This window comes from Oncorhynchus mykiss, chromosome 7, assembly GCF_013265735.2.
Source record: "Oncorhynchus mykiss isolate Arlee chromosome 7, USDA_OmykA_1.1, whole genome shotgun sequence".
Lineage (NCBI taxonomy): Eukaryota > Metazoa > Chordata > Actinopteri > Salmoniformes > Salmonidae > Oncorhynchus > Oncorhynchus mykiss.
In genome coordinates this window covers 27,599,337-27,743,515 of record NC_048571.1, presented here as the reverse complement: position 1 = coordinate 27,743,515, position 144,179 = coordinate 27,599,337, and the positions used below count along the sequence as shown (strand labels likewise).

Here is a 144,179-nt window from a genome sequence, read left to right as displayed (position 1 = left end):
TATATCCACATAATTTTCCTCCTCATGATGCCATCTATTTTGTCAAGTGCACCAGTCCTTCCTGCAGCAAAGCACTCCCACAACATGATGCTACCACCCCCGTGCTTCACGGTTGGGATGATGTTCTTCGGCTTGCAAGACTACCCTTTTTTCCTCCAAACATAGCGATGGTCATTATGGCCAAACAGTTCTATTTTTGTTTCATCAGACCAGAGGACATTTCTCGAAAAATTATGATCTTTGTCCCCATGAGCAGTTGCAAATCGTAGTCTGGTTTTTAATGGCGGTTTTGGAGCAGTGGCCTCTTCCTTGCTGAGTGGCCTTTCAGGTTATGTCGATATAGGACTCGTTTTACTGTGGATATAGATACTTTTGTACCTGTTTCCTCAAGCATCTTCACAAAGTCCTTTGCAGCTGTTCTGGGATTGATTTGCACTTTTCTCACCAAAGTACGTTCATCTCTAGGAGACAGAACACGTCTCCTTCCTGAGCGGTATGACGGCTGTGTGGTCCCATGGTGTTTATACTTGCGTACTATTGTTTTTAAAGATGAACATGGTACCTTCAGGCATTTGGAAATTTCTCCCAAGGATGAACCAGACTTGTGGAGATCTACAATTGTTATCTGAGGTCTTGGCTGATTTCTTTTGATTTTCCCATGATGTCAAGCAAAGAGGCACTAGGTTTGGTAGGCCTTGAAATACATCCACAGGTACACCTCCAATTGACTCAAATGATGTGAATTAGCCTATCAGAAGCTTCTAAAGCCATGACATGATTTTCTGGAATTTTCCAAGCTGTTTAAAGGCACAGTCAACATAGTGTATGTAAACTTCTGACCCACTGGAATTGTGATAGTGAGTTATAAGTTAAATAATCTGTCCGTAAACAATTGTTGGAAAAATTACTTGTCATGCACAAAGTAGATATCCTAACCGACTTGCCAAAACTGTAGTTTGTTAACAAGAAATGTGTGGAGTGGTTGAACAATTCGTTTTAATGACCACCTAAGTGTATGTAAACTTCCGACTTCAACTGTGTATGATATTGTGAGGATAATAATATGATACAATTTAAGAGGATTTATTACTAGTTCCAGTTAGATGAGCAATGCATATTAAAGTACATTCATGTAGGAAGGACGCAAAGATGTTGGTCTGTGTACTTCCTAGTAGAAGTAAGAACCTCATCTATCCCAGGCATTTGCTGTATATGCAATACATTACCCATAATCCCTAGCTCTAACCTGATTACATGGTAGAACATCTCAATTATATAGTTTTGGGGGTATAACCACATGATTTTGGTTCATGGGGATTGCCACTGCTGCTGTAAACACGAGGAGTACCTAGTGCCAGGGTCCTGTTCATTAGGCATAAAATGGACTGAAACAACCAGAGAGTACTTGGACTTATAAACGTTTGGTGCCCTAATGAACACTACCCAATTGTCACACCTATTTCTCAGATTGTAATACACTAGAGACACATCTGAATGTAGTAGAGCACTCGGTGTAGTAGAAAACGACAATTGACAATTAAGTGGGAGGGGTAGACATTTATCAATCTGTATTTAAAATGTACTACAATTACGGTTTATTTTCTCTGCAAAGGCCTTTTTGTGTAGATGTACATAAGAGTTTATCTGAAATAGGCTGTCGATTTGTTTTGAAGAGATACATTTAGTCATGTTGCAATGAAATTACTAAACAATGTAAAGAAAATATTTTTCAAAACTATATGTTTTTGGATTGTAAAATGTATGCTTTTACCTCCTCACAGTAACTTGTGAATACATCTATAATATTTAAAAAGAGAAATACCTTCAGTATATTTTGTTATCTTTGCCTTGTCGATAACAATTTACCCATATGGCATATGCAATAGTGAAATACATTAACTTAGTTTGGAACCAAATGTTGATAAATTTGTAAATAAAAAATAAATTAAGGAAACCATTTTGCCCTTTGTATATTTATTTCTGCCAACTTTTGATGCTGTTTTTGTTACTGGAAACGTATGGTGTGTATATATATATATATTCAACCGTGCTCTCACTTGTAGTGTTTCTCTTCTGTTTCTTACTTGAGAAGATTGAAATGTGAACTCTACTGCCCTACCAAGCAAAAAGGCACTAACTGCTTGTTTAGTTGAAAATGAGTTGTCATTTTTGCTACATTAAATACATGCTTAATCATGTGGACAAGTATCCTGCCTCTATTGTGTTTTGGAGAAAATGGGGGTCATGTTAGCCGTAACTGCATAAAGTTAATGTGAAAGCAAGGTTAATGAAAGCCATTTTTCTCAGTTCCACGCTATGAGCAGTTAGTGCCTTTTTTGCTTGGTAGGGCAGTATACTGAGAGGTCACAGATTGAACATACTTCATAGCTGTTTATTGTGATGCTCTAAAGAGATGATTTAATTCTAAGTAGTTAAGTATTGCTTTTGTTTGTATTGATTATGGATAGCAACAGGCAATAATAAATAACTTTATTTAAAGAGGTCTCTCTCTCTCTCTCTCATACAACACCCAGAGTCTTAAACACCCCTGCCCCCAAGACACTCATATTCTCATTTACACATTTACTTCTACGTGGGTAATTCAGTTCACATGTTTGTGCCAGTCTATATATATATATATATATATATGAGCCCAGGAGAGGCTTTGAGGACAATTGCTATTGAGCGACTACAGTCCCTATCCCAATTACCTCCAGTTTGCTTTTCAGGAAAGGGAGAAGTTACAGAACCAAAGAACGCAAAATATACATAATGAAAACAAAGCATGAGTAAAAGGTCTGCATCCCAAATGGCACCTTATGCCCTCTACAGTGCACTACTTCTACCATAGGGCTGCAAGGTATTGCTTTCAGATTAATGGATGCCAGAGCTAACCATAAAAATACTTTATCAGCCATACTGTTGAATTTATTCTATTATTTAAATAAGTCCATGTCAAAGAATTTATACTGTACATCAGTGGAGGCTGCTGAGGGGAGGATGGCTCATAATAATGGCTGGAACGGCGGCTGGAATGGCATCAAACATGGTACCGTGTGTTTGATGTATTTGATACAATTCCACTTATTCCGCTCCAGCCATTACTACGAGCCCATCCTCCGCAATTAAGTTGCCACCGACCACCTGTGCTGTACATTCTACATTGTTGGCGTTCTCTGATGGTACAAAGTGGAAAATGAATACAGTCAGTATCACCAACTAACAAGTTTTTGTCTCAAATGGCACCCTATTTCCTATGTTGTGTACTACTTTTGATCATGGCCAATAGGGCTCTGGTGAAAAGTAGTGCACTATGTAGGAAATAGGGTGGCATTTGGGACTCAGTGGACAAAATCATGTAATGGGTTGAAAGGAAAAGAAGCCTCCCTCAAATCAGGATATTCCAGGCTTTTGAGTATTTCTGCCTTTTTCTGCTGCTTGAAATCATTTTAACTTTTAGAAGGAGACCATAGAAAGCTAATATTCAGCAAATAACTTCCTTCCTGGTTAGTGTCAGACACAGGGCTTAATAGGGCAGCCAGAGAGGGTCAAGAGGGTTCTTTCTTTCACACACACACACACAACACTCTCACATCAATAGGCCAACTGCTCCAGTTGTCAACCATGGTGCACATAGTACTCAGCTGTATTGCCCCTGAGGAAGCTCTATCCGTCCTTGGTACGCTTGATGGAACAAACAACACGCCACTGCGAAAAAAAAAACGCGTAACAGATAAAATGTTCTCTCTCCATTCAGAATATACCAGCACATTTGCATCTCCATACCTCCCATCGGGGTATTCCCGGGCTTCCGAGTATCGTTGCCTTTTCCTGCTGCCTGCAAACATTTCCCCTTTTAGAAGGAGACCATAGGAAGCTCATGTTCAGTGAATTACTTACTTCATGGTTACAGTATCGGACATCAGACACAGGACTTGGTAAGGCAGCCAGAGAGGGACTCACACACACACACACACACATACATACATTAATACATACACACACACATGCATGCAACTCTTGATGACTGGAGCTCAGCAGTCAGGCAGAAATGCAGTCTTATGTGTTCTGTACCCCCACTGAGCTACTGTTCTGTTCTAGTCTCACAGGCCCTGTTTATGGGCATATTTGTTCAAAGCTACAACAAGGAAAGAAAGAATGGATAAGAAAAGAAAGGGGGCCTTGAGTCTTCTTTGAGAGTGTGTTCATAGTGTGTTGTCCTTTGATAAATACAAGGGTGTGACCGCTGATGGAGTGTGTTGGGGAAATTGTTTAATCGGATCACTTTATCACAATCTGGAGGATATGGGAAAACATGATTGTTACTGCTGCTGCACACACACACGCACAAAATTACAACCAAAATAACTAAACCCTTTCTCGGTCTCATTCTCTTTTGCCCTTACACCTACGCACCCAGCTGAGAGGAACATAGAAACACAAATAGAACCCCACTTGAAACAACCCCAGCTGCCTCGGTTTTCTTTTGATCCTGGGTCAAACACACATGACCGAATGTGGTCAGAAAGCACTGACCTCTACAAAAGGACCACACCACGACCGCAGAGTGACAGTGATATTTGGCCCCTCAAATTAGGGTTCCTGTGGGTCCCTTCAACGGTCCTTCAAGTTCTCTCCATCGTCCAACATCTGGTCACATTAACTCCACTGCTAAATCAGAGTTTCCGAACAGTTCCAGACCATTAACTGTAAGAATACACATCCACCATCTGCCATCCGCCTTTTCAGGCTTTCAACTTACTCTTAAAAGTTGCAATAGTAGAATGCACAAGGTGCATTTTCTAAATTGGGAAGTGCATGACCAGTTCTCCTCTTGTCATGTCGGTCATGGCAGACCTTAGAGATTATTTATAAATGTCCAGATCAACTACTCACTGGGCACGGATGCCAGTTCATTGTCTAGTTTTGAATTAATTCAGTTGAATTGTTAACTAATGTGAATTTAATGTGAAATCAACAAATTTAGTTGGGTAAAAAAAATACTAATTTCCCATACTCCCATACTTCCCATACTCCCGATTGGCGCAGCGGTCTAAGATGCTGCATCTCAGTCCTAGAGGAGTCACTACAGACCCTGGTTCAATCCCGGGCTGTATCACAACTGGCCGCCATTGGGAGTCCCAAAGGGCACATTTGGCCCAGTGTCGCCGGGGTAGGCCGTCATTATAAAATTAAGAATTTGTACTTAACTGACTTTTCTATTTAACATAAAAAATGGATTAAAAAAACGTTGATGACTTTTTAAAAATCCAATCAGTTTTCGACGTTGATTCAACGTCATCACATATAATTTATTTGTTGACATGACGTGGAAACAACATTTATTCAGCCAGTTTTTGCCCAGTGGGTAGCCCATATCTACCCCCATGCCATAAGACTGCTTAATAGTTAACCAAAAAGCTACCTGAACTATCTGCATGGACCCTTTTTGCACAAACTCTTTTGACTCATCACATACGCTGCTGCTACTGTTTATTATCTCTCATGTTACCTCGTCAATTTACACCTAACTATATGTATATACAGTGCATTCGGGAATGATTCAGACCCCTTTGACTTTTTACACATTTTGTTACGTTATTTCTAACCTTATTCTAAAATTTCTTAAATTATTGTTTTCATCAATCTACACACAAACCCCATAATGACAAAGCATAAACAGTTTGTAAAAAAAAAATGAAATATCACATTTACATAAGTATTCAGACCCTTTACTCAGAACTTTGTTGAAGCACCTTTGGCAGCCTCCAGTCTTCTTGGGTATGACACTACAAACTTGGCACACCTGTATTTGGGGAGTTTCTCCCATTCTTCTCTGCAGATTCTCTCAAGCTCTGTCAGGTTGGATGAGGAGCGTCGCTGCACAGCTATTTTCAGATTTCTCCAGGGATGTTCGATTGGGTTGAAGTCCGGGCTATGGCTGGGCCACTCAAGGACATTCAGAGCCTTGTCCTGATGCACCTGCATTCTCTTGGCTGTGTGCTTAGGGTTGTTGCGCTCTGGGGGAGGTTTTCATTAAGGATCTCTCTATACTTTGCTCCATTCATCTTTCCCTCGATCCTGACTAGTCTCCCAGTCCCTTCCGCTGAAAAACATCCCCACAGCATGATGCTGCCATCACCATGGTTCATCGTAGGGATGGTGCCAGGATTCCTCCAGACGTGATGCTTGGCATTCAGGTCAAAGAGTTAAATTTTGGTTTCATCAGACCAGAGAATCTTGTTTCTCATGGTCTGAGAGTCCTTTAGGCAGTGGTGGAAAACGTACCCAACTGTTATACTTGAGTAAAAGTAAAGATACCTTAACAGAAAATGACTCAAATTAAAGTGAAAGTCACCCAGTAAAATACTACTTTAGTAAAAGTATTTGGTTTAAAATATACTTAAGTATCAAAAGTAAATGTAATTTCAAAAATATACCTAAGTATCAAAGTAAAAGTATAAGTACTTATATTAAGCAAACCAGACGACACCATATTCTTGTTTATTTATTTAAGTCGGGGGCACACTCCAACACTCAGGCATAATTTACAAATGAAGCATTTGTGTTTAGTGAGTCCACCAAATCAGAGGAAGTAGAAATGACCGGGCATGTTCTCTTGATAAGTGCGTAATTGGACCATTTTCCTGTCCTTTTAAGCATTCGAAATGTAACGAGTACTTTTCGGTGTCAGGGAAAATCTATGTTAAAGTAAAGTACAGATACCAAAAAAAACGACTTAAGTACTTTACACAACTGTCTTTAAGCGGGCTGTCAAGTCCTTTCTACTGAGGAGTGGCTTCCATCTGGCCACTCTACCATAAAGGCCTGATTGGTAGAGTGCTGCAGAGATGGATGTCCTTCTGGAAGGTTCTCCCATCTCCACAGAGGAACTCTGTCAGCGTGACCATCAGGTTCTTGGTCACCTCCCTCACAAAGACCCTTCTCCCCCGTTTGTTTAGTTTGGCCAGACGGTCAGCTTTAGGAAGAGTCTTCGTGGTTCCAAACTTCTTTCATTGAAGAATGATGGCCACTGTGTTCTTGGGGACCTTCAATGCCTCAACACAATCCTGTCTCAGAGCTCTAAGGACAATACCTTGGACTTCATGGTTTGGTTTTTTGCTCTGACATGCACTGTTAACTGTGGGACCTTATACAGTGACTTGCGAAAGTATTCACCCCATTTGGCAGTTTTCCTATTTTGTTGCCTTACTTCCTGGAATTAAAATAGATTTTTTGGGGGGTTTGTATCATTTGATTTACGAAACATTTGGTCACAGTCGTTGCTAGAATCATTGGACCAAGGTGCAGCTTGATATGGTTTCCACATATTTATTTAGTGAAACTCACAAAAACAATAAAGAAAGAACAAAACGTGAAGTCAATGAAGTGCTAACAGGCAACAAAACAGAAACAAGATCCCACAAACACAGGTGGGAAAAATAACGACTTAAATATGATCCCCAATTAGAGACACCGATTACCAGCTGCCTCTAACTGGGAATCATACAAAACACCAACATAGAAAGAAACTAGAACACAACATAGACATAGAAATACTAGATCACCCCCTATTCACACCCTGACCTACTATACCATAGAGAAAAAATGGCTCTCTATGGTGAGGGCGTGACATTACCCCCCGCCAAAGGTGCGGACTCCGGCCTCAAACCTGAAACCAAATGGGGAGGGGAGGGGGGGTGATTAGTGGCGGCTCAGGTACGGGGCGAAGTACCCACTCAGCTCGCGGATCCGCCAGCATCGGTGGCGGCTCTGGTGCGGGACGAAGAACCCGCTCATCCCGCGGATCCGCCAGCATCGGGGGCGGCTCTGGTGCGGAACGAAGAACCCACTCATCCCGCGGATCCAGCCATGGACCCAGGCTGAACACTGTGCCTGGACTGGACCTCGGTGCCGAGAAAGGCTGCTGCCATGGAGCGGGACTGGACACCGGCCCTGGCCTGGACATCGGTGCAGAGGAAGTCTCCTGCCATGGAGCAGGATTGGACGCCGTGTCTGGACTGGGCATCGTCGCAGAGGAGCGCTCCTGCCATGGAGCTGGACTGGACGCAGTGTTTGGAAGCTCCGGACCGTTGACCCTCGCTGAAGGTTCCCGACCGTTGACCGTCGTTTGGGGTTCCGGACTGTGGACCGTGGTAGGAGGTTCCGGACCGTGGACCGTCATTGAAGGTTCCGGACCGTGGACCGTTGTTGGAGGTTCCGGACCGTGGACCGTCTCAGGAGGTTCCGGACTGTGGACCGTCTCAGGAGGTTCCGGACTGTGAAGGCCAGAAAAACGCATGTCAAAAATGTTATAAATTGATTTGCATTTTAATGAGGGAAATAGGTATTTGACCCCCTCTCAATCAGAAAGATTAAAGCTGAGATTAGAAGCACACTCTTGAAGGGACTGCTCCTAATCTCAGTTTGTTACCTGTATAAAAGACACCTGTCCACAGAAGCAATCATTGATCAATCATTGATCATTGAATCAGATTCCAAACTCTCCACCATGGCCAAGACAAAAGAGCTCTCCAAGGATGTCAGGGACAAGATTGTAGACCTACACAAGGCTGGAAAGGGCTACAAGACCATCGCCAAGCAGCTTGGTGAGAAGGTGACAATAATTGGTGCGATTATTTGCAAATGGAAGAAACACAAATGAACTGTCAATTTCCCTCGGCCTGGGGCTCCATGCAAGATCTCACCTCGTGGAGTTGCAATGATCATGAGAACGGTGAGGAATCAGCCCAGAACTACACGGGAGGATCTTGTCAATGATCTCAAGGCAGCTGGGACCATAGTCGCCAAGAAAACAATTGGTAACACACTATGCCGTGAAGGACTGAAATCCTGCAGCGCCCGCAAGGTCCCCCTGCTCAAGAAAGCACATATACATGCCCGTCTGAAGTTTGCCAATGAACATCTGAATGATTCAGAGGACAACTGAGTGAAAGTGTTGTGGTCAGATGAGACCAAAATGGAGCTCTTTGACATCAACTCAACTCGCCGTGTTTGGAGGAGGAATGCTGCCTATGACCCCAGGAACACCATCCCCACCGTCAAACATGGAGGTGGAAACATTATGCTTTGGGGGTGTTTTTCTGCTAAGGGGACAGGACAACTTCACTGCATCAAATGGACGATGGATGGGGCCATGTACCGTCAAATCTTGGGTAGGAACCTCCGTAAACCGGATTAATCCGTACCGGTTGCACCTTTGCAGCCTATTCCTGCTTTTGCCAAACCTTTCAGCAGTGTTCTAGTGGAATGTGTTGGTCCTTCAAAGCAAAGAGTGGTAACCAGTTTCTCTTAACCAATATATGCGCTGCCACTCGTTTTCCTGAGGCCATTCCACTGAGGAAAATCTTGGCTCCCTGTATTGATAAGGTCCTGGTGAAATTATTTTCAATGTTTGGACTTCCGCAGGTAGTGCAATCAGACCAAGGTTGTACTTTAATGTCAATGGTCTTCCAGCAAGTTCTACAGCAGTTGGGTGTTACCCAATGACCCTCTTGTGCTTACCACCCAGAGTCTCAACATGCTCTTGAGAGATTTCAGACTTTGAAGTCTATTTTAAGAGCTAACTGCTTTGAGTTTGAGAAAGACTGGGATGAAGGGGTTCCTCTTGTACGGTTTGCAGTGCTGGCTGTTGTTCAGTAATCTCTCGGTTTTAGTCCGAATGAGCTCGTGTTTGGACATCATGTCAGAGGTCCTTTGAGCTTGCTGAGAGAGAGGTTGTTGCTTAAACCAGAAAACAAATCTGTTGGAGCACGTTAGCGCCGTTTGATACAGATTGTACTGTGCCTGTGAGTTTGCCAGTGAGAATCTGGAGATGCCACAAACGAAAAGGAAAGTTTGGTACAATCGAAGGCCCGAAGCCATCCTTTTCACAAGACCTGGTTGTGTTGCCCATTCGGTGGTCACCGTTGCAAGCACGCTTTTCAGGCCCTTACCCCATAGTGAAAAATATTTGTAATCTGGATTACCTCATCGCCACACCAGAGCATAGAAAATAAACCTGCCTGTGTCATATCAATATGTTGAAACCATACTTCACCCGCTACGATCGGTCGGAGAAGTCTGTGGAAACCGGAAGTGATCTTCTGCCTGTGGCCACTGCTGTCGCCGTTGACTATAGTCTTCCTCAAAAGCATGAGGAAAGTCCAGTACACCCTGTGCCTGTGGGACAGCTGATTAACTCAGAGATTCTGGAAAACCTTGATGTCTTTTTGGCACAGCTATATCAGGGTTTATTCTCAGATGTGCCAACTAAGACAAATGTACTAGAGCATGTAATTGATGTTGGGAATTCTGCACCAATCAAACAACATGGTTATCGAGTGAATCCTGAAAAGAGAGAGAAACTCCTCAGTAAGTTCCTGCTTGAGCAAGGCATTACACAACATGGCAACAGTCCATGGAGTTCACCCTGTCTATTAGTACCTAAGGTGGATGGGTCTCTGCAGTTTTGTTCAAATTTTGAGAAACTCAATGACATACTAAGTCTGACTCGTACCCTTTGCCCAGGGTCAACAATTGTGTGGACCGTGTTGGCGCTGCTAAGTACATTAGCAAGTTCGATCTGCTGAAGGGATATTGGCAGGTTCCTCAAACTGGGTGCGCCAAAGAGTCTGCTTTTGGTTTGTTTTCCTAACTTTGTCTTCCGTTTGGGTTACAAAATGTCGGAGCCATGTTTCAAAGGCTCTTGCACATCATGCTACGTGGTCTGGAAAATGCTGAGGCTTATTTGGACGATGTGGTGGTATTTAGTACCAACTGGCCAGAATACCTTCAGAATGTTAGGAGTCTGTTCGATCATTTTGCAGCTGCCAACTTGACAGCTAGCTTGTCAAACAGTGAAATTGCTCAAGCAACAGTGAAATATCTCGCGAAGGTGGTGGGTCAAGGGAAATTCCGACCGGTCCTGGCAAAAGTGGAGACCATCAATACACTTCAGGTACCAGCTTCTTGCCAGGAACTGCGCCAATTCTTGGAATGGCTGGTTACTACCAGACTTTTTGCAATAACTTTTCCCTGGTTGTTGCACCACTAACAGGTTTTACAAGTCCGAAAGTTGTTTTCCGTTGGGGCCCTGACTGTCAGGAGGCTTTTGAGAAGACAGAGCTGGCTGCTCCGGATTTACATCATCCATTTGCTTTGTACACCAATGCAAGCGATGTAAGAGCAGGGGCTGTGCTCCTTCAGAAAGACGATAACAATGTTGAACACACTGTGGGTTAATTTTTTAAGAAAACACCTGTTAATTGAAATCTATTCCAGGTGACTACCTCATGAAGCTGGTTGAGAGATTGCCAAGCGTGTTCAAAGCTGTCATCAAGGCAAAGGGTGGCTACTTTGAAGAATCTGAAATCTAACATATATTTAGATTTGTTTAATACTTATTTGGTTACTACATGATTCCAGATGTGTTATTACATAGTTTTGATGTCTTATTAATATTTCTACAATGTAGAAAATAGTAAAAATAAAGAAAAACCCTTGAATGAGTAGGTGTGTCCAAACTTTTGACTGGTACTGTACATCTCCATGCACCTGGATTAGTTGGTTGTATAACACAATTCAACCGTTGTTGTTTACAATGTCATTCATGAACATGATACCTTTCTTATACATTCTCTCCAATAATTATTTTGTATCCTCTATCAGTACATTGGAGTTTAGCCATATTATTTGCTGTAATACACATTCTGCCTCGTCTGGAGGATAAAATTTGAACTGTAGCCAACACTGTGTGGCTTCATTTCAAAATAAGAATACACTAAACAGGGTTCCATTGTCAATACACCAGAAATGTATAGTTTTAACCTGAATAACTGCAAGAGTCCCCTTTTAAACATTGGATGTGCCTCTCTTAGTGGCCTACTGGAAACCCCATTTGGATTTGGATATCGTTTTTAAGAGAGAGGTTTAATGCTTTGATATACAATAGTGTTCGCCCTCTAAACCCATATTCATTATATAAATATACCCATTTAACGTTTATCTGGTCTTTCATTCCAAGTAAAATGAAATATTTTTGCCATCATAACTTGAAAGAAGATTCTCATGGAGTCGGTAGAATCATGAATAGATAGGTAAACGGTCATATCATTAGAGAATTGTTCAGTTTCAAGATGCTATCTATGTTGCCAGGTTTTCTATCAAAATTGATAGTTGCAAGATCATTCAACTTTTCAGGAACGTGTACACCAAGCACATCAACTGTACCATCCTCCCATTTAATCAGGAGACCACATAGGAATTTAAAGTTTGTTTCTTTTAGAGACCCAATCCGTAATTGGGTCACAGTTATCATAGTTGGGTTTTAATCCAGATAAACTGGTGAAGTTAAAAAGGTCCTCAATAAAACCATTCATGTTGACGATTTTGCACTCAAGAAAACCCATATTGATACCTTTGTTTATAATCCATTAATTTCTAACCCCTTAATTTTAACATTGGATCTGTTCAATGGCCATAACAAACACGTTTGGTGAAAGAGGGCAAACCTGTTTACATCTCTTAACAATTCAAAATTCTCAGAGAAATAACCATTATTTATAATTTTACATAAAGGAGTGTGATGACCTTTATCCATTTTACAAGAAATTCTCTTAAATTGAAATCATCCAGGCACTTGTAAAAAAAATCTAGGCATACTTTATCGAAGGCTTTCTCAAAATTCTCATAGTTTTCAATTATTTCTAATAATTGTGTAATGCTATCTCCAATAAAGCTTCCTTTTAAGAATCCTGTCTGAGTATGATGAATAATATGAGGTAAGACTTTTTTTAATTCTACGAGTCTTTATTCTCTTGACCGAATCAGTTTTGTTTTAAAGGCATCCCATACCATGTTGATCAGCTGAACCTGTATTATGCAAGAAAATATCAGTTATAAACTCCTTCGTTTTCATAAAAAAATGTACTGTCCGTCAATAAACTCGGATTAAATTTCCTATATCCCTGCCCTCGTGGGAAGTCTGTCATAGTTACATGGAGGGCTATAAACTGATGGTCTGATTGCATTCGGTCCTCAGTCTTTTACTTTTCACTTTTGGCACCATAGAAAAGGATACCAGAAAATACTTAATCCGACGAGCTTGATTTAGCCTTCTCCAAGTTTATCTTACAAGGTCTGGGTTTTTACGCCTCCATTTATCGACCAGTTCCAATGTGTCCATAATATTCGTAATCTTTTTGAGCACCAACGGGTGATAATTGATAGTATGATTTCCTTTACGGTCTATTGATGTACTTAATACTGTGTTGTACTCCCATACCATTATTATAGAGTTATTGACATTTTGGTGACTAATTAGATGATTATAAATATTTTCAAAGAAGTTTGGACCGTTAACATTTGGTCCATATAGATTTATGAGCCATAACTGTTTGTCATCCAGTAATAAATTCAAGGAAATCCATCTTCTTTGACAATCAATTTTAACTGATTGTACCTCAAGATCCAAATTATTTATGAGCAGGATCATAATACCTTTTACGATCCCATTATTTTTCCCAGACCACTTTGATAAAATATATTGAGTTTCCTGAAGACAGTAAATGTGGTTATTCTTCTCATTTAACCATGTTAAAACTGCTCTTCTTTTCTTATTATCAACCAAACCATTGGAATTATAGCAAGCTCACATATTCACAGATTACCGTGATGGGTTACATTAAGATAATTAAGATACTTACAATATCACTGTCCTTACCATCATTTTTATACACATATCCTCCAGTAAGTTGTTCTCCAGTTGTCCTCCAATAACCACTCTGACAAAAAATACAACACAATTAACAAAATACAATTACCCCCCCAAAAGTATCATCCCTATTGCAACCTGTCTCCCTAGTTGTGCTTGGACCCCTAGTTGCTCCCAGCATGAATCCATGTTGCACTTGGCAACTACAACACACTAAAACGAATTAAAATAAACTAAAACTAAGTAAAATAAATAAATTATAAAACTCTCATAATACAATTATAAGTCCTGGACAACAATATACCTGAATTTTCTTTAATTAAATGATACATTTAAATATTGATAAAGATAAGGCAAGAGGAGACCTCCAAAGCATATTTTTTTGCATCCCTCTTTTGTCTAATAATTGACAAAAAAAGAAGACAATTAAACCTGTCAGTTAAACTGGCCAAAAGACTGTCATAGATCTAACCATACCATGTGGGGCACACTCTCCTTGACTCAGTGTGGAGACAGAGCAGGATGAGGCACAAAACAACATCTAGGTGCCCCTATAAAATGTTGTGCACTATCCCAAATGCAGCCTTACCCTGCACTGAACCCTGGGTGACCCAAGGCAACCACGTCCACATAATTCACACAGAAAGTGTAAGCAATAAACAGAAACACTTCGTAGTATATTCATTAGTACTGGCCATCAACATACAATACATAATACAATATACAGTATATTATCCAAATGAAAGAAGGTAGCTACAGTATAAAAAAGAAAAGTAATATTAATCCTCATCCAAGGCCTTTCATATAAGTAAAATGTATTTTGTAGCCTCACAAAACGAATAAAAGTACATCGCAGCACTCATACCATTATAAGTCTTGACCAACAAAGTAACATTATCCATTATTACCCACACAAAAACGTGTGCGAGCAAGGAGGCCTACAAACCTGACTCAGGTACACCAGCTCTGTCAGGAGGAATGGGCCAAAATTCACCCAACTTATTGTGGGAAGCTTGTGGAAGGCTACTGAAACGTTTGACCCAAGTTAAACAATTTGAAGGCAATGTTACCAAATACTAATTGAGTGTAAGTCCACTTCTGACCCACTGGGAATGTGATGAAAGAAATAAAAGCTGATATAAATCATTATCTCTACTGTTATTCTGACACTTTACATTCTTAAAGTAAAGTGGTGATCCTAACTGACCTTAGACAGGGTATTTTTACTAGGATTAAATGTCAGGAATGGTGAAAAACTGAGCTTAAATGTGTTTGGCTAAGGTGTATGTAAACTTCCGAATTCAACTGTAGCTAGCTTAGTTGAATATGAAAGTAAAATTATTGGCTATCATTTGTGCCTAGATAAATGTATATTCCATCAAAATAAATGTTAAATCAAGCCTTGAACAGAGTAGCTGTGTCACCGGATTCTCTGGACGTCTCTTTCCAATAGCTAAAAAACTGTGCTTTCTGCCCGTGTGCTCGTTCGGCTGACAAGAGGTTGAACAGGCTACTCTGGTGAATTTCAGGCCTTCGTTGAGTTGCACACAGAATGCCTAGTGAACGAAATAGGCCCACACATATTGAGGAGGGAGAACCACTCAGATCATACAGTAGCGTAGTTTTAGAAAAAGACAGAGCATTTTTTGGGTAGCATTCTCACTTCAGTGCTTGTAAACACTATATCCTATATTAATTGAAACATTGATGCATAGTTTTTTTTAAAGAAGGAAAAGAAACAGAACAACTTTCAAGGTAATGCAATTAATATTAATAACTTCATTGTCCTTGGATAGACTCCATTGTAAATCAATTTAGCCTATACACTTATTTTTTTACCACTCTCTACCTACCTACCCAATAGATAATGTACTTAGATGCCAAGTTTACAGTACAGTAGTAAATACAGAAAATCCCACATTCTGTGTCCAACCAAACAGGTGATGGGGATAGTTGCTTTCCTCACCTTCCTTAACCTCCACACTTGTAGCTCTACAACTTATGACACAACATATCAGAGTCAAGAATTGGATAATTTCCTTTTGCTTGGCAATGTATCGTTTATTAAAGTAGTTGAGACAAATTATTTTCAATATTATTGTCAGGCATGGAGGCCTCAGGGCTGCCAGTGTCAACAAAAGTATATTTGTGTGTTTGTGGACATAGTTTTTGCATTTTGCAGGTGTGTTTCACACAGGAACAGAGGAAGCAAGACAAACATGTGAAGGACTGGTGGCTGGGAATCCTCTCGTTTGAGTATAGAAGGAGTGTCCGTGTTTGAAATATGGCCCGAGGACTGACATGTGAGTAGGAAAACAAACAAACACACACACAGCAGTCTGCTGAGGGGAGGATGGCTCATAATAATGTCTGGAATGGAGCAAATGGAATAGCATCAAACACACGCAAACCATGTGTGATGTATTTGATACCATTCCATTTATTTCGCTCGAGCTATTACCACAAGCCCGTCCTGCCCAATTAAGGTGCCACCAACCTCCTGTGACACATACACACACACACACACACACACACACACACACACACACACACACACACACACACACACACACACACACACACACACACACACACACACACACACACACACACACACTGTCATAGCCAGCCAGTGACTTCCCCTAGGAAAGTCTTGTATGCAAATGTCTAGCCTGACAACCCGACGTGTGATCTGCTGTCTTATTTGCATAAATGCAAGCCAACCTTTTCAAATCAAAGGTCAAAGTAGTCACTGTCTTCTGGTCAAAGAGGAAAACTTTATTTAAACAGCACAAACAACAATCATTAAAAAGGAGGATGATGTGAGGAATAGAATATGAAATACTATACTATTTTGTTTGGGCGTAAGTGTTTCACAGTTGTTTGTCCCCCCCCCCCCCCCCCCCAGTGTGGTTTGTATCTCCACAATAGAATACACACTGCTGGTATCTATAATATGTGATCCACTTTTTTCATGTCAACACAGGCCCTTCCTGTTGGATGAAATCATACACTTTTAAGCACTCTTTGCTGTTGCAATCAGCTTGTTGACAATAACACAGCAGAAAGGGGATTAAGTGGTGCAACAGCTTGTTATACTATATTTGACGGTAAAGGAGAGAGAGGGAGGGAGACACAAAGAGAGAGGGAGAGGGAGAGTGAGAGAGTTAATGCGAAAGAGGCACCAGTTGTAGTTGTTTTTCTGCCAGCTGTAACCATATCAGCCTGAGTGCAACTCTGTCTCATGAGTCACTGTTCATTCTCAGTTTTCTCCTAGGCTTCACAGATGGGAAAGTACAGTGCCTTGCAAAAGTATTCGGCCCCCTTGAACTTTGCGACCTTTTGCCACATTTCAGGCTTCAAACATAAAGATATAAAACTGTATTTTTTTGTGAAGAATCAACAACAAGTGGGACACAATCATGAAGTGGAACGACATTTATTGGATATTTCAAACTTTTTTAACAAATCAAAAACTGAAAAATTGGGCGTGCAAAATTATTCAGCCCCCTTAAGTTAATACTTTGTAGCGCCACCTTTTGCTGCGATTACAGCTGTAAGTCGCTTGGGGTATGTCTCTATCAGTTTTGCACATCGAGAGACTGACATTTTTTCCCATTCCTCCTTGCAAAACAGCTCGAGCTCAGTGAGGTTGGATGGATGGAGAGCATTTGTGAACAGCAGTTTTCAGTTCTTTCCACAGATTCTCGATTGGATTCAGGTCTGGGCTTTGACTTGGCCATTCTAACACCTGGATATGTTTATTTTTGAACCATTCCATTGTAGATTTTGCTTTATGTTTTGGATCATTGTCTTGTTGGAAGACAAATCTCCGTCCCAGTCTCAGGTCTTTCGCAGACTCCATCAGGTTTTCTTCCAGAATGGTCCTGTATTTGGCTCCATCCATCTTCCCATCAATTTTAACCATCTTCCCTGTCCCTGCTGAAGAAAAGCAGGCCCAAACCATGATGCTGCCACCACCATGTTTGACAGTGGGGATGGTGTGTTCAGCTGTGTTGCTTTTACGCCAAACATAACGTTTTGCATTGTTGCCAAAAAGTTCAATTTTGGTTTCATCTGACCAGAGCACCTTCTTCCACATGTTTGGTGTGTCTCCCAGGTGGCTTGTGGCAAACTTTAAACAACACTTTTTATGGATATTTTTAAGAAATGGCTTTCTTCTTGCCACTCTTCCATAAAGGCCAGATTTGTGCAATATACGACTGATTGTTGTCCTATGGACAGAGTCTCCCACCTCAGCTGTAGATCTCTGCAGTTCATCCAGAGTGATCATGGGCCTCTTGTCTGCATCTTTGATCAGTCTTCTCCTTGTATGAGCTGAAAGTTTAGAGGGACGGCCAGGTCTTGGTAGATTTGCAGTGGTCTGATACTCCTTCCATTTCAATATTATCGCTTGCACAGTGCTCCTTGGGATGTTTAAAGCTTGGGAAATCTTTTTGTATCCAAATCCGGCTTTAAACTTCTTCACAACAGTATCTCGGACCTGCCTGGTGTGTTCCTTGTTCTTCATGATGCTCTCTGCGCTTTTAACGGACCTCTGAGACTATCACAGTGCAGGTGCATTTATACGGAGACTTGATTACACACAGGTGGATTGTATTTATCATCATTAGTAATTTAGGTCAACATTGGATCATTCAGAGATCCTCACTGAACTTCTGGAGAAAGTTTGCTGCACCGAAAGTAAAGGGGCTGAATAATTTTGCACGCCCAATTTTTCAGTTTTTGATTTGTTAAAAAAGTTTGATTTGTTAAAAAAGCACGCCCAATTTTTCCGTTTTTGATTTGTTCAAAAAGTTTGAAATATCCAATAAATGCCGTTCCACTTCATGATTGTGTCCCACTTGTAGTTGATTCTTCACAAAAAAATACAGTTTTATATCTTTATGTTTGAAGCCTGAAATGTGGAAAAAGGTCGCAAAGTTCAAGGGGGCCGAATACTTTCGCAAGGCACTGTATAGGAAGCCCTTGACAACACACTCAGTCTGCATCCCAACGGGCACTCTATTACTTATAAAGTGCACTACTTTTGACCAGGGCCCTCATAGCGCTTTTATCAAAAGTAGTGCCCTATATAGGGAATAGGGTGCCATTTCGACACAGAAGACCCTGGTCAAAAGTAATGCATAGGGAATATGGGGCCAATTCAGATGCAACCTCACTGTTTTGTACAGCTATCAACATTTACATGCAAAAGAGTGGGGAGAATATGACAGCGCATGTCTCATGAAAAACAAGTGCCTTTGATGAGTTAGCAATGCAGGTAGGTCTAGTAGGCAAAGGATAATTTGTCATGCATATCTTCACAGGGAAGCATGCATTTGATATTTCATCGCTTGATTGACGATGATGACTGGTAGAATTGTTTTGTTTTATATGGTGTGAGTCCCAAATGTTACCTTATTCACTACATATTTCACTACTTGGGCAATGGTCAAAAGTAGTGCACTATTTAGAGTTAGTTTGTTGGTCGGTGGAGCAAACAGGCACGCACACACGCAGGCAGGCAGGAGAGAGAAGCTATGAACAGCAGACTAAAACGCGCCTGTGGGCTTTGTCCCAAGCAGAACATCGGGCGGATAGACCGACATTTCAAAGTTGCCCATAAACTTAAGTCTGGTACTATCGAATGGAAGCACGCTATGCTAGTGAGCCAGCTTTCGACTGACAGACAGCAGCCTGAATCAGGTCAATACATGCAGCGGAACGATGGTGGTGGAACGTGGCTGGAGCCCAGGGTGAACCCTGGGACTTTGCCGGGGGGCGATAGTGAGTGGTCGGCGGCGCAGCAGCTGGGGAACGAGGGTGAGCGGTCGGCAGCGGCGCGGCCAGTCAGAGCAGTGGTGGAACACGGTTGGAACTGAGGGAGCAAAGCTGCATCGGGGGGACTTTGAAGGGCAGTGAGAGTGATGTGGTTGACGGTGTGTCATCCACTATTGAAGCTCGAGGGCCTACCCAGAGGCGAGGTGAAAAACATGACATTTTGACAGAATATGAAGGCTTCATTCTGGGTAAAAACCCTTCAGTAAAACGCATTGACAATACCCGGTCCAGTCTATCCTGAGTACGGGAGTGACTCCAAATAATGTCAGAGGGCAATGCAGATGGAGGAGTGGTATAGCTAATGTGGAGCGCGCTGTTTGGCACCATCCAGGTGAAAAATCTATTGGAGCAATGTTCAAAGTTTTCTGAAGTATCTTCTGCAATTCCGACCGAAAAGTCTGCGGACTAAAGCCAGTGGAATTAGAAAGGTGTTACTCTGCTTGGCAAAGATGGATCGGGATTTGTGGCAGACCCAGGCAACACACAGGGCAAAATTTCGCAAACGATGTAGAGACGAGGTGCTCAGCACTGAGGAATTAAGCAGGTCCATCGAGCTAAGTAATCAGGCTATTCCTTCGGTTCTCAATAGACTGGAAGTCCGAGCCACCTGCTCTGACAGGCGTATAGATTTGCGGCTCTCATAACCAGCCGGTTGGCAATATTTAATGGCACTAGGCGATCCCCACTCACCATGTTCAGTGAGAGGGATTTTATGGAAGTAAACCAGGAAACTGGGGGCTACCAGCTGTGCGTTGCAAGCCACAAAACAAACTGCTCGAGGGGGAGGGCATGCAGGGAATGTCGTTTTTCAGCAGAGCTCTGTCATTGAATTACATTGGGTTCTCCACCCAGGTGTCGAAGGTTGAAAACGGCCATGGAGCCCCAGCACCCTCCTGAAGACATTAAGAGCAATTCCCAAATACACACCTGGTTACCCATTCAATCACCAGGTGCACGGCTGAAAGATAGAAGTGTTCGCTTTGTAATTTTTTTGACCATTCTTCTGGTCCCAAATTTGGACTGGTACCCTCTCTGGTGATGGGATATAGTTACCGAACAGAACCTAGCCCACCCGGAAACCTCCCCCCTCTGTACTTTTTTCCATCACCCTCCAACAAGATTTTCTATATTAAATTTGATTACAAAACAGTTTTGATTACATGGAAATGCACGTCTAGGCATGCCCTTGTTGGACAAGCGCAGGTAGTCCCTGCCTGTTGCAGTTGTCACGACTTCCGCCGAAGTTGGTGCCTCTCCTTGTTCTGGCGGCCTTAGGTGGTCGACGTCACCGGCTTTCTAGCCTCCACCGATCTACATTTCTTTTTCCATTTGTTTTGTCTGTATTGTACACACCTGGTTCCAGTTACGTTTTAATTATTTCCCTATTTAACCCTCTGGAGCCATCATGGTTTTGTGCATGTTTATTGTTGTCAAGTTTATGTGATTCTGGATTTTCGTTCTCCTCGTTGGAATATTATTTTTGAGTAAAGTTACTATTATTACTCATCTCTGTGTCCTGCGCCTGACTCCGCCTTACCAACATCACCTAGACTCTGACAGCAGTCCAAAGGGCTATAGTCTATAGTACAGAGAAACAATGACAAGGATCGAAAGCAGGCTTTTTTTTACTGTCTATGTTCTAGCTACAAGCCCTTTCTCAAAGCAAGTCTATGCTGGTCAACCAGCTGGTCAACTCTAAATGTAAAAAGTACTGTACGAAATGGAAATGACAACTGAAAATCAGAGGCTACTCTAAAGTCTATGTAAACTCACTATAACTATTTAGTCGGCTCACATATGACTCCAACCCCACAGTGTCATAAACAGAGAGCATGTTGTTTTTCTGAATGAATAAGTTTACAATCGGGTGTATTATACTCGGAAGTATCACTTTCGTTTCCTTACCTAAAAGTTATTGTACTGATATTTATGATGACAATAAAATATAACTATGTGCAGTCAGCAAGTTTCCACATATGGTCTTTCAACAAACTCTCTCTTATTGTTGTATACAGTAGCTGCTATAGTGTACCATAGCTGTAAGCTGCTGTAGCTGGTGCTGTCATTTAAATGAGCTCCTTTCTATTCCCTTCAGATAGTTCAGCTAGATTTTAGGATAGATATGATTTGATATCAAAGACTTTGAGAGAGAAAGAAAGAGAGAGAGAGAATGAGAGAGAGTGGTTTGTTGTCATGACTGCAAACGTGCACTGCAGACATAACATGTAATGCGATCCTGTTCCATATTATAGGGCCAGTAAGTCATATCAACATTCAAAATGCCATTTATCAAAATAATGCCTCTGAACAGACTGTGTGTGTGTGTGTGTGTGTGTGCGTGCGTGCGTGCGTGCGTGCGTGCGTGCGTGCTTGCTTGCTTGCTTGCTTGTTTGCTTGCTTCCCTGTTTGTTTGTTTGTTTGTTTGTTCAGTGCCTCAGGAGGTACTCACTCCATACCACTTACCATTGGGAAAATTGGGCGGCAGGTAACCTAGTGGTTAAGCGTGTTGGGCCAGTAACCAAAAGGTCGCTGGTTTGAATCGCCAAGCGAACTTGGTGAACCATCTGTCGATGTGACCTTGAGCATGATTTCACCACTTTGTTCAAGGAGACCTAGTGTTCCCTTTTTGTCCTCATCAAACTGTGATTGCACATTGCCCGAATACCCTTACACTAACACTCTCTTATATGGTTATTATCGGCTTGTTATTTGTACTTTCATCAGTGATTGATAAGTGGTAACTATTATCCAATGACATTCCCCAGGTCAACATGGTTTATTATATTTAATAACTTCAAAGGTGATCAGTTACAGTGTATCATTAATGTTTCGGACCTTGTACTCCGAAAGGAAGTTTACCTGAAGAAAGGAATGTTACCGAATGCCATAGTCTATCATACAGGAAATGTTCTCCACACACACACGCACGCACGCACGCACGCACGCACGCACGCACGCACGTACGCACGCACGCACGCACGCACGCACGCACGCACGCACGCACGCTTGTGGGTGCACGCACTTACTCAATGATATTGTGCTGCCTCCGTTTTATGATGTTTACACACTGATCGGGCTCAGTGTGTCCCGGAGCATAGCTCTTTTATGAGCCATAACCGGGTTTTTATGGTCATGCCAACGATAACAGCATAATCAGCTCACGCTGCTGAACATGGTGAAAACACACTCCTCAGGGCATGTTTACTGAGGAGTATCAACATTATGCTATGGGAAACACAGGAATGACAGATCTCGGATCAGCTTTATTAATGTGTAGTCCCGTCATAAAGCTACGGCAAACAATGGCATGATGGATCACAGATCAGCCTTATGTAATCCATACATAACATGATGACATATGACACATCAGTGTAGTGCTGTATGGTGGAGATCAAATAATGTGAAGTAACTTACTCTCCCTGGCTGTGTCCCAAATTACACCGTATTCTCTACAGATGTAGGATCTTAATTTGAGCTAGTTTGCGATAGCTGGAAAATAGCTGGAAAATAATCCTGCAGCAACAGGAAATGTGTATTATTATGTTCACATATAAACGTAGCCCAGTACCAGTTTGAAAAATTAATGTAAGTATACACTGAGTGTACAAAACATTAAGGGCACCATGACATAGACTGACCAGGTGAATCCAGGTGAAAGCTATGATCCCTTATTGATGTCACTTGTTAAATCCACTACAATCAGTGCAGCTGAAGGGGAGGAGACAAGTAAACAAGGATGTTTAAGCCTTGAGACAATTGAGACATGGAGTATGTATGTGTGCCATTCAGAGGGTGAATGGGCAAGACAAAAGATTTAAACGCTGAACAGTTTCCTGTGTGTATCAAGAATGGTCCACCACCTAAAGGACATCCAGCCAACTTGATACAACTGTGGGAAGCATTGACACGCTTTCGACACCTTGTAGAGTCCATGCCCCGACGACTCAATATTAGGACATTTATTTAAATAATTTCCTGATCTTTTTTATATCTTACGAATCTATTATTCAATGGGTTCGTATGGGCTAATAGCAGTAAGGCCAAATTCAGTGTTTCATCAAATCATCTTGGAATATATATTATTTATACCTTAAGGGGTCCTACAATTCAAAATCTAACTTTTAGCACTACTAAAGGACTAGTGACTCGACTCATGATTAGAGTATTACCTACTCTGACAATCAGATACTGCGGAATTGGGACTCGACCTGGACTTGACTGTTTAGTGACTTGACTACATCACTGCATGACCAAACCATGAACTGTGGTGTTGAATGTGGACACCAAACTTGACATTTGGCTAATGATTGGCATTCTGCAGCCCAGGCTTTCCCTAATGGATTAGACATGTTGGGAAGTCAAGTGCCAGTGAGTTCAGCTGTCAGATGTGTGCGTACTGGTAGCGAAGTCAGGTGCAGGAGAGCAGAGATTTGTGAACAGGCGCACACTTTATTTAGGCAAAAGTGCAAAACAGTCACAAGAATTATGTCTAACAATAAACATCTTCGGGAAAAATAACACAGAAAAAACAAGCCAGTCTGGCGCATCAACAATACACACGTAACAACAAACAATCTTACACAAAGACATGATGGGGAACAGAGGAATAAATACAAGTAGATTGATTGGGGAAGGAAAACCAGGTGTGCAGGGAACAAGACCAAACAAATGGATACACGGAAAAAGGAGCGTTGATGGCTAGAAAGCCGGTGACATCGAACGCTGCCCGAACAAGGAGAGGACCCGACTTCGGCGGAAGTCGTGACATCAGCAGTAAAGTTTAGTAGCTGATTTACATCACACACACCACTGACTTACACAGTCTATCTGTCTCTGTCTGTCTGTCTGTTTGTCACCACATTGCTTATGGTGGCTAAGGTTAGCTGAAGTTTGTAGTGGCTGTTTAAAGAACTGAACCCTGGATTACATTTATTCTTTGCCAATAGACTACTATCAGGTTGAAGAACCATCTAACATCAAGTTGTAAAATAGTGAACTTTCCTTTAATGACATACATAACCTTATGATATACAGTGCCTTGCGAAAGTATTCGGCCCCCTTGAACTTTGCGACCTTTTGCCACATTTCAGGCTTCAAACATAAAGATATAAAACTGTATTTTTTTGTGAAGAATCAACAACAAGTGGGACACAATCATGAAGTGGAACGACATTTATTGGATATTTCAAACTTTTTTAACAAATCAAAAACTGAAAAATTGGGCGTGTAAAATTATTCAGCCCCCTTAAGTTAATACTTTGTAGCGCCACCTTTTGCTGCGATTACAGCTGTAAGTCGCTTGGGGTATGTCTCTATCAGTTTTGCACATCGAGAGACTGACATTTTTTCCCATTCTTCCTTGCAAAAACAGCTCGAGCTCAGTGAGGTTGGATGGAGAGCATTTGTGAACAGCAGTTTTCAGTTCTTTCCACAGATTCTCGATTGGATTCAGGTCTGGACTTTGACTTGGCCATTCTAACACCTGGATATGTTTATTTTGAACCATTCCATTGTGGATTTTGCTTTATGTTTTGGATCATTGTCTTGTTGGAAGACAAATCTCCGTCCCAGTCTCAGGTCTTTTGCAGACTCCATCAGGTTTTCTTCCAGAATGGTCCTGTATTTGGCTCCATCCATCTTCCCATCAATTTTAACCATCTTCCCTGTCCCTTCTGAAGAAAAGCAGGCCCAAACCATGATTCTGCCACCACCATGTTTGACAGTGGGGATGGTGTGTTCAGCTGTGTTGCTTTTACGCCAAACATAACGTTTTGCATTGTTGCCAAAAAGTTCAATTTTGGTTTCATCTGACCAGAGCACCTTCTTCCACATGTTTGGTGTGTCTCCCAGGTGGCTTGTGGCAAACTTTAAACTACACTTTTTATGAATATCTTTAAGAAATGGCTTTCTTCTTGCCACTCTTCCATAAAGGCCAGATTTGTGCAATATACAACTGATTGTTGTCCTATGGACAGAGTCTCCCACCTCAGCTGTAGATCTCTGCAGTTCATCCAGAGTGATCATGGGCCTCTTGGCTGCATCTCTGATCAGTCTTCTCCTTGTATGAGCTGAAGGTTTAGAGGGACGGCAAGGTCTTGGTATATTTGCAGTGGTCTGATACTCCTTCCATTTCAATATTATCGCTTGCACAGTGCTCCTTGGGATGTTTAAAGCTTGGGAAATCTTTTTGTATCCAAATCCGGCTTTAAACTTCTTCACAACAGTATCTCGGACCTGCCTGGTGTGTTCCTTGTTCTTCATGATGCTCTCTGCGCTTTTAACGGACCTCTGAGACTATCACAGTGCAGGTGCATTTATACGGAGACTTGATTACACACAGGTGGATTGTATTTATCATCATTAGTCATTTAGGTCAACATTGGATCATTCAGAGATCCTCACTGAACTTCTGGAGAGAGTTTGCTGCACTGAAAGTAAAGGGGCTGAATAATTTTGCATGCCCAATTTTTCAGTTTTTGATTTGTTAAAAAAGTTTGAAATATCCAATAAATGTCGTTCCACTTCATGATTGTGTCCCACTTGTTGTTGATTCTTCACAAAAAAATACAGTTTTATATTTTTATGTTTGAAGCCTGAAATATGGCAAAAGGTCGCAAAGTTCAAAGGGGCCGAATACTTTCGCAAGGCACTGTATGTCCAAATACCTCCTTTTTGTTCATGCGTTTAGCCCAGTAATCCAAATTCACGAGGCGCGATCACTAGGTCCAGATGAAAAGTCAAAAAGTTCCATTACAGGTCTTAGAAACATGTCAAACGATGTATAGAATTAATTTTTAGGATGTTTTTAACATAAATCTTCAATAATGTTCCAACCGGAGAATTCCTTTGTCTTCAGAAATGCAATGGAACGCAAGCTAACTCTCACGTGAACGCGTGTGACCAGCTCATGCCACTCTGGCAGACCTCTGACTCATTCAGCTTCCATTCCCCCCTCCTTCCCAGTAGAAGCATCAAACAAGGTTCTAAAGACTGTTGACATCTAGTGGAAGCCGTAGGAAGTGCAATATGACCCCATAGACACTGTATATTCGATAGGCAAAGAGTTGAAAAACTACAAACCTCAGATTTGCCACTTCCTGGTTGGATTTTTTCACAGGTTTTTGCTTGCCATATGAGTTCTGTTATACTCACAGACATCATTCAAACAGTTTTAGAAACTTCAGAGTGTTTTCTATCCATAATATGCATATATTAGCAACTGGGCCTGAGTAGCAGACAGTTTACAGGCAGTTTACTCTGGGCACCTTATTCATCCAAGCTACTCAATACTGCCCCAGCCATATTATACCACCCACCACTGCGACCTGTATGCTCTCGTCAGCTGGCCCTCGCTACATATTCGTCGCCAGACCCACTGGCAACAGGTCATCTATAAGTCTATTCCAGGTAAAGCTCCGCCTTATCTCAGCTCACTGGTCGCGATAACAACACCCACCCGTAGCACGCGTTCCAGCAGGTATATCTCACTGGTCATCCCCAAAGCCAACACCTCCTTTGGACGCCTTTCCTTCCAGTTCTCTGCTGCCAGTGACTGGAATTGCAAAAATTGCAGCTAACCGATCACTGCAGCTGTACATAGTCTATCTGTAAATAGCCCACCCAATCTACCTACCTCATCCCCATATTGTTTTTATTTACTTTGCTGCTCTTTTGCACACCAGTATCACTACTCATCTATCACTCCAGTTTTAATTTGCTAAATTGTAATTATTTTGCTACTATGGCCTATTCATTTAACTAGACAAGTCAGTTAAGAACAAATTCTTATTTTCAATGACGGCCTAGGAACAGTAGTTTAACTGCCTTGTTCAGGGGCAGAACGACAGATTTGTACTTTGTCAGCTCAGGGTTTGAACTTACAACCTTCCGGTTACTAGTCCACCGCTCTAACCGATAGGCTACCCTGCCTTACCTCCTCATGCCTTTTGCACACCCTGTATATAGACTTTGTTTTTTTCTATTGTGTTATTGACTGTATGCTTGTTTATCCCATGTGTTGTTGTTTCTGTCGCACTGCTTTGCTTTATCTTGGCCAGGTCGCAGTTGTAAATGAGAACTTGTTCTCAAGTAGCTTACCTGGTTAAATAAAGGTGAAATAAAAAAAACAGGTATGATCATGGGAAGCGACTCAAAGAAAAATTAAATACTCCTATAAAATGGGGGCTTAGTGCCCATTTGCAAGCAGATCTTCAATTCCCAAATGTTTTATTTAATTTCCAGAGGCTAGGAGTTTCCCCATTGAGTTAAACTGAGTAAATGCTAAACTAAGGTTCCCAGGTCGGCTTGTTTTTTCATTGATTACACTGCAGTCACAGGTCACACTTGATTGGCCAGGTCTATAACAGATGTAAGAACTGAATGATTTGACATTCATTCATCTGCATTTCAGGTCTAGAGTGGCTAGACCATGTTTGCTAACTAACTCACTGTGATGGATATCTCAACTGATGCATATTGGATGGGCACATTGAAATAAAGCCTTCTAAAACAAGACATTTGCCGAGGGGAATATATGCCTTCAATGGCATTGCAACTGGAAAAGGAAAACCTGCACTCACGGAAGTGAAACAAATCGTGGCATTGCCCAATACCCAATACGTTGCCCCATCTTGCTTATGTGATGAGTAAACTTGCCTGAGACTAGTATTAACTCCCCAAACTAATGCCCAGGCTTTAGCTTAGCGGGCTAACACTGTCTTCTGGTGCACAGACTACCTGGGTTCAAAACCCAGTTGGTCACATTAGGTGCACCATGCATCAAGACCATAAAATACACAACAGCTATTTTATGAGAGACTCTAAATCAAGTGACAGGACTAGATAACAATTACGAGACACTGTCTTCTGAATTTAACCTCCAGCCTGTAACAACCCAAACATCCACCTGGTCTGTTTAATCAAAGACTGTGTCCCAAATGGCATCCTATTCCATATGTGCTACATTACTTTTGACCCTCATGAAAAAGTACTACTGAATTACTACTCATCACTACTACACAAGATCGACACAAAACCTACTGGTTTTACTACTTGATTGCTATTGAGATGTGTAATAAATTAAGTAGTAATGAGTGATATATTGGGATGCTTCATTACTGGTGAACACTATGCATTTCCTATTTATTTCCATTCTCCCTTAATGACTACTGTGTAACTACTGAGCTTTTTTAGTATCTACTACCTAAAGCAATCACGCCCTGATCTGTTTCACCTGTCTTGGTGATTGTCTCTACCCACCTCCAGGTGTCTCCTGTTTTCCCCATTAGTGCCCGATGTATTTATCCCTGTGTTTCCTGTCTCTCTGTGCCAGTTCATCTGGTTTTGTCAAGTCAACCAGCGTTTCTCCTAGCTCGTATTGTTCCCAGTCTTTTTTTCCTAGCCCTCCTGGTTTTGACCCTTGCCTGTCCTGACACCGAATCCGCCTGCCTGACCACTCTGCCTGTTCTGACCTCGAGCCTGCCTATCCCCTCGTACTGTTTGGACCTGGTTTATGAACTCGCCTGTCCCCGACCTGACGTTTGCCTACCCCTTTTGGTGTAGTAAATATCGGAGCTCAACCATCTGCCTCCTGTGTCTACATTTGGGTCTCGCCATGCGCCCTCATAAAAACCTACACATACCTACACAATTCCTACATGCTGTATGCCTACTCAATTCCTATTGAATTACTACTGCAGTTTGTGTGTGTAGTGTTGTGTCACTGCTGAATTGCTCCTGATCCTTTTGAATTAATATTGAAAACTGACATTTTGTCACGTTGTTCGTAAAACGGTCGGACGAAAGGCGCAGCGTGCATAGAGTTCCACATGTTTAAAATAAAACTCACTAACAAAAACAATAAACCGCAAACGAGACGTAACGACTGGAGTGCTCACAGGCACTACACAAAAACAAGATCCCACAAACTAAAGGTGGAAAAATGGCTGCCTAAGTATGATCCCCAATCAGAGACAACGATAGACAGCTGCCTCTGATTGGGAACCATACCCGGCCAACAAAGAAATTGTTCAACTAGAATGCCCACCCAAATCACACCCCGACCTAACCAAATAGAGAAATAAAAAGGCTCTAAGGTCAGGGCGTGACACATTTACTACTCATCTTCTTGTTTCCCTACTGTCACTAGTAGTGCACATGTTATTTCCTCAAGTTTCTAACTGTAGTTGTATAATCAAACAATAAATAACAAGCTAATACAAACTTAATTGAGATTTTGTTTTTATTAAATACCAATTACATATTTACACTTATGTTAATCCCTTTTAGACCTTGTCTTCTTTGGCTTTGATTTAACTATCTTCATATCCTCTTTTTTTTGTTGCGACAACATTTCTCCACCACAGTATCCTTTTAGAAAATTAAGACAAGCACAAGAGGCAACAAATTATAAGCCATTATCAACAGAGGTCACATAAGACAACCCAGAAAAACATTTGATAAACAATGTTAATCTTGCCAACAATGGTCTCCGGTATTCTTATTTCGAGGGCCTCGTTGGCAACATGTCAAAAGAGGTAAGTAGAATGAGTAAGTATATGAATATGAACATACTTTACATTTGCGCACAAACACATACTTATTAATTCGCTAGCAGTGTCACGCCTGCTCCCACTCCCCCTCTCGCCAGGCTCCCCAGCATTGCGCACTCCTGCCACCATCTTTACGCACACCTGCCTTCCCCCCTGTCACGTGCATCACCGATTATTGGACTCAATCACCTCTGTCATTTCCTCCCCTATATCTGTCTGGTTCCCCGCTCTGTTCCCTGCTTCAGCATTAATGTTCACATGTCCTTGTATACCCGTGTGCTGACGCTGTTCCTGTCTTGTTTCATGGCTGTTCCTGATTAAACGTTTGCCTCCCCATACCTGCTTCTCGTCTCTGGCGTCAGTCCTTGCAAGCATGATGAAATCAGTCTACATAGCTTCATTTCAATGGGGCTAGCAAACAGCTAGGCTAAACACAAGACCATTTTGGCTAGCAGTCTTTTAGATGTGGTAAAAAGTTATATAAAAGACTAAACAATGACATGAAAGTAGTCATAAACCATGAAAGAATGTTTAAACTTACAGATGGTGCCAGCACAAGGGGTATGAAAGGGAGGATTACAAAGGATGGAAGATGATTATAGTTAGCTAACAGCTACTACTTCCTGTTTTGACTTCTTCTGTGGTCACAAAAAGCTGATAGTCTGGCTCTAGTGTAGTGACTACTTATTTACTACCAAGATGTCAAAATCTATACCCGATTACTACTGAAAACACTACTGTTTTCCTACTGAACACTACAAAACTCTACTTGTGTTTCTTGAGTAGTGCATAAACTACACGTTCACTACGTAGTCACTTCTGCTCAAATAGGTTTTTGTGTAGTAATTCACCAGTATTTTTCATGAGTGGGGTCTATAGGGCTCTGTTCAAAAGTAGTGTGCTAGGCAATATGGTGCCATTTGGGACACAATCATGATATTTTTACCCCTTGTACTTTAATTTTATGTTGTTTTTTTTGTACCAGAGCCTCCTTCCAATCGCTGTTACTTTGTTTTGTACCATACCCCTTATTTTGACGTCAACACAAACGACTTCAATGATGGCAGTTTCAGACTGATCTATGTAGCGAACATAGAGCAGTGGAAGCATTCACTTTGATTCGTCAGGCAAATCTTTAAGGAGAGCCTGCGATATCTTGAGTAGGTTGCATAAGAGGGAGATGTCGTGTGACCTCATGTCCATGGTTGTGGTGACTGGAACAAGTACTGGGACAAGTTCCAGTGTGTGTTGTAATGTGCTCAGTTGTTCTCAGTTCCCACCACAAATCCCAGCGGCCTGAAAAGGTATAGGGGAAAAAGGTTTTAGAATGGGGGAAAAAGTCACAGTCAAAATTTGGAAAATCCACCCCTGGTCCTTGAATGTAACAGCGTATGTACAAACCACCATTAAACCACCTTATCTCTTGACTGGTGATATATCCTTAGGGAGTAAGGGTAAACAGGAATCCTCTCCAATACCAAGAAAACAACATACATTTTTTAGCAGACACTCTTATCCAGAAAGACTTACAGAAGCAATTAGGGTTAAGTGCCTTGCTCAATATTTTTTTTTTTTTTTACCTAATTGGCTTCTGGATTCAAACCAGCGACCTTCTGGTTACTGGCCAACGCTCTTAATTGCTACATGGCTATTGCGGCCCACCCGCTCAATGACATGGTAGAGTAGGTCATTATTGGGCAATACCCAGCGTTATTGTAAATGTCTTCCATTTCCTGGTATCAATATAACGCCATGCCTGTGGATGGACACCAGCACTCTCATTGAACCGTCCAGTGTGGAGTAGTGTGTAGTAGTAGTCCATCTGTGCGTTCCCACAGTGTAGTCCGTCCATCTGGTCCACCCCCATCCATTCCCGTCCGGACTTATCCCTTGCCATAAGCCAACAGGTCAATGGTCAATGCGGGGGTCAGTGGAGAGCTGTTGATCTCTCTCTGTTTTAGCCACGGGCCTGTGATGTAACCACAGGGTGCTGTACAATGACAAATAGCATCATGTCCAGTGTCGAACACTTGTGAATGTGAGCGGGAGAGAGAAAGTGAGCGTTGAAATTCACATTGGGTAGACAGCAGACTAGATACAGATGTAAGATCTTAATTTGAACCAGTTTGCTACAGCAGGATAATTATCCTGCAGCAACAGGGAATGTGAATGATTATGTTGATTATAATTAATGTACACTTTTGTAGGGGTTGATACATTTCTTGTAAGGGAACATTTTAAAGTGGAAATTGCAAACTTCAGAAGCCTTTTTAAACCTCAAATACACTGCATTGCAGAACAGTTATCCTGCAACAGGGTGCTCAAATTAAGATCCTACATCTGTAGATGATCTGGTGGAATGACAAGGAGATCAAAAGTGATGCTGACACGCATGCACAAACACACACACAGAAAGAGAGATTGTGTGGAGGTCAATCTAAATTTAGTAGAAGTATGCTCTGCACTGTCTGGCTCTCCCTGCCAGTAGAATAAAGCAAATGTAACAGTATAACTTTAGACCGTCCCCTCGCCCATACTCGGGGGCGAACCAGGGACCCTCTGCACACATCAACAACAGTCACCCACGAAGCATCGTTACCCGTCGCTCCACAAAAGCCGCGGCCCTTGCAGAGCAAGGGGAACCACTACTTCAAGGTCTCAGAGCAAGTGACGTCACCGATTGAAACGCTATTTAGCGCGCACCACCGCTAACTAGCTAGCCGTTTCACATCTGTTACACAAACACAGCAGGACTACACACACCACTGGCATACCACACGCCCTCACAATACACTATACACTCACTATGACCTCTTGGGAGCCTCCAACCCAATAATTTTTTGAGGGGGTTGGGGTCCAGGGGCCCTTTCCCTCCAGATAGCATATGAACACCTCATAAGCCATGTTCCTTGCTCAGACCTTGCAAGGGGGCCTCACAAAACTGTAGCATGCCAATGACACACACACAAACTGTATAATGTGTGTATTACATGAATAGACCCTGTCTCCGACCTGCCCGTTGTATAATGTGAGACAGAATAAATCAAACCTGCCTTGGCACTATATTTGTTTACACAACTACTGCCAGCAGCACATACCTGTAGGTGTCTCATTCTGAGAACTGGGAGCCTCCATCTGTGAGGCTTGGTATTTTTGCCGTAGTCAACACAATTTTGTACCAGACCATATTTAAGCCCCAAAAAAGGCTAGAAGAAAATACGCCCGAAAGTGGGCCCCAAAATGTCATTCTTAGATGCTACTGTGAAAATAATGCCATGTGGTTTGATGGAATTTTTGTCTTAGGACTTTTGTGTTTGTCTGTGACTTTGTTTTGTTTAACTTGTCTGTGGCACTTGTTTTCTGCAACCGTTTTAATGAGGGATGGATCATCATCACTGTTTCTGGGATATAATTACTGCAGCAGGGCCGTATTCATAAAGTGTCTCAGAGTAGGAGTGCTGATCTACAATTAATAAATACCGCCCCTGGTATTGGAACCATAACAGTCACAGTAGAAGCTTAACTACAGTTAAGTTCAAATCCAAATATGTTCCATATCCATATACTGTACCTCTATGAAGGATGAGCAGTACAAACCTGCCAGTCCCAGATGATACTACCCCCCCCCCCCCTCAAATCCTATCCTGCATTCTCCCCTCTCACACTGGAGCGAGCAGAAGCACGCCACGACATCGGCAGCAGCAGCTGACGTCACTTGTTTACCATCTTCTAGGTCGGCGCTCGCTCTACCTCGCTCTCTGACAGTGGCACATACAGCACTGTTACGCAACCGCTGTTATGAACCTGGCTAACTCTGCAGTCCTACTGTGTAAAGTGAGACCTATGCTATGGCTGACTGTGGATGTTGGTTTGGCTTTTCATGACAGCAGACCATTGTATAGGCCTATATCCCTGTCAGGCATCTGCTCTACTGTATAAATGAACCAGGTGCCCCTACGATAAACCAGCGTGGAGTGTGTGTCTGTGTTCTCTGTCCTGCGGGCTCCATCTCTCCCTGGCTTTCTCCACTACTGCAGCAGCAGCAAAACTGGATATAAACAACTCTGGCTGTGAGGTGACTCAGGATGTGCGGCTTTCTCTCTCTCTCTCTCCCTCCCCCTCCCTCTCTCCTTCTCTCTAGCATGTAGAGGGAGAGGAGGCCCCCTAGTGGGCAAAGATTATTGCAAACCGGACGACCTACTTCAGAGGTAGATGTTGCCCCCTAAGCACAGGTCTAGGATCAGATTGCCCTACCCTGAATAATCATCTTAACCATTAGGAGTGTCTGACTTTCTATCAGTGTCAGGGTATTTTACCTACGAGTGCCTCTGCATCCACTGCAAGCCCTATAGTTATTATTACATTATAATTAAAAGGAGTAAAGATCCTGTTCGTCTCTTTATAGATATATTGGTCGCTGGTTAAACTACAGTACCAGTCAAAAGTTTGGACACACCTACTCATTCAAGGGTTTTTCTTACTTTTTTACTATTTTCTACATTGTAGAATAATAATGAAGACATCAAAACTATGAAATAACACATATGGAATCATGTAGTAACCAATTTTTTTTTAAACAAACCAAAATATATTTTATATTTTAGATTCTTCAAAGTAGCCACTCTTTGCCTTACCGACAGCTTTGCACACTCTTGGCATTACAGTACTTGACTAGCATGGCTGGAGTCTTTGACAATTTTTAGGGCCTTCTTCTGACACTGCCTGGTATAGAGGTCCTGGATGGCAGAAACTTGTCCCTAGTGATGTACTGGGCCGTACGCACTACCCTCTGTAAAAATAAAAAACTTGAATGAGTAGATATGTCCAAACCTTTGACTGGTACTGTATATAAAATTCACTGTAAAGAGTAAGCAAGAAAACATTTTTTTGGTGTGCACACAATTTTCAGTCTACAATACTTTCATTTATCTGTGGTGTACAATACTTTCTTGAGGAACTAAAGCACCACAGTTCATATACATCTTTATCTTCATGTTTTGCTTGGTGCAGGGACTCTTGACCTCGAGTAAATCTGTTGGTTGACATGTGGCAAGGTTGTTTGTAGGCCTACATTGTGTGTTACGTTTAGGGCAGTCAGGGCAGTGCACAGTGAGGAATTTGTATGAATTTCCAGAAGATATAGTTTAATACAGCCATGAGGCATGTGTGTGTGTGTGTTGCATACTGTGTCAGGACTTAAATGACTTAACCCATTTTTATGGACATTGGAACATGAATTTGATCAAATTCAAAGCTATTATAGAGGTGTGTTTACAAAATGAATATTACTTAATGATTATTTTTCTGCATGTAACCAAAGGTATTGTGACCATGTGCTGTATCTGCATCAATTAATATGTATCGAAATTAAATGTTTTACAGAAACATTGATAAAATGAATGTTATCCTATCACCTTTTTATATATATAAAAAAGTTGGACACAAAATAAAGGGCATTCTAATTAGCAGTGCGCTAACATCTAATTTATGCCACTCCCTCATCCAGCTGTGGTTTGAATTTTTTTTTTTTACATGTATCTGCCGCCCTCTCCTGACGTATGAAATAATTGCTTTTCCCCAGGTCCATTATGTCTCTTGTTTTGTTTCCGACTGGATGTTTTACGCGGCTGACGGTTTCCGCTTTGTGAACAAGGAAGTGTTTTTTTAGAAACTCATATAATAGTTTGTAAATAATAATCAAAAACGGCTATGTTTATGTTTTGAGACCGAGAAGAAGTAATCAGGTAATTTGATACGTTATTTGTTGAATTTGAAATCGCATCATACAACATGATAACATTAATGTATCTAACGTTAGTATCTGGGCTGAGGTAAAAATCTGTCGTTCTGCCCCTGAACAAGGCAGTTAACCCACTGTTCCTAGGCCGTCATTGAAAATAAGAATTTGTTCTTAACTGACTTGCCTAGTTAAATAAATGTAGATAATAAATAATCTAACAGCTGTGCCTATAGATTGCATGCTAGCTAGCATAGCTTACTGAAGTGGCCCCAACTGCATAACCATGCACCATTGCACAACCTCTGGCACAACAACGCTAACTAGCTGTGTTTAGCATTCTAGTGCTCAACTCCTGTCTGGTTTGTTTCAGTTTCGTCAGGACACGTATGATGGATGCAGTCATAACCCGGGCATGTCACAGCATGTTGTAGAGGAGGGATCCCCAAAGAGTTGCAAGACACTGACGAGTTGGCTGGTTGCTTTGAGGTAAGATAGCTAGCTAACTTGAGATGTTGTTTTCAATAAGTATTCAGGCTATGCATTGTATAGTGTACATTCTCGCTAACTAGTTTCTAAACATGTGGCTGGTGTGATGGATTAGGTCATACAGATTTTTAAAAACACATTCTCAAGTTATGTTTTGTTTATTGAGTAGTCATTAGCTACGGAACTGTGAGTAATTTGGGAAATGTTGTTATACTCAATGTACTGTGCTGCATATAATGGACAGGCTCCAGCCCTGCATGTTGCAAATGAAGTAGTCACTGTAGAACACTACTTACTAAAGTACAGGATCATATTTTTCTATCAATATAACAATTACATAAACACCTGGATGAAAACTAAGAGCATCCCTTAGAATCTATGGGTCATTAACGTTTGTTCTTTTTTAGTTTTTTTTAGCTTTTACAATGGAGGGAACCTCAAAAAGCGAATCTGCTGCTCCCCAGAGCTCTGTCGCTGCTCAAGTTCCATTTCTTCACCTGTGCACTACGCTTGAAAAAATACAGAAGACCAAACTCCGACCAGACAAATCAAAGTTTCTCCGTGACTTCATAGACTCCTGGAGGAAATTCCATGCGGCCCTCCACAAAGACAACCCTACCACCACAGACTCTTTCTACCCGGCCATGCGTCTCATAGTCCCCTCGTTCGAAAGGGAGCGTGTGGCCTATGGCATTAAAGAGAGTATGTTAGCCAAGCTCTACATAGACGTCTTGGGTCTCCCCAAGAATGGACCGGAAGCCAACAAACTGTTGAATTACCGCACCCCCACCACATCTCAGGGGGAGGCAGGAGATTTCGCTCTTATGACCTACTTTGTGTTGAAGAAACGCTGCACAAGCCAGGGAAACCTCACCATCAGAGAAGTCAACGACTTTCTGGACTCTGTGGCCATCAACAATGCTGGTAAGCAGAAGGACCTGGTGAAGAAGAGCCTGCTGCACCTTATCACCCAGAGCACGGCACTGGAGCAGAAGTGGCTTATCCGCATGATCTTGAAGGACATGAAGCTGGGGGTCAGCAAAGAGACCGTGCTCCAGGTGTTCCACTTAGATGCGGCCGAGCTCTATAACGTCACCACAGACCTAAACAAGGTGTGCCGGCAGCTCCACGACCCCTTTGTGTCCCTCAGCGAAGTGTCCATTGGCCTGTTCTTTGCCTTCAAACCTATGCTGGCCGCCGTGGCCAACATGCGCCAGGTGGAGAAGCAGATGGGCAACAGCACCTTCTTCATAGAGACCAAGCTGGATGGAGAGCGCATCCAGCTGCACAAGGATGGCGACGTCTACAAGTACTTCACACGGAACTCCTTCGAGTACACCCAGCAGTTTGGTGCATCGCCGCTAGAGGGCTCCCTGACGCCTTTCATCCACAATGTCTTCAAGCCCCATGTAGTCAAATGCATCCTGGATGGGGAGATGATGGCGTACAACCCCACTACCGACACCTTCATGCAAAAAGGAAGCAAGTTTGACATCAAGAGGCTAGTGGATGACTCCGAGCTGCAGACGTGCTTTTGCGTTTTCGATGTACTTCTTGTGAACGACCACAAGTTTGGCAACGAGACGTTGAAGGTGCGCCACGACAACCTTCAGACTGTCCTCACTCCTGTTAAAGGGAGGATACACGTGGTGCCGAAAACGGAGGCCAAAACTATGCAAGAGGTGGTAAACGCCCTCAACGAAGCCATTGACAACAGGGAAGAGGGCATCATGGTGAAAGATCCCTCATCCGTCTACAAGCCCGATAAGCGAGGTGAGGGCTGGCTCAAGATAAAGCCGGAGTACGTTGATGGCTTGATGGATGAGCTCGACCTGTTGATTGTCGGAGGCTACTGGGGAAAAGGAAGGCGAGGTGGCATGATGTCTCATTTCCTCGTCGCGGTGGCCGAAGCTCCGAAGCCTGGAGAGAAACCCTCCGTTTTCCACACGCTCTGTCGCATCGGTTCCGGCTACACCATGAAGGAGCTGTATGACTTGGGGTTGAAGCTGGCCAAGCACTGGAAAGTCTACCGGAAGAACGACCCTCCGGCCTCTATTCTGTGTGGGACGGAGAGACCAGAAGTCTACATTGACCCGTGCAACTCGGTCATCATCCAGGTGAAGGCAGCAGAAATAGTCAGTAGTGAGATGTACAAAACCAACTGCACGCTACGCTTCCCCAGGATCGAGAAGATCCGGGAGGACAAAGAGTGGCACCAGTGCATGACCCTAGCTGAGCTCGATCAGTTTCGCAACAAGGCGTCCGGGAAGTTGTTCTCGCGCCACCTCCGCATCAATGACGAGCCTGAAAAGAAGAAGCGCAAGTTGCCGGCAGCGGCCAAGCCCAAGAAAGCTGTCGGCGTCATCGACCACTTCAAGTCCCAGGACCTATCTGGCGTTACCAAGGAGACGGACATGTTCGAGGACGTGGAGTTCTGCGTTATGAATGGCAATGAGGCGCACCCCAAGGCGGAGCTGGAGAAAGCAGTGGCCCGATGTGGCGGTATTGTAGTCCAGAACCCGGGACCGGACACCTACTGTGTGATCGCCGCTGTGGAGAACATGCGCGTGAAGAACCTGATCTCTTCAGACCAGCACGACGTAGTGTGGGCTGCCTGGCTGCTGGAGTGCCTAGACAGGAAGCAGGTGGTGCCATGGCAACCGCGTCACATGATACACATTTCACCCTCCACCAAGGAGCACTTTGCCAAGGAATACGACTGCTACGGAGACAGCTACTTTGTGGACACGGACGAGCAGCAGCTGAGGGAAGTCTTTGGTCGGATTGGTAGAGTGGACACTTTGACGGCACAGTGCATCGCTAAGTTGGAGGAACGCTTCAGCTGGGATGACCTCCCCACTAGCATGTTCAGACCTTTCAGGGTCTACATGGACAGATACGCAGACATAGGAGACCCTAAAAGCATCGTACCGGCAACTTGTCTGGACACGCGGGCTCTGGAATTCCGCTTCCACGGAGGGACAGTAGTGCAGAAGCTTGAGGAAGGGGTCTCTCATGTCATAGTGGTGGAGGAAACAAGAGTGTTGGCTTTAAGAACCCTCAGACGACTCTTTACCAAAAAGTTTAAGATTGTTAGAGAGTCATGGGTAACAGAATCTATCAGCGCAGGGTTTTTGCGGAATGACAATGACTACCTAGTGTAATGCAAGCACTGGACAATAAGCACGTTATGATTGACATATCTCTGGGATTGTAATATTTTGTTTTAATCCATTTTAGAGTGTAAATAAATGTTTGTTTTAAAGGATTTTCTGAATCAGAAGGTAACGTTATCCAGTGTTTTTCTACACATTTCAATATGGATATAGTGTAGGCCTATATGTAATGGTGTATCTACTTTAATTGAGGTAAGTAAGCTATTTTAATGTCCTTACCAATGCAGACTATTGTGTTGAGATATTTGAGACTGTCAATCCCATCATTTCCCAAACTGGCAGCGAGACACCAAAGGGTGAACGTTTTGGTTTTTGCCTTAACACTACACAGCTTGATGATTAGTTGATTATTTGAATCAGCTGTGTAGTGCTAGGGCAAAAACTAAAACGTCTTACCCTTGGGGTCCCGAGGCTGAGGTTGGGAAACCCTGGTCTATCCACTAAACTATTTGTTTAATTTAATGCAAATTATATTATACTGTATGTTTTTCTTTTAATCTTTACAATTCTCATGTTTTGGAACTAAAATAAATATTTTGAATAAATATGGGAATTGGTATTAGAAGATTGTCTTCATGTATTGTCCAGGTATCGAAATATTTCAACTGTTGTTGCAATGTTAACTTCAGTAGATTAACTGACTTTAATGAAAGAAAAAGTGACTTTTTATAAAGCTGTTAATTTGAGATAAAAAAATAAGAAACCTGCACACTGCTCTTCCTATTATCACTGCGCTTTATTAAGCTTTAAGGCCTTCTTCAGAGTTGGTAATTAAATTACATCTATGCTGAACAAAAATATAAACGCAACAATTTCTACCATTTTACGTAGTAACATAACATATAAGAAAATCAGTCAATTGAAATAAATTCATTAGGCCCTAATCTATGTATTTTGCATGAGGTGATGGGTTGAATGAATGGCACGACAATGGGCCTCAGGATCTCGTCACCGTATCTCTGCATTCAAATAGCCATCAATAAAATGCAATTGTGTTCTTTGTCCATCGCTTATGCCTGCTCATACCATAACCCCACCGCCACCATGGAGCACTCTGTTCACAACTTTGACATTTGACATCAGCAAACTGCTCGCCAAAACGATGTCATACACGTGGTCTGCAGTTGTGAGGCCGGTTGGACGTACTGCCAAAGTCTCCTTATTGACCATGGGGGCGGGTTATGGTAGAAAAATTACCATTAAATTCTCTGGCAACAGCTCTGGTGTACATTCCTGCAGTCAGCATGCCAATAGCACGCTCCATCAACATTTGAAGCATCAGTGGCATTGTGTTGTGTGACAAAACAGCAGTCTTTTATTGTCCCCAGCACAAGGTGCACCTGTGTAATGATTATGCTGTTTAATCAGCTTCTTGATATGCCACACCTGTCAGGTGGCTGGATTATCTTGGCCAAGGAGAAATGCTCACTAACAGATGGAAAAGAAAATTGTGCAGAACATTTTAAAGAAATACGTTTTTTGTGCGTGTGAAACATTTCTGGGATCTTTTATTTCAGCCCATGAAACATGGGACCAACACTTTACATTTACACGTTGTTGTTGTTTATATTTTTGTTCAGTATAGATAAACAGTAAAAGTCAAAAGTTTGGACAGCTACTCATTCAAGGTTTTTTATTTATTTGTACTGTTTTCTACATCATAGAATAATAGTGAAGATATCAAAACTATGAAATAACACATGGAATCATGTAGTAACCAAAAAAGTGTTAAACAAATCACAATATATTTTATATTTCATATTCTTCAAAGTAGCCACCCTTTGCCTTGATGACAGCTTTGCACATTCTTGGCATTCTCTCAACCAGCTTCATGAGGAATACATTTCAATTAACAGGTGTGCCTTGTTAAATGTTCATTTGTGGAATTTGTTTCCGTCTTAATGGATTTCAACCAATCAGTTGTGTTGTGACAAGGTAGGGGTGGTATACAGAAGATAGCCCTATTTGGTAAAATATCAAGTCCACATTATGGCAAGAACAGCTCAAATAAGCAAAGAGAAATGACAGTCCATCATTACTTTAAGACAGAGGGTAGTCAGTCAAGAGAATTTCAAGAACTTTGAAAGTTTCTTCAAGTGCAGTCGCAAAAACCATCAAGCGCTATGATGAAACTGGCTCTCAGGAGGACCGCCACAGGAAAGAATGAACCAGAGTTACCTCTGCTGCAGAGGATAAGTTCATTAGAGTTACAAGCCTCAGAAATTGCAGCCCAAATAAATGCGTAACAGACACATCTCAACATCAACTGTTCAGAGGAGACCGTGTGAATCAAGCCTTTAAGGTCAAATTGCTGCAAAGAAACCACTCCTAAAGTATACCAATAAGAAGAACAGACTTGCTTGGGCCAAGACAAACAAGAAATGGATATTAGACCGGTGGAAAACTGTCCTTTGGTCTGATGAGGAGAATGACCCAACACACCTCCAGGCTGTGTAAGGGCTATTTGACCTAGAAGGAGAGTGATGGAGTGCTGCATCAGATGACCTGGCCTCCACAATCACCCGACCTCAACCCAATTGAAATAGTTTTGGATGAGTTGGACCGCAGCGTGAAGGAAAAGCAGCCAACAAGTGCTTAGCATATGTGGGATCTCCTTCAAGACTGTTGGAAAAGCATTCCAGGTGAAGCTGGTTGAGAGAATGCCAAGAGTGTGCAAAGCTGTCATCTAGGTAAAGGGTGGCTACTTTGAAGAATCTCAAATCTAACATATTTTGATTTATAATAAATAAAATGTGTTATTTAATAGTTTTGATGTCTTCACTATTATTCTACAATGTAGAAAATAGTTTTTAAAAAGTAAGAAAAACCCTGGAATTAGTAGGTGTGTCCAAACTTTTGATTGGTACTGTACATAACATGAAACAGCACATTAGTAAGGCAGACAAATGACCTTGAACGAAGCCAAGAATGATTGTCTGTCTTTGCTGGGAAGCTGTTTTTTTTCATGTTTGTACCTTCCAATCCACCTCCAGTTGCCATGCCTGTTGAGTGAGAGGAGAAAGAGTGCACTGCCTGGCCCTGCTTTGAGTAGAGTGAATCAGTGAGCCGTGGGGGGTTATTGATGGGTCCAGAAGGGAACGATGTGTCTGTCAGAGAGATGGGCAAGCCACAGGAGTCCTTCAAAACAGGATCCTCCTGGGGCTCTCTGCAAAGATGTTCCCTCTTGAGAAAAGGTCATAGAGGTACCGTGGGACTGAATGTCTGTTGTTGTTCCCTTCCCAACCAGTCCCTGTTGAGTGTATGGATTCGTCTCAAATGGCACTCTACTCCATATAAAGTGCACTACTTTTGACCAGGACCCAGAAGGCTCCTGTCAAAAGTAGTGCACTATGTAGGAAATAAGGTGCCATTTGAGATGCAGGCCATGTGTTTGGGGGCTTTTTTTTCTCAACCAAGTAAACAGTGTGGTGGGATTAAATTGAGTCTTATTGGGGGTCCACATCGACGGCAAACTGTAAACTACTTTATTTGAATAAGTGCCACATACAGTGCCTTCGGAAAGTATTCAGACCCCTTGACTTTTTCCACATTTTGTTATATTACAGCCTTATTCTAAACTTGATTAAATCGTTTTCCCCCCTCATCAATCTACACACAATACCCCACAATAACAAAGCAAAAACAGGTTTTAGAAAATTTAGCCCCCCCAAAAAATAATGAAGTATTAAATGTACACAAGTATTCAGTACTTTGTTGAAACACCTTTGGCAGTGATTACAGCATTGAGTCTTCTTGGGTATGATGCTACAAGCTTGACACCTGTATTTGTGGAGATACTCCCATTCTCTGCAGATCCTCTGCAGATCCTTGGATGGGCTATATTATGGATGAGCTATTTTCAGGTCTCTCGAGAGATGTTTTAACGGGTTCAAGTCCGAGCTCTGGCTGGGCCACTCAAGGACATTCAGAGACTTGTCCCAAAGCCACTCCTGCTTTGTCTTGGCTGTGCTTAGGGTCGTTGTCCTGTTGGAAGGTGAACCTCCGTCCCAGTCTGAGGTCCTGAGCGCTCTGGAGCAGGTTTTCATCAAGGATCTCTCTGTACTTTGCTCTGTTTATCTTTGCCTTGATCCTGACTAGTCTCCCATTCCCTGCTGCTGAAGAACATCCCCAAGCATGATGCTGCCACCACCATTTTCCACCGTAGGGATGGTGCCAGGTTTCCTCCAGATGTGATGCTTGGCATTGGGCCAAATAGTTAAATCTTGGTATCATCTGACCAGAAAATCCTGTTTCTCATGGTCTGAGAGTCTTAAGCTGTATTTTGGCAAATTCCAAGTGGAGGAACTCTAGAGCTCTGTCAGTGACCAACAGGTTCTTGGTCACCTCCCTGACCAAGGCCCTTCTCCCCCGATTGCTCAGTTTGGCTCGACGGCCAGCTCTAGGAATAGTCTTGGTGGTTCCAAATTTCTTCCATTTAAGAATGATGGAGGCCACTGTGTTCTTGGGGACCTTCAATGCTGCAGAAATATTTTGATACCCTTCCCCAGATCTGTGCCTCGACACAGTCCTGTCTCAGCGCTCTACAGATAATTTCTTCAACCTCATGGCCTGTTTTTTTTCTCTGACATGCACAATCAACTGTGGGACCTTATATAGACTGGTGTTTGCCTTTCTAAATCATGTCCAATCAATGGAATTTACCACAGGTGGACTCTAATCACGTTGTAGAAACATCTCAAGGATGATCAATGGAAACAGGATGCACCTGAGCTCATTTATGAGTCTCATAGCAAAGGGTCTGAATACTTACAGTACCAGTTAAACGTTTGGACACACCTACTCATTCAAGGGTTTTTCTTTATTTTACTATTTTCTACATTGTAAAAATAATAGTGAAGACATCAAAACTACAAAATAACACATATGGAATCATGTAGTAACCAAAAAAGTGTTAAACAAATCAAAATGTTTTATATTTGAGATGCTTCAAAGTAGCTACCCTTTGCCTTGATGATAACTTTGCACACTCTTGGCATTCTCTCAACCAACTTCACCTGGAATGCTTTTCCAACAGTCTTGAAGGAGTTCCCACATATACTGAGCACTTGTTGACTGCTTTTCCTTCACTCTGCGGTCCAACTCATCCCAAACCATCTCAATTGGGTTGAGGTCGGGTGATTGTGGAGGCCAGGTCATCTTATGCAGCCTGGAGGTGTGTTGGGTCATTGTCCTATTGAAAAACAAATGATAGTCCCAATAAGCGCAAACCAGATCTGATTGCATATTGCTGCAGAATGCTGTGGTAGCCATGCTAGTTACTTGTGTTTTAGTAGTGTAGTTCTTAAATGACCTGATTTGTAACTTTGAAAATAATTTAGTCAAACAGATAGTGAACTGAAACATTTAAATTTGATTCTAGAGGAGGGACAATGAATATACAAATAATTTGGTTAAGGTGTAGGGGCAGATTTATGTAATCTTGTCTTGAGGAGATTTGATTGTCTATTTACTTCATTTTTTTCTGATCTGTGGAACAATTCTCATTATTAACATTGGTAAACAGTAATTAGTGTGCTTGTAATCAAGAACACTACCGTTATTCCTCACACTTATTTTATTATTCCACTTCTTCCCAACTTTTCCAGTGTAATCTGATATGCCTACTTGTGTCTTTTAAAATGTATTATATGAAGCTATGTAATATTGCAGCCATTCATGGACAGTTTTGAATGTCCTACAAATAAGCATTGGATATTAAATGCGCCAAGAATCAAATGTAATTTTTCACATTTTAGTATTGTGTACATGCTTGGCAGAGATGGTAAGGGGACTCACAACTCATAAACACATATTTTGTCTATGTAGAGTAAGATGATGACAAGGATCTTCAACTAATAGACATAAACCACCTGAATATTGATATTTATTATGTTTTTCTTGAAGGTTGGGTGATTTTGAGAAATTATTGTTATAAAAAGAACATTTTCAAACACCCAGCACTTGGGAAACATAGATCAGGGATGGCCAACCCTCCTGGGGAGCAAGCAGGACCTTCTTCGAGACCTATTTTGAAGATAGAGTTCACCCAAAATACAAAATGTTTGTGTCCTTACCTTGAAAGCAGTCTATGGACAAGGAGACTGCAATCTATGATTTGGTTACCCACTGCCATCAACCATTACTATTATTATTTCCTGTGCAGAGCCTTGGTGTAGTGGTAACACACCCCTGCACATACAACTTTCCACTTGAGAACAGGATCAATCCCTGTTTCCAACTTTCCTGCTGTTTCTAGCATTTGCCTTTCTCCCCACTTCATTACTGTCTGAAATAAAGTGTCAAACCACCTAAAGGAATATGTTAGCATTCTTAAATATTAGCATTCTTAAAGTTTCATCCCACCAGTCTCAACATCAACAGTGAAGAGGCGACTGCGGGATGCTGGCCTTCTACGCAGAGTTGCAAACTAAAAGCCATATCTCAGACTGGCCAATAAAAATAAAAGATTAAGATGGGCAAAAGAGCACAGACACTGGACAGAGGAACTCTGCCTAGAAGGTCAGCATCCCAGAGTCGCCTCTTCACTGTTGACGTTGAGACTGGTGTTTTGCGGGGACTATTTAATGAAGCTGCCAGTTGAGGACTTGTGAGGCGTCTGTTTCTCAAACTAGACACTCTAATTTACTTGCCCTCTTGCTCAGTTGTGCACCGGGGCCTCCCACTCCTCTTTCTAGTCTGGTTTTGAGCCAGTTTGCACTATTCTGTGAATGGAGTAGTACACGGCGTTGTACGCAATCTTCAATTTCTCGCATAGAATAGCCTTCATTTCTCAGAACAAGAATAGAATGGTGAGTTTCAGAAGAAAGTTCTTTGTTTCTGGCCACTTTGAGCATGTACTCGAACCCACAAATGCTGATGCTCCAGATACTCAACTAGTCTAATACTCAACTAGCTTCTTTAAATCAGCACAACAGTTTTCAGCTGTGCTAACATATTTGCGAAAGGGTTTTCTAATGATCAATTAGCCTTTTAAAATTATAAACTTGAATTATCTAACACAACGTGCAATTGGAACACAGGAGTGATGGTTGCTGATAATGGGCCTCTGTATACCTATGTAGATATTCCATTAAAAGATCTGCCGTTTCCAGCTACAATAGTCATTTACAACATTAACAATGTCTACACTGTATTTCTGATCAATTTGAAGTTATTTTAATTGACCAAAATACAGCTTTTCTTTCAAACACAAGGACATTTCTTAGTGAACCCAAACTTTTGAACGGCAGTGTAAGTAGGACACGTGACATCCAGACAACTTTGAGAAAAAACACTTTATATCGGAGTTGTCTCGAGATGGCTTTGCATATTCATTGAATGAGGCTTGTAGCATAGAATCTCTCTCCATTGAATACAGGCGGTGGACGTCAAACAACCCTAATCTAATATTCAAAAAGAGATTACAATAAATACATATTTCCACCAATCCAAAGAAAGGATAGGTGGGAGCTAGTCTTGCTACTTTGTGGACAACGACTCCCATTGTTGGAGCGGAGAGACATGTACCTTGTCAGTATATACATAATCTTTGACTGCACTCACCTATTCCACATGTGTTTCTTCTGGTGCTCATTAAGAAATGCAGCAGCCATTACTGAAGCCCAAACAAGAGTTGTCTTTGGGGTGTGGTTTAATGTGGGTATTTCTTGGGTGTGTCTTTGCCATTTAATCACAGCAAACAAACAAGAGCAGCAGTGAGTAAGTAACTTAGTGACAGCGAGGCTAGCTTTGCTACCAAGAGAAGTTTTGAAGTTGAGGACTTCTCCCCTCCTGAGTTCTGACTGACTCTCCATCTCAAGATGATCTGCTAATTGAGTTCTATGTGTGGGCTAAAGCCTGAGCTGACCTTTAGCCAACTTGACAGCAGCTAGCTAGCTTAGCTTGGGGATAGCTACAGCTGTCAAAACACAGTATTGCCAAGATAGCAAGAAGTACCAGTGTCTGGAATGTATTTTATGAGACACTCGTTCTACAAGACCTTTCTACGAAAGTAGCTTGCAACTTGATGTTTTATCACGTAAAGACATGTTACCATGGAAACTATATCAACAACTGGGAGTTGAATGCCTGGTCTTCAGTCAGCTCAGCTGTCAACATGATATTCTATAACTGGCTAGTTTTGTCTTGTCTCGTCATTCTTTATGTTTGCTGCTAGACCTTTCCGGGGGACAAATCCTAGAACTACAGGTGTAGTTAGCTACATGTGGATATTGCACAAACACAGCCAGCTTGATTGTAGATAAATTGATTAAAAAATAAATAATGGTTGTGTTTGTGTTAAAGACAAAACAGTGTCTGATGTAAATAGGATATCATATTGATTTGCTTACAAAGACGGTATGCCTACACTCTTAACAATCTTTGGTACAACTTCAGCTCTCCCAGAACTAGCATGGTATTCCATTCTATTTCTATGGTCTATTCTATGGGTTTGGTCTGAGATATGTTCCGGATATGTTCCGGATAGCCTCAGACAATAACATTGATGTATACGCTGACTCGGTGAGTGAGTTTATTAGCAAGTGCATCGGAGATATCGTTCCCTCTGTGACCATTAAAACCTTCCCTAACCAGAAACTGTGGATTGATGGCAGCATTCGCACTTTCAGTGCCACCGCTTTTAACCACCGCTTTTAATCATGGCAAGGTGACCGGAAATATGACCGAATACAAACAGTACAGCTATTGTAACGGTTGTCGGTGCAGCGTGGTAAGTGTCCACATTTTAAATATTTTAATGAACACTGAAAACAACCAACGAACAGTCCTGTAAGGTACAACACTAAACAGAAAATAACCACCCACAAAACACAATGGAAAACAGGCTACTTAAATATGGTTCTCAATCAGGGACAACAATTGACAGCTGCCTCTGATTGAGAACCATACCAGGGCAAACACAGAAATAGAAAATCATAGACAAACTAACATAGACAACCCACCCAACTCACGCCCTGACCATACTAAAACAAAAGGCAATACAAAGGAATTAAGGTCAGAACGTGACAGCTATTCCCTCCGCAAGGCAATCAAATAAGCAAAGCGTCAGTATAGAGACAAAGTAGAGTTGCAATTCAACGGCTCAAACACAAGACGCATATGGCAGTGTCTACAGTCAATCATGGATTACAAAAAGAAAACCAGCCCTGTCGCAGATACCGACGTCTTGCTCCCAGACAAAATAACAACTTCTTTGCTCGCTTTGAGGACAATACAGTGCCACTGACACGGCCCGCTACCAAAGCCTGTGGGCTCTCCTTCTACGTGGCCAATGTGAGTAAAAAATGTAAACGTGTTAACCCTCGCAAGAATGCCGGGCCAGACGGCATTCCTAGCCACGTCCTCAGAGCACGCACAGACCAGCTGGCTGGTGTGTTTACGGACATATTCAAACAATCCCTATACCAGTCTGCTGTCCCCACATGCTTCAAGATGGCCACCATTGTTCCTGTTCCCAAGAAAGCTATGGTAACTGAACTAAATCGCCCTATTGCACTCCTGTCATCGTGAAGTGCTTTGAGTGACTAGTCAAGGACCATATCGCCTCCACCCTACCTGATACCCTAGACCCAATCCAATTTGATTACCGGCCCAATAGGTCCACTGACGATGCTATCGCCATCACACTGCACACTGCCCTGTCCCATCTGGACAAGAGGAATACCTATGTAAGAATGCTGTTCATTGACTACAGCTCAGCATTTAACACCATGGTACCCCCCAAACTCGTCATTAAGCTTGAGTTCCTGGGTCTCGACCCCAACCTGTACAACTGGGTCCTGGACTTTGACGGGCCGCCCCCCAGGTGGTGAAGGTAGGAAACAACATCTCCACCCCACTGATCCTCAACACTGGGGCCCCACAAGGGTGCATTCTCAGCCCTCTCCTGTACTCCCTGTTCACCCATGACTGCATGGCCATGCATGCTTCCAACTCAATCATCAAGTTTGCAGATGACAATACAGTGGTAGGCCTGATTACCAACAACGACGAGACAGCCTACAGTGAGGAGGAGAGGGCCCTCGGAGTGTGGTGTCAAGAAAATAACCTCTCACTCAACGTCAGCAAAACAAAGGAGATGATCGTGGACTTCAGGAAACAGCAGTCCAGTACGATCTGAGAAATTGCTGTCCTGATAGCCAGAAGCTCTTTTCGGTCATAAGTGGCAGACGGTGGCAGAAACATTATGTACAAAATAAGTTACAAATAACGCAAAAAAACACACACAATAGCACAATTGGTTAAGAGCCTGTAAAACGGCAGCCATCTCCTCCCGCGCCATTCAACTTTAACATATCAGCTAACCATATCATATGATATAGCAATCTGATGCTCAACTGTGCAGTCAATAACGTGGAGCACAATCATTAGTTGATGCAATGCAATGCCTGCAATGTAGTTGGGGGGAACGCCACCAAAAGCTTGATCATTAGGATACATTTCCCCCCAGTATACCCTATACTTGATTCAGAACTGAAACTTAAGAATTGAGGATGTTTTTAATGAGATAAAAAAAAAAAGACAAGGTAGCAAAAATGATCGGACAACAGTACATGATATCTCAAAAAGACACCACACAGCAAACTACCAATAGCAGTGTAGTGTTTCTCATAAGCAATGAAATAGTAGCCTGTCTGTCTATTCCATAGTGTGTGTGTGTGTATATGTGCATGCTATAATATCAATAATTGTTTCCCAGAATGCATCTATGTTTGCCTATGTTTGTGTGTTTGTATGTGAGAGGGAGAGAGTTATAAAAGAAGGAAATTCAATAAGACAGACAGAAACATATTTTTTTGCTCTTTTGCCTCTACAGCAAACTTCTGATCAGCTTATTTGTCTGCATCCTCTACACTACAGTCTACGGTTTAAAGCATAGCTCTCAGACCAGCTAGCTCTCAGACAACTGGTCCCATATTCTTAAAGCATCTCATAGTAGGAGTGCTGATACAGCTTCAGTTTTAACTTTTGATCATAATGAATAAAATCACATGAACAAGGGGGACCTGATCCTAGATCAGCATTCCCACTCTGAGATGCTTTATAAATATGACCCCTGACCTCAGTTCAGTTTATGGTCTGTGGTAAATTGCCTATAGATTGCAGTCATCAATGTCTAGGACAGAAAGTGATGCGGAAGACTACCAAATGCATGACGGGTTGTTTCTTTCCACTGATCTTCTCTCATGCTTTACTTTGTGTCAACTGGGTATTTACAAAAAACAAAAAAAAGCATTTATGAATGAAATTTGAAACTAATTTGTGTGGAGAATAGAGAAGGAACTAAGAAGTATTCTACAGGAGAGAAGAGAGCGAGTGCATTGGTGGACAGCACCTGGTGCTGAAATTAGTTCAAGGAGATTTGTTTCCAGGAATCTTTACCAAAGCTCATCTAGCTATTCACCCATTTTATGCAACCTACACCATTCTGGAGTTTCAGTTATTTAACTGTGTAAATGAGAAAGAAAAACATTTGTTTTGGTTTTAAAATGGTGTATTTCAATTGTATCTTTGGTTTTATTGTAGTGTTTAGGCTACACTAGTGATGTCTTTGAAGGACTGCTGAAAGATAAGCCTGTGGGATAAAAGAGAAACAAACCAACACAAAAACAAACACCATGTCACTGAAAAAACAGGTCCACAGCCAAACAAACCGCACAATACATGATCAGTTGCCTTGGATACAATCCTGAACCCATATCACCCTGAATGATTGATTGTGTTCTATCTTTGTGCTAGAACATGACAACAACCTGGATGTTTTATGCCATGATTAAATGTTATGTTGTTATGATGATTGTATAATGAGGTGCACCTGATGAACATGACAAAGCAAATGAAAGGAGTCTGTGTATTTTTCTTCCTTTAGACCTTGATGGAAGTATTTACATGGCCATAATTCGGTAATAATTCGGTAATAATGCATACATACAGATCACACATCAACCCCTATGGGTCACATCAACTAAGCCTTTACACCAGTTGCAAAGTTTGAATCGTTAATTTTATTTTTTGCATTAAATTCCACTAGTGAGGGAACGCATACAGAAATGAAACCATTCCGTTTTGTGACTGAGGTTAAATATTTCATATTCTATTTTGTCATCCATTAGGCTACTTGTTGAGCTGACTCTCCTGTCTCTCGAGTCCTCACTATTTTCTAGACTCTGTTTTAGCTTTCAGAGTAGCTGGATGGCTACTGATCCTGCACCTTCTGAAAACAGACCATTCAGGTGCGTCAGAATGGAACGGTCGCAACTCTAAAGATGTCGCGCGCGACACAGCACCTCCAAAAAGTGTTCCAAGAAGAACACGATGGCGACAACTAACCCAGGACCGAGATGACAGTGGACATCAAAAGACAACATCTCTGGCACTTTGCCGCCTAGCAGACACGTAAGCGAAAATCACTGGGCTGACATAGAACCCGGCCCTCATCCGAGAGCCACCACCGGCGGATTCAAGGCGAACGTAAATGCAGGTTGCCGTAAAACGGGTCTACACAAAGGACCAGTGCTGAGCGCAGGCTAGAGCAGAGGAGGGGGAAGCGAGACATGTTGCAACAGAAAACTAGCATCTTCATCGGAGAGCCATGGAGAACGCGGCCCCATCAAATCACGGCTTAATCTCCTCCAACACATTAATTGAATGTGAATTACAGATAATCGCGGAGGTAAACCAGCAGCACCACCCACGACACAACATTTAAGAGGTGAAAAACGCAAATTAGACCCCAAGTCAATGCATGTTGTGGCAGAGAAACCCCCACGGTGGAGTCGGCCGTTGAAGAAGCGCGTTACCAAAATATGACCAGGGGTGCTTGGACGTGTCTGCAGCAAGAAGACGGCTTCAAAATCTGGCTAGAACCCCGCGAGAACGAAAAGCCATTCACCGACTCAGAGCGGGCCCAGAGATGGCGACTGTCCTTGGCTTCACTCTTGTTTGTAACCATTCTGCTCTCTGATCACTTATGGTTCTGCGCCGAGGCGAAATTGACAAGGACCCGTGATAAGTTTGCATTGACGGACATGGGAGTTTACCCATCTGCAAACCCAATCCCATCATCCAACCTCCATTTAGCACACAGCAGCCTCCGAGAAAACGAATATGCTATTTTTGTAGGGAATTCTACCAAACCTTTGTGGCGACTTGAAACTTGCCTTCGCGATAGTTTATCTAAAAACTGCTTTACTTTTGATGACGCCGACCATTTGTGCAAGGACCTTTCGGGAAAAGAAGGGACCCGGACTGTAAATATAAGTGATTTGTACCTTTCCTTTTGTAATTCTTATTCTCTTTTGGATTTGTTTTACGGGTCTACGAGTCCGGACAATTTGAACTGCAGTCTTGACGCGATTATTGATGGCGATGTGGCGAGGTGCAGCCTGTGCGTCCAGGCGTACCAGCGCTACGACCAACACGCCCTGGAGAAATATGAGGAATTTGAGCTTATGACTCAGAAATATGAAACGGATGCATATTCAGTGAGAACATGCATGGATGAATGTAAGGTAGGCTGACGGGGATCGTCCCCCAATCTGTTGGTTTTGCCTAAATAGATGCAGTTTGGTCTCATACAGTCGTCAATCGTCATGGTAACGGATGTCAGATTCAAGGAGATCCTCTGCTTTCTTACCAGAAGGCTCAAACAGGATGAGAAGCATATGGCCTTATAGTCTAAGGTCTTGCATGTGTGTCTTTGGTTGTTTTTTCCACAATTGAGGAGTTTTAAATCGGTTGTGGAATGGAAAAAGGGCAAGGCCTTGAGGTGTCCTAACTTTCCTTCCACAGGCTCCACAATATCACTAGAAATAGGCTATTATTTCCAAGCAAATATCAGCCAGATTTACATGTTAATTATTTCTGTAAAATATTGATTTAGATATTTTATTTTGTGCTAGGCTAGTATATGGCAAAGACTACAATAGCTACTACTATTTTCCTATTCATGCATCATCCCGCACCGCACCACACGCAGGTGGTGGTCTTTTTTCAGTATTGAGCTGCGCATGCGGTGTAGCGGCCACTCGGTGCCAGGTGTTCCGCCATGGCCACTCCACTCCACTCCACATTGAGTACATTTCAATAACGTTAACAGGGCACCGGTGGCTTCCATTCCTAATCCGCTGGAAGGGCCTTTCCCCCCGTCGCATTTGGCACAGCTCGTTATTCGCCTGCTGTATGTAGCCCAGGGCAGTCTTATCAGTCGTAAACTCGACAATGGCGTTGACACAGAATTACGACAGCTGCTCTCTTTTTATCACATAATTTATACCTCAAATATGACTATGTGGCCTGGAGGAAGCTCCGAACCTGTAGTATTGTTTTACACTTCACCGACTGGTTGGTCAAGAGCCATTAAAATAGAGGTCTATGTTTCAGTGTGCCCTTGCCATCTCTATTCGGTAATTGTATGCAACATTCACGAGTAGCCTGCTTGGAAAACATCGTTTATAGTGCATTCGAGGTTTTTGGTGTGAGATTTCCTGTGCCTTTAGAGTTTCAGTATAGAATTGTTGTTTAGTTTTAATCTTATTTTTTTAATAGTCGACAGCCAGACAGCCACCATGGACGTGTGTGAGAGCTGTCCATGGTGCTGAGATCCATCTATAGAAAGGCGACGCTCCAAGCGAATGGCAGCCAGGCGGTCAGTATTCATGAACCAGTCAGTGACAACAAACAAACAAATCATGATAAATCATCAATTAAATAAATGCATTTGCTTGAATATGACTATGATTCTGTATACACACATAGGCTACAGTAGCGCACCTCATCTTATTAATTAACGTGAATGATCAACACAACAGAGGGAGATTGATTCAAAATGTTTTATTCAGCATTGTGGAAATCGTATCAGCATTGTGGAAATCGTAAAGTAGGCCTATATTGTTGTTGGTTGACTGTTGAAGTGTAATGCTCTTTATACTGATGATGCACCAGTAGATTAGATAGGCCTAGTCTACATGATATCCAAAGCCACACAGGGGGGGGGGGGGGGGGGGGGGGGGGGGGGGGGGGGGGGGGGGGGGGGGGGCACAGTGTGGGATCGAGTTGCTACTAGACACTGATCTTGGGTCAGTTTCACATTTCCCCCACTAATGGTTAAGGCTAGAATTGGGGGGTGGGGGAAATGGGGCACCACCTGAAGTGCTCTATGAAAACAGGTGTCTGTAAAGCCGACATATGAGTCATGATAATAGTGTGTGTGTGTGTGTGTGTGTGTGGTGCTGAAAAGACAGCTCCCAGCCTCCCACCAATAGGCCAGGAATCACTGTGATGAGGATGCAGTAACAGCCACACTATTTTATGATGATTTTGGCAGGTTACTTTTGGCAGGATGCTTTCGTCCTTGTGGAGCTTACTGTGGTTCGACAATGATGAGGTAACACAACCAAAACATTGGCCTACATGCTCATATTTGTTTGATAATTATCAAGGGACATCTCCATCACTACCAAATGTTGGTTAAGATTAGTTCTCTCTTATCAGTATTTACAGTTAATTTGTAAAAAAAAAATAATGTATTTTGAATTTCATCCTCTTTTTCTCTCTCATGCTGTCTCAACCTCTCCTCCAGTACTACCTTCATCCCTAGTTTTGACAGGCAGATGATGGATGTTGAGGACATCACTCTAAAACCCAAAGCATTTTTAACTCAAATACATCTAGTAAGTTGTACTCAAAGTCAATGAAAAGTCATTATCACTTAAAAATGTTAATATGGCACTGACTCAAAACTAAATGAGAAGTCACACTAATATATATTTTTTTAAAGATACAGTATGATAACAAATTCACTTTTTTTCCCAGCATACTCTACTGCAGGTAGATTTTTTGGAATTGTTTTTAATATCTGTGTTTATGCATGTACATTGATTGATTGATTCAATCATTGAATTTTTGCATCGATAAGGGAAATGGTTCTTAACCCTAGCAGTCATTATGATTGCAGGTTGCAGGTGAATACAATTCGTAACTGTTGGATAGATGAATACAGGCTAGATTCCAATAGGAATTACACATCACTTTGCAAGCCAGAATAATGTCATTTACAGTTAGTGTTTCAAAATTCTAGTAAATTTCCAAGGTTTTCCAGAAATCCTGGTTGGAAGATTACTGGAAAAATGTTTGCGAAAGTTTGCAACCCTACTTGTAAACTATGAGTTTAAGGCCACTATATAAGGCCTTCTGATATATGTAGTGGTTCAATTACAATGATAATATTCACCTAGGAACTCACTTGGGGAAGTCCAAAGGACTGAAAATTGATGAATTCAACAACCATGTCTCAGTCACTAACAAATACAGTCATGGGTGGAAACTATACAAATGGATCAAAAAAAGGCAAGGCACACTGGGAAATTGTTAAAATCAAATCAAACTGTATTTGTCGACTACAACAAGTGTAGACTTTACTGTGAAATGCTTACTTACAATACAAGCCCTTCACCAACAGTAAAGTTCAAGAAGAGAAGAAAATATTTACTAAGTAGACTAAAATAAAAAGTAATAATAAAAAGTAACACAATATCGAGGCTATATACAGGGGGCAGGGTATTGAGTCAGTGTGTGGGGTACAAGTTAGTTGAGGTAATTTGTACATGTAGGTGGGGGTGAAGTGACTTTGCATAGATAATAAACAGTGTTTATTATATATGCATATTCAATGTAAATTGTCTTGTGGCTATTTTATTCATTGTTCAGCAATCTTATGGCTTGGGGGTAGAACCTGTTGAGGAGTCATTTGGTCCTAGACTTGGTACCCTTGGTGCTCTGGTACCGCTTGCCGTGCGGTAGCAGAAAAAACATTTCTATAACTTGGGTAACTGGAGTCTCTGACAATTTTATGGGCTTTGCTCTGACACCGCCTATTATATAGGTCCTGGATGGCAGGAAGCTTGGCCCCAGTGATGTATCGGGCCGTTCTCACTACCCTCTGTAGCGCCTTATAGTCAGATGCCGAGCAGTTGCCATACCAGGCGGTGATGCAACCGGTCAGGATGCTCTCGACGGTGCAGCTGTAGAACCTTTTGATGATCTGGGGACCCATGCCAAATATTTTCAGTCTCCTGAGGGGGAAAGGTTTGGCATGTTTGGACCATGATAGTTCATTGGGGATGTGGAAACCAAGGAAGTTGAAACTCTCGACCCACTCCACTACAGCCCCGTCGATGTTAATGGGGGCCTGTTGGGCCCACCTTTTCCTGTAGTCCACGATCAGCACCTTTGTCTTGCTCACACAGAGAGAGGTTGTTGTCCTGGCATCACACTGCCAGTTCTCTGACCTCCTCCCTATAGGCCGTCTCATAGTTGTCAGTGATCAGGCCTACCACTGTTGTGTCATCAGCAAACTTAATGATGGGAGGATGCTGTTGATGTGAGCCATGACCTGCCTATCAAAGCACTTCATGGCTATTGACGTGAGTGCCACGGGGTGGTATTCATGTAGGCAGGTTACCTTTGCTTCCTTGGGCACAGGGACTATGGTGGTCTGCTTGAAACATGTAGGTATTACAGACTCGGTCAGGGACAGTTTGAAAATGTCAGTGAAGTTACTTGACAGTTGGTCCGCACATGCTTTGAGTACACATCCTGGTAATCCATCTCGCCCAGCGGCTTTGTGAATGTTGACCTATTAAAAGATTTTGTTCACATCAGCTACCGAAAGCGTTATCACACAGTCATCCAAAACAGCTGGTGCTCTCATGCATGCTTCAGTGTTGCTTGCCTCGAAGTCCGTTATAGTTTTCAAGCCCTGCCACATGTGATGAGCGTCAGAGCCGGTGTAGTAGTATTCAATCTTTATCCTGTGTTGATGCTTTGCTTGTTTGATGGGTCATCTGAGGGCATAGTAGGATTTCTTATAAGTGTACGGATTAGTCTCCCGCTCCTTGAAAGCAGCAGCTCTTGCCTTTAGCTCGATGAGGATGTTGCCTGTAATCCATGGCTTCTGGTTGAGATATGTACGTACAGTCACTGTGGGGACAACGTCGTCAATGCAGTTATTGATGAAGCCAATGCCATTGGATGAAATCCGGAACATATTCCTGTCTGTGCTAGCAAAATGGTCCTGTAGCCCATTATCCGCGTCATCTGACCACTTCCGTGTTGAGCGAGTCACTGGTACTTCCTGCTTTAGTTTTTGCTTGTAAGCAGGAATCAGGAAGATATAATTATGGTCAGATGTGCCAAATGGAAGGTAGGGGAGAGCTTTGTGTGCATCTCTGTGTGTGGAGTAAAGGTGGTCTAGGATTTATTTTTCTCTGGTTGCATGTGACATGCTGGTAAAAATTTGGTAAAACTGATTTAAGTTTTCCTGCATAAAAGTCCCCTTCCCCCACTAGGAGTGCCGTTTCTGGGTGAGCATTTTCTTCTTTGCTTATGGCCTTACAGAGTTGGTTGAGAGCAGTCTTAGTGACAGATTCATTCTGTGGTGGTAAATAGATGGCTACGATTAGAACTATCTTGGTAGATAGTGTGGTCTATAGCTTATCATAAAGTTACTTTACCTCAGGCCAGCAATACCTCAAGACTTCTTTAATATTAGACATCGTGCACCAGCTGTTATTGACAAATAGACACACACCCCCACCCCTCGTCTTTCCAGAGGTAGCGTTTCTGTTCTGCCGGTGCATGAAAAATCCTGCTAGCTCTACGTTGTCCATATCGTCGTTCAGCCACGTCTCGATGAAACATAAGATGTTACAGTTTTTGATGTCCCATTGGTAGGATAATCTTAATCGTAGGTCATCAATTTTATTTTCCAATGATTGCACGCTAGCAAGAAAAACGGATGTCAGTGGGAGTTTACTCGCCTACGGATTCTCAGAAGGCAGCCCGATCTGCGGCCCCTTGTCCTGCATCTTTTCTTCACGCAAAAGGCAGGTACCTGGGCCGGTTCCAGTGAAAGCAGGATATCCTTCTCGTCGGACTCGTTAAAGGAAAAAGTTTCTTCCAGTCCACGGTGAGTAATCGCTGTTTTGATGTCCAGAAGTTATTTTCGGTCATAAGAGACGGTAGCAGCAACATTATGTACACAATACGTTTAAAAAATTGTTACACAAAACACTTTAAAAAAAAAATAGCACATGTTTGAGTAGCCAGAACTTATCCGGTTTAAAGTGTAAAGGGTGTGTTTCTCTCTCTCTCATTGATGAGACATGGACAGGGAGTCTTGTCCCAGTGGTGTGTATATGAACTCAGAGGTGTTAGCACGGTCACACACCCTTTATTAACTTCGGCATATATCTCACTGTCCAATTACTGTAAAGTATTACAGAGCTTCAGTATTGGAACAGTTATTCCAACCTCAACAATCATGCTTGCATTCCAAATGGCATCCTATTCCCTATATAGTGCACTGCTTTTGATCAGAGCCCTCAAAAGTAGTGCACTAAGTAGGGAATAGGGTGATTTTTGTGTTGTTTCTATCTTTACATGCTTTTGCCATAGACTACATGCTTTTGCCATAGATTCACAATGTAAGGCTGGTCCTATATCTGTTTGTGCTGGCTTGCCAATTCCTATTGTCAATGTTTGGTGTGACAATCAGAATAGGAGTTGACAAGATAGCACAAATAGATCTGGGACCAGGCTAGAGTCGCTATGTGTCACAATATAGCGTGCCTGATGCAGTGTGTTCTGTTGGCCAATTGACTGCTGTCACAAGGGGCAGGTTCAAAGAGAGGTCACTCTTCAGAGATTTGTATGGAAACATCTGGACATACTGTAGATACTTGTGGCTCAGTTGGTAGAGCATGGCGCTTGTGGGTGTGTGTCTGTGTGTGTGTGCATGTGTATGTGTGTGTTTAAGTAGTGGCTGGAACAGAATTAATGGAATGGTATCAGCCATTACTATGAGTCATCCTTCCCTCACCACAAGTGAGTGAGTGATCCCTCTGGATTCCCTCCCTTGTCAGACAAACAGGTCATGTACAATCAGGGTTGGGTAGGTTACTTTCTAAATGTAATCCGTTACAGTTACTAGTTACCAATGTAACTTTTGGATTACCCAAACTCAGTAACATAATCTGATTACATTCCATTACTTTTAGATTACTTTCCCTTTTAGAGGCATTAGAAGAAGACAAACATCTATGTTACCAATTGAACGACATCTATTGCAGGATAAATCAGTGTTAAAGTTTACATAGCTGGCCATATATGAATGTTACATTTTACTTTATGGGTTGGTGATGTAGACTTCTTCCAACCCATCGCTTTCTACTTGCGAAAATATTAACCTCCTTGGCATTTTTCCTATTTTGTTGCCTTACTTCCTGGAATTAAAATAGATTTTTGGGGGGTTTGTATCATTTGATTTGCACAACATGTCTACCACTTTGAAGATGCAAAATATTTTTTGTTGTGAAACAAACAAGAAATAAGACTAAAAAACTGAAAACTTGAGCGTGCATAACTATTCACCCCCCAAGTTAATACTTTCTCCTGGGGTATGTCTCTATAAGCTTGGCACATCTAGCCACTGATATTTTTGCCCATTCTTCAAGGCAAAACTGCTCCAGCTCCTTCAAGTTGGATGGGTTCTGCTAGTGTACAGCAATCTTTAAGTCATACCACAGATTCTCAATTGGATTGAGGTCTGGGCTTTGACTAGGCCATTGTAAGACATTTACATGTTTCACCTTAAACCACTCAAGTGTTGCTTTAGCAGTATGCTTAGGGTCATTGTCCTGCTGGAAGGTAAACCTCCGTCCCAGTCTCAAATCTCTGGAAGACTGAAACAGGTTTCCCTTAAATATTCCCTGTATTTAGCACCATCCATCATTCCTTTAATTCTGACCGGTTTCCCAGTCCCTGGCGATGAAACACATCCCCACAGCATGATGCTGCCACTATCATGATTCACTATGGGGATGGTATTCTTGGGGTGATTCGAAGTGTTGGGTTTGCGCCAGACATAGCGTTTTCCTTGATGGCCAAAAAGCTCAATTTTAGTCACATCTGACCAGAGTACCTTCTTCCATATGTTTGGGGAGTCTCCCACATGCCTTTTGGCGAACACCAAACATGTTTGCTTATTCTTTTCTGGCCACTCTTCCGCGAAGCCCATCTCTGTGGATTGTACAGCTTAAAGTGGTCCTATGGACAGATACTCCAATCTCTGCTGTGGAGCTTTGCAGCTCCTTCAGGGTTATCTTTGGTCTCTTTGTTGCCTCTCTAATGCCCTCCTTTTTAAATATTTTTTTTTTCACCTTTATTTAGCCAGGTAGGAAAGTTGAGAACAAGAGAGGGTTCAGATTGTCTAGTCCGGCTGATTTGTAGGGGTCCAGATTTTGCAGCTCTTTCAGAACATCAGCTATCTGGATTTGGGTGAAAGAGAAATGGTGGGGGCTTGGGCGGGTTGCTGTGGGGGGTGCCGGGCAGTTGACCGGGGTAGGGGTAGCCAGGTGGAAAGCATGGCCAGCCTTAGAAAAATGCTTATTGAAATTCACTGTGGTGACAGAGTTTCCTAGCCTCAGTGCAGTGGGCAGCTGGGAGCTGCTCTTATTCTCCATGGACTTTACAGTGTCCCAGAACTTTTTTGAGTTTGTGGTACAGGATGCAAATTGCAGATCCTTGTCTGGTCTGTGAGTTTTTGGTAGGCGGCCCTCTCTTGGCAGGTTTGTTGTGGTGCCATATTCTTTCCATCTTTTAATAATGGATTTAATGGTGCTCCGTGGGATGCTCAAAGTTGAGGATATTTTTTTATAACCCAACCCTGATCTGTACTCTCCACAACTGTTTCCCTGACCTGTTTGGAAAGCTCCTTGGTCTTCATAATGCCCCTTGCTTAGTGGTGTTGCAGACTCTGGGGCCTTTCAGAACAGGTGTATATACAGGTGTATATACTGAGATCATGTGACAGATTATATGACACTTAAATAAAGTCCACCTGTGTGCAATGTAACTAATTATGTGTCTTCTAAAGGTAATTGTTTGCACCAGATCTTACTTTACGTTGGGGCTTCACGCACCACTTTTCCATTTAAAAAAAAAGTTAAACAAGTAATTCTTTCATTTCACTTAACCAATTTGGTCTATTTTGTGTATGTCCATTACATGAAATCCAAATAAAAATGTATTTGAATTACAGGTTGTAATGCAACAAAATAGGAAAAACGCCAAGGGGGTGAATACTTTTGCAAGGCACAGTATATGGCTCCTATTGCAGGCTGGTCACTAGAAACACACAACAATTTCAGATATTTGAAAAGGTCCTGAGGACTTCGATATATGCCGTCCTTTAGTTTGATACTTTCACCAAACCATAGCCCTAACCTTAACCATTCTGAATTAATACCTAAACGTAACCCTTTGAGATGTTTCTGTTTTAACCCTGTAACCACGCGGAATTAATGGGTCAAAAAACGACGTTCATCCAAATACGTCAAATCCCGAAGTGAAACTATGAGATCAAGTTGCCTACTGACTCTTATAGGCCACGATCACACTCAAATTGTACAACTGATGTACAAAATGTTTGACAAAATAGTTAAAACAAAGATCTTCTCTGTAACGGTTTCCTCCAGCATCTTCACAAGGTCCTTTGCTGTTGTTCTGGGATTGATTTGCACTTTTCTCACCAAAGTACGTTCATCTCTAGGAGACAGAACACGTCTCCTTCCTGAGCGGTATGACGGCTGCGTGGTCCCATGGTGTTTATACTTGCATAATATTGTTTGTACAGATGAACGTGGTACCTTCAGGCATTTGGAAATTGCTCCTAAGGATGAACCAGACTTGTGGAGGGCTACATTGGCTGATTTCTTTTGATTTTCCCACGATGTCAAGCAAAGAGGCACTGAGTTTGAAGATAAGCCTTGAAATACATCCACATATGGCATATTAAATATATGATGCTATTGTTATCATATAGAAACATAATGGAATATTGTACATCATGTTAGCATCAACATACATTATTGTTTAATTCAATTTCACATAATTTCGTATTTCATTTTTGATACATGTGATGTTGGTTCAACCTTAATATCTAATGATCATCATCAACAGAGGGAACATATCAGGTGTACGCTAATAAGCTGTAAAAAAATATTTTTTTTATTTTTAAGACAGTCAATATTCAGACCACTAGGGGTCAATGTTTTTAGATAGGATATCCAGGAACCCTCTCTTTGTAGTAGTAGGATCTCAATGTTACCTCCTCTCCTTGGTAGAGCAACATGCTCAATGCCTGTGTATTTGAGGGAGGAGATGGGATGGTTAGCTTCAACAAGGTGAGCTGCTACTGGATAGTCAATGTTCTTACACCTGATTGAGCTGCGGTGTTCAGCTATGCATTGTTTTAATTGTCTTTTCATTTGTCCTACATAGGCTTTTCCACATGAACAGGTGATGAGATAGATTACTCCCTTGGTCTTGCATGAGATGATACCCCTAACAGGGATCTTTCGACCTGTATGTGGGTGTCTGACGAAAGACGTTTCTATGGTGTTATTACGCTGTGCGCATGAGCCACATTTGCAGTTTCCTTTGGGATATGTGTCAAGAGTGTCTGAGTGGGCTCAGGGGGCATGTCAGATCTCACCAAGCTATCTCCAATATTACGACCACTCTTATAGACCACCAGTAGGGGTTCCTTGAAGAGGTGTGCAATTTTTTTCTTGTCTGATTGCAGAATATGCCTGTGCTTTCTCAGGATTGCTTTCATTTTCTCCGAACCCTTGGTGTACTTACGACAAAGGGCGGTTGCATTGTTTTTCTTTTTTGGTTGAGTTTTTAGTAATTCCGCTCTTGGTTTTTGAGATATTTTCATCATTGCCGCGTCAAGAGTTTTGTCCTTGTAGCCTCTCATTTTGAATGTATCTGTCATTTCTTTAGCATTGCTGTTAAAACCGTTTAACCCTGCGTAACTGGCTATATGGTAGACCATTCTTGAGGGGAAGGGGATGCATACTATCCTCACATCAATCAATCAATCAAATTTATTTTATATAGCCCTTCGTACATCAGCTGATATCTCAAAGTGCTGTACAGAAACCCAGCCTAAAACCCCAAACAGCAAGCAATGCAGGTGAAGAAGCACGGTGGCTAGGAAAAACTCCCTAGAAAGGCCAAAACCTAGGAAGAAACCTAGAGAGGAACCAGGCTATGTGGGGTGGCCAGTCCTCTTCTGGCTGTGCCGGGTGGAGATTATAACAAAACATGGTCAAGATGTTCAAATGTTCATAAATGACCAGCATGGTCGAATAATAATAAGGCAGAATAGTTGAAACTGGAGCAGCAGCACAGTCAGGTGGACTGGGGACAGCAAGGAGTCATCATGTCAGGTATTCCTGGGGCATGGTCCTAGGGCTCAGGTCCTCCGAGAGAGAGAAAGAAAGAGAGAATTAGAGAGAGCATATGTGGGATGGCCAGTCCTCTTCTGGCTGTGCCGGGTGGAGATTATAACAGAACATGGCCAAGATGTTCAAATGTTCATAAATGATCAGCATGGTCGAATAATAATAAGGCAGAACAGTTGAAACTGGAGCAGCAGCACAGCCAGGTGGACTGGGGACAGCAAGGAGTCATCATGTCAGGTAGTCCTGGGGCATGGTCCTAGGGCTCAGGTCCTCCGAGAGAGAGAAAGAGAGAAGGAGAGAATTAGAGAACGCACACTTAGATTCACACAGGACACCGAATAGGACAGGAGAAGTACTCCAGATATAACAAACTGACCCTAGCCCCCCGACACATAAACTACTGCAGCATAAATACTGGAGGCTGAGACAGGAGGGGTCAGGAGACACTGTGGCCCACTCCGAGGACACCCCCGGACAGGGCCAAACAGGAAGGATATAACCCCACCCACTTTGCCAAAGCACAGCCCCCACACCACTAGAGGGATATCTTCAACCACCAACTTACCATCCTGAGACAAGGCTGAGTATAGCCCACAAAGACCTCCGCCACGGCACAACTTAAGGGGGGGGGGGGGGGGGGGGGGGGGCGCCAACCCAGACAGGATGACCACATCAGTGACTCAACCCACTCAGGTGACGCACCTCCTCCAGGGACGGCATGAGAGAGCCCCAGTAAAGCCAGTGACTCAGCCCCTGTAATAGGGTTAGAGGCAGAGAATCCCAGTGGAAAGAGGGGAACCGGCCAGGCAGAGACAGCAAGGGTGGTTCGTTGCTCCAGAGCCTTTCCGTTCACCCTCCCACTCCTGGGCCAGACTACACTCAATCATATGACCCACTGAAGAGATGAGTCTTCAGTAGAGACTTAAAGGTTGAGACCGAGTTTGCGTCTCTGACATGGGTAGGCAGACCGTTCCATAAAAATGGAGCTCTATAGGAGAAAGCCCTGCCTCCAGCTGTTTGCTTAAAAATTCTAGGGACAATTAGGAGGCCTGCGTCTTGTGACCGTAGCGTACGTGTAGGTATGTACGGCAGGACCAAATCAGAGAGATAGATAGGAGCAAGCCCATGTAATGCTTTGTAGGTTAGCAGTAAAACCTTGAAATCAGCCCTTGCTTTGACAGGAAGCCAGTGTAGAGAGGCTAGCACTGGAGTAATATGATCAAATTTTTTGGTTCTAGTCAGGATTCTAGCAGCCGTATTTAGCACTAACTGAAGTTTATTTAGTGCTTTATCCGGGTAGCCGGAAAGTAGAGCATTGCAGTAGTCTAACCTGGAAGTGACAAAAGCATGGATTAATTTTTCTGCATCATTTTTGGACAGAAAGTTCCTGATTTTTGCAATGTTACGTAGATGGAAAAAAGCTGTCCTTGAAATGGTCTTGATATGTTCTTCAAAAGAGAGATCAGGGTCCAGAGTAACGCCGAGGTCCTTCACAGTTTTATTTGAGACGACTGTACAACCATTAAGATTAATTGTCAGATTCAACAGAAGATCTCTTTGTTTCTTGGGACCTAGAACAAGCATCTCTGTTTTGTCCGAGTTTAAAAGTAGAAAGTTTGCAGCCATCCACTTCCTTATGTCTGAAACACATTCTTCTAGCAAGGGCAATTTTGGGGCTTCACCATGTTTAATTGAAATGTACAGCTGTGTGTCATCTGCATAGCAGTGAAAGTTAACATTATGTTTTCGAATAACATCCCCAAGAGGTAAAATATATAGTGAAAACAATAGTGGTCCTAAAACGGAACCTTGAGGAACACCGAAATTTACAGTTGATTTGTCAGAGGACAGACCATTCACAGAGACAAACTGATATCTTTCCGACAGATAAGATCTAAACCAGGCCAGAACTTGTCCGTGTAGACCAATTTGGGTTTCCAATCTCTCCAAAAGAATGTGGTGATCGATGGTATCAAAAGCAGCACTAAGGTCTAGGAGCACGAGGACAGATGCAGAGCCTCGGTCCGATGCCATTAAAATGTCATTTACCACCTTCACAAGTGCCGTCTCAGTGCTATGATGGGGTCTAAAACCAGACTGAAGCCTTTCGTATACATTGTTTGTCTTCAGGAAGGCAGTGAGTTGTTGCGCAACAGCCTTTTCTAAAATTTTTGAGAGGAATGGAAGATTCGATATAGGCCGATAGTTTTTTATATTTTCTGGGTCAAGGTTTGGCTTTTTCAAGAGAGGCTTTATTACTGCCACTTTTAGTGAGTTTGGTACACATCCGGTGGATAGAGAGCCGTTTATTATGTTCAACATAGTAGGGCCAAGCACAGGAAGCAGCTCTTTCAGTAGTTTAGTTGGAATAGGGTCCAGTATGCAGCTTGAAGGTTTAGAGGCCATGATTATTTTCATCATTGTGTCAAGAGATATAGTACTAAAACACTTGAGTGTCTCTCTTGATCCTAGGTCCTGGCAGAGTTGTGCAGACTCAGGACAACTGAGCTTTGAAGGAATACGCAGATTTAAGGAAGAGTCCGTAATTTGCTTTCTAATAATCATAATCTTTTCCTCAAAGAAGTTCATGAATTTATCACTGCTAAAGTGAAAGTCATCCTCTCTTGGGGAATGCTGCTTTTTAGTTAGCTTTGCGACAGTATCAAAAAGGAATTTCGGATTGTTCTTATTTTCCTCAATTAAGTTAGAAAAGTAGGATGATCGAGCAGCAGTAAGGGCTCTTCGGTACTGCACAGTACTGTCTTTCCAAGCTAGTCGGAAGACTTCCAGTTTGGTGTGGCGCCATTTCCGTTCCAATTTTCTGGAAGCTTGCTTCAGAGCTCGGGTATTTTCTGTGTACCAGGGAGCTAGTTTCTTATGAGAAATGTTTTTAGTTTTTAGGGGTGCAACTGCATCTAGGGTATTGCGCAAGGTTAAGTTGAGTTCCTCAGTTAGGTGGTTAACTGATTTTTGTCCTCTGGCGTCCTTGGGTAGGCAGAAGGAGTCTGGAAGGACATCAAGGAATCTTTGTGTTGTCTGTGAATTTATAGCACGACTTTTGATGATCCTTGGTTGGGGTCTGAGCAGATTATTTGTTGCAATTGCAAACGTAATAAAATGGTGGTCCGATAGTCCAGGATTATGAGGAAAAACATTAAGATCCACAACATTTATTCCATGGGACAAAACTAGGTCCAGCGTATGACTGTGACAGTGAGTGGGTCCAGAGACATGTTGGACAAAACCCACTGAGTCGATGATGGCTCCGAAAGCCTTTTGGAGTGGGTCTGTGGACTTTTCCATGTGAATATTAAAGTCACCAAAGATTAGAATATTATCCGCTATGACTACAAGGTCCGATAGGAATTCAGGGAACTCAGTGAGGAACGCTGTATATGGCCCAGGAGGCCTGTAAACAGTAGCTATAAAAAGTGATTGAGTAGGCTGCATAGATTTCATGACTAGAAGCTCAAAAGACGAAAACGTCATTTTTTTTTTTTGTAAATTGAAATTTGCTATCGTAAATGTTAGCAACACCTCCGCCTTTGCGGGATGCACGGGGGATATGGTCACTAGTGTAGCCAGGAGGTGAGGCCTCATTTAACACAGTAAATTCATCAGGCTTAAGCCATGTTTCAGTCAGGCCAATCACATCAAGATTATGATCAGTGATTAGTTCATTGACTATAATTGCCTTTGAAGTAAGGGATCTAACATTAAGTAGCCCTATTTTGAGATGTGAGGTATCATGATCTCTTTCAATAATGACAGGAATGGAGGTGGTCTTTATCCTAGTGAGATTGCTAAGGCGAACACCGCCATGTTTAGTTTTGCCCAACCTAGGTCGAGGCACAGACACGGTCTCAATGGTGATAGCTGAGCTGACTACACTGACTGTGCTAGTGGCAGACTCCACTATGCTGGCAGGCTGGCTAACAGCCTGCTGCCTGGCCTGCACCCTATTTCATTGTGGAGCTAGAGGAGTTAGAGCCCTGTCTATGTTGGTAGATAAAATGAGAGCACCCCTCCAGCTAGGATGGAGTCCGTCACTCCTCAGCAGGTCAGGCTTGGTCCTGTTTGTGGGCGAGTCCCAGAAAGAGGGCCAATTATCTACAAATTCTATCTTTTGGGAGGGGCAGAAAACAGTTTTCAACCAGCGATTGAGTTGTGAGACTCTGCTGTAGAGCTCATCACTCCCCCTAACTGGGAGGGGGCCAGAGACAATTACTCGATGCCGACACATCTTTCTAGCTGATTTACACGCAGAAGCTATGTTGCGCTTGGTGATCTCTGACTGTTTCATCCTAACATCGTTGGTGCCGACGTGGATAACAATATCTCTATACTCTCTACACTCGCCAGTTTTAGCTTTAGCCAGCACCATCTTCAGATTAGCCTTAACGTCGGTAGCCCTGCCCCCCGGTAAACATAGATAGCAAGGTATTGCGATCTGTGGGCTATGTGCATAAGTCTGTGTGGAATGCATCACTCTCTTTGATAATCCATCAATCCAGGTAGGATATCTTTCTCTTTTCAGTCTACATGGTGAATTTGAAGTATTCAGAGCTCTCGTTTAGTAGCGTTTGGAGTTCATTTAGTTCCTACTGACTTCCTTCCCAGAGCACAAATACATCATCTATGTATCTCTTCCAGCGAAGTATTTTACTTTCTAAGGGGTGTGTCTCTGTTTTAAAAAGGAATGCTTCTTCAAATTGTCCCACATACAGGTTTGCATAGTTGGGAGGAAAAGGGGAGCCCATGGCTACACCCCAAATTTGAAGGAAAAAGTCAGACTCAAAGACAAGTAGTTATGGGATAATACCAGTTCAGGAAGTTGTAAGATGCAATGATTGGATGTAGCAAGGGTAGATTCTCTTGTGACTAGTGTCTTTGACATAAGTGTCTTTGTGAGACGCAGAGTAAGTGAACGGATGATCTCCGCATGTGTGGTCCCCGCCGTGAAGTATGGAGGAGGATGTGTGATGGTGTGGGAGTGCTTTCCTGGTGACACTGTCTGTGATTTATTTGAATTCAAGGCACACTTAACCAGCATGGCTACCACTGCATTCTGCAGCGATACGCTATCCCATCTGGTTTGCACTAAGTGGGGCAATCATTTGTTTTTCGACAGGACAATGACCAAAACACACCTCCAGGATGTATAAGGGCTATTTGGAGAGTGATGAAGTGCTGCATCAGATGACCTGGCCTCCACAATCACCCAACCTGAACACAATTGAGATGGTTTGGGGTGAGTTGGACCGCAGAGTGTAGGAAAAGCAGCCATTGACTCTCACATTGACTCTGTACCGGTACCCTGGACTAACCGGTGCCCCCGCACATTGACTCTGTACCGGTACCCTGGACTAACCGGTGCCCCCGCACATTGACTCTGTACCGGTACCCTGGACTAACCGGTGCCCCCGCACATTGACTCTGTACCGGTACCCTGGACTAACCGGTGCCCCCGCACATTGACTCTGTACCGGTACCCTGGACTAACCGGTGCCCCCGCACATTGACTCTGTACCGGTACCCTGGACTAACCGGTTTAATCTATTTTTTTTACTTAACGCTTATTTTTCAGAACTGCATGGTTGGTTAAGGGCTTGTAAATAGGCATTTCACTGTAAGGTCTACAGCTGTTGTAGTCGGCGAATGTGACAAATAAAATTAGATTTATTTGATTTGATATTCAGCCCATTTGCTATGAGAAGCGAAATTGAGCTCAGGTGCATCCTCTTTCCATTGATCATCCTTGAGATGTTTCTACAACATGATTGGAGTCCAACTGTGGCTAATTCAATTGATTGGACATGATTTAGAAAGGCACACACCTGTCTATATAAGGTCCCACAGTGGACAGTGCACGTCAGAGAAAAAAACAAGTCATGAGGTCAAAGGAATTGAGCGTAGAGTTCTGAGAGAGGATTGTGCTGAGGCCCAGATCTGGGGAAGGGTACCAAAACATTTCTGCAGCATTGAAGTTCCCAAAGAACAAAGTGGCCTCTACCATTCTTAAATAGAAGAAGTTTGGAAACACCAAGACTCTTCCTAGAGCTGGCCGGCCGGCTAATCTGAGCAATCGAGAGAGAAGGGCCGTGGTCATGCAAGTGACCAGGAACATAATGGTCACTCTGACAGAGCTCTAGAGTTCCTCTGTGGAGATGGGATAACATTCCAGAAGGACAACCATCTCTGCAGCACTCCACCAGTCAGGCTTTTATGGTGGAGTGGCCAGTTGGAAGCCTCTCCTCAGTAAAAGGCACATGACAGCTCGCTTGGAGTTTACAAAAAAGACACCTAAAGACTCTCGGAGATGAGAAACAAGATTCTCTGGTCTGATGAAAACAAGATTGAACACTTTGGCATGAATCTGGAGGAAACCTTGCACCATCCCTACGGTGAAGCGTGGTGGTGGCAGCATCATGCTGTGGGGATGTTTTTCAGCGGCATTGACTTTGAGACTAGTCATGATTGAAGCAAAGATGAACGGAGCAAAGTACAGAGAGATCCCTGATGAAAACCTGCTCCCGAGCGCTCAGGACCTCAGGCTGGGGCGAAGGTTCAACTTCCAACAGGACAATGACCCTAAGCACACTGCCAAGACAATGCAGGAGTGGCTTCGGGACATGTCTCTGAATGTCCTTGAGTGACCCAGCTAGAGCTCGGACTTGAACCCGATCGATCATACATCTCTGGAGAAACCTGAAAATAGCCATGCAGCAATGCTCCCCTTCCAACTTGACAGAGCTTGAGAAGATCTGCAGAGAAGAATCAGAGAAACACCCTAAATACATGTTTGCCAAGCGTGTAGCATCATACCCAAGAAGACTCATGGCTGTAATTGCTGACAAAGATGCTTCAACAAAGTACTGAGTAAAGGATCTGAATACTTATGTAAATAAGTATTCCAACATTTCTAAAAACCTGTTTTTGCTTTGTCATTATGGGGTATTGCGTGTAGATTGGTGAAGGGAAAAACAAATAATTTAATCAATTTTAGAATAAGGCTTTAACATAACAAAATGTGGAAAATGTCAAGTGGTCTGAGAACTTTCCAAATGCCAGTCAAATGATTAGACACACCTACTCATTAAAGGGATTTTCTTTATTGGTACTATCTTCTACATTGTAGAATAATAGTGAAGATATCAAACTATGAAATATTACATATGGAATCATGTAGTAACCATCAAAGTGTTAAACAAATCAAAATATATTTTAGTTTTTAGATTCTTCAAAGTAGCCACCATTTGCCTTGATGACAGCTTTGCACACTCTTGGTATTCTCTCAACCAGCTTCATGAGGAATGCTTTTCCAGCAGTCTTGGATTTCCCACATATGCTGAGCACTTGTTGGCTGCTTTTCCTACACTCTGCGGTCCAACTCACCCCAAACCATCTCAATTGTGTTGAGGTTGGGTGATTGTGGAAGCCAGGTCATCTGATGCAGCACTTCATCACTCTCCAAATAGCCCTTACACAGCCTGGAGGTGTGTTTTGGTCATTGTCCTGTTGAAAAACAAATGATTGCCCCACTTAGTGCAAACCAGATGGGATAGCGTATCGCTGCAGAATGCTGTGGTAGCCATGCTGGTTAAGTGTGCCTTGAATTCAAATAAATCACAGACAGTGTCACCAGGAAAGCACTCCCACACCATCACACATCCTCCTCCATACTTCACGGCGGGGACCACACATGCGGAGATCATTCGTTCACTTACTCTGTGTCTCACAAAGACACAGCGATTGAAACCAAAAATCTCAAATTTGGACTCATCAGACCCAATGACAGATTTCCATTGTTTGTGTTTCTTGGCCCAAGCAAGTCTGGTCCTATCATTTGTGCCCTATAGTTGTGGTTTGATTCCAGCAATTCGACCATGAAGGCCTGATTCACACAGTCGCCTCTGAACAGTTGATGTTGAGATGTGTCTGTTACTTGAACTCTGTGAAGCATTTATTTGGGCTGTATTCTAAGCTGCAGTTTACTTTAATGAACTTTGCTTCCATTCCTGTGGTGGTCCTCATGAGAGCCAGTTTCATCAAAACGTTTGATGGCTCTTGCGACTGCTCTTGAAACTTTCAAAGTTCTTGACATTTTCCACGTTGACTGACTTTCATGTCTTAAAGTAATGATGGACTGTTGTTTCTCTTTGCTTATTTGAGCTGTTCTTGCAATAATATGGACTTGGTCTTTTACCAAATAGGCTATCTTCTGTATACCACCCCTACCTTGTCACAACACAACTGATTGGCTCAAACGCAAATGAACTTTTAAGGCACACCTGTTAATTGAATTGCATTCCAGATGACTACCTTCATGAAGCTGGTTGACATAATGCCAAGAGCTGTGCAAAGCTGTCATCAAGGCAAAGGGTGGCTACTTTATAGAATCTCAAATATAAAATATATTTGGATTTGTTAAAACATTTTTGGGGTTACTACATGATTCCATGTATGTCATTTCATAGTTTTGATGTCTTCACTACTATTCTACAATGTAGAAAATAGTCTAAATATGGAAAAACCCTTGAATGAGTAGGTGTGTCCAAACTTTTGACTGGTACTGTACATCACATAATGTATGTCGTGTAAGTCATTTGTGAGCTGTTGACATATTTTCCTCTTGAAAGATAGTAAACATGATCAGTCAGTCCATCCACCCACCCATCCATCTAGCCATCCATTAGAATATCTTCGCTCTGAAGGTTTATTATAGCTTTACTGTAAGTATTTTTTATTGTAAAGTTACAATAAGTAATGCCGAAATTCAAGTTACTCAGTGGTTGGACCACATCATCATGGTGAATGGTAAATCATAAAGATGAAATAACTGAGTGAATGTATTTCAGGGTTTCACTGTTACAGTTTTTTTTTCAATTGCTAACAAGCATCGGTCAATACTGAAGCCACTTTTTAAAATCTCTTCACACAGTCTGCATTGCCAACATGCACTTTGGCCGAACAGTTAATCTCACCTCCAGAACTCACTCAAACCACCAAAACACTTTATACATATCACAAAATAAGCTCGTTCGACCATAACACTGGCAACAATTCTCACTCAGAAAGCATACATTGTCACCCATAACACACTGACCTAAAAAACACTAACAACAGGGACCATTACATAAATGATTAACTTTTTTCTTTGAAGTTTGAACGATTTTTCACATAAATAAGTATTTCATGATAGAATAAGAATAACACCGTTTCACTTTATTGACTGTACTAAAGTATATGTAACAAGAATGAATCAATTTGCTTCAGTAGCCTTTAGTTTTTTTCTATATCTTGGCATATAGTAATTTACTTGTGAAAAATAAAAAGTTAAAAAAAACAAATTCCTGAAATTCCAGGGCTGCAAAAATAATTGCAAAAAAAATTACATCAGCAACATGTATAGTCTAACCACCCAAACTGTAAAGTACTGTGGGTGTTCTAGTTCTCCCTCTCTCCGGCATTTGGCCACAAGTTCTCATCAACATCACATCTTATGTCTTCTCTGGCGATGCATCTTGGAAAGTATATTCTGGGATGTCTAATCCAACCCTTGGCAGTCTTCAGGAGAAGTGTCTCCACACCCTGGCAGTCTTCAGGAGAAGTGTCTCCACACCCTGGCAGTCTTCAGGAGAAGTGTCTCCACACCCTGGCAGTCTTCAGGCGAAGTGTCTCCACACCCTGCATTCATGGCATCCAGTAAGGACATATGGTCATGTGGATGGTGGTCATAAACCTTCCACCACGCAGAGAAAAACTACTCTATGGGGTTTAGGAAGGGGGAGAATGGAGGCAGGAATAGTACTGACATCCTGGGATGTGCAGCAAACCAGTCTGTGACTGCAGCAGAGTGGTGGAATGCCACATTATCCCACACAACAACGATGGCAGGGAGTTTCTTGCCCCTCTCTCCTCCGCTGGCACAAGTCGATTATGCAGGTCATCTAGAAAGTAAATGAGCCCCTCTGTATTTTAGGGGCCAATGAGTGGTTTGTGTAACAGCAAACCATCATTGGACAGTGCTGCACACATTGTGATGTTAGCTCCTCTCTGGCCTGGAACATCTACGGTTGCTCTCTGTCCAATCACATTTCTTCCCCTGCAGTGTTTTTTTTTTGCCAGGTTGAATCCAGCTTCATCCACAAAGATGAATGTATGTGCAGATTGCCTGGCTTCCATCTCCATTATTCTCCAAAATAGAGTAAATATACAGTTTTACAGTACATTACATTATGCATAGCTGTGTATGTACCCTGTTTGGCAACGAGACTAAAAACAGGACACTTGGGTAGGCTTTCAGCTGAGATTTTCTATAGGTTTCAATATGGTTACTGCAGAAATGCACATTTGTCATCATTCTGTTTGGAATGTGTTTTTAACAGTTTTGGAAACAGTGTGTTAGCATTTGAAAAACACGTGCTACAAATATATCGTTTTGCAGGGGGTGGAGTATGAATGAGAAAAAAGTTAATGGATTTCGAAGAATGTGGTCATTGAATGCGTTTTGTGTGAAAGCAATGAAAAATGATTCAAAGTTTGGTCCACACACTTCTGTTTCCGCTGACTGTGTGAAGAGTTTTGACAATGTGACTTCAGTTTTAACCAATGCATGTTAGCAATTGATTTTTTAAAATTTGTATAATTAAGAGTCTTTTGACGGACCTGTGTGACAATCGAAGTAACATAATAAAAAAATCCCCTTCAAAATCAATCAATTTAAACCACAGATCATAGGTTCCATCTCAATCCACCACATCCGTCTATGTCGGCCTTTCGCATCTGCGGTGGAAGGTGGCCGAGCTACAGCGGTGTTGGTCAGACTATGAGACATCCCGAAAATCGGTCTTCTCACGAAAACGACTGTAACGTCCCAACGGTTTGGTATACAAATATGACCACTCTATAGAAATATGAGACTCTCATGGACATGATGGTGTTCTCCCTTTCGACCCCAAAAAGTGTCACAGGACTCGTAAGAAGGTAACCCTTACAAATGAATGGAAGTATGCAAAAAAACAATAATCCTGATCTTTCTTATATCTCCTCGACATAGGACAGACACTTCAAAACCTTATTCATTATTATGTATTTTTTTTACTGTTCTTTTTTTGTCATTTATGAATATGTAATTCAGTACGTTTCTATGGGCTACAGTAGTGAAGACCAAATTCAATATTTTATCAAATAAAAAATAAAAAAGATACCCAAAGCGTTCCTAAAATTCAAAATCATATAGCTAAATGATCCATGGTCAGACCATCTTAAAACAATTCCATACATTAGCTTAGTAGAACACCCCCCCCCCCCCCTTCCAGGCTTGTAAGACATGTGGCGAATAATTAACCTTTTTATGTTTAATGAAACATATCGACATCATGAATGGACATAAATGGAACGTTATGAGTATTCATGACTGTGTGTGTTTGTGTGGGCATGACTGTGTGTGTCTGTGTGTATGTTCATGATTGTGTGTGTGTGTGTGCATGTTCATGATGACTGTGTGTGTGTGTGTGTGTGTGTGTATTGTCTGTGTGTGAGCAAGTTCATGACTCTCTCTGTGTGTGTGTGCGTGTGTGTGTGTGTGTGTGTGTGTGTGGGGGGGGTTCTATCTGTCTGCCCCCTCATGAAATTGTATCTGCATGTTGGAGGGCCTGGACATTATGAGTGAGTATTAGCAGTGAGAGGGGGAGCGAGAAAGAGTGAGAGAGAGAAAATTCAAATGCTAGTTAGCGTTGCGCGACATTTCTAATTATGTTCATGAATGGAGGGGTCTCTGTTTCACAGGTGTGAACAGGGGCCTTTGTGTCTCTCATTAGCACCAACGCTATCATCTTCTAGGGCCTGGTGGGAGGAGCACAGAGCTCTCTCTCTTAGTCTCTCTTTCTTTGCTCCCACTTTCTCTCTCTCTCTCTCTCTCTGGTTCACTCAAAAAAATACTGGGTTAAAAACAACCCAGTTTGGGTAAATATTGGACAGAACACACGTTGGGTTATTTTGACACTTGGGTCACTTAGTTGGGTTGTTGGGTAATTGAGCAATGGGTATCCTACAATACAGATTTGAGGAGGTAGCGAGGTAACTTTGGCCAACTCTGAGTTCAACTCAGGGTAACTGGTCATACAAAGGTGGCAAACCTTTTCGCCAGGCAACGAATCCTTCATACCTACCCTGCTTTAGGGCAGGCTAACTCACGTCTAACTCCACTTACCCTGAATTAAATTTGACATGTATTCATAGCAGAACAAATGAAGCCAGAGCTTGAATGTGAAGCTAACTGTAGCTGGTTAGCTTTAGAAAACCCTGAGTAGATCTACAATGAACAAAAATATAAACGCAACATGTAAAGTGTTGGTCCCATGTTTCACGAGCTGAAATAAAAGATCTCATATGCACAAAAAGCGTATTTCTTTCAAATGTTTTGCACAAATTTGTTTACATCCCTGTTTGTGAGCATTTCTCTTTTGCCAAGATAATCCATCCACCTCACATGTGTGACATATTAAGAAGCTGATTAAACAGCACAATCATTACACCTTGTGATGGGGACAATTAAAGGTCACTCTAAAATGTGCAGTTTTGTCACACAACACCAGAGATGTCTCAAGTTTTGAGGGAGCATGCAATTGGCATGCTGACTGCAGGAATGTCCACCAGAGCTGTTGCCTGTTACCATAAGCTGCCTCCATTGTCATTTTAGAGAATTTGGCAGTGCGTCCAAATGGCCTCACAACTGCAGACCAACTGTAACCACGCCAGCCCAGGACCTCCACATCCGGCTTCTTCATCTGTAGGATTGTCTGAGACCAGCCACCTGGACAGCTGATGAAACTGGGCTTGCACAACCAAAGAAATCGTCTCAGGGAAGCTCATCTGCGTGCTCGTCGTCCTCACCAGGGTCTTGACTTGGCTCCAGTTTGGCGTCGTACCTGACTTCAGTGGGCAAATGCTTTCCTTGGATGGACACTGGCACACTGGAGAAGTGTGCTCTTCGTGGATGAATCCCGGTTTCTACTGTACTGGGCAGATGGCAGACAGCGTGTATGGAATCGTGTGGGCGAGCGGTTTGCTGTTGTCAACATTGTGAACAGAGTTGGCAGTGGGGTTAAGGTATGGGCAGGCATAAGCTATGGACAACAAACAAAATTGCATTTTATCGATGGTAATTTGAAAGCACAGCAACAGCATTTTCCAGTTACCGCCATTATCTAGCAATTCCGCACATCTATTGAAGAGGATTGGGACATCATTCCAAAGGACTCAATCAACATCCTGATCAACTATCAACATCCTGATCAACTCTATGCGAAGGAGATGTGTCGCACTGTATGAGGTAAATCGTGGTTAACTGGCTGTCTGATCCACCTGGTTGTCTGATCCACTCCCCTACCTGCATTGTTCTCAAGGGCTAACCATGTTCGGTGTTAATTAGTTTCAGGTACAAACTTGAAGCTTTTGGGGAGAGGATATTTTGGCTGCATTCCGGATCCTCAATCATTTTCCAGATGTTTAAATAGCATTGTCTGAGTCAGAACGGTCAATAAGGGCAGGAGCCTATCTACTGTTTCTGTAACATGAGGCAGCTTGACATACATGTACACCCCTGACCTGGACAGGACGCTAGTCTGTCGTAAGGCCTTTCCTTATCTTTCCATGTATTTAAAAGCACCTGACTTGTGAAGACGAAGTGAGTTTCCAATATTGTTAAACCCACGTGGAAAAAATGTAAAAATCATACAACCAGAATCCCTCAAGCAAACCGGAAAACAACAGTTAACCTTAGATTTCCCTAGATTTTAAGTACACAGGCTGTGGGCTGGCATGATTCATTACAATATGGCTCAATTCAATCAGTCGCAAAAAAGATCAGAGTTATAGCACGATTAACATAAAATGGTCATGTTTCCATGTTATGTTAGTATTGTGGAGTAAATACAATGTTGTTGATTCATCGTCAATTTCCTCCTATCACAGCCATTAAACTCTGTAACTGTTTTGAAGTCACCATTCTCCTCATGGTGAAATCCCTGTGCGGTTTCCTCCCTCTCCGGAAACTGAGTTAGGAAGGACGCCTGTACCTCTATAGTGACTTGGTGTATTGATACACCACTCTTCGGGTTGGTACAGTCATACTGTTGACACTTAGGTGTTGTGTCTATTTTGGATCTCTTGCAACATGATCCCTGTGAGAGGCCATGTACAAAACTGATGTACAATACAATAGGTTTGTGATATACTGAGTTTCTTTCAAAATGTTGTGCAGACAAACTTTCTGTTTTATCACAAAAATGTCAGTTTATTGTCTTGTTACTTCAATGTATTAACTAAAAGGCATAAAAAAATGTGTCGTATCACAACCATTGTGTCAAATGTGTTGTACATCAGTTATACAGCCTGAGTGTATATGGGTCCAGAGAGTGACTAGTCACCCTGAATGAGAGAGACAAACAAATGTTAAGTACAAGCAGGTCAGATCTTGGGGCAAAATGCAACTATAAGTCAGTGGCAAGGGTTGTTATTTAAATCTTATATGCCTTTTAACCGTTCTTATAATTGTGTAACAAAGGTCATTAAACGTGGGACAGTGGTCAGCATTGGGCCATTAATGACCGAAAGTCATGCATTTGTGTAGATTTGCCTGTATGCTCAATAATACACTGTAGGCTATTACTAAGTGAAGGCATATATTCTCAGTCTTTCTCATTCTCATTGTCTTTCTACGTTTCTTCATTGATCAAACCGCTGTAGATGCTGTGTTGCATGTGTGTGTGTGTGTGAAAGAATTTGAGTTTAAATACACCTTTACAACCACATGTTATGTGGGGAGAACAAGTATTTGATACACTGCCGATTTTGCAGGTTTTCCTACTTACAAAGCATGTAGAGGTCTGTGATTTTTATCATAGGTACACTTCAACTGTGAGAGACGTAATCTAAAACAAAAATCCAGAAAATCACATTGTATGATTTTTAAGTAATTAATTTGCATTTTATTGCATGCAATAAGTATTTGATACATCAGAAAAGCAGAACTTAATATTTGGTATAGAAACCTTTGTTTGCAATTACAGAGATCATACGTTTCCTGTAGTTCTTGACCAGGTTTGCACACACTGCAGCAGGGATTTTGGCCCACTCCTCCATACAGACCTTCTCCAGATCCTTCAGGTTTCGGGGCTGTCACTGGGCAATACGGACTTTCAGCTCCCTCCAAAGATTTTCTATTGGGTTCAGGTCTGGAGACTGGCTAGACCACTCCAGGACCTTGAGATGCTTCTTAGTTGCCCTGGCTGTGTGTTTCGGGTCGTTGTCATGCTGGAAGACCCAGCCACGACCCATCTTCAATACTCTTACTGAGGAAATTAGGTTGTTGGCCAAGATACATGGCCCCATCCATCCTCCCCTCAATACAGTGCAGTCGTCCTGTCCCCTTTGCAGAAAAGCATCCCCAAAGAATGCTGTTTCCACCTCCATGCTTCACGGTTGGGATGGTGTTCTTGGGGTTGTATTCATCCTTCTTCCTCCAAACAACAGTTTAGAACAAAAAGCTCTATTTTTGTCTCATCAGACCACATGACCTTTTCCCATTCCTCCTCTGGATCACCCAGATGGTCATTGGCAAACTTCAGACGGGCCTGGGCATGCGCTGGCTTGAGCAGGGGGACCTTGCGTGCGCTGCAGGATTTTAATCCATGACGGCGTAGTGTGTTACTAATGGTTTTCTTAAAGACTGTGGTCCCAGCTCTCTTCAGGTCATTGACCAGGTCCTGCCGTGTAGTTCTGGACTGATCCCTCACCTTCCTCATGATCATTGATACCCCACGAGGTGAGATCTTGCATGGAGCCCCAGACCGAGGGTGATTGACTGTCATCTTGAACTTCTTCCATTTTCTAATAATTGCGCCAACAGTTGTAGCCTTCTCACCAAGCTGCTTGCCTATTGTCCTGTAGCCCATCCCAGCCTTGTGCAGGTCCACAATTGTATCCCTGTTGTCCTTACACAGTTGTCTGGTCTTGGCCATAATGGAGAGGTTGGAGTCTGTTCGATTGAGTGTGTGGACAGGTGTCTTTTATACAGGTAAGGAGTTCAAACAGGTGCAGTTAATACAGGTAATGAGTGGAGAACAGGAGGGCTTCTTAAAGAAAAACTAACAGGTCTGTGAGAGCCGGAATTCTTACTGGTTGGTAAGTGATCAGATACTTATTGCATGCAATAAAATGCAAATGAATTACTTAAAAATCATACAATGTGATTTTCTGGATTTTTGTTTTAGATTCCGTATCTCACAGTTGGAAGTGTACCTATGTTAAAAATTACAGACCTCTACATGCTTTGTAAGTAGGAAAACCTGTAAAATCGGCAGTGTATCAAATTCTTGTTCTCCCCACTGTACATATACACAGTTGAAGTCGGAAGTTTACATATACTTAGGTTGTCATTAAAACTCAACCAGCAAATTTCTTGTTAACAAACTATAGTTTTGGCAAGTCGTTTAGGACATCTACTTTGAGCATGACACACATTGTTCCAACAAATGTTTACAGACTGATTATTTCACTTATAATTAATTGTTTCCCAGTTCCAGTGGGTCAGACGTTTACATACACTAAGTTTACTGTGCCTTTAAACAGCTTGGAAAATTCCAGAAAATGATGTCATGGCTTTAGAAGCTTCTGATAGGCTAATTGACATCATTTGAGTCAATTGGAGGTGTACCTGTGGATGTATTTCAAGGCCTACTTTCAAACTCAGTGCTTCTTTGCTTGACATCATGGGAACATCTAAATAAATCAGCCAAGACCTCAGAAAAAAATTGTAGTTCTCCACAGGTCTGGTTCATCATTGGGAGTAATTTCCAAACGCCTGAAGGTACCACGTTCATCTGTACAAACAATAGTACGCAAGTATAAACACCATGGTGCCACGCAGCCGTCATACCACTCAGGAAGGAGACGCGTTCTGTCTCCTAGAGATGAACGTATTTTGGTGCGAGAAGTGCAAATCAATCACGAATGCAACGGGTTACAGTGAAATGCTTACTTACAAGCCCCTGTCCAACAATGCAGTTTGAAAAAAAAGACGGATAAGAATAAGAAATAAAAGTAACAAGTAATTAAAGAGCAGCATAAAAATGTAAATAGTGAGACTATATACAGGGGGGTACCAGTACAGAGTCAATGTGCGGGGGCACCGGTTAGTTGAGGTAATATGTACATGAAGGTAGAGTTATTAAAGCGACTATGCATAGATGATGACAACAGAGAGTAGCAGCGGTGTAAAAGAGGGGGGGCAATGCAAATATTCTGGGTAGCCATTTGATTAGGTGTTCAGGAGTCTTATGGCATGGGGGTAGAAGCTGTTTAGAAGCCTCTTAGACCTAGACTTGGCGCTCCGGTAAAGCTTGCCGTGCGGTAGCAGAGAGAACAGTCTATGACTAAGGTGGCTGGAGTCTTTGACCATTTTTAGGGCCTTCATCTGACACCACCTGGTATAGAGGTCCTGGATGGCAGGAAGCTTGGCCCCATTGATGTACTGGGCTTTTCACACTACCCTCTGTAGTGCCTTGCGGTCGGAGGCCGAGCAGTTGTCATTCCAGGCAGTGATGCAACCAGTCAGGATTCCCTCGATGTTGCAGCTGTAGAAACTTTTGAGGATCTGAGGATCCATGCCAAATCTTTTCAGTATCCTGAGGGGGAACAGGTTTTGTCATGCCGTCTTCACGACTGTCTTGGTGTGCTTGGACCATGTTAGTTTGTTGGTAATGTGGACACCAAGGAGCTTGACGCTCTCAACCTACTCCACATCCCTGTCGATGAAAATAGGGGCGCGCTCTGTCCTCTTTTTCCTGTAGTCCACAATCATCTCCTTTGTCTTGGTCACGTTGAGGGAGAGGGTGTTGTCCTGGCACCACATGGCCAGATCTCTGACCTCTTCCCTATAGGCTGTCTCAATGTTGTCGGTGATCAGGCCTACCATTGTTGTGTCATCGGCAAACTTAATGATGGAGTCCAGGTGGGAAAGGGTAGTGTGGAGCGCAATAGAGATTGCATCATCTGTGGATCTGTTGGGGCGGTATGCAAATTGGAATGGGTCTAGGGTTTCTTGGATAATGGTGTTGATGTGAGCCATGACTAGCCTTTCAAAGCACTTTATGGCTTCAGACATGAGTGCTACGGGTCAGTAGTAATTTAGGCAGGTTACCTTCGTGTTCTTGGTCACAGCCACTTTGGTGGTCTGCTTAAAACATGTTGGTATTACAGACTCTGACAGAGAGAGGTTGAAAATGTCAGTGAAGACACTTTTTCTAGTTGGTCAGCGCATGCTCGCAGTACATGTCCTGGTAATCCATCTGGCCTTGTGAATGTTGACCTGTTTAAAAGGTCTTACTCATATCTGCTGCGGAGAGCGTGATCACACAGTCTTCCAGAACAGGACAATATATATTGGTCATATTGGTCATGGCTCCCGAGTGGCACACAATGGAACTGCCTAGCAGTTCTCCAGCTGTATCCACTGAAAGTGCGCAAGGTTCAAAGCAGGGGGCACGGGATGGGCCACAGAGCCGCACACAGAAGACCCAACTAGCCCATGGGGAAGGGAGGAGGAGGAAGGGGGAGGGGGTGGACCCCCACCCCGCCACACTGGAAACATTTTAAGGGCATTGCACTAATTATGGCGCTGCCTAAGGAAATGTTCCCGCTGTTCTGTTCTTAGTGCCAGTCTGCACATTCAAACTAAAACACTGTAAGTAATAATGGCATATTTATGCATTCATTAAAAAAATATATTATAAAATTAGGGTGTAGAAATGTTATGATCTTAGTGTAACCTTTATTTAACTAGGCAAGTCAGTTAACAACAAATTCTTAATTACAAGGACAGCCTACGCCTTCCTCCCTGTCTGAGAATTGAACCCCGGTCTCTCGCACTGGATTCTTTAGCTAAATAGCCCAGTACTGTACTCCCAACCATCACGTTTTACAGTGCCATATTTTCTGTTCCATCCTAATGGAAACCCAGAGGGTTTTTTTGTTTCTCTTGGAATAGAAACACCATCATATTAATCAAATTAATTAAGCAAGTACCAGTCAAAAGTTTGGACACCTACTCATTCCAGGATTTGTCTTTATTTTTACAATTTTCTACATTGTAGAATAATAGTGAAGATATCACAACTATGAAAAAACACATATGGAATCAGTTAAGAACAATTTGTTATTTACAAGGACAGCCTACTCCTTCCTCCCCATTGGGAAATTTAACCCCGGTCCCCCATGTGCCCGCATTCTCTAGTACAGCCATTATTGAAAGCTATCAAATGCTTCTCAAAGATGCCCTCTGGTGGTCGAACTAGCACTAACTAGCATTAATGGTACCAGTGGTTCACACTTAAATAACGTGCCATAGAATTCTGCGGCACCATGCAAGCTGCGCCGCAGTACGCTGCAACTTTTAAAGGAGGAACTACTGTGTGTGTGTGTGTGTGTGTGTGTATGTGTCTGTGTGTGTGTGTGTGTAAATATGTATGTAAGGGTAGAGTACGTGTGTGTGTTGATGAAAGTATCCCCTCCCTCCACTTGCATCTTGATATCAACTATGCCTCTATCTCTCTATCCACAGTCAAGTCCCTCACTCCACTGACATATTCAATTCATTTAGCAGGCTGGCTTGGCCATGTCATCATCCTGACCATTTTAATCATCCTGATGGGATGCATGAGGCTTAGCCAAGAGTGCACTCTAAGGCTGCGTCCCAAATAGAACCTTATTCCCTATATAGTGGACTATTTTTGACCATGACCCAAAAAGCTCTGGTCAAAAGTATTGCACTATGTAAATAATTGGGTGCCATTTGAGACACAAACTAACTCATGCCTACCAGAGAGCAGATACTAACCTACACTGAGGTGTTCAATTTAATTCTGCATAATGGCCTCATACGCTCCAGATTTCTATAGTTCGAGCTAATGTTCGAAACATCATTACCTAACAATCTAAAATAATACAGGCAAATTAAGAAAGGAATTAAGAAATATAGAAATATTAGAATGAGCAAAATCAGAATACGGAATATAAATATACACTGAGTATACCAAATATTAGGAACACCCTCCTAATATTGATTTGCACCCCCACTCTGCTTTTGCGCTCAGAGCAGCCTCAATTCATCAGGACTCTACAAGATTTGGAAAGCGTACCACATAAATTCTGGCCCATGTTGACTCCAATGCTTTCCAAGGTTGTGTCAAGTTGGCTGGATGTCTTTTGGTTGGTGGACCATTCTTGAGGGGGGGGGGGGGGGGGGAGTTTGGAACCACCAAGACTCTTCCTAGAGCTGCCTGCCCAGCAAAACTGAGCAATTGGAGGATAATGGCCTTGGTTAGGGAGTTGACCAAGAACCCAATGGTCAGTGAAAGACCTCCAGAGTTCCTCTGTAGAGATGGGAGAACCTTCCAGAAGGAAAACCATCTGTGCAGCAATTCACAGTGGCCAGATGAAAGCCACTCCTCAGTAAAAGGCACATGACAGCCCACTTGGAGTTTGCCAAAAGGCACCTAAAGGACTCTCAGACCATGAAAAACAAGATGCTCTGGTCTGATGAAACCAAGATTGAACTCTTTGGCCTGAATGCCAAGTGTCAGGTCTGGAGGAAACCTGGCACCATCCCTACAGTGAAGCTTGATGGTGGCAGCAGTTTTTCAGCGGCAGAGACTGGGAGACTAGTCAGAATAGAAGGAAAGATGAACGGAGCAAAGTACAGAGAGTTCCTTGATGAAAACCTGCTCCTGAGCGCTCAGGACCTCAGACTGGAGCGATGATTCACCTTCCAACAGGACAACGACCCTAAGCACACTGCCAAGACAATGCAGGAGTGGCTTCGGGGCAAGTCTCTGAATGTCCTTGAGTGGCCCAGCCAGAGCCCGATCGAACATCTCTGGAGAGACCTGAAAATATCTGAGCAGTGACGATTCCCAACCAAACTGACAGAGCTTGAGAGGATTTGCAGAGATGAATGGGAGAAACTCCCCAAATACAGGTGTGACTCATCCCAAACCATCTCAATTTGGTTTAGGTTGGGTGATTGTGGAGGCCAGGTCATCTGATGCAGCACTCCATCACTCCTTCTTGATAAAATAGCCCTAACACAGCCTGGAGGTGTGTTGAATTATTGTCCTGTTGAAAAACCAATGATAGTCCCACTAAGCCCAAACCAGATGGGATGGTGTATCGCTGCAGTAGCCATGCTGGTTAAGTGTGCCTTGAATTATAATTAATTCACAGACCGTGTCACCAGCAAAGCACCCCCACACCATAACACCTCTCCTCCATGTTTTATGGTGGGAAATACACATGCAGAGATCATCTCACAAAGACACGGCGGTTGGAACCAAAAATCTCCAATTTGGAATCCAGACCAAAGGACACATTTCCAATGTCCATTGTTCGTGTTTCTTGGCCCAAGCAAGTCTCTTCTTCTTATTGGTGACCTTTAGTAGTGGTTTCTTTGCAGCAATTTGGCCATGAAGGCCTGATTCACACAGTCTCCTCTGAACAGTTGATGTTGTGTGTGTCTGTTACTTGAAAAGTTATTGACATGTTCCGTATAGACTGATCTTCATGTCTTAAAGTAATGATGGACTGTCGTTTATCTTTGCTCATTTGAGCTGTTCTTGCCATTACATGGATGGGATCTTTTACCAAATATGGCTATCTTCTGTATATCTTCCTACCTTGTCACAACACAACTGATTGGCTCAAATGCATTCAGAAGGAAAGAAATTCCACAAATTAACTTTTAAGAAGGCACATTGAAATGCATTCCAGGTGACTACCTCATGAAGCTGGTTGAGAGAATGCCAAAAGTGTGCCAAAAGTCATCAAGGCAAAGGGTGGCTATTTAAAGAATCTCAAATATAAAATATATTGTGATTTGTTTAACGCTTTTTTTGTTACTACATGATTCCATATGTGTTATTTCATAGTTTTGATGTCTTCACTATTATTCTACAATGTAGAAAATAGTACAAAATATAAAAAAAAAAACAGTGAATGAGTAGGTGTTCTAAAAACTTGACGGGTAATGTAATATTTCCGTTTTAAATTTTTAATACATTTTTGTTTTTGCTTTGTAAATTATGGGTATTGTGTTTAGATAGATGAGGGAAAAAAACAATTTAATACGTTTTAGAATAAGGCTACAGTATAACGTAACAAAATGTGGGAAAGGTCAAGGGGTCTGAATACTTTCCAAATGCACTGTACATACCTGTGCCTTATTGCTATTATAAACTGGTTACCAATGTAATTAGAACACAAAAAATATATATTTTTGTCATACCCGTGGTTTGTGATCTGATATTCACTATATACAGTACCACGGCTTTCATCCATTCAGCATTCAGGTATTGATCCACCCAGTTTATAACACAGTATATACTGTTCATATGAAGTGGGTAAAACAGTATGTAAACATTACACAGGGCAGAAGTCTCTAAGGTGCAGGGTTAAGTACCGCTAGTAGCTGGCTGGTAACAGTAAATACAATTGAGGGCAGGGTACTGGGCGAAGGCTAGCTAGTGGTGACTATTTAACAGTCTGATAATCTGGAGATGAAAGCTATTTTTAGTCTCTCTGTCCCAGCTTTGATGCACCTGTACAGTCTCCGCCTTCTAGATGGTAGCGGGGTGAACAGGCCGTGGCTCGGGTGGCTGGGGTCCTTGATACTCATCTTGGCCTTCCTGTAACACCAGGTGTTGTAGATGTCCTGGAGGGCAGGCAGTGTGCCTTGGTGATGCGTTGGACTGACCGCACCACCCTCTGAAGAGTTGCGAGGGTGCAGTTGCCGTACCAGGCTGTGATACATTCCTACAGGATGCTCTCAATGGTGAATCTGTGAAGCTGCATGCCACTTGACTATCAGCTATACTAATCTGGATTTATCTATGAACAGTTTTTAACTGAACTGTAGCGAGTACAGGAATAGATATATTCTGAACAAAAATATAAACGCAACATGTAAAGTGTTGGTCCCATGTTTCATGAGCTGAAATAAAAAAAACAGAGCTGTTCCATATGCACAAAAAAAGTATTTTGTGCACAAATTTGTTTACATCCTGTTAGTGAGCATTTCTCCAAGGCCCACCCATGACTGCACCCCTGCTCATTCATGTGAATCCATAGATTAGGGCCTAATTCATTAATACAAATGTATTTATTTCCTTATATGAACTGTTACTCTGTAAAAACATTTCAATTGTTTCATTTCTTTCATAGTCTACATGGACCCTGATAAAAGTCATGTCCTATAGAGGCCTCCTGAGTGGCGCAGCTGTCTAAGGCACTGCTTCACAATGCTTGAGGCATCACTACAGACCCAGGTTCGATCGCAGGCTGTGTCACAACCGGCCGTGACCAGGTGTCCCATAGGGCGGTGCACAATTGGCCCAGCGTCGTCCAGGTTAGGGGATGGTTTGGTTGGGGGCTTTACTTGGCTCATTGCACTCTAGCGTCTTCTTGTGTTGAGCCAGGCACATGCAGGCTGACCTTGGTCGTCAGTTGAACAGTATTTCCTCCGACACAATGGTGTGGCTGGCTTCTGGGTTAAGCAGGTGGGTGTTAAGGAGTGCAGTTTGGCAGGTCATGTTTCAGAGGACGCATGACTCGACCTTTGCCTCTCCCAAGCCTGTTGGGGAGTTGCAGACAAGATCGTAATTCGATATGATGAAATTGGGGGGTAAAGTACAACAAAATATGTATAGTAAAGGAAGGTCATACTTTATTTGGATTTTCATACTATCAACAAACTATCTTTTGATAAGTAACTGTTTGCTAAGGTTACCGTTAGGGTTAGGTTTGGAATAACAGTTAAGAACTAGGGTAAGGTTTAAGGTTAGTAGATAGTTAGTTGAAATGTTGCTGATAGTGTTACCTGAAGGAAAGGGTGCCATTTGGGACACAGGCAATCATGTCCTGAGTGCAATAAGTCTGTTTTTCCTCGGCATTCTGTTCCTATCGTCAACAATTTAAATGTTACGCTCTGTTATAGGCAACTTATCGCATGAGGTACCGGGACAGATGATAAAGTAGGAAGTGACATCATGAGGATTGATACGATACTTCCTATGAAGGCTATTGCAGCCTAAAGTCTAAGGGAGGAAGCCTGTAAGGCTGCCACTGGTCCAAAGGAATATTCCCTTACATTTAAATGATCTACTGCGTGTGCTGGTAGGTAAGACATGGGATTGTGTCTAAGTAACAGCATACTTTCAGTTCATTGTCATCTGACTAATTTGAGCACACTGTTCGGTATTTATTGTACAGTATAGGAGTTAGGAGTTTGAACGATGGTGTTAAACTGTAACATCAAGACCAGGATTCATCCTGTAAATCCCCATAGACTGCCATGCAAATGTCACACAACAACATTTAACCTTTGTTGGTATAGATGGGTTTGTCAGCTAACGGGGCCAAAATAACTCTTAAGACTAGTTGGTCAAGGTCTTAAAACTGCTGTACTGCGACCTACTCGTAAGACTTTCAAAGGCCTACTTTGAGTCCAACTCTGAGATTGACATGAAACACCTGCAGTACCCTTGATCATTGCGGCCTAACGCAGAGCATCAAACCGTGTAGAAGGACCATGTGACGTACCTCCCATGCCTTGAAATCGGATCCTTTCCAATAAATCAATCGATCAATCAAATGTATATTTAGAAAGCCCCTTCACGTCAGCAGGTATCAATGACTCCTCGGACCTCTGCTTCACAATCAAAGGTGTTTACAGATTCCCCCTCGAACCGTTACATCTAACTTCTCTGTCTGCAGTTTGAAAACTGTGTGTGTGTTACCTAGCTGTGGCTGGTGTCCTGTGTGTAATTCTGTAAAATAGTATATTTTTGCCCTATAGCTCTTTGTATGTAATGTGAAGGATCAAGACCTGTGTGCACAAAGCGTCTCAGAATAGGAGTGCTAATCTAGGATCAGTATTTGGGCTTGTGTATGTTTACTGTATATGAGACCTGCAGGTCTCTTGACACCCGCGCCAGGCGTTCTTGCTAAGAGTAGTGCTAATATTAGGTTTCTGCCTTAAAGCGGAAAAGAAAAGAGGCGTGTGTCTTTCTCATCCATTGTTGGTCTTGTCAGCCCAGCGGGACCTTTCACACGTAATCTCTGCGGCTTGGTTCAGCTGATCAACCGATCAGCCGGTAGGGAGGCGAAGATTACTGTCATTGAGAGCTCCTGCCGTTGTGCAGTGGAAGGGTGAATTAGCCTAGCACAGAGGGACGCTACTCACGCTAGACTCGCTCACAGCACCGTTTCCTCTCCATCTCACTGTCTGTGGCAATAGAAGCCTGTGTGACATACATGACACTGAATTTTGATAGTGTGTGATAATCTGTTTATGATGTTTGTTTATGTTGATCTGTTTATGCTGCTCCACCATTAGAGGAGCTTTCACAACTGACCTTCCCTCGATCGAGTGTGTCCATCCGTGTGTGTGTGTGTGTGTGCGCATGTGTCTCACACACCCCACTCATGCATTCATACATGTGTGCGTGTATGTCTTTGTATGCTTGTGTTTGTGCAAGTGTTTCTCACTCCCCCCCACTCATGACCCTGCTGTGATGCCTCTCTGCAGTGCTTGAGGACATTGACCTTGGCAAGGCTTTGACCCACACAGCGAGCCTGGCAGCCTACAACTAAAACCAGTGCTGCAATAAACAACCTGGAACACAGACACAATTCAATCCTGCTTCCATATGGATGAATGGGAATGGAGGGAGAACAGGGAAGTCATATTATACAGTCCAGCAGTTAATAAAATGGTTTTGTGTTCAGATATTTACTGTAGGGTAAGGTAAACAACCCATCTGTATTTTACAATCCTGTTTATTCTTTTTTTCAAGCATTCCGGCTCTTGTATTTGGAGTCATTAATCAGTGCTTAGTTACAATAAGAGGGTTGAATAATAAGAATCACATAGATACTGCATAGACACCGCATAGATACGAATTGTGGCTATTACCACCTAGGTGCTGTATTTGAGGTGTTTCATCGGTCGGTATGTTGTAGACCTTAAGCATTTCGCATATCTGGTGACATTAGCCTCTCTACTCTGCAGATTGCAGGGCTGGCTGTCTAGGCACATGGTGTGTGTGTGTTTGTGTGTAGGACCGGGGGGTTGCTGCTGTGTTTGCTTTGTGATGTTGGTCACCTGCAGGCTCTCTACAGAGACCCAACAGGGAGGCCTTGACTGTCGCTCACTCACTGGGGCGCCCCCCGTGCCCCGTTGAGAGACGAACGCAACCCCACACAGACACACATGCATATGTTACTGACTGTTTCAAACCAAGGTTTCCTGTGTGCAACGAAACAGTTTAAGCCCACTGAGCTAAAGCCTAGACATTAGCTCAGGGAGTTAACGTGATTCTTCAGGTCTCAAGAAAGGGTACTCATCAAGTGAGCGTGGTTCAACCGCTGTTATACTTTACCTGCCTTTGACCTCCTTTGCAAAGAGCCATCAGGGTCACGGCACCAAAGTGAGCAACTGGGTTTCAAACTCGGGTCTCCTCTACCTTCTGAGCCAATATAGCTGTACAAACAGTCTGCTCTTGTGCTCGATGTCCCAGCTCTCTCCCCTCTCATTAGCCTTGCTTACAGGCAGAGAGTAGTATGTGTTTGTGTTGGCCTGTCTAGAGCCCCGTTTATACCTGGTTTGAACATGCGTCCGTTGTCCTGATCTTGTCCACATTCTGATTGTGCCTACATTTGTCAACAGGTGTAGGCAATCAAAAGACTCATTTTGATCTGATTATGATGAGATCTTCCTCACCACCTCTGGGAATTAAAGACGCATCTTGTACAAATATCCTTGAAGTGTAAACGAATCTGTACAATAGTAGTATATACTGTACATTTGACCAACTTCACAGTTGTCCTGCCCTCAAAAAAATAATACACACCGGCCAGTTGAATTAAGGACCTACTGGCACTTTGGTTGGATGCCACAGTACAATACTGCGTCCAGCTCAAAAGTAGCCTAGAGTCCTTCGTATTGAAGCCTACATCATATTGGACATTTGCCTCACTCATGCTCACAGAAAGCAGTATGCATTTGCGCTTTGTTGTTGTTTGAATCCCAGATTGACCATTTACTGTAAGTGCTGGAGAGTCATTGTGCAAAGTCGTGACATGTCTGTAGTCTGTCACTGTGAGGAGCAAGTGGGAAATGGATGTGAAAGATGTGAAGTCTTAGCGTGGTGAATTCAGTTGAGACACATTTTGACTACTGCATACAGGGTGGCAACAGAGATATGTGTTAAGGGAAATTATTAATTGACCTTACCAGCCAGCTGCATGTACTTGCAACATGGAGTGTCATTGCCTACCTGTTAGAACATACAGTATATGTTGTGTTTGACTTGGCACTATGGCTTTTAAACAGTTTATATTGAGATAACAGCCCACACAGCTCACAAAGATAAATATAAGACTCCTGCTAAAAGGTCAACGTGAGAATACCCCACACACACACTCTCCCTCTCTCTGCTCTGCAATTGAGATGCTCTCTGGCTGTTGAATGGGTTTTATGAACAAATCGGAAAAGTCAACAGATGACTGGTGACTTGACAGTCTTGTGATCTAGAGGCTAGAGGCTTGACCTTCTGGCTGTCTCCCTCAGCTCTGAGCACCACTCTTGGGTTGTTGTGATGTAAGACTTTTGGCACTGCTGAAGTCAAATCAGCTCCCATTCCCCCAATCCTAACCTTAACCATTAGTGTGGGAGAAAAAAAAAACTGACCCAAGATTAGCGTCTCGAGACCACTTCACCAAATCAAATCAAATCAAAGTTTATTTGTCACGTGCGCCGAATACAAGAGGTGAAATGCTTACTTACAGGCTCTAACCAATAGTGCAAAAAAGGTATTAGGCAAACAGTAGGTAAGTAAAGAAATAAAACAACAGTAAAAAGACATTTAGAAAAAAGAGTAGCAAGGCTATATACAGACACCGGTTAGTCAGGCTGAATGAGGTAGTATGTACATGTAGATATGGTTAAAGTAACTATGCATATATGATGAACAGAGAGTAGCAGTATAGTAAAAGAGGGGTTGGCAGGTGGTGGGTGGCAGGATACAATGCAGAGAGCCCAGTTAGCCAATGTGCGAGAGCACTGGTTGGTCGGCCCAATTGAGGTAGTATGTACATGAATGTATAGTTACTGTGACTGCATATATGATAAACAGAGAGTAGCAGCAGCGTAAAAAGAGGGTTTGGGAGGGTTGGGGGGTGGCACACATTGCAAATAGTCTGGGTAGCCATTTGATTATCTGTTCAGGAGTCTTATGGCTTGGGGGTAAAAACAGCTGAAAAGCCTTTTTGTCCTAGACTTGGCACTCTGGTACCGCTTGCCATGCGGTAGTAGAGAGAACAGTCTATGGCTGGGGTCTTTGACAATTTTTAGGGCCTTCCTCTGACACTGCCTGGTGTAGAGGACCTGGATGGCAGGCAGCTTAGCCCCAGTGATGTACTGGGCCGTACCCACTAGCCTCTATAGTGCATTGCGGTCAGAGGCCGAGCAATTGCCGTACTAGGCAGTGATGCAACCAGTCAGGATGCTCTCGATGTTGCAGCTGTAGAACCCTTTGAGGATCTCAGGACCCATGCCAAATCTTTTTAGTTTCCTGAGGGGGAATAGGCTTTGTCGTGCCCTCTTCACGACTGTCTTGGTGTGTTTGGACCATTCTAGTTTGTTGTTGATGTGGACACCAAGGAACATGAAGCTCTCAACCTACTCCACTACAGCCCCGTCGATGAGAATGGGGGCATGTTCGGTCCTCCTTTTCCTGTAGTCCACAATCATCTCCTTAGTCTTGGTTACGTTGAGGGATAGGTTGTTATTCTGCCACCACTAGGCCAGGTCTCTGACCTCCTCCCTACAGGCTGTCTCGTTGTTGTCGTCTGCAAACTTAATGATGGTGTTGGAGTCGTGCCTGGCCATGCAGTCGTAGGTGAACAGGGAGTACAGGAGGGGACTGAGCATGCACCCCTGTGGGGCCCCAGTGTTGAGGATCAGCATGGCAGATGTGTTGCTACCTACCCTCACCACCTGGGGGCGGCCCGTCAGGAAGTCCAGGATCCAGTTGCAGAGGGATGTGTTTAGTCCCAGGATCCTTAGCTTAGTGATGAGCTTTGAGGGTACTATTGTGTTGAAAGCTGAGCTGTAGTCAATGAATAGCATTCTCACATAAGTGTTCCTTTTGTCCAGGTGGGAAAGGGCAGTGTGGAGTGCAATATAGATTGCATCATCTGTGGATCTATTTGAGTGGTATGCAAATTCGAGTGGGTCTAGCGTTTCTGGGATAATGGTGTAGATGTGAGCCATTTCCAACCTTTCAAAGCACTGCATGGCTACGGACGTGAGTACCACGGGTCTGTAGTCATTTAGGCAGGTTGCCTTTGTGTTCTTGGGCACAGGGACTATGCTAGTCTGCTTGAAACATGTTGGTTTTACAGACTCAATCAGGGACATGTTGAAAATGATCAGCACATGCCTGGAGCACACGTCCTGGTAATCCATCTGGCTCCGCAGCCTTGTGTATGTTGATCTGTTTAACCTCTAGTGACACCCCATCCCGTGAACGGGACCGTTGTCATCATCTGGCACTAATTAGCATAATGCAACAGACATAAATATTCCTAGAAAATATTAATATTCATGAAAATCACAAATGAAATATATTGAGACACAGCTTAGCCTTTTGTTAATCACCCTGTCATCTCAGATTTTCAAAATATGCTTTACAGCCAAAGCTAGACAAGCATTTGTGTAAGTTTATCGATAGCCTAGCATAGCATTTTGTCCAGCTAGCAGCAGGTAACTTGGTCACGGAAATCAGAAAAGCAATCAAATTAAATCGTTTACCTTTGATGAGCTTCGGATGTTTTCACTCACGAGACTCCCAGTTAGATAGCAAATGTTCCTTTTTTCCAAAAATATTATTTTTGTAGGCGAAATAGCTTCATTTGTTCTTCACGTTTGGCTGAGAAATCTCCCGGAAAATGCAGTCACGAAAACGGCGAAGAATATTCCAAATTAGCTCCATCATATCGACAGAAACATGGCAAACGTTGTTTATAATCAATACTCAAGGTGTTTTTCAAATATCATCTATTCGATAATATATCCATCGGGACAATTCGTTTTTCAGTTGGACCGATTGGAGTAATGGCTACCTCTGTATTTTACGCGAGAGTCACCCTGGGAGCCATCAGGTGACCACTTGCGCAATGTAGCCACCTACGGGTATTCTTCAACATAAATGCGTAAAACTACGTCACAATGCTGTAGAAACCTTCGGGAATACGGAGAAAGACTAATCTGGTTGAGAGCCCATTCACTGCTCAATAGGGATGCATTGGAACGCAGCGCTTTCAAAACATGAGGCACTTCCGGATTGGATTTTTCTCAGGCTTTCGCCTGCAACATCAGTTCTGTTATACTCACAGACAATATTTTTACAGTTTTGGAAACTTTAGAGTGTTTTCTATCCTAAGCTGTCAATTATATGCATATTCTAGCATCTTGTCCTGACAAAATATCCCGTTTACTACGGGAACGTTTTTTTTTCCAAAAATGAAAATACTGCCCCCCAGTCACAATTAAAGGTCTTATTCAAGTCGGCTACGGAGAGCGTGATCACACAGTCGTCCGGAACAGCTCTCATGCATGCCTCAGTGTTGCTTGCCTCGAAGCAAGCATAGAAGTGATTTATCTCGTCTGGTAGGCTCGTGTCACTGGGCAGCTCACGGCTGTGCTTCCCTTTGCAGTCTGTAATAGTTTGCAAGCCCTGCCACATAAGACGAGAGTCTGAGCCGGTGTAGTATGATTCAATCTTAGCCCTGTTTTGACTCTTTGCCTGTTTGATGGTTTGTCGCAGGGCATAGCAGGGTTTCTTGTAAGCTTCCGGGTTAGAGTCCCACACCTCGAAAGCGACAGCTCTACCCTTTAGCTCAGTGCAAATGTTACCTGTAATCCATGGCTTCTGGTTGGGGTATGTACGTACAGTCACTGTGGGGACGACGTCCTCGAAACACTTGTTGGTAAAGCCAGTGACTGATGTGGTGTACTCCTCAATGCCATCGGAAGAATCCCGGAACATGTTCCAGTCTGTGATAGCAAAGCAGTCCTGTAGTTTAGCATCTGCTTCATCTGACCACTTTGTTATAGACCGAGTGACTGGTGCTTCCTGCTTTAATTTTTGCTTGTAAGCAGGAATCAGGAGGATAGAGTTGTGGTCGGATTTACCAAATGGAGGGCCGAGGGAGAGCTTTGTACGCGTCTCTGTGTGTGGAGTACAGGTGATCTAGAATTGTTTTCCCTCTGGTTGCACATTTAACATGTTGATAGAAATTTGGTAGAACTGATTTAAGTTTCCCTGCATTAAAGTCTCCGGCCACTAGGAGCCCCGCCTCTGGGTGTGTGCCATATACCTTTGGCAATGGTCATAGACGGGGTGGCCCTACACACACACACATAGACAGGGTGGCAACAAAGTGACAACAGTAAGTCCATACATTTTCACCCCATTGGGAATCAACATTCATGGTGTTGCTAGAGCCATGTACTTAACAACTGAGCCACAAAGGACCATTACAATACATAAGTACAATACTGTAAAAAACAATACATGATTGTGGAAGAGGTATCCAATGACCACACCTTTGACCACACATGGGATAGAAAATATGAAAATTAGATGTTCAGTCAATATTGATTGGTAGTGCAAAGCCTAATGTGAAACAGTGCAATGTACTGTGATTTACAGTACTGTAGCATATAACTTTCAGCACTTAAAAGGGCAATTTTGAAACATGTAGGACTGTCTTTCATGTATTTGCTAATGGTTTAACTGGTTGTTAAAAGAGCTCAATTGAGGATGTGTTTTGGTGATTAAACCAATGTTTTCATTATATTTCACAGTAAACTTATATTTTGGATCAATGATTGTGTCGGGAAAGATGTCTCCAAACAAAATTAATGCACAATGAAAGGTTTTGAATGTAAGACCGGCTGTGTTACCAGTTTGGGATTTTGTACTAAGACTTTATAAAATTCACCACATACTTGTCAAAATAGCACCAAAGCAATAAAAAAAAACTGTAACCCAGGGAGCAAAAGTGTTTGCAATGACATCTTGTTGACGTCTATTGCGACATGGTCTGGTTGTGTACCGGTTGCAGAAGGATGCTATTTCTTTGCAAAAAAATAATATGTTTTCACATGGTTGTAATCACACCCACCAGATATACAGTATGTGCCTTTTGGTGTATTCAACCAACTGAATTTCATAATGTTCCCTGCACAATTTTATTTGCTGACTGCAACATTTCCTCTCTTCCTTTCATTTCTTCTCCATCAGTCAGGCAGACAACAGGTATGTGAAAGGAGTTGAGGCTGAATGAGAGTGTTAAACAGGATGTGGAAAGAGGTTGCTTTTGAAGAGACGGTGGCACTCAAGGCACCTCAGCTCTAGGAGCTGTCACTCAAAGCCAGCAGGCTTCCTTTGAAGTGTGGTTCTCTGTAGGAAAAGGACCTAACTCTTTTGGCTGTGTGCGCTGATGGAGTGGAGACCTGTGTTTTGTTTGGAAGAGAGGCATTTTTAAAAGGAGATCAAAAAAAGAGAGGGATTTCCCATTTCCTTATGGAAGAGAGGAGGAATGTCAAGTTGTCTTTTCCAGAGAAGAGCAGGACTTGCTCAACTGATGATGCTCTGTTCAATGGACTGTTTTTCGTTTTGATTTTTTAAATAATTTTTACAGCTGGATTCCTTTGAGATTAAAGCTACATTTTATTACAAGAGAGACCTATTCCCAAAAGGCAGCAGTCAAGAGACTACAGTAAAATAACAATATGACTTACTGGCATCATGATCTCAGTTTTCCTAGTAGATTCATCCCTCCACAGATGTGTATGGTTGCAGGGTGTACATTTTCTCTCACTTCATGATATAATGCTGAAATTAGTTAAGAAGGCCATGTTCCAGGCTAACTACATTGCAGACGCATGCCAAATCTCACAATGTCTAGATATGTGTTTAAAATCAAATAATATAGCAATCTGATGCCCGACTGCGCAGACGATGTGACAACCGATGGTTGATACAATGTAATGTCTGCAATGTATTCGGCCTGGTATGTGTGTGTGCTCGCGCGTGTTCCCTGTAATAAGAGAGAAAGCCAGCACATTTACACTGACTGATCTAATCTGTCTGAGAGGTCTGCTTCCTGCAGCCATCCACATAATTCAATTAACCCTCGGACACATTTCTCTTTCTGCGCACAGACACAAGACACACAACACAGTCAGTCATACACAGCTTGGATGCACACACACACACTACTCACCTACAAAGACAAACATGTTGTTTTCTCTATTGCCTTGGCTTTTCAACATACAGTGCCTTCAGAAAGTATTCAAACCTCTTGACTTTTTCCACACATTTTCTTGTGTTACTGCCTGAATTTACAATTGATTAAATTTAGATTGTTTGACACTGGCCTACACACAATACCCCATAATGTCAAAGTGGAATTATATTTTTAATTTTTTTTACAAATTAATATAAAAAATGGAAAGCTCAAATGTCTCGAGTCAATAAGTATTCAACCCCTTTGTTATGGCAAGCCATAATAAGTTCAGGAGTAAACATTTTCTTAACAAGTCACATAATAAGTTGCATAGACTCTGCTCTTTGTAAGCAATAATAGTGTTTAACATGATTTTTGAATGACTATGTCACGGCTGGCTGAAGGACAGGACCAAGGTGCAGCATGGTAAGCGTACATTTTCTCTTTATTAAAAATGACGCCGACAAAACAAAGAACAAAACCAAACCGTGAAGCTTTGGGCTATGTGCCCTGAACAAAGTCAAAGTTAACTTCCCACAAAACAGGTGGGGGAAAAGGGTACCTAAGTATGGTTCTCAATCAGAGACAACGATAGACAGCTGCCTCTGATGGAGAACCACACCCGGGCCAAACACATAGAAATCGAAAATCATAGAACATAGACTGCCCACCCAAATCACACCCTGACCAAACCAAAATAGAGACATAAAAACGCTCTCTACGGTCAGGGCGTTACAGACTACCTGTACCCCACACATACAATTATCTGTAAGGTCCCTCAATCAAGCAGTGCATTACAAGATAGAACTGCCAAAGGGGGTGGAGTTGCAATCTACTGCAGCGATAGCCTGCAGAGTTATGTCATGCTATCCAGGTCCTAAATAGTTCGAGCCCAAACAGTTCGAGCTTCTACTTTTAAAAATCCACCTTTCCAGAAATAAGTCTCTCACCGTTGCCGCTTGTTATAGACCCCCCTCAGCCCCCAGCTGTGCCCTGGACACCATATGTGAATGAATTTCACCCTATTTATCTTCAGAGTTTGTACTGTTAGGTGACCTAAACTGAGATATGCTTAACACCCCGGCCGTCCTACAATCTAAGCTAGATGCCCTCAATCTCACACAAAATATCATGGAACCTACCAGGTACAACCCTAAATCCGGAAACATAGGCACCCACCCTCATAGATATCATCCTGACCAACCTGCCCTCCAAATACACCTCTGCTGTCTTCAACCAGGGTCTCAGCGATCACTGTCTCATTGCCTGCGTCCGTAATGGGTCCGCGGTCAAACGACCACCCCTCATCACTGTCATCACTGCCCAAAGTGCTTCTACAAAGTATTGACTCGTGTGTGAATACTTACAGTATGTTAATTAGATATTTCTGTATTTCATTTTCAATACATTTGCAAAAAATTCCAAAAACACATTTTTGCTTTGTCAATATAGGATATTGTGTGTAGATGTGTGAGAAAATAAATCTATTCAATCCATATTGAATTCAGGTTGCAACACAATGAAATGTGAAATAAGTCAAGGGGTATGAATACTTTCTGAAGGCACTGTAAGCCTATTTGTCACATAATTTATACCTCATTCGGAGGACTTGAACTTGAAATTAGTGCACTACTTTGGACCAGGGCTCAGTGCATTATATACAGATGTATGATCTTAATTTGAACCAGTTTTCTACAGCAGGAAAGAAATACTGCAGCAACAGGAAATGTGAATTATTAAGGGGATGATAATTAATGGACATTTGTTGTAGGGGTTGATATATTTTTTGTTATGGCAAATCAAGTCACATTTTAAAGTGAAAATTACAAACTTTAGAAGCCTTTTTAAACCTCGAATGCACTACACGTTTGCATTTCGTGTTGTGCAGGAAATTTCTCAGCAACAAAGAGTGATAGAATTAAGATCCTACATCGGTAGAGAATAGTGTGTCATTTGTGATGCACCATATCTTTCCTCCAGTGAAAGCTCCGGTGGGCTTCCAGGATGTGTAGACTGAAGAGATGGGGGAAGGGAGCATGAGCAGGACAGGATGTGCACAAGGACAGGTCAAGCTAACGGAGGGGAGAGAGGCACTTCTTGACTCTACGCCGTAATGAAAATCATCCTGACAATAACCGACAATGTGATTTGTATTTTGTTTTTTTGTTGTCGTTGTGGCGGGTGGCATTACCACAAAGGAGCCGACAGATTTAAGGCTAGCAGCGGGTGGCAGGGAATTTTGGCTGCTTCCCCAAATAAGGGGGAAAGGCTTTGCTTTGCTACACCATCCCACAGCCTAAGACTGAAGTGAAGCTTATTTGATTCAGTTGTGCCTTATTTGGGGGACAAATGGACTTGCCACCATGAAGTACATGCCTCAGCTTGCTGGAGAGATAATTACAAACTGTGCTGTGCTGCCAAGGCATGAAACTACCCCTTCTGCCCAATCCAAAATCCGCCGCTATCTCTTAGGGAGTGGTGTAAATTTGAGGATTGTGTGGGTATAGGCAATATGGAAGTAGCTCCACCTTGCGATCGACAGGTTAGGTTAAGTAGGTTTTCAAATCAAATGTTATTTGTCACATGCGCCGAATACAACAGGTGTAGACTTTCCACCATATTGCGCATGTCTATCCAGTCCTCACAGATCTACACACGGGGTTAGGGGATATAGGGATATGGGTTCAATTGGGATTGCATGTTACTGTGTGTAACGTCTGCTTCCAACTCACAGCCTCAATCACCTACCATCCCCTGAACGCAACTCACTCTCCAGATCCCAATCACCTGAATTCTAATCACCTGTTCACACACCTGTATGTCATTATCACACCATTTAGTTCAGTTCTTTGCACCACATCACTGTGAGGTTTTGTTTGTTTGTGACGCATGTCTTTCGGAGCGCTGGTGGTCCCGTGATGTACGCCTCCCGTGTATGATCGTTTTTGCCTGCCTCACTAACGACGCCTTTTGCCTATTCCCTGCCTGTACCTTAGCCTATCGGATTTTCCTGTTGTCTGTCTATTGCCTGATCTCCCGGACTACGTTACTAACCTTTTCCCTGCCTGTACTGTTGCCCTTTTGGACCCCCTGTGTATGACCTTCTGCCTGCTCCTGGACCCAGCTACCTGCCTCCTCATGTGGTCCTTTGCAATAAACACCTGCTGTGCTCTGCGCTTCAAACCAGCTCTCTGTCTCCCCTCGAGTTCATTACACTGTGATGTTAGAATGGGGAATGGCGATGATGTACGGTATAGCAGATCACAGTTTTTGACTCATTCTTTATTTATATCAGGCAACAGATTTGGGCCTAATTTCTACAAAAACTAGCTCAATCCTTTTACTTGCTGAACTGTGAACACCAACTCAGCCAACCTACCCAGAGCTAAACTTCATGCCACAGTTAGCATAGCATTAGCCAGTGCCTTGCAACAGTCACTTTGCATTAGTATTATTTAGCAAATGACAGCGTTAGCTTCCACATCAAACTTATGCAATATCTCTTGTGTCATCTATTGGCCTTACTGGATTCTGCATCCCTGCCTGTATTCTCTAGCTTGTTTTACACATTGACGTGAAATCCTACAAAAACATGTTCTTACACCTAGGCCTATAGTGCATAGCTTAGCCATGCATATCCGCCTAACAAATCATAATTACCAAGGTTATAAAGCCAGACTCTGTTGTGTAGTAATTGTCCTCTCTTCAGACACTTTTAGTCAAAAGACAAGGACCAACATGGTACGTTGACATTGTGTGTGTAGTGTATTCCTCAATAGTATTCGTGGCATTCGCACGATAGATGTCAGTGAGCAACTCTCAATTCCCTCCCCCTGATGTGCTGTGCGCTCTTCCTCTCTTACCCCGTGCAGAGAACGGAACAGGAGAGCAGCGTTGCATGTGAAAGGATCTCAGGGGATACACGTTAGGTCCAGGCAGAAAGGAGAGGAAGGCATGCACGCGAGATGGAGAGGAGGATGGAGAGCGAGGCAGAGCGAGTTCTTCTTTGTCATCAGTTCTTCTTTATAATCTAAATGCAAATGTGTGGAGTAGCAACAAAAAAAAATGTAATCTCCAAAAACACTTGTCTACTATTGTGCATAGTGTTTGTGTGTGTGTGTTCTTCATTGATCAAACTGCATTATAAACACAATGGGTTGCCTGTAGGAGAGAGTTTTGAGTTTAAACATCGCTTTACAATCACGTGTTGTGTGTAAGTACACTGAATTTAAAAACATGACATAGACCGACCAGGTGAATCCAGGTGAAAGCTATGATCCCTTATTGATATCACTTGTTAAATCCACTTCAATCACTGTAGATGAAGGAGAGGACAGGTTAAGGAAGGATTTTGAACCTCTTTGATGTAAATCCCATGGTTTATGGGACCTGCGCTGTTCTGGTACCGGTTTTGACCTACATTTTAATTTATAAATCAATCTGTGTACACCGTAGATCGAAATTTGACACCACTTGAAGCTGGGATGTCTCTTCTACCATTTAATTCGCTCTTCTGACTGTCCATCAACTCCTGGAAGAACCCTACTTCGCAGGCACAAACAACACATATGCCTGGAATCCATACATCACAACCCAGCAGGAGAGAGTGGCTTCATCGCTGTACCACATTCAGGGATCCAGTATTCAAAAAATAATGAATACATAAAAAAATAAATATATAAACTTTCTGTTTGTCATAGATGGACAATATTAATATGAGATGAAAGGCAAGTTCCTAGGGAGTTCAGGAAGCCAAGTTGCAGCTCACATCGATGGGAGCAGATGTGTTGATCAAGAGAGACCTTAAAAGAATATGCACATTTTCTGGAACACTAAATATACAAATAGGTATTTTACAGTTATAAGGAAGGTGAAATCTTATAGTTATTAATTTAATAAATTGATTATACAAATATTTAGAAAAATAGAAGTCATTTAAAGCCTTACGTTGTTTTGTTGAATAGGAAATACATCATACAAAAAAAATCATATTTGTATATTTGTACTGTCTTCTGTACTTGAGCTTCTATCCTCAAAAGTGACGACACCTCAGCAATTTATAACTATCTTTACCAGAAAGGTGAGATTTGAACCTTTCTTGGAGTATGTAGCATTACTAGTTGTTGTTTATGGCCCTCATGATAAATAATTACTTTTGGGGAAATTATTGTAGTTACATTTGAAGCCTTGATACTTTTGACACATGGATAATTGTGTATGCGTGCCGTTTAGAGGGTGAATGGGCAAGAAAACATATTTTAATGCCTTTGAATGGGGTATGGTAGTTGGTGCCAGGCTCACCGGTTTGTGTCAAGAACACATCTTACATTACTCATATCAAATGTATATACTGTATTCTATGTCATCTATTGCACCGTGACTATCCCGCTCGGCCATCGCTCATCCGTACATATTCTCATTCACCCCTTTTAGATTTGTGTGTATTAGGTAGTTGTTGGGGAATCATTCGATTACTTGTTAGATATTACTGCACTGTCAGAACTATAAGCACAAACGTCTCGCTAAACTCGCATTAACATCTGCTAACCATGTGTATGTGACCAATAAAATTAGATTTGATTTGAAAAACAGTCCCAGACCACTATTCCTCCTCCAACAAACTTTAGTTGGCGCTATGCATTTTGGGCAGGTAGCGTTCTCCTGGCATCCGCCAAACCCAGATCAGTCCCTCAGACTATCGAGAACAGACGGCTGAGCCGCTGTTGCTCCTAAACATTTCCACTTCAAAATATCAGCTATTCCATTAACCGGGGAAGCTCTAGCAGGGCAGAAATTTGATGAAATCACTTGTTGGAAAGGTAGCCATGTTGAAAGTCACTGAGCTCTTCAGTAAGGTTATTCTACTGCCAATGTTGTCCTATGGAGATTGCATGGTTGTGTGCTCGATTTTATACTCCTGTCAGCAACGGGTGTGGCAGAAATGGTCAAATCCACTTTTTTGAAGGGGTGTCCAAATAGTTTTGTATATACCATGCCATCGAAATCTATTCAGACCCCTTGACATTTTCCACATTTTGCGACATTACAGCCTTATTCTAAAATGGATTAAATAAAGAAAAATCCTCAGCAATCTCCACACAATACCACGTAATGACAAAGCAAAAACTGTATTTTAGATGTTGCCAAATTTATTACAAATAAAAAACAGAAGCATCTTATTAACGTAAGTATTCAGACTCTTTGCTATGAGACTTGAAATTGACCTCGGGGGCATCCTATGATCATCCTTGAGATGTTTCCACAACTTTATTGGAGTCCACCTGTGGTAAATTCAATTGATTGGAAATGATTTGGAAAGGCACACACCTGTCTATATAAGGTCCCACAGTTGACAGTGCATGTCAGAGCAAAAACCAAGCCATGAGGTTAAAGGAATTTTTCGTAGAGCGCCGAGACAGGGTTGTGTTGAGGAACAGATCTGGGGAAGGGTACCAAAACATTTCTGCAGCATTGAAGTTCTCCAAGAACACATTGGCCTCTATCATTCTTAAATTGGAACCACCAAGACTCTTCCTAGAGCTGGCCTCCCGGCCAAACTGAGAAATCGAGGTTAGAAGGGCCTTGGTCAGGAAAGGGACCAAGAACCCGATGGTAACTCTGACAAAGCTCTAGAGTTCCTCTGCAGATATGCGAGAACCTTCCAGAAGGACAACCATCTCTGCAGCACTCCACCAATCAGGCCTTTATGTTAGTGGCCAGACAAAATCACTCCTCAGTAAATGGTACATGACAGCCTGCTTGGAGTTTGCCAAAAGGCACCTAAAGACTCTCAGACCATGACAAACAAGATTCTCTGATCTGATGAAACTAAGATTGATCTCTTTGGCCTGAATGCCAAGCGTCACTTCTGGAGGAAACCTGGCACCATCCCTACAGTGAAGCATGGTGGTGGCAGTATCATGCTGTGGGGATATTTTTCAGTGGCAGGGACTGGGTGACTAGTCAAGATTGAGGCATATTTGAAAGGAGAAAAGTTTAGAGAAATCCTTGATGAAAATCTGCTCCCGAGCGCAGACTGGAGTGAAGGTTCACCTTCCAACAGGACAACAACTATAAGCACATAGCCAAGACAATGCAGGAGTGGCTTCAGGACTGAATTTCCTTGAGTGGCCCATCCAGAGCCCAAACTTGAACCCGATCTATCATCTTTGGAGAGACCTGAAATTTGCTGTGCAGCAACACTTCCCATCCAACCTGACACAGCTTGAGAGGATCTGCAGAGGAGAATGTTAGAAATTCCCCCAATACGGGTGTGCCAAGCTTGTAGAGTCATACCCAAGAAGACTCCAGGCTGTAATTGCTGCCAAAGGTGCTTCAACAAAGCACTGCGTAAAGGGTCTGAATACTTAGGTAATTGCGCTACGTTTTTTTTTATATTGAATAAATTAGCAAAAAAATCTAAAATCCTGTTTTTGTTTTGTCATTATTGGGCATTGTGTGTAAATTGACGAGGGAAAAACACTAATCAATTTTTGGATAAGGCTGTACAGCAACAAAATGTGGGAAAAGTCAAGGGGTCTGAATACTTTTCAAATGCAGTGTATAACCTATCAGTTTGTGTGCGTGTGTGCATAGCTTAAAAGAGGAACTTCCCTTGCAAGAATTAAACATAGTGGAGGTGCTACACTGGCCATGTTTTAACCCCCCTCCCCCCTCACTCTCTCTCCTTTCTTTCTCTCCCTCTCTCTGGCCGTTAAAGCAGTGGATATAGTGACTAATCCCAACTGGATCCTGATTGGTCAGAATGTGTATTGGTCACGGTGATGGTCATCAATGCATGGAAAAGGTCGCTTGGAACGATACTGAAACCCATTGAAGGCACTAGACTATTCACTCCATTATGCAATCAAGCACACACACAGGTGCACCGAAAAGAGTTGTTTGTCCACATTAATGAATGGGAAACATATAAATATAATTGTATAGGGAAATCCCTCTCACTCCATGGCAATTTGACTGCACTCTCATGGGTACCCACCCATGTATTTCTATGCTGGGAACATGACCGAGGTGTTGTCTTTCACACTGCGAGACCTTAGGAATATAAGGTTCTATCTGCGCAAAGTATAGTTCTGAGATATGCGCAAGCATAGTTCTGCGATATTGAGCATCAACGTTTTCACGTCCCAGGTCTCAGAACTGTATTTTTTGTGAATTCTTCTTTCGTAACCCATTTTGAAATGGGCTCCCGAGTGCCGCAGCGGCCTAAGGCAGTGCAAGATGCGTCACTAAAGTCCCTGGTTCAAATCCACGCTGTATCCCATCCGGCCATCATTGGAAGTCCCATAGGACAGTGCACTATTGATTAATAGCAATTGAAAACTCAAGTCACGTGCAAACGCCAGACCCCCTCTTCAATCCCTGAAATGTAAATCTGGGTTCAACCTAAAGGTTATTTTTTTATTTTATAAGTTCATTTGGAAAAGTAAAGACATTTTAATGATGAAATAAAGAGAATACCCTCCCTTCTTTATAATCACATCAAATATATGAATTAATGTTCATCACACATTTGTTAAAGCGATAGTTACCGAAAATGACAAATACATTATATCCTATGGATAAGTAGCAACATTACTAAAGCTCAGCACTGGATTAGTAAACTGATACATTTTTCCGGTCTCTGTCACACAAAGACAGTAAACTACTCGCTAGTTAAACCTCCATGGAGGATTTGGTATTGATATACATAGGACAAGACAAAAAAAGCAATTCCTCTCCCAAGGGCCTTAAACATGCTCTAAGGCACCTGTATTTATTTGTTTTTACCATAAAGAGCTATTTATTATATAGGTATTTGCGCAGATAGAGCTTACAGGTTTTACATTTACATTCATCGTGAATGTACCTTTTTTCTGTTGTTGACACATCTCACACGTAAAGGACCACATAAAGAGCAACTCGTTGCACATTTGTGGCCCCTTTGAACCTTAACTCTTGCCATCCTAGCATTGGGTGACTACAGTGAAAGAAGCAGAGATTTCATAATCACATAGTGCTTCTCAATATGGCTCCCTATTTCCTATATATATTTTGACCTGGGCCCAAAAATAGTGCACTATATAGGGAACAGTCCATATGGTGCCATTCGGAAAACTGCTGACTACTGTAACCACTGATCTGTAAGGACGGTAGCCTAATCTAGCCTAGCCTAGTGTATCGCCTACTGAGTAAGATGAGGGCTTTATGAAAGAAAGATGCACACACAACCTATGTTTTGACTAGGGTCAACAATCCACCCACTTCAGATCCAAAGTTGTTCCTAGTCGGGTCAAGATGTTATTTTTGTTGTGCTGGAACAGCTTGACCTAATGTCTGTGCTATTTCTGGTGCTGTAACTGATCCTGGACAAGTGCAAAAAGCAGCAGTGAGATCCTTGAAATAGCATTGATCCGGAAGCCAGTAATTTCTCCCATGGCAATGTATCTGACTGCAGACACGCTCTCAAGTGCAAGTTTCATGACTATACTCAAAATCAAATCAAATTGTATTGGTAATATGCACCGAATTACAGCAGGCACAGACTTCACAGTGAAATGCTTAGTTACGAGCCCATTCCCAACAGTGCAGAGTTAAAAAGTAAGACAAATATTTGCTTCATTAATTAATTCATATGTCTGAATTTGGTCACTATCGAATTCTTAAGAGTCAAAGGGGGAGGGGGGGGGGGGGTCTAAGTTGACAAATGTAATTGTTTTAAGATCATACCATGGATAATTTAGCTTTTTTATGTTTAGGGTTTAGAAAGCTTTAATTTTGAAGATAGATTGTGGCTTCTATCAATGTAATTTTCTGCATCATTTTCAATCCACCATATATTTTTGAGGTAAATAGATATACCAGTCAAAAGTTTAGACACACCTAGTCAGTCAAGGGTTTTTCTTTATTTTTACTATTTTCTACATTGTAGAATAATAGTGAAGACATCAAAACTATGTAATAACACATATGTAATCATGTAGTAACCAAAAAGTGTTAAACAAATCAAAATATGTTTGCCTTGTTGACAGCTTTGCATTCTGTCAACCAGCTTCATGAGGTAGTCACTTGGAATGCTTTTCCAACAGCCTTGAAATAGTTCCCACATATGACGGCTGCTTTTCCTTCACTTTGCGGTCTAACTCATCCCAAACCATCTCAATTTGGTTGAGGTCAGGTGATTGTGGAGGCCAGGTCATCTGATGCAGCACTCCATCACTCTCCTTCTTGGTCAAATAGCCCTTACACACACTGGAGGTGTGTTTGGGTCATTGTCCTGTTGAAAAACAAATGATAGTCCCACTAAGCCCAAACCAGATGGGATGGTTTATCGCTGCAGAATGCTGTGTTAGCCATGCTGGTTACGTGTGCCTTGAATTCTAAATAAATCACTGACAGTGTCACCATCACCACCACACCTCCTCCTCCATGCTTCACGGTAAGAACTACGTAGAGATCATCCGCTCACCTACTCTTTGTCTCACAAAGACACAGTGATTGGCAAATTTGGACTCATCAGACCAAAGGACAGATTTCCGCCGGTCTAATGTCCATTGCTTGTGTTTCTTGGCACAAGCAAGTCTCTTCTAATTATTGGTGTTCTTTAGTAGTGGTTTCTTCACAGTAATTCGACCATGAAGGCCTGATTCATGCAGTCTCCTCTGAACAATTGATGTTGAGATGTGTCTGTTACTTGAACTCGGTGAAGCATTTATTTGAGCTACAATTAACTGAGGCTGGGTCTTCCTTTCCTGTGGCGGTCCTCATGAGAGCCAGTTTCCTGATAGGGCTTGATGGTTTTTACCCCCCTTACTTTGTCACAACATAACCTATTGGCTCAAACGCATTAAGAAGGAAATACATTTTACAATGAACTTTTAACAAGGCACACCTGTTAATTGAAGTGCATTCCTCACTAATTTGCTTGAGAGAATGCCAAGAGCGTGCAAAGCTGTCATCAAGGCAAATGGTGGCTACTTTGAAGAATCTCAAATATATAGATATATATTTAGATTGGTTTAACACTTTTCTGGTTACTACATGATTCCAAATGTAATATTTCACAGTTTTGATGTCTTAACTATTATTCTATATTGTAGAAAATAGTAAAATGAGTAGGTGTGTCCAAACTTTTGACTGGTACTGTAATATAAATATACACTGCTCAAAAAAATAAAGGGAACACTTAAACAACACAATGTAACTCCAAGTCAATCACACTTCTGTGAAATCAAACTGTCCACTTAGGAAGCAACACTGATTGACAATAAATTTCACATGCTGTTGTGCAAATGGAATAGACAACAGGTGGAAATTATAGGCAATTAGCAAGACACCCCCAATAAAGGTATGGTTCTGCAGGTGGTGACCACAGACCACCTCTCAGTTCCTATGCTTCCTGGCTAATGTTTTGGTCACTTTTGAATGTTGGCGGTGCTTTCACTCTAGTGGTAGCATGAGACGGAGTCTACAACCCACACAAGTGGCTCAGGTAGTGCAGCTCATCCAGGATGACACATCAATGCGAGCTGTGGCAAGAAGGTTTGCTGTGTCTGTCAGCGTAGTGTCCAGAGCATGGAGGCGCTACCAGGAGACAGGTCAGTAATAAACGTAACGAACAATTAAACACACAGATATGGGGGGGGAACAGAGGATAATATACACATAGAGTGATGAGGGGCTGTAAACCAGGTGTGCGGGAAAACAAGATAAAACAAATGGAAAATGGAGCGGCGATGGCTAGAAGACCGGTGACGTCGACCGCAGAGCGCCGCCCGAACAAGGAGAGGAGCCGACTTCGGCGCTAGTCGTGACAGTTGGGTACAATTAAAGGCCACTCTGAAATGTGCAGTTTTGTCATACAACACAATGCCACAGATGTCTGAAGTTTTGAGGTAATGTACAATTGTCATAGTGACTGCAGGAATGTCCACCAGAGCTGTTGCCAGATAACTGAATGTTAATTTCTCTACTTGTTTTAGAGAATTTGGCAGTATGTCCCAACCGGCCTCATAACCCGCACATCATGTGTGACCACGCCAGCCCAGGACCTCCAAATCTGGCTTCTTCAACTGCAGGATCATCTGAGACCAGCCACCCAGACAGCTGATGAAACTTTGGATTTGCACAAACAAAGAATTTCTGCACAAGAACCCATCATAAACCGTCTTAGGGAAGGTCTTCTGTGTGCTCGTTGTCCTCACTGGGGTCTTGACCCGACTGCAATTCGGCGTCGTAAGCCACTTTTGTGGGCAAATTGTCACCTTCGATGGCCACTGGCACGCTGGAGAAGTGTGCTCTTCATGGATGAATCACGGTATTAACTACCGGGCGAGCTGTTTGCTGATGTCAACGTCATGAACAGAGTGCCCATGGTGGTTGTGGGGTTATGGTATAGGCAGGCATAAGCTTTGGACAATGAACACAATTGCATTTTATTGATGGCAATTTGAATACACATAGATACCATGACGAGATCCTGAGGCCCATTCTCGTGCCATTCCTCCGCCACCATCACCTCAAGTTTCAGTATGATAATGCACGGCCCCATGTAGCAAGGATCTGTACACAATTCCTAGAAACTGAAAATGTCCCACGTGCTTCAATGCCTGCACTCTCACCATATATGTCACCCATTGAGCATGTCCGAGATGCTCTGGATCTACATGTACAACAGCATGTTCCAGTTCCCGTTAATATCCAGCAACTTCACATAGTCATTGACGAGCAGTGGGACAACATTCCACAGACCACAATCAACAGCCTCTATGCAAAGGAGATGTGTTGCACTGCATGAGGCAATTGGTGGTCACTCCAGTTAATGACTGGTTTTCTGATCCACTCCCCTACCTTTTTGTAAAAGGAGTTTACCACATCTGGCTTCATTAATAAGTGCATCGACAACAATGTCCCCACAGTGACCGTACATACATATCCCAACCAGAAGCCATGGATTACAGGAAACATCTGCACTGAGCTAAAGGCTAGAGCTGTCGCTTTCAAGAAGCAGGACACAAAATTCCGACATTTATAAGAAATCCCGCTACAACCTCTGACGAGCCATCAACCAGGCAAAGCCTCAATACAGGACTAAGATCGAATCCTACTATACTGGCTCTGACTCTTGTTGGATGTGGCAGGGCTTGCAAACAATCACAGATTACAAAGGAAAACCCAACCACGATCTGCCCAGATGAGCTAGATGCCTTCTAAGCTCGCTTCGATGCAAGCAACACTAAACCATGCATGAGAGCACCAGGTGTTCTGGACAACTGTGCAATCACGCTCTCTGTAGCCTATGTGAGTAAGACCTTTAAACAGGCTAACATTCACAAGGCCGCAGAGCCAGACGGATTAACAGGCCATTTTGGTTTACCAAAAAGCTGCGTGGTCTATCTGCATTGACCCTTTCTGCACTAACTTTTTTCCTGTTGCCTAGTCACTTTATTCCTAGTTATATACAGTATCTACCTCAATTAACACGTTCCCCTGCACATTGACTCAGTACTGGTATCCCATGTATATAGCCAAGTTATAACTAATTATTGTGTATTTATTATTACTTTTATTACTATGTGTTATTACTTGTCTATTATCTATCTATTTTCTTTCTCTCTGCATTGTCTACACCTGTTGTTACAAAGCATGTGATGAATACAATTGATTCCATCTTCTCTATTGGTCAGGTACTTGCATCCAGCAAAACAGACCGGATCCAAAGGGCAGCTCACCATACTCAGAAGGCACATACTATTGCTCTGAGTTTGAGGCCAGCAAGGTTTCCATCTGGCAGTTGCTTCGAATTGCTGCAAGGATGTTTCTTGCAAACTCTTTACTGGGCAATGGTGTAGGGACTGGACAATAGAGGTTTGGCACAATCCACTCACAAGTCCTCCGGATCTTGTTGGCAGGTGCAATGTCTTTCTTTGGTGGCTGAACGTTCAATATTTGAACTGTATTAAGAGGTTTTGACTGCAGACCTGACATATGTGTGGGAATGTGCCATGTTTGAGGCAAGGATGATTTGCTCTCTGTTGGTGGAAAAAGACGGGTAGCACATTTTAATGCAATGCGCCATGGTGTACAGTAAACCGATGGCATGGTTGCACTGTCCCTGGCCCGCTTTCCAGTTCTATTTAGTCTCCATGATGAATGGACTTTCAGGAGAGAACTCTACCTGGAAACAAAGTAAAAACAGAGTTGGGTTAGACAAGACAACCTAATATTTATTTTAATACACCATAAGGGACACACAAATAAGAACATATATGGATTGTCCATACAATTTTATAATGCATTAACTTAAGCTATAACAAAGCAGAAACCAAAAGCAGAACAATGCAAAAAAGGCTACTTACCTGAAATTGAAAACAACATGTTTGATTATTGAATAGATTTCAGGGTTTTCAGTAGTGATAGGTTTCAAAAAAATGTTTTTCATTGTAACTGGTAGGGCCAAAATGATTCAATTTGGGTCTACTAAATCTAATTGAAGATCCATAAACCATTTGCATTTCAGCAGCGTGTTTAGCAAGCAGATTTGAAATCATGTTGGAACTGAAACAGGCTGAATATAAAGTTTGTGGCGAAATCTGCACGGAGTGCACTGCCACTTTAAGAGCGCACTTTAAATACCGCTACAAGTTGGTGTCATTTCAGCGACATTTTGAGCATGGCAGAATGGCTATTGATTATTTAATATTGCATTTTTCTGGATTTAAATGAAAATGGGAATTGGGTAGGTTTTTACACACATGCAGTACCTTCTATACGTGGATTCCGTGGTTCATGGCATCCCAGCGCACGACTAGAATGCATACTACCACACTTTCTTAATTTGCAAGAAGAAATTGCCATACTCAATTGACACCCCCCACTTACCTAACTGACCAGCAAACTATCTGAATTATGTAAAGCTCATTCTTTCGCACCTGCCTGACTCACTCCTGACTGTAAAACCATTGGACGAGTAAAGATGACAAGCACAGCCACAACAACAACAGGGAACATTAACTACTTATCTACAATGGTTGTAAGTAGCAATAGCTGAAAGTATTCTGTAATATTGTCAATGAAGTTATGTTAAAATATCAACTTTACACCTTTTTCAACCTACAACGCTACGGTAGCTATAGAAAGCTAGCTAGCTACCGAGCTAGCAACAAACTGGATGCAAAAACACGTACATACAATCTTACCTTGTACATCGTTAATGTAACCCTCGATCCAGTTACTGTAACCTTTTAGTTGGACTGCCTTGGGCAGTCTGACATCTTCATCTGCCATTTATCAATATAAGTCGATGTTATAGCTGGCAACAGTTGTAAACTATGTGCACGTGACATTAAAACTTCAAACTTGAAAAACTAGAAGTCCATACAATTGTTGTTTTGACTTCCGGGGTTCCCTAGGATTTCCCACCTCGCTTTCGTTTCAAAATGGCGGCTGCGTGACTAAAGCGTATGGCTTTAAGCTATATTACCGTCATAATATAAGAATACATGGCATTTAGCAGACACTTTTATCCAAAGCGACTTATAGTCATGTGTGTATACATTTGACATATTGTTGGTCCCAGGAATCAAACCCACTATCCTGGCATTGCAAGCACCATGCTCCACCTAATGGGCTACAAAGGACCACCATCAAATGGCCACAATAATTGAATGACACACTCCTGTGAATCACCAATATTAGCTTTATGCTTTTTTCAAACACAAAATAATAAATAAATAAATGGACTACCTTAAAATGAAAAAAGCCACAATGGCGCTGCCCATGATGTCACAGATGCTAAAATGGCACTGATACTATTTCTATGAGGTCTACAGACAGTTTTGTGGGAGGCCTCGTCGAAGCTGAAGATGGTGCTGAAATGGACAATGCCGCTTTGCAGTCACTTGTGGAGGCTGATGTAACCTGATAGATGCTGTCCATGGTGCTGAAACAGTGATATCATTGGGAAAGCTGATGTATATTTATTCACAGTTTATACAGACATAGCTTTATCTAACCGTGTTCCTGAGGGTGTTTGTGAACAGATGAGGGTGTGTGAACAGATGAGTGAGTGAGTGTGTGTCTGTGTGTGTGCGAGAGTGCGTGGGTGGGTCCGTGCCTGTGTGCATGTGCTCAAAAACCCCTGTGTTTGGTAATGTAAAAGAGGGGTGTATGGTTTGCGTCCCAGATGGAGAATGAGTGATTATGTTTTCTTCTTTGGTAAAGTTGTGTTCAGGTTACTCCAGGGTGGCATTCAGCACTGCACAATGTCATGGAACGTTCAGTTAGAAATACATTATGAGAACTGACATGCCTCTCATACAGTATATGTAGGGTAAGGAATAATATCTGCTTTATTCTTGGCATTTATACCTGCAACATTTTGTGTTTTGCACACTCCTGAACATGACCAATATTATTGCGCCAGTTGTTAATCACTTGCTTTTTTCACTCTTTATTGATGCTCCTCTGATTGGAGCATGGCCATGCTGAAGCCATTGGAGAAAGTGACACTTAAATTCTGACCTTGGCTCTCAGCCAATAACATGGGCCGTTCGGGTCGATATCATCATTATCGCTGTTTAGCATGCTCTAAGACTAATTTACACTACAACTCTAGGAAGCTTTGCCAGCTCTGATCCCCTGACCTTTACTATTGTGTGGGCCTAGGTAGACTGATCCGTTGAACCACTAACTAAACAGTCTGATTACCAACAATGACGAGACAGCCCACAGGGAGGAGGTGAGGGCCCTGGCGGAGTGGTGCCAGGAAAATAACCTCTCCCTCAACGTCAACAAAGCAAAGGAGCTTATCTTGGACTTTACATACTGCTTTGCTAATTTAATATGTATATACTTTGTTCTACTGTATTTTAGTCAATGCCACTCCAACAATCCTCTTCCTAATAATTATATATTTCTTAATTCCATTATTTTTTAATTAGATTTTTTAAAATGTCAACTTTATTTAACTAGGCAAGTCAGTTAAGAACAAATTCTTATTTACAATGACGGCCTACCCCGGCCAAACCCAGACGACGCTGGGCCGGTCGTGCGATGCCATATGGGACTGCCATATGGGACTCCTAACCACGGCTTGATGTGATACTTTTAGATGTTTGTGTATTGCTGTGAATTGTTAGATACTACTGCACTGTTGGAACTAGGAACACAAGCATTTCGCTACACACACAATAACATGTGTATGTGATTTCATTTTTTTTGTTTTTAACAGTCAAAACCTGATAGGTAAATTATGCATTTTTGTGTGAAGGTAGTGTCGTCTACTGGGAGAAAGGGAGATTGCACTGGGGGATGGGGGCCATCGATTTGTTTAAGGGCAGAGTCAATTGTACAGTACATTGGCAGTAGCAGCACTATGAATGGTATTGTGTGGCTCAGTTGGTAGTGAATGGTACTTGTAACGCCAGGGTTGTGGGTTTGATTCCCACTGGGACTACAAATGTGAAAATGTATGTACTAAGGTAAATGTCATACGTTATGGGGCTTGGCTGGATATTAGAGAACCTTATCCTGAGGATGAATTAGGAGGAGACATTCCCTTCTGCTGGTTGTATATAGGTCATAGTAGCAAGAGTAGGAGTTTTCTTTTAACCTTTTTTTTTTAACTAGGCAAGTCAATTGAGAACACATTTGTATTTACAATGAAGGCCTAGGAAGAAAATAACAGATTTTTACTTTGTCAGCTCAGGGATTTGATCCAGCGAGCTTTCGGTTACTGGCCCATTGCACTAGGCTACCTGCTGCCTCAGGAGTGCTGAAGTACTGAACGCTTTATGAATACAGGCCCAGTTCAGGCCCAGGTGATTCCAAATACAATGTACTAAACAGTAATTAGTAGAGTCATTGAATTCAAAATCCTTTTCAAAATTCCAGAAACTTTCCAAAATTGTCCCAGTTTTCCAGAAGTCCCGGTTGGAGGATTGCCATAGGCTACTTCCTGTTTATTTCCTCCTAATACCAATCATCTTCCAAACAGGATTATGGGAAAGTTACTGGAATTTTGCAATTCTATACCTTCTGCTATTCTTTTCATATTGTTTTCATATACTCCTTTTAGGTATCAGGTAAGTATGAAAGTAGTATAAGTATAAAAGGCAGGACATAAGTACAAGTACTGTAGTATGAGAGGAAACTTGCCTCAGCTAGGGCACACTGCCACAAATCCTTATTCTCCTCGAGATACTTTAATTTAATCAAAGCATTCCTAATCACAACAAATATGATTTAGTCACATGTCATGGGTGGTTTACATTGACAAATGGTGATTGGCATCTGGTTGTATTTTATAGTCATGTATCTCTCACACATATCAACTTATAAGGCTGAATCACATCTAATGGGATTTTGCAAGATCTGTGAGAAATGGTTGAATCTCTGTTTCTGAATAATGCCTATAGTATTTTCTGGAAACATGTGTACTGAAAAATCTCTCATTTTGAAGATAGGATAAATGTTATTTACTAACATTCAGAGCCATACAGAAGACCACTGAGACCTTTGCTATTGAACAGACATAGCTTAGTCTTGATGTCAAAGTAATAGTTTGCTTATAAATGATGGCTAAAACTGAACTTCCCCTTTAAGTTGTTTGCATTTACATATGGGTTTCATTTGGTTTAACTAACATGCTCTATCTTCTACCTCTAAGGTTGCCTACAAACCGTGGCTGTGTGCACAGTATTTCCCCACCACACAGAGGCATTGTGGGAGGACAGTACCGTGTCTCCAGTACTGCTTGGAGGTTCAGCAGAGGTGTCCCTTCATACTGCCGGACAACGATGATCTCATCCATGGAGGAAGCCCCAGCTTCATATGTACAGGTGCGTGTGGTGGTGTGGACTGATCAATCAGTCAGTCAATCAATCAATCAAGTGTGATTTGTAGCCACAGCTTATACAGGTGGGCGTATATCCACTCTAGGGCTATGCTGTTTAGCTGAGATGCGCCATAGATCTAGGATAGATTGGATTGGGTAAATTCATTTAGCCATGTACTCAATTTAGGAATTTAGATGGAATTGTATGTTGGAGGAAATATGTAATAGTGCTCGTGCCCCTGATGATGCCTTGAATTATTACTTTTCAGTGGTATCGATAAAGTTGTATGGTTTTGAACTCTGGGAACATAGCCAATAATGAATTATAGTACTTGTCACTGGCGACATCTAGCTGCCACATAAGGCAGTGATAGTAAAATCAATGACACTTCCCTCTAAGTGTAAAGTGTATAGCTGAGATATCACTGTGATGGGGTACAGCTACAGGGTAGTATTTTAATACTCCACAAGGATCAAAGCAGAACCAAAATAACATGACCTACCTACCCTGTCCTGATTTGATCTCAGTGGGGTGCTCTGTCATTTCTTCCCCCAGCCCTCAAAGTTTCAAGTATTTCAATACCGTAATTAGAATAGCCTTTGATTTTTTTTTATTACTTGTGCATCAGCGATTAAATGGTAGGCTTTGCCTTTTGAGATCCCTGCATCTCTACAGTACCTGGTTCAAATCCAGGCTGCATCACATCCAGCTTTGATTGGGAGTCCCATAGGGTGGTACACAATTGGCCCAGTGTTGTCTGGGGTAGTCTGTCATTGTAAATAAGACTTTGTTCTTAACTGACTTGCCTGGTTAAACAACTAAAAAAAATATATCGATGAGTGATTACTGAGTGCCATAGGCAAGATGAAACAGATGGGATGAGTAATGCAAGATATATGAACATTATTAAAGTGAGTAGTGATCTATTTATTAAAGTGGCCAATGATTTCAGGTCTGTATCTTGGCAGCAGTCTCTCTGTGTTAATGACGGCTGTTTAACAGTCTGATGGCCTTGAGATAGAAGCTATTTTTCAGTCTCTCGGTCCCTGCTGTGATGCACCTGTACTGACCTCGCCTTCTGGATGGTAGCGGGGTGAACAGGCAGTGGCTTGGGTGGTTGTTGTCCTTGATGATCTTTTTGGCCTTCCAGTGACATCAGGTGCTGTAGGTGTTCTGGTGGGCAACGGTGTAGATTATATTTACCGTGCTGCAGTATGGGGTCGGTACAAAATGTGACTTTTTTTCATTTTGAGTTCAGTATAGGGTCATTATTGTTAGGTTATGATACAACATATGACTGATACTGATAGTTGAGTCGTATGAAGAATATGGTTTAATCGTGCTTACTGACTGGTATTTATGCTCTTATGCACATGGTAATATGTCTTTTTTTGGTGATACATTTCAACAAAACACTGCGTTAGCACACTGCAAGTAAGGCTGGAACTAGGCTGGGTCGTTTATTTAGCTTATTGTGGGTCATCTGAATGAATGAATACACTTTATTGGTATTGGGGAAATTGAGTTTGTCATCATCATCAGACACAGGCATGGATGATACAGACACACAGGGATGCATGAGAGGGATGCACAGTAACATTTGCATTTATGGCTTATATCAGTGTTTACCCACTACTCTCTTCATCCCCCACAGGGCTACAGGGGAGCCATGGGCAGCCCAACAGCCAGGCAGAGTGCTGCGACGTCCGGTGGGACTCTAAACCGGACAACCGCTCCCGTGGGACGCTGAAAAGGACTCCAACACCCTCCTGCCATCACCAACAGGGGGTGTCGACATCAGTCACCTCGGCCGCCACACCCACCAGACTGTGCAGCAGCAGCGGCCGGCTGAAGCTGTGCCTGCTGGTCTTTGTTCTCCTGCACACTGTAGTCACCATCACCACCGCATCCCACAATTCCACTGGGGTCGTCGGTGTGGCGGCCATTTTCCCCCTGGAGGAAAGCTCCTCCAGTGAGGAATAATGGATAAAAATTGCAAAAAAACGTCAGGGTTTTATCTGGGTGAGTGAGTTGAAAAACCGGTTCTGACCAGTTCTGGCTGCTGCGTCTCTGTTCAGAGAGAACCCTGGAAGGTCCCTGGTATGTGCTGTCAAAGCCTCATTGGGCCACAGGAAGTGAGAGCAATTTACCAGGAGCAAAGGATGCTGGTAATTGTAGTCATGTGGAGAGGCGACGACATGGGCGGAACCAACACACCTCAGACCAAAGGATCAATATCATATCACCGTGTCAATCTAAACCTGAGTTCACCTTTTCTGTCTCTTGTTTCATCAGAATGTACAATATCATTTTCTCTCTCCTCCTTGTTCAGTTGTTTGTGGAGTTTATTGGAATGTGAATTGGTTGTCTTAGAACATATAAAAGGCAGAGAATATTGAAAAAGGTATCACCAACCTGTGTATTTTTATCCACCCCTCTCATCACCAGTAACATTTAGCTTCTTTTGAGGTAACAGACAGTGGATATGCTAACAATATTCTTAACTCAAACACTCACAAACAGAAAGAGCAAACAGGTATAGATCCCCGCCTGTGCTGGTGGGTACATTGAAAATATCAGTCATAACAGGGTACTCTCATGGCAGTACATATAACTCTAATCCAGAGCCAGTGAAGAGCAGGTGTAGTATGCCTTTTTGCACTATTTTGCCGACCTGAACCGTATTGTGCTCGCTTGGATTATTTTCTTTACACGGTTGCATGGTTCCAGCAAATATGCTGAATGTGTAACCAGGCCAGTGCAGTACAGTACAGCTCTGCTCATCTTAGCTTGGCTCAATAGTGTGAATAGGGTAGCAGTGGAGGTCTTGTCACTTGGATTCAAAACTGTCCCACCAATTGGCTCCAGTGTACCTCAGAGTTCATATTATTTGAGCCAATAAGTTTCTCTCTCATTATACTGTGTCCATGTGTTTGTATGTGATGGGCCCAAAGGGGACGTCAGATCAACAAAGCTCAATTTACCTCAAATCAAGTCATCTGTTGGCTTAGATAGACTCTGTTTTTCTAAAGCAGTACGTCCTAGAACTGTACGTCTGACTTTTATATTTGACTCATATATTTCTCAATATAAGTCTCTGGTACGTCATACCAGTACATTACAGCCAGTTCTCTTCACACAGTGGGACAGGTGTCACAAGGGGAGACAGGAACACATCGAAACAAAATATATCTCTTACTGAGTCGTTTTTACATGTGAAAGTGCTAGTCGAGTAGCATTGAAAAGATCAACCATACCCAGACCTGGGTTCAAATAGTATTTGTTCTCTTTGAAATATTTTAGCTGCACTCAATTGAGCTTGCCTGGCGCAATGTACTCAATGGGATTGTCCCAAAAGTATAAATGAAAACCCTTCCCATGTGGCATCTCCAGACAAGCTCAATCAAATGCTCAAAAAATTTGACAGAAAACAGACACAATTTGAACCCAGGATGGATCACACATACCCTTTCCTCTTTGTCTCTATTTGACCTTATTATCATCGTGACCAAGATAATTACCTTGTATCTTTACACAGAGCTAAGGCCTTAGCTAGTAGGCATTTGTGTAAGGAGATTTCAAGGGCTGGCTCTACATACTGTATTTACTTCCGTTGGTGTGACTGCTGCTAACCGGTACTCATTGATATGGCATGTAGGGGAAGACATCTGATAGGCTCCTTATGCTTTCACCTTTGACCTTGACATCCCTGTCTTATCCTTTCCATTCAACTGAGTAGTGCATATTATGGCAACTTTGTTTTTTCTACGCGTACATATAATCAGTACTGCCGGAATAACTCTGAAGTCAACCGTACTCGGGTATGAATATATCAATCTGAGGATTAGGGTGAAGTTTCTTCAATACGCTGATCTTGGGTCAGTTTAGCATTTTACCCACTAATGGTTAGGTGTTAGAATTGGGGGAGGGAAACTGATCCTAGATCTTTATCTAGGGAAAACTTCACCCTGAAAGGCTATGTGCTTTAGCCTTTTCACATTATACTGTTTCCCCCTTAGGTTCTCGTAACAGTTGATTTTCTCACTGACACTCATCGAGGTGAGCTGTTCTTTGTAACCATCAATCAACAACATGACTATTGTTTCCCTCACATTTACTTTATTCCCCCAAAAGACAGGAGCGGATGTAACCGCCTCTCTGTAGAAATAACCTCCAACAAACTCCCCCAAACATTCATGATCTGAACTTTGTGGATCTATGCAGATGTCCTACCCCTGTCTGGCCCCATATATACAGCACTCAAGTTGCACAACTGATGTACAACACATTTGGCAGAATGGTTGTGATACAACATATGTTTTTGAGATTCAACAGAGAGTTTGTCTGCACAATGGTTGTGTAATAATCTTTCTGAAGGAAAAAAAACGATGGTGAATGACATGTTATGCCATATGCATTGTACTTCAGTTGAACAACTGGAGTGTTAACTGGTGTAAATATGTCCTAGAGAAGTGAGATATTCAAGATTTTTCTGTTTTTCTTTTTAGGGAAAGCTTCTTGTGTTTGTTTTTGGTTGCATTTTCTGTTAATGGTCTCACTTCAAACAAACTACAACCTTTAAAGGCTTTATAAGCATCTGCAATATGTAGTGCTTATGAAGACTTTATGCATGCTTTATAAAGCCTTTTAATGTTGTACTTCGTTTGAAGTTGGACCTTGTTTAAGAACTGTCTACAGCATTGTATGTCAGATCAGTAGGAGAGAGGATTGGGAAAAGGTGTGATAGGTGTGTGCAAAGAAAATAATGAAGAAAAAGGTGGGAATTATGATGAAAAAATAAATAAATAAAAAATAAAAAATGAACACAGATACCTTATTTATCTTACTATTGTCATATTATCATAAGATAGATGCTTTAGTTTGCAATTATCTTTTCTTTTTCTACAGAAGAGTTTGATGAAATAATTTATAATGCGTCTCGAAAGTCATCTTTTTTGAACGTAAGAGAAATGCAGAAACATTTATTAAAATTTTGTTCAAAATAAAATAAAAATGATGTTAAATATGATTGTTGTCTGCTTTCTTTTGGATTGTATTTTATTTTGTACCACTGACCACGGTTACCTGACTGTAGGCCTATAGCCAGAACAATTGAATGTGGCCAACCTTCTGTGGTAAGTGGGCAATCTGGGCTTCAAACAATAGCAAAAAAGCAGTACTTTTTTGGTGAACAAGTAAACTTGCAGGGCAAGTTTTACTCTGCATCTGCACCAGGTGCAACATTTTGCAGCTTTTTTTCAGAAAGGCATAAAACCTAAACAATTCAGCTAAAACATGAAACAGTCTAAATCCATTTATACTTTATATGCTTTATTCTTTCTCTTTATTTGACCTCTTTGATTCGGTCTTCATTGTTTAATCCCCTTTTGATTAAAAAAAAGGCATCAGTCCAGTGTAAAACTTTAATAAATCTGGACCTCAGAGTGTTGACGTGTTTGAGTGGTATGGCTTAAGCAACCGATTAGATGAAAGTCGAGGAGTGAAGTCGGGGAGGTGCATCTGCCACAGCCGAAATTCAGAAACTCATGTGGTTTTCCAACTGCAAGGCTCAGATCAACATGGCAAAGGTTTTTATAATGTTGAAAAAAAGTCAACCAGTCACAAACTGAAATAATATGTGTGTACATTATACAGTGAATACATAAAGTATTCAGACCCCTTGACTTTTTCCACATTTTCTTATGGTACAGCCTTGTTCAAAAGTCCCCCCCCCCCCCCCCCCCATCAATCTACACGCAATGCCCCGTAATGACAAAGCAAAAGTTATTTAAAAAAAAAAACATTTTTGCAAACGTAAAAAAAAAATAAAAAGAAATATTACATTTACATAAGTATTCAGACCCTTTACTCAGTACTTTGCTGAATCAAATCAAATCACATTTTATTGGTCACATACACATGGTTATCAGATGTTATTGCGAGTGTAGCGAAATGCTGGTGCTTCCAGTTGCGCTTCTAGTTCCAACAGTGCAGCAATATCGAACAAGTCATCTAACAAGAACGTTGCTGAAGTGCCTTTGGCGGCGATTAAGTCTTCTTGGGTATGACGCTACAAACTTGGCACACCTGTATTTGGGGAATTTCTCCTATTCTTCTCTACAGTTCCTCTCAAGCTCTGTCAGGTTGGATGGTGAGCGTCGCTGCACAGCTATTTTCAGGTCTCTCCAGAGATGTTTGATCGGTTTCAAGTCCGGGCTCTTGCTGGGCCAATCAAGGAGATTCAGAGACTTGTCCCAAAGCCACCCCTGTGTTGTCTTGGCTGTGCTTAGGGTCATTGGCCTGTTGGAAGGTAAACATTTACCCCAGTCTGAGGTCCTGAACACTCTGGAGCAGGTTTTCATCATGGATATCTATGTACTTAGCTCCATGCATCTTTCCCTCGATCCTGACTGGTCTCCAGTCTGTGCCGCTGAAAAACATCCCCACAGCATGATGCTGCCATCGCCATACTTCACGGTAGGGATGGTGCCAGGTTTCCTCTAGAATTGACGCTTGGTATTCAGGCCAAAGAGTTCAGTTTCATCAGATCAGAGAATCTGGGGTTGTCGTGTGCCTTTTACTGAGGAGTGGCTTCCATCTAGCCACTCTAAGATAAAGGCCTGATTGGTGGAGTGCTGCAGAGATGGTTGTCCTTCTGGAAGGTTCTCCCATCTCAGAGGAACTCTGGGTTCTTGGTCACCTCCCTGACCAAGGCCCATCTCCCCCGATTGCTCAGTTTGGCCTGGCGGCCAGCCCTAGCAAGTCTTGGTGGTTCCAAATTTCTTTCATTTAAGAATGATGGAGGCCACTGTATTCTTGGGGACCTTCAATGCCGCAGAATGTTTTTGGTACCCTTCCCCAGATCTTGGCCTCGACACAATCCTGTCTCGGAGCTCTACAGACGAATGAATGAAATGAATGAAATGTTATTTTTGTGTCAAATCGCATATTGGCAACCAATCACTTATGGTATTAATTGACACATAAACAAACATTACAATCATTTACTATGGTAATTAAATAATAATTATTCTTATGCTTTTCTCTGCATTGCGTATCACATAAAGAGTGAAAGAATGAAAGGTAAAAATACTTAGCAGTAAATAAGGTTATTCAAACAATAATTATATCCTTGGAGTAGTAAAATAATATAAATACATACATACATACATACATACATACATACATACAGATAAATAAATACAGAAAAAAAACAGAAAGCATTTGAACCATCTGGCACAAAAATAAGATTCATATGGAACAATCTATACACAATCTATATACACACACGGGCCATTTACTACATAGAAGCTAAATATTTGTATCATTGAATTATTGGTAGCCATTTTTATTTTATTCCAGGCTTTATCTAAATATTCTGCAAATGGAAATACACAATGGACAAAAAAACAATATGCATAGGCAATATCCCTGATCTTACCTGTGCTTTTAGGTAGGTTATACTTAATATATCTCTCACACACAAATTCACCCTTAATCAAACAAAAGGTTCTCAATTAGGGTTTATGATTAATCTCCCCCACCCATTTATTTTCATATTGCATCAACGGATGTTTTTAATCATATCTATGTCTCCCTTAATTTGTTTTTAGGACAGATGTTCCCAGTCAGACTGTTGAAAAAGGTCAGACATTTCAGTTGCCCAGGCTCCCCCTATAGATCCGAATTCCTTTGACCCCAAGACTGTTTTTTTCTCTGACATGCACTGTCAACTGTGGGACCTTATATAGACAGGTGTGTGCCTTTCCAAATCATGTCCAATCAATTGAATTTACCACAGGTGGACTCCAATCAAGTTGTAGAAACATCTCACGGATGATCAATGGAAACAGGATGCACCTCAGCTTCCTTTCGAGTCTCATAGCAAAGGGTCTGAATACTTAAGTAAATAAGGTATTTCTGTTTTATTTTTTAAAATAAATTTGCACAAATGTCAAAGAACCTGTTTTCACTTCCTCATTATGGGGTATTGTGTGTAGATTGATTAGGGGGGAAATGATTCAATCCATTTTAGAATAAGGCTGAAATGTAACAAAATGTGGACAAAGTCAAGGGGTCTGAATACTTTCTGAATGCACAGCACAATCATTTAGTGAGAGTGAGCTTCAATTGCATTCATTTCTTCACTGTATTATACACATGAATGGTGATAAATTAGTTTCTCTCAGTCATGTCTTTGGTCACGTTCGCATGGGTAAAACAAAAACACCGGAATGATTAGTTGACAATAGAGCCTCCCACAATGCATGCGATGGCTGCAGGATGAAGTTGATGAAAATCAACTGCAGTAATGTGCAGTCATATGCAGTCAAAACGTCATGCTTTTTGTAAAGTTCATGCAGTCGACATGTAGATGCAAGTCAGACAATTTTTATCCCCAGAAAGCAAAACACTTTGAAAAGCGTGACCTTTGACTTGACAAAAGTGATCAGCTCAAACGTGCCCATCGGTTCCAGGCCGACCATCTTGCAAAGCATCAACAAATGGATCAGATTCCTAAATCATATGATTAGCTGAAATGTTAAACACTTATCCAGCCATTGTGAGATCTGGCAGGCACCTGCAATGTTGTTAGCGTAGAATGCAGCCAATATTTGTAAACGTGTCCTAGGAAAAATACCGTCACAATATCCTTACTGGCATTGCAGGTGTGAAGCCACCAGAGGAGTGTTACTCCAGAGTCATAACTTTGTAGTACACATACTGATACCCATATGTAGTAAGCAGTAATGCTCTCCTGCACCACAAGATGTCATTACATAGCCACTATATAGCCAGAGCTTCATCCAGTGTGGACATCAAATCAAATTATATAACAGTGAGTAGCAGCAGAGTAAAATCAAAGGGGGGGGGGGGGGCAATGTAAATAGTCCGGGTGGCCATTTGATTAATTGTTCAGCAGTCTTATGACTTGGGGGTAGAAGCTGTTAAAGAGCCCTTTGGACCTAGACTTGACGCTCATGTACCGCTTGCCGTGCGGTAGCAGAGAGAACAGTCTGTGACTTGGGTGACTGGAGTGACTGGAGTCTGACAATTGTTTGGGCCTTCCTCTGACACCGCCTAGTATATAGGTCCTGGATGGCAGGAAGCTTGTCCCCAGTGATGTACTGGGCCGTACGCACTACTCTGTAGAGCTTTATGGTCAGATGCCGAGCAGTTTCCATAACGGGCGGTGATGTAACTGGTCAGGATGCTCTCGATGGTGATGCTATAGACATTTTTGAGGATGTGGGGACACATGCCAAATCTTTTAAGTCTCCTGAGGGGGAAAAGGTGTTGTGCGCTTGTCGTGTTGTCGTGTTGTCGACTGTCTTGGTGTGTTTGGACCATGATAGTTTGTTGGTAATGTGGACACCAAGGAACTCTCAACCCGCTCCAAGGCCCTCCTTTTCCTACAGGAAGTCCATGCTCATCTCCTTTGTCTTGTTCACATTCAGGGAGAGGTTGTTGTCCTGGCACCACATTGCCAGGTCTCTGAACTCCTCCCAATAGTCTGTCTCATCGTTGTTGGTTATCAGGCCTACCACTGTTGTGTCGTCAGCAAACTTAATGATAGTGTTGCAGTCATGGTTGGCAACGCGGGTGAGCAGGGAATACAGGAGGGGACTAAGTACGCACCCCTGAGGGACCCCCGTGTAGAGGATCAGCGTGGCAGATGTGTTGTTGCCTACCCTTACCACCTGGGGGCGGCCCGTCAGGAAGTCCAGGATGTGTTTAGTCCCAGGGTCCTTAGCTTAGTGATGAGCTTTGTGGGTATTATGGTATTGAACGCTGAGCTGTAGTCAATGAACAGCATTCTCACATAGGTGTTCCTTTTGTCCAGGTGGGAAAGGTCAGTGTGGAGTGCGATTGAGATTGCGTCATCTGTGGATCTGTTGGGGCGGTATGCGAATTGGAGTGGACCTAGTGTTTCCGGGATAATGGTGCTGATGTAGGTGGTCCTAAAAGTATAGCTAATAGGCTCATTTTCTGACAATGTATTCCCAGGGATTTTATATCCCTGGTAGCATTTGCTAATCATAATATGCTGTTTATGCTTAGCAGTTATATGTATAAACAGTTTAGAGTTTTAAGGGCTACGTGCCTTGTTCAGGGGTACAACAGCAGGAGATGGCATCTAAGATGCTGATGCCAGCAACCCTCCAGTTGCCAGCCCACTCCTGACCAGATTTTTCAGTTTCGGACATGGGATTTGCGTAACCTGTAGGCCAGTGCTTCTCAAGCAGGGGTACTAGGCCCAGTGGGGGAACTTAGCCTATCCACAGGGGCAACATGAGAATACTCATGAGACCATAAGCTTGCTGGTAAAATGTACATGAGGTGGTATTTCATGGGGACTCTGGGCAGAGCAAAATTCAGTTGGAAACCACTGCTCTAGGCTACCTGTCAATCCCAATGTAGTAATGTAATGTATGTTAACCATTATAATATTATGCCTTCTGTATATGGAGAGTCATCTCTAGGTGTAAGTTATCTAATCGTTAACACTATAACACTAATGAGTCACATCAGCACCACTGAGTGTGAAACCAAAGGTGTTGTTAGGCAGAACAGTGCTGTGTAAAAGTATTGGTCTGGTGTCAGTTGCTGCCCTCATCTATGGTGAAGTTACACTGCAAACATTGTGTTTGCATTCTGTCAGTGCTATCTTTTGCCAGCTTTTTTTTAACTTTAACACCTGTAGATGCATTGACTAGCCAATGGGAGTGTAACAGTTCCGTTTCATGTCCATTAATAATTGTGTGACTGTTGATAGGCTGAAATCCTGTTTATACCTAGTTCTAACATGTGTCCTTTGTACTGATCTCATTTCACGTTCTGATTGTACCCACATTTTTAACAAATGTAGACAATTAAAAGACACATTTTCATCTGATTGTGATTAGATCTTCCTTACCAGATGATCTTCCGGAGGTAGTCAGGCACATTTTAAAAAAAATGTGGGAACAATCAGAATGTGGACAAGATCAGGACACGTGATTTAGTGCCAGGTATAAAAAGGGTTATTGTCTACATCCAAAATGGCACCCTATTCTCTACATAGTTCATTAAATATAGAATAGGGTGCCTTTTTGGATGCAACCGTAGTTATTTCTGCTCAGGCATTCTTTTCTCTGCATAAACCTTTCTCTCCACTTATGGGCACTTCCTGTGTATGTGAATACAACTAAGATTGTACCCTTAGGGCTAACAGAGCAAGGATGTAGGGCAAGATTCAACCAGATTGACATCCGCATAGCGGCTCATTGTGTTGGATGCAACGAAACCACACCCAAATAATCGGACAAATCCCATGCAGTCACATGAGAAATTCATGCAACCACGTTCCAAGCTCAAACACTCAAATTAGACTGATAGGCATAAAATCCTCCATCCAAATGAACATGAAAACATGCATTAGCCTAACATCACTGGTTAGACATTTGAGAGCCTACACTTTCTAGCGCCATTTTGAACTTCTAACACGGTAGGGATAATAAGGAAGGGAGTTGTTTGTGACACAGAAGAGCAGCCACTCACCGATATGACAGTTCATACCGCAGTTACACCGCCAACACTGCTATGCGGATGTCGGCCAATGCTGGTTAACGCTCAATCTGATTGAATCCAGGATTTAGTCACGTCAGGTGATCTGGGATGCTTCCTTTTAGCAGCTGTGTACTATTTTTTTTATGAGCATGGCCTTATTTCTATTACTGTATATTGGATGACTGTCATTCATATTCCATTCACCTAGCTCAAGGTCACATCGATAAGTCTAGGCTACTATATTGATCAAAAATATAAACACAACATGTAAAGTGTGTGGCATATCAACAATCTGATTATACAGCATGATCATTATACAGGTGCACCTTGTGCTGGGGACAATAAAAGGACACTCTAAAATGTGCAGTTTTGTCACACAACAGAATGCCCCATATATCTCAAGCTTTGAGGGAGCGTGAAAGAATTTGAGAATTTGGCAGTACATCCAAACTGCCTCACAACCACAGACCACGTGTAACCATGGAGTATGTCTGTATTTAATAAAGTGCTTTTGTGGGAAAAACTAATTCTGATTGGCTGGAACTGACTCCTCATTGGGTGGACCTGGCTCCCACATAATGTGCAATCCATAGATGAGAGCCAAATCAATTTATTTAATTTGACTGATTTCCATCAATGAACTGTAATTCTATGAACTATAATCAATTTTAGCTGACGTCATGATCAATATAGCTACTAGAACAAACTTGTTAGTAAACCCACAATCCAATTCATGTGTACTATGATGGAGTAGTGTATAGCAAGCAGTTTAGCAGTTACACCGGCGGGCCCCGGTGACAAAAGATTAATAAAAGCAACATCTTACCTTGAATTGGAAGCATTGGAGTGTTGGATAGCCTCAGCCAGCTAGCTAACAAAAATTGAATTCATCTCTATTTGAGTCAGGTTGTTGAGTAGGCCAAATTAGCTGCATTAGCTGGAGTAAGTGAAACTGACTATATCAAAATATCTCTCCGTCTCCCTCTCTCTGCTGGTTCTCCTTCATTTTTGAGGAAATGTATTTGTTCAAAACTATTCAACTATGGTCTTTCTCTCTCTTTGTGTCAACTACTCACCACATTTTATGCACTGCAGTACTACAGTAGCTAGCTGTAGCTTATGCATTCAGCACTATATTCATTCTCTGATCCTTTGATTGGAGAGACAACATGTCTGTTTATGCTGCAAGCGCATTGATAGGTTGGAGGACGTCCTCCAGAAGTTGTCATAATTAGTATGTAAGTGTTTTGGAAGTAGGTGAGAACAATGAGCCTCCTAGGTTTTGTAATGAAGTCAATGCAACCAGAGGTGGACAGAAAATAGCTGTACTCCAGCTAAACCATGTCACGACTTCCTCCGAAGTCGCTCCCTCTCCTTGTTCGGGCGACGTACGACGGTCGACGTCACCGGTCTTCTAGCCATTGCCGATCCACCTTTCATTTTCCATTTGTTTTGTCTTGTCTTCCCACACACCTGGTTTCAATTCCATAAATTACATGTTGTGCATTTAACCCTCTGTTCCCCACATGTCCTTGTCCGGTATTGTTTATTGTAAGTGCTTGTGCACATTATGTCTGGGTGTTTTGTCCCATATTGTTATTGTTCAGGGTGATTTTTATCATTAAACTGCACCGTTTTAACACAATCTTTGCTCTCCTACGCCTGACTTTTCTACCGCCAGTACGCACGCCTTACACACTATGGTTCTACCCTACACTGATGTGTAGGCTACTGTAGACCTTCATTGCAAAACAGTGTGTTTGAATCAGCTATTTGGGGACATATTAATAGTATATTTAGTAAACGTTTATCTAAAGAGGATACATTTTTTAATAATTCACTATTTTTATTTTTATGAAATTCACTGAGTAGGATGGCCCTCCCCTTCCTCTTCTGAGACGCCTCCTCTGTCGCTGGCCACTCCAGAACAGTCCAGTGCTTTATGAACCATTCTTGAGTGCTTTTTGATGTGTGTTCGGGGTTGTTGTCCTGCTGGAAAACCAACAACCTTTCACGGTGACCCAGTTTTGGGACACTGGGTTGAACATTGCACTCCGAAACACCTTGATAAGCTACTGATTTTATGATGTCCCTATGTATGATTGTAAGGAGGGTTATTTTAGTTGAATACTTCATTTGGTCGTAGGTCAAGCAGCCAGAGAAAAGAAGACCCTCCCTACAATCAAACATGGGGGAGGTTCGATAACGTTGTGAGGTTGCTTTTCTGCCCCTGGTAGTGGGGGCCATGAATGTGTACAAGGCATCATGAAATCAGCAGAAATTGTGAATTATTTAAGAAAAGTGCTGGGCGATATGGACAAAAATCCATATCACAAAAAATTGCCTGAATTGATGCGATAACGATAAATAGAACAATACATTTATAACATTAATGTGCTGTACAGTTTGATTTCATTATTTGTTAATTAAACTACTACTAGTAGTTTGATGGTTGTAGCCATCAATTGTCCCATTAACAATCACCCATAGTAGAAAACTTATTCCATTTCAATCTTCACATTTCTCTAGTATAGGCTTCTTATTGTAATGAACAATATCAGCAAAATTCCTGCGATAAGTGATCCATACAGTTTATGTTCCTCGCTCTATGCATGGGTGCCAATATATTCGACCGCAACTGCTGCCATGCTGTGCTGTGCTGCCAATGCCAACACTGTATTCTTACCACATCCCCTCTCCAGTCTCTATCACCATACACCCTGTGCCTGAGGGATGAGTCCTGTGTATTAGAGTAGAACACAATGTCTCTCTCTCTCAAGGGCAGACTGTTAACTTCAAGGTATTGCAAAGGACAATGATGCTCTCAACCCTGGTATACAGTGTTGGTTCCCAGAATATTTGGTTTCAAAGATTTGCTCCACGGGTACTGTATGAAAATCAATGAGAATTCGAAACATGCTGTTAGCGTGTGTGTGTGTGGGTGTGGGGGTGTGCGTATGTGTGTGTGTGGGTGGGTGTGTGAGCGTGAGCGTGTGTGTTTGTGTATGTGCGTTCATCCATGTGAGCTTGCGTTCTGTGTATGAGAGCATATGTTTGTCTGTGCATTTGTGCGTCAGTCGGTTTGTGAAAGAGTGTGTGTGTGAGAGAAATAATTAATCATAACACATAGCAACAGAAGAGAGAACTGTGGGGCAAATTCTAGAATTCTGCATGAAGATGGATATACGGTATTTCATTAATTTAAAATCCCTCTTCTGCTAATGTCTAACTGCTCTACAGCAGTGGTAAGCTCTAACAAGATAATAGGAGTATTACCCAGATAATCTCATAACCTTTCTGATATACTGTATTTCAAATCAAATCAAATGTTATTTGTCACATGCTTCGTAAACAACAGGTGTACACTAACAGTGAAATGCTTACTTATGGGTCCTTTTCCAACAATGCAGAGTTAAAGATTTTTTAAAAAAGATAATCAAAAATGTAAATATTGACACAAGGAATAAATACATAGTGAATAACGAATAACAATTCCGAGTACAAATAACATGGCAGTATTCCTTATATCAACAGCATTTCTGCTGGGTGGTTCAGAAAAGTACATGTTGAGTGTGTTTTTCCATTCTGGAAACACAGCTTTATGTGATGGGGCTGCTTAAAACCTCTTAGAGCTCTAGGGGCGCTATTTCATTTTTGGATAAAAAACGTTCCCGTTTTAAGCGCGATATTTTGTCACGAAAAGATGCTCGACTATGCATATTCTTGACAGTTTTGGAAAGAAAACACTCTGAAGTTTCAGAATCTGCAAAGATTTTGTCTGTAAGTGCCCCAGAACTCATTCTACAGGCGAAACCAAGATGATGCATCACCCAGGAATTAGCAGAATTTCTGAAGCTCTGTTTTCCATTCTCTCCTTATATGGCTGTGATTGCGCAAGGAATGAGCCTACACTTTCTGTCGTTCGCCCAAGGTCTTAGCAGCATTGTGACGTATTTGTAGGCATATCATTGGAAGATTGGCCATAAGAGACTACATTTTCCAGAGGTCCGCCCGGTGTCCTTTGTCTAAATTTGTGCGTAATCTTCAGGTGCAGGCATTTTCTCCTGGGATTCAGGAGAGAAAGCATGTTTCCAAGAACGATGTATCAATGAAGAGATATGTGAAAAACACCTTGAGGATTGATTCTAAACAACGTTTGCCATGTTTTCAGTCGATATTATGGAGTTAATTTGGAAAAAAGTTTGCGTTTTGAGGACTGAATTTATGGATTTTTTTTGGTAGCCAAATGTGATGTATAAAACGGAGCTATTTCTAATACACAAGGAATCTTTTTGGAAAAACTGAGCATCTGCTATCTAACTGAGAGTATCCTCATTGAAAACATCAGAAGTTCTTCAAAGGTAAATGATTTTATTTGAAGGCTTTTATGTTTTTGTTAATGTTGCGTGCTGGATGCTAACGCTAATGCTAACGCTAAATGCTAACGCGAAATGCTAACTCTAGCTAGCTACTTTTACACAAATGATTGTTTTCCTATGGTTGAGAAGCATATTTTGAAAATCTGAGATGACAGTGTTGTTTACAAAAGGCTAAGCTTGAGAGATGGCATATTTATTTCATTTCATTTGCGATTTTCATAAATAGTTAACGTTGTGTTATGCTAATGAGCTTGCTGATAGATTTACACAATCCTGGATACAGGGGTTTTTTCATAGCTAAACGTGACGCAGAAAACGGAGCGATTTGTCCTAAACAAATAATCTTTCAGGAAAAACTGAACATTTGCTATCTGAGAGTCTCCTCATTGAAAACATCTGAAGTTCTTCAAAGGTAAATGATTTTTTTGAATGCTTTTCTGTTTTTTTGTGTAAATGTTGCCAGCTGAATGCTAATGCTAAATGCTACGTTAGCCATCAATACTGTTACACAAATGCTTGTTTTGCAATGGTTGAGAAGCATATTTTGAAAATCTGAGATGACAGTGTTGTTAACAAAAGGCTAAGCTTGAGAGCTAGCATATTTATTTCATTTCATTTGCGATTTTCATGAATAGTTAACGTTGCGTTATGGTAATGAGCTTGAGTCTGTATTCACGAACCCGGATCCGGGATGGGGAGATCAGAAAGGTTAACTAATCTACTCCATACATTTTTTTTTTTTTACTGCATTTGTTGTATCAATATTGTGTTACAGTGCAGTTTAACACATTTGTGTTTCAACAACACAAACGAAGATGGAAAAGGTGTTATGACTCATAAAGATGCAGGTGAGGTGAAGTGGGCACTATCTATTATCAAAGCCAGATTTACTCACAAATAAACCCCGATGCAGCCCAAGTTCTTGGTTCTCCGTGCATTTTGAAGAAATTATCCTTTGATTGGGTGGACAACATGTCAGTTCATGCTGCAAGAGCTCTGATAGGTTGGAGAACATCCTCCCGGAGTGGTCGCAATTATTGTGTAAGTCTATGGAAGGGGGTGAGAACCACGCGCCTGCTAGCTTTGGTACTGAAGTCAATGTTCCCTGAGGAGGGCAGAAACTAGCTGTCCTCTGGCTACACCATGGTGCTACCCTACATAGTGCTGTTGAGGCTACTGTAGACCTTTATTGCAAAACAGTGGGTTTTAATCAATCATTTGGTGACATGAATATATTTTGTATAGTTTTATCTATTTTATGAAATTTACTGAGGAGGATGGTCCTCTCCTTTTTCCTCTAAGGAGCCTCCACTGCTAGACATGCCTAAATACTCAAAGGCCCTGTGTGCCTCTCCCACAACATTATTAAGCCTGTACATATGACGCATACCCTGGAAACCATCTGAGCCTTTGATGCAGTATTAGCAATTTGCATAAAAACCACTAGAATCATTGAGAGAAAATATATATTGGGTTACAGTGTGTGTTTAAATGTTAACATGTGTTTAAATGTTAACATTTAAACACTTTTGATGGTGTGCAAATCACTCTGTTGAGAGTGGCTACATATACACACCTCACAAAATGAACACTACAGTAAGTTAGCTTAAAATTTAAAATGTTGCAGTATTGACCAAAAGGGAGACAAATTGATATTCTGTCACTTTGTCAAAGAGAGTTCTCAGCACGACATGACACTGTTGTGTTTTAAAAAACTTAGAAAAATCATTTCCCAATTGATTTAAAAATGAACTCAAAATGACAATATCTGCAATCACTATAACTATAACCAAATCAAATCAAATGTATTTGTCACATACACATGGTTAGCAGATGTTAATGTGAGTGTAGCTAAATGCTTGTGCTTCTAGTTCCGACAATGCAGTAATAACCAACGAGTAATCTAACACAACAATTTCAAAACTACTACCTTATACACACAGGTGTAAAGGGATAAAGAATATGTACATAAAGATGTATGAATGAGTGATGGTACAGAACGGCATAGGCAAGATGCAGTAGATGGTATCGAGTACAGTATATACATATGAGATGAGTAATGTAGGGTATGTAAACAAAGTGGCATAATTTAAAGTGGCTAGTGATACATGTATTACATAAAGATGCAGTAGATGATATAGGGTACAGTATATACATATATATATATGAGATGAGTAATGTAGGGTATGTAAACATTATATTAAGTAGCATTGTTTAAAGTGGCTAGTGATATATTTTACATCAATTTCCATCAATTCCCATTCTTAAAGTGGCTGGAGTTGAGTCAGTGTGTTGGCAGCAGCCACTCAATGTTAGTGGTGGCTGTCTGATGGCCTTGAGATAGAAGCTGTTTTTCAGTCTCTCGGTCCCTGCTTTGATGCACCTGTACTGACCTCGCCTTCTGGATGATAGTGGGGTGAACAGGCAGTGGCTCCGGTGGTTATTGTCCTTGATGATCATTATGGCCTTCCTGTGACATCGGGTGGTGTAGGTGTCCTGGAGGGCAGGTAGTTTGCCCCCGGTGATGCTTAATGAGGTTAAGTTTTTGGCCGTGTCATTGTAAAATAAGAAGGCCATCCATCTGTAAACTGAAGCTGAAGCACAGCTGGATTAAGCAGCAAGACAATTATCTAAAACACACATTCAAGTCTACATGAACATTTTTCAAAAAGTAACAAATTAGAAGTTTTGGAATGTCCTAGTCAAAGTTCAGACATAGTCCCAATTTAAATGTTGTGGCAGGACTTGAAACGAGTAGATCTTGCTTGAAAACCTACAAATGTATCCAACCCGGAAGCCAGCCGCACCAATGTGTCGGAGGCTACACCGTGCACCTGGCAACCTTGGTTAGCGCGCACTGCGCCCGGCCCGCCACAGGAGTCGCTGGTGCGCAATGATACAAGGACATCCCTGGTTCAGTCTGCTTCCACCAGAAAATGGGAGAATAATTATCCTTTCAGCAGGACAATAACCCAAAATACTAGGCCAAATCTACATTAGAGTTGCTTAACAAGAAGACAGTGAGTTTTCCTGAGAGGCCGAGTTAAAGTTTTATCTTAAATCTAATTTAAAGTTATGGCAAAACCCGAAAATGATTGTCTAGAAATGATCAACAACCAATTTGACAGATTGATGCAGGTTTGGAGAGCTCTTAGAGACTTACCCAGAAAGACTCACACCTGTAATTGCTGCCAAAAGGGGCCTCTACAAAGTATTGACTCAGGGATGTGAATGCTTACTGATAGCACGTGATTAAATTCCATTCTGTGGAACTTTCTGTCCATTGATGAACAAAGGGTGTCCATCAACTCTGTCACATGTCCTGTGGTTACATTTGCTTCTCTCTGGCGGCTCGCTGCAAACCCTTACACGGGAGTATCATATTTGAGGCTGTCACATAGCTGAAAAGAGAGAACATTAGTTCAGGTTCATGTTTTGTCTACTGATACTACATTCTCATCTACTGCTCATATACATATATAATACTGGTTTAAGTAATAATATAGTAATAACCGCTTACTGTTCCTCTCTCCGCTGATCTCCACAGTGACCTGCTCAAAGGGTTCCAGGACTCTGCACACCTCCTCAACCACCTCCCATTCCTCTTGGGTCAGAGCATCAACAGGTGCATTGACAATGACCAGGGTAGAGATGATGGCATTCTTTGACTCAAGAAACTGATTCAACATATAAAATGTTGAATTCCACCTTGTAGTGCAGTCTTGTTTAAGCCTCAGCTCAAGCATCTTCATCTGGCAATGTGTAGACTTTAGTTTTTCAGGACCTACTGTGCTCCTGTGGAAGTATTCCACATCTGCTTTCACTTAGTCCACAGTGGGCTTCATCACCTTCAGAGCATCTCTTACAATCAGGTTGATTGTGTGGGCAAGACATGGATGATAGGTCCATTTAAAAATGTTCATGGCTTTGGTTATGTTAGCTGCATTGTTGCTAACACAACATACCACTTTTCCATCTACTTGCCATTCTCTGGTCACTCTTAACAGTTCCTCTTCCAAGTTCTCTGAGTTGTGTCTGTCGCTGAACCCAAAACAGTCCAGAAGACAGCTAGACATCAAACAATCTTCAATGAAGTGACATGTAACCGACATGTAAGAAGTGGTTACCCTTGATGTCCAGCAGTCAGTGGTACGGCAAACTGCAGTACCTTTTTGGACTCTTTCCCACCTGTGTGCTCTCATACAGTTGTGGAAGAAGTGATTTTGAAGAGGTTTTCCTACTTGGAATTGTAAACATTGGATTTAGACTATTGCTATAATTTCTAAAACCTCTGTCCTCCACGCTAGAAAATTGCTGGAAGTCAGTGGCAATCATTTTAACCAATGCAATATCAATTTGGCCTTGTTTTGCTAGACAAAGACTTTGGCATAAACTGGTCCATAGAAGACTGCGTTGCTGTGGGTCGCGGAGTAGGCCTACTTGACTGACATCTCCACGTGTGGCGGTGCTTGCGCCACCACTATCACTAGCAGGTCCTCTAGTTTCTCGAAGCTCCCCCTACAGCTAGCTTCACAGTTGGGTGCACAGTTAGCATATTCCGGTGTAGGTTGTGTGTAGAAATGGCTTGATATGAGATTTTGTTTTGGCAAATTCTACACTGTGCTCGAACATTGTCTACATTATTAAAATGCATCCAAATGCTACTGTGCTTCCGACTCATTATCCAGCTGTTGTTTTCACAGCTGTCCTTCCTATCTCTCCTCGGCTGCTAAGTGTGTGACAGTGAGTGACATGGCTCGGGCCTCCCTCACGCATCTTTGGTTCATTGGTTGACACTGCATGTCTGATTGACATGAACAACAGGTGAGGCTGTTTGTCTGAGCAGACAGTCAGAATGAATGTGTGCGCTTGAGGATTTAGGCCTATATCATTTTATTTCTTTATTCGTTCTTTGAATTAGTTAATTCTATTCATTGAAATCTTTTGATTATTCATATCTTTATTTTTTAAATTCTTTATAAATAGATTTGGCTCTTCTGATATGCGAGCCGGCTCCCAAAGTTCATCTACAAGAACCGGCTCTTAGATCTTAATGTTAAGGTTGTAGCTTCAATGAGACTAACAGGGATGTTTGAGTTCCTGAAGAGCAAATGCAAATTCTAAAGTTGGAAAGTTACCACTTTATTACTGTGTGTAATCAGCACTGGTAATTTTATATTAGAATATGTAATATGCATAAATATTCAATGTCAATTTTCAGTGTACACACTTAAAATGATGAACAGGAATGACATTAATGCTAACGAGTGACAAAAAATAACTATCTGAAAGCTGCGCCTCCAATAAGCCACACCTCCAATCTGATAGGGTGCCGCCTCTAAAATATATGATTAAAATGGTTCAAAATTGAAGTCCTCCCATCACATAAAGATTTGTGTTCGAACCATTACTCAGGGGTTCCTTGAATACTCTTTTCATAGGGGTTCCTAGAGAAACCTTATTCAACTGGAAAGGTTCCGATGGTGTGGTAACCCAAAAGGTTCTTCGCCTGTCCCCATAGGAGAACCTTTTTTGGGTTCAGGTAGGACCCTTTATTGTTCCAGCTAGAACCCTTTTGGGTTCTCTAAGGTTGTACATGGAAGCGAAAAGGGTTAATCTGGAACCGAAAAGGGTTCTTCAAAGGGTTCTCCTATGGGGGACAGCTGAAGAACTGTTTTCAGTTCTAAATAGTACCTTTTTTTCTTAGAATGTACCTTTTTTTCAAAGACCCACACATGCAAGTAGGCACACACATACAGTCCTTTCATCAATGCCACTCATGCTGTCCACTGCCCCCTAGTAGGCTAGTAATGGAGGGAGACTCCAGAGGGAGTTACTGCATGGAGGATTTGGAGGGGGAAAATGTGTGTGTGTGTGTGTGTGTGTGTGTGTGCGTGTGTGTGTAACACCTAATCACCTATTGTGTCTTCACCCCAACCTACAGCTGCAGCAACCCAAAAACTACATGCTGTCACTCAAACGAGGGGTTACCAAAGGGAATTCATGCCCTTTAATCAGTCCCCAAAACGCATCATACTCTGACACTTTCTGTATATTGAAAGTTCTATATCTTGAAAAGTTGATTGCTTTAGCGCAAAATATATCAACAGTGGACTAATGAAACAAATACCAAAATATTGTTTTTGAGTGGCGTTGTCCTTTAAGTCTAATGCCGAATTTAATTAGACTCACATTTCTGGAGTATGAAACGCAAAGCCTCAGTCTTGAGGGTTAACGGGTGTATTATATTAAACCTACGTGTTGCTTAGGAACCATTATCTCTCTTCAATGTGAAATCATGGTGACATTCAGACACAGTGTTATTATGGTGAGAACTAAGGAGATAGACATGCTTCATTCCACCACCACACTAATGTAGCATCTGAGGACATTAGGCCGTTTATTGGCTCAGACCTATAGATCCTTCAATATTCAAGATTTTCCTGACTCAGTGATTTATGTCATGTAGAGTCCCTTAAAATTCAATATAACGGCATTTAGATTCACCATGTTTCAAATGGTTAGTCAAGATCATTCAAAGTCCTGAAATGTTGTGCCAGAGTCTGGTCGAGTGGTAATGCTCTCAACCCTGGGGGTTTGATCCCTGTGTCTGCAATTTTTCTATGCCCCAACTTTATGTCTGTTTCGTCTAGATGCAGTACAGCTTATATAAAAATTGACCTTTCGTAGCATGTTTGTAGAACTTACCAGCAGCGTTAATTTGACATAAGCTGTATCCCATCTAGACATGACCCTTTCTGTCAACCCCCTCCACTTTCGCTGAAATTCTGAAATGCCAAAGAAAATGTGTTCCCCAAAGAAATTTGCCTGAACACGTCGAGAGGATGTTCACGTCATGGTCTGTTTGGCCTGCATTTGGCTGAATTAAGATTTTCCATATTCCATACAGTTTAGGTATCAGGGTAGGGGGCAAAATCTGTAAATTCAGATAGTAAATTGATATTAAATTGAATGGAAAATAGCCCATCTTTTCCAGTGAGGATTTTTCCAAATTCATGGAAAAATTATTAATTGAAAAACCTTCCTCCTCAGCTCTTCTAGCATACTTTGCATTTTGATCATTTCACAAAAATAGATGGTAAGTTTGTCACAAGGCAGTGTGCCTGATTGTGTATCTTTAGAACGGACATGCAGAGCAGAAAAACCATGGAGTCACGTTGTGAGACCAGTTTGCATCATTTGATCTAGATTTTCTATACGTGCCTGTACCTACATTTGAAGTCGGAAGTTTACATACACCTTACACCATACAGCCAAATGGGTCTTCCAAATCGACAATGACCCCAAGCATATTTCCAAAGTGGTGGCAAAATGGCTTAAGGACAACAAAGTCAAGGTATTGGAGTGGCCATCACAAAGCCCTGACCTCAATCATATAGAACATTTGTGGGCAGGACTGAAAAAGCATGTGCGAGCAAGAAGGCCTACAAACCTGACTCAGTTACACCAGCTCTGTCAGGAGGAATGGGCCAAAATTCATCCAACTTATTGTGGGAAGCTTGTGGAAGGCTACCAAAAACATTTGACTCAAGATAAACAATTTAAAGGAATTGCTACCAAATACTAATTGAGTGTATGTCACGGGCGTCCTCCTCTTCACCTGAAGAGGAGAGGCGAGAAGGATCGGAGGACCAAAATGCGGCGTGGTATGTGTTCATGATGAAATTTAATAAAGAAAACACTGAACACTGAAACACACTATACAAAACAATAAACAAATAACGACCGTGAAGCTAAATGAGAACTGTGATGACACAAGCAATCAACATAGACAATCACCCACCAACAAACAGTGAAACCCAGGCTACCTAAGTATGATTCTCAATCAGAGACAACTAATGACACCTGCCTCTGATTGAGAACCATACTAGGCCGAAACATACAAATCCTCAAATCATAGAAAAACAAACATAGACTGCCCACCCCAACTCACGCCCTGACCATACTAAATAAATACAAAAACAAAGGAAATAAAGGTCAGAACGTGACAGTGTATGTAATCTTCTGACCCACTGGGAATGTGATGAAAGAAATAAAAGCTGAAATAAATCCTTCTATCCACTATTATTCTGACATTTCACATTCTTAAAATAAAGTGGTGATCCTAACTGACCCAAGACAGGGAAGTTTTTATTAGGATTAAATGTCAGGAATTGTGAAAAACTGAGTTTAAATGTATATGGCTAAGGTGTATATAAACATCCGACTTCAAATGTATTTAGGGAAGAAGCAGTCAGCTGGTGTTCTGTCTATAATGGAGTGGCCAGCACAGTCACCAGATCGCAACACCATTGAGCTGTTGTGGGAGCAGTTTGACCGTATGGCACGTAAGAAGTGCCCATCAAGCCAATCCAACTTGTGAGAGGTGCTTCAGGAAACATGGGGTGAAATATCTTCATATTACCTCAACAAATTGACAACTAGAGTGCCAAAGGTCTGCAAGGCTGTAATTGCTGCAAATGGAGGAATCTTTGACAAAAGCAAAGGACACTATTATTTCAATTAAAATCATTATTTATAACCTTGTCAATTTCTTGACTATATTCACTATTCATTTTGCAACTCATTTCATGTATGTTTTCATGGAAAACAAGGACATTTCTAAGTGACCCCAAACTTTTGAACGGTAGTGTACATGTAGGTAGTGTTAAAGTGACTGCATATTTACTAAACAGAGAGTAGCAGTAGCGTAAAAGTGCAGGGGGGGGGGGGGGGGGGGGGGGGGGGGATGACACAATGCAAACAGTCTGGGTAGCCATTTGATTAGCTGTTCAGGAGGTGGCGGGGGTATAGAAGCTGTTAAGCAACCTTTTGGACTTAGACTTGGCACTCCGGTACCGCTTGCTGTGAACAGTCTATGACTATGGTGGCTGGAGTCTTTGACAATGTTTAGGGCCTTCCTCTGACACCACCTGGTATAGAGATCCTGGATGGCAGGAAGCTTGGCCCCAGTCATGTACTGGGCCGTACCCACTGCCCTCTGGAATACCTTGCGGTCGGAGGCTGAGCAGTTGCCATATCAGGCAGTGATGCAACTAGTCAGGATGCTCTTGATGGTGCAGAGCTGTTGAACTTTTTGAGGATCTGAGGACACATGCCAAATGTTTTCAGTCTCCTGAGCGGAATAGGCTTTGCCGTGCCCTCTTCACGACTGTCTTGGTGTGTTTGGACCATGATAGTTTGTTAGTAATATGGACACCAAGGAACTTCAAGCTCTCAACATGCTCCAGTACAACACAGTCGATGAGAATGAGGGAGTGCTCGGTCTTCCTTTTCCCTTAGTCCACATTCATCTCCTTTGCCTCGATCACGTTGAGGGAGAGTTTGTTATCCTGGCACCACATAGCCAGGTCTCTTACCTCCTCCTTATAGGCTGTCTCATCGTTGTCTGTGATCAGGCCTACCACTGTTGTGTCGTCGGAAAACTTAATGATGGTGTTGGAGTCTTGCCTGGCCATGCAGTCGTGGGTGAACAGGGAGTACAGGAGTGGGCTGAGCACACAACCCTGAGGGGCTGCCGTGTTGAAGATCAGCGTGGCAGATGTGTTGTAACCTACACTTACCAGCTGGAGGCGGCACATCAGGAAGTCCATGATCCTGTTGCAGAGGTGTTTAGTCCCAGGGTCCTTAGCTTAGTGATGAGCTTTGAGGGCACTATGGTGTTGAATGCTGAGCTGTAGTCAGTGAATAGCATTCTCACGTAGGTGTTCCTTTTGCCCACGTGGGAAAGTTGGGATGGATCTGTTGGGGTGGTATGCAAATTGGAGTGGGTCTAGGTCTTCTAGGATAATGGTGTTGATGTTTTATTTAGTATTTTTTTTCACCTTTATTTAACCAGGTAGGCCAGTTGAGAACAATTTCTCATTTATAACTGCAACATGGCCAAGATAAAGCAATGCAGTACGAAAAAAAGTCTAGCGCGTGAACATACCCACATAACAATAGACAATTACACACAAAAACATGGAGGGGAACAGAGGACTAAATACATGCATTATGATTAGATAATGAAAACCAGGTGTGTACGGAAACAAGACAAAACAAATAGAATTCTCAAAAATGGAGCGGCGATGGCTAGAAAGCTGGTGACTACGATCGCCGAACACCACCCGAACAAGGAGAGGAGCCAACTTTGGTGGAAGTCGTGACAGTTACACATGGGATAAACAAGCGTATAGTCAATAACACAATATAAAAAACTGTAAACAGTGTGTGCAAATGAAGTAGGTCGGTAAGGCAATAAATAGGCCAATACTGGCGAAGTAATTACAATTCAGCAATTTACACTGGAGTGATTTATGTGTAGATTTGTAAGGAGAAATACTGTTGTGCAGAAGAGCAGAAAACAAAAAACAAATATGGGGATGAGGTAGGTAGTTGGTTGGATGGGCTATTTACAGATGGGCTGTGTACAGCTGCATCGATCGGTAAGCTGCTCTGACAGCTGACACTTAAAGTTAGTGAGGGAGATATAAGTCTCCAACTTCAGTTATTTTTGCAATTCGTTCCAGTCATTGGCTGCAGAGAACTGGAAGGAAAGGCAGCCAAAAGTGGAGGGGCTTTGGGGATGACCAGTGAAATATACCTGCTGGAGTGCGTGCTATGGGTGGATGTTGCTATGGTGACCATTGAGCTGAGATAAGGCGGAGCTTTACCTAGCAAAGACTTATAGATGACCTGGAGCCAGTGGGTTTGGCGAGGAATATGTAGCGAGGACCAGCCAAAAGAGCATGCAGGTCACAGAGGTAGTATATTGGGCTTTGTTGACAACACGGATGGCACTAAGATAGACTGCATCCAACTTGCTGAGTAGGGTGTTGGAGGTTATTTTGTAAATTACATTGCTGAAGTCAAGGATCAGTAGTATAGTCAGTTTTACAAGGGTATGTTTGGCAGCATGAGTGAATGATGCTTTGTTGCGAAATAGGAAGCCGATTCTAGAATTAACTGGAGATGCATAATGTGAGTCTGGAAGGAGAGTTTACAGTCTAGCTTGACACCTAGGTATGTATAGTTGTCCACATATTCTAGGTCAGAACTGTCCAGAGTAGTGTGGCTAGTCGGGTGGGTGCGGGCAGCGATCGGTTGAAGAGCATGCATTTAGTTTTACTTGCATTTAAGAACAGCTGGAGGCCACAGAAGGAGTGTTGTATGGCGTTGAAGCTCGTTTGGAGGTCTGTTAACCTGTCTAGGGTATGTGGGACGCTAGCGTCCCATCTGGCCAACATCCAGTGAGGTTGCAGAGCGCCAAATCCAATTACAGAAATGCTCATTATAAAAATTCAGAAAACAAAACATATTTTACATCGGTTTAAAGATTAACTTCTTGCTAAACCAACCACAGTGTCATATTTATAAAATTATTTTAGGCGAAAGCATACCTAGCCCAGAATATGCCTAGCCCAGAACATAGCCCAGTTGACAAATTATTACAAACAGTAACCAGCCAAGCAGAAGCGTTACAAAAATCAGAAATAGAGATAAAATGAATCCTTTACCTTTGATGATCTTCATATGGTGGCATTCAGAAGACATTCATTTACTCAATAAATGTTCCTTTTGTTCGATGAAGTCTCTTTATATCCAAAAACCTCCGTTTTGTTAGCGCATTTTCTTCAGTAATCCACAGGCTCAAACTCAGTCAAAACAATCAGACAAAAAAATCTAAATTGTATCCGTAAAGTTCATAGAAACATGTCAAACGATGTTTATATTCCATCCTCAGGTTATTTTTTAGCCTAAATTATCTAAATATTTAAACTGGACAATAACGTCGTCAATATAAAAGGTAAACAAGAAATGCACATGCGCCTGAAAAAACTCTGCGTCACGTTAGGGTCCACTCGTTCAGACTGGTCTTACTCCCTCATTTATAAGAATACAAGCCTGAAACGATTTCTAAAGACTGTTTACATCTAGTGGAAGGCATAGGAACTGCAAATGGAGTCCTAAGTCAATGGAAACTGTGACGGCATTGAATAGAAAACTACAAAACCCAACAAAAAAAACTACTTCCTGAATGGATTTTTCTCAGGTTTTCGCCTGCTAAATTGTAACACTATTGTAACAGTTTTTGAAACTTTAATGTGTTTTCTATCCAAATCTACCATTTATATGCATATCATATCTTCTGGGCC

General features: G+C 42.1%; 2 protein-coding genes across 2 annotated transcripts; both read left to right on the top strand.

Moving 5' to 3' along the window:
- The first annotated feature begins 35,675 nt into the window (after positions 1–35,675).
- Positions 35,676–40,063, top strand: LOC110527595 (ligase IV, DNA, ATP-dependent). Its single transcript, XM_021608980.2, has 3 exons — positions 35,676–35,852; positions 36,219–36,334; positions 36,742–40,063. The coding sequence occupies exon 3, from the start codon at positions 36,760–36,762 to the stop codon at positions 39,496–39,498; it is 2,739 nt and encodes a 912-aa protein (XP_021464655.1). The 5' UTR covers positions 35,676–35,852; positions 36,219–36,334; positions 36,742–36,759; the 3' UTR covers positions 39,499–40,063.
- An 11,700-nt stretch (positions 40,064–51,763) lies between these two features.
- fam155a (family with sequence similarity 155 member A) lies at positions 51,764–121,810 on the top strand. The gene is made up of 3 exons (XM_021608979.2): positions 51,764–53,042; positions 115,924–116,095; positions 117,747–121,810. Exons 1-3 carry the CDS (start codon positions 52,338–52,340, stop codon positions 118,073–118,075), a joined length of 1,206 nt encoding a protein of 401 aa, XP_021464654.2. The 5' UTR covers positions 51,764–52,337; the 3' UTR covers positions 118,076–121,810.
- Positions 121,811–144,179: the final 22,369 nt, after the last annotated feature.

Bases quoted from the DNA above. Each gene is read 5' to 3' on its own strand.
- fam155a (XM_021608979.2), top strand. From the start codon at position 52,338: ATGACCAGGGGTGCTTGGACGTGTCTGCAGCAAGAAGACGGCTTCAAA. The intron at 53,043-115,923 runs GTAGGCTGACGG...TCTACCTCTAAG, and splicing joins CATGCATGGATGAATGTAAG to GTTGCCTACAAACCGTGGCT. The intron at 116,096-117,746 runs GTGCGTGTGGTG...CATCCCCCACAG, and splicing joins CCCCAGCTTCATATGTACAG to GGCTACAGGGGAGCCATGGG.
- LOC110527595 (XM_021608980.2), top strand. From the start codon at position 36,760: ATGGAGGGAACCTCAAAAAGCGAATCTGCTGCTCCCCAGAGCTCTGTC.